The sequence below is a fragment of the Neolamprologus multifasciatus genome, chromosome 6, assembly GCF_963576455.1.
Source record: "Neolamprologus multifasciatus chromosome 6, fNeoMul1.2, whole genome shotgun sequence".
NCBI classification, from domain to species: Eukaryota; Metazoa; Chordata; class Actinopteri; order Cichliformes; family Cichlidae; genus Neolamprologus; species Neolamprologus multifasciatus.
Window position 1 is genome coordinate 16,435,160 of NC_140444.1, and position 117,716 is coordinate 16,552,875.

The window sequence follows — 117,716 nt, forward strand, 5'->3', positions numbered from 1 at the left end:
TCCTCTCAAAAGTGCATTCTGAGAAAAGATGCTTTTCTTGGTGCCTGCAAAGTTTACATTTCACAGCTACAACGAGTGACAACTTTGAAGATCAGTGAAAATGTATCCAATTCTTCACGTTCATAAGGTGCTTACTTGCTTGCATTCTTAGGTAAAACCTGGATAAATAACTTTAATATGCTATAATTCAATGCTATAACTCTATGCTAAAACTATTTTTGCTTTAACATTTGACAGAACAACTTTTTTTCCAGTCATGCTATTTCCTCTGCACTCTTATGTAACTTCCAAAAATTCTATATATGTCGGGAAAATGGCCTGTGAGTGGGTTCTCTATAACGTGAACCATTATTAGCTTAGCTCCACAGAATATCTGAATCATTCTCACAACTTCTACTCCATGCTTTACTCCTTACTTTTATTGTGAGTCGGCCACTGCATCAGAGTCTCTTATAAGAGACAGAAATACAGAAACAAACTGTGATTTGGTGTATTGTTTACTTTTGGTTACTTATTTCTTAATAGTTGAGTAATTCTACATTAAAACTCAACTCAATAGTCTGCTCTGTAGACTGCACAGAAGAATTTGCAGTGTCCCCATGAGGACTTATGCCAAAGTAAGATTAAAGGAAACTTACCAGCACTGTAATGTAATTAGCTCAGATTGCATAATATTTAACAAATGATGAGAAAAATCATATATTTCTGACTGTAGGATAACAAAGTTTGAGCCTTTATAGTATATGGGCTGATCTAGCCGGTTCTCATTCCCAGGGAATCAAACACTGCTGTTTTGTCAAAGCTTCTGGTGTCTCAAAGATAAAATCAAGGTACCCTTAGGTGTCGTTTCTGTGACGCACAGAGATATGACAATATTGAGAGGGTCTCTCACTCCCAGATTATAATATGCGGTCCACTTTTAAATGCAGTGGCTAAGCGTCATATTAACAATTTAAAACAAGATTTATTTTAAACCTAACCAAGTAACAAGCTGATCATTTTTTCCTCTCTTAAAATAGATTTTTATCTCTAGGTGTCCAATATAGAAATAACCAGCATGTGAAGGCACCACTGACCAAATCTGTGAGATGTCAGAGGCAACTGACAGAACAGCAGTTTTTGACAGCCTGGAATAAAAATGTGTTGAGTGTTTGTTGTTGTAAGTCATAGTGCTATTCTGATCCAGCAAAAAACCCTGAACTACCAGTTTATCTGGCTACATTTTCTTAACAAAAAAGAAAATGAAAGATGAGATGAGCAGTTTTTTTTTATTATGCTGCTTCATTTGGCCCAAATCAACAACTACCATTATTATTATTGTCACATGAGAACCTCCCTGGCTGGCTACCTAAAATATAACCAGCTAGTTCCCCATGCAGCCTAAACATAAATCATACTACTGCCACCTATAACAAAAAAAAAATCCCTGCTGATTCAACTTCAGAAAGATGGCAACTCCTCTGTATCTCTATTTTTAAATGCCTGTGGCTGTATTTCCTTACACACACATCTAAGCTATATTCTCTAATGATAAAATGGTGATACAGTATCTGTGTGCATGCTTCTGTTTGTATGGTGTTTGCTAAAGTTTCACCACTCCGCGTTTTGTTCTGGTAACTGGACTCAGCAGCTTTTGGCATGAGCTGCAGTCAGCTGAGCCAGATCTTAATCTTGCTAAAATTACAAGGAAATGCCAGTGGACCTATTACCTCCTCACTGTCTTTGACTCTCTCTTCTGCTTGTTGACATATTTTCAGTGTTTCAGTGTGAGCTTTGTGACTCATACTTTGCTTCCCTCTCTGTCTCCCATGTGTGTAGTCTTAGAATAACAGTGATGAAAAACAAGGGGAGAGGTGGTCAGAAAGAGGCAAAAAGAAGAATAGATATGATTTACATTAAATCAGCCAAATAAATCAGATTATGGGGAAAGGAATGCACCGTATAGTCTTCTTCTTTCTCCTCTTTACTTCTCGAGGATGCTGGCAGTTGCTCAGCCAGTGGTCTGTGGCTATTTGTTTACATGCAATTTGTTAGAGAGTTGGCCCCTTTCCTTCTTTTCAGAGAAGCCATTTACAATTCTATTCATGTCTACCTGCCTCAGCAGCACATACTTAGGGACAAGAGGGTTGGTTTTAACTACATACCTTCACAAAGTGTTATAGTAATACTTTTTAGTAAGGGGAAGATCGAGCTCAAAATCATCACATTAGTTTCTGTAACTGGGTTTAATGGACTGAAAGCAGGTGCAATATTAAAGCAATTAGAGGAGGTGGAAAAGGGGATATAGTGGTGTATGGATCCAAATTATATTTCTAATGCACAAACACATTGTGGGTATTAAAAAAAAAAAAGCACAAACCTAACACCTAACAAATGTGTATGTTGCAGAGTTCAGCTGAAACAGCTCTGTGGGGATTCTCAACCAGCTGCTGGGATTCGCAGTGCAGCCAGATGAATGATGGAGGGAGAGGGTGGGGGTGGAGAAGATAGAGAGAGGGAGTAAGAGGCTGCGGAGAACAAGGGAGGAAAAGGAGAGCACGATAAGCTTGTGAAAAGTAGACGAGGCAGCAGTACTGTTGGCGGGGGGTGGCGGTTGTTGGTGGGCAGCTTATTTGCGCTGAGTGCTTTGAATGCCAATAACTCTGCTGCTAAGTGCAGAAACACAAGCTTTGGACATGGTAAGACCAGAAGAAAACATTTTTTGATATTCAGATTTTATTTCAAAGAAACATACTCCATCATTCTTTTAACCTTTTGTCCCTTTAAGTGGACATCGGGTCTTGTTTGATCGCAGAATGATAGAATGAGGACTAAGTGAAGCCGATGATATTTCACTGAGCTTTTCTTTTTATTGAGTTTTCATGTTTCATGCTAAAAACAGTTTCAGCCCAGTTTCTCTATGTTATCACTGCTTCTTTCCAGTCACAGATGAGCCCCACCCTCTGGTTTGTGAGCCTGGACATGTTGTTTTCTAAAACCTGCTCACCTATTTTCTGTTTGATGTTATCAAAGGACCATCTGTTTGGTGGTAGTGGGCCCCGTTGTCCTGTTTTCATGCATCATCCTAAAATAAATTTACTGTACTGTCAGATTTACAGTACTGCTGTACTGTCAAGGGGATGTCCCCTTATCCCCTTTCCCCCAATTATAATAATTTAAATAAGCCTGTGCAAGATTACAAACTCATCTGTTACAAACTTTAATATCATTTAAGGTCATTCTGCAGAACTACAGGTACCTTTTTAATTCTGTCCTACAGACACAACAGTCTGCTATCATGATACAGGAGGAGGAGTTTATTATATAAAACCTGAGGTCTGACAACATGAAAGCACTAAGTGCAGTTTTGTGAGAGTCACTATAATGGAAATGCTGGCAGAGAAGGTGTTGAGAGAAAGGGGTCAGGCCGAGTGTGAGTGAGCTAATGGTAGACTGAAAAGGATGAAATCTGCTGCAACATTTTCTTGCTATCCGAAGGGCTGATACAAACAGTGAGGCTATGAATACATGTGAATAAAAATGTAGAATATAAGCGTGACAAGTCAAACCAAACCATGAAAAGAAGAGCGCAGAGACATACATGTGGGCCATATCTGGGACTGCGAAGCTGTGGTGGGCTGGAGCCTATCCCAGCTTTCATGAGTCGGGAGGCAGGTTACACCTAAGCCAGGTCACCAGTATATCTTAAGGCTAACAAAAAGAGGCAGCCACCTATTCAGTTTCACAGTCACACCTGTGGCCATTTTAGTCACCAGTTAATCCAACATGGAAGTCTTTGAATCGTGGGAGGAAAGCAGAAGACCTGGAGGCTTCCCAGCATGCACGGGAAACAAAATTTTCCCCTTCTTTTTACTAAATCACAAGACTACATCAAGAAGAGTTGAAACAATGAATCGACTACTTGACTTAATCTTCTTGGAAATGATTTCTTTCACCTTTTGCATAATAAAGTGTAATAAATTCATAAGGTTTGGAAAATCGGTTGAAAAAAGAGTTGGCGATGTCACAAAAGCTTCACTGTGAAACACTGAAAATATTTTCAAGGAATCCTGCAGTTAAAATACTATGAAAATAACCCAGACGTGTAACTCTATTTGTAGCCATGTGATTGTTACAGGAGTGAAATCAGGTCACTGGGTCAGTGTTGCCTCTGTGGAAAACTTGATATATTGATTTCTGTTTACATGGCAACAATTCATCCATTTGTTGTGGCACAGTGGACCCTGACAGGCTGATGGATGACCTGAGTGTCTTCCAGAATGTACAAAACCGTAAATTAAAAACTGTTCAGGAAGTGGTGAGGAGTTGGTCATTTTTACTGTCTTGCTGGATAGATGTGCAGATATGCAACTACACATATACACACAGACACACTTTGACAGTGTATGTGGCAACCATGCAAATGACTGCACATTGCAGTGGAAGCACTAATTTACATTTACCTGGAAACAGACATTAAACTCTTTCTTGTCCTGGTTCAGTAGGTCACAGGGCCCTGTCAGTGTTATACAACTAAAAATGTAATTTCGCAGGTAAAAGTGCCTTCAGTAAAAAATGCAAAACTATTAACTAAACTTACAGGGGAAGCAAACTTTTGCTTTCTGCTATTCCTGCTTCTTCTTTGCAGATTTTATTTGACTTTTAAAGTTATGTTTACGCTGGCAGTTAGGTAGCCTTAAGAGAAAAACTTTGGTTTGGTTTGATAAAATTTGTATGTCATACAGAAAACATGGATGGATTAATGCATCTATCTTTCAATTATGTGCAAACTAACATAGAATAATATTATAAATCATCTAACAAGCCCCACAATTAAGGCTTCATACCTCGAACTCTAATTTCTGATCCCTGCATGAAGGCAGCAAAACGGTACTGCTGGATGTTTAAAATGTATCAAATATAACACGGTGCAACCTGTGGTGAAGTAAAGTCACTGCCCCCCCCCCCCCCCCCCCCCCATCAGTGAGTGATAACTAACACAGATACTCTATCAGTATGCTGAGTAGGCCCAGCAAACAGGTGACTGACAACACATCAAATCCTTATGATCAATACGTGACCTGACCATCCATCTATCAAATTGCCACACCACTGGGACAGCGGGCGACAGATGAATCAATGAGGAAGGGAGAAGGTGGAGATACAGACAAGTCTGATTACAGGAAAGCGAGCAAGAGTGAGACAAAGTGAAGGATCTGACTGACTGCCCATGGTGGAATCGCAGGTCAGAAATGAATAAGAAGAAGCAGAAAAAGAAGGATGTTTGGTGTTTATAGGAGGTTTTTGCTTCCGCTTTTTAAAGGTTACTCTGGGAAGGGAGGGTGCGAACTGAGCGGAACAATGCAGCTAGACAATGGCTGCTAATTAGCCTGACAGACGGGGGAAAAAAACACTGAACCATGAAAGGAGTCATTGGTGAAGGTCATGAAATACAAATACACTGTGGAAAGAGAAGAACAAAGAGAAGTGGATATACAAACACAAACAGCCTTTGAGCTTTAGTCCTTACCCTAAATGGACACTAGTGCTGTAACAATGTCAGATTTTTAGTTTACTGTGGCCAATTAACCAAAACAATATACATTTGCAATCAGCACCCATGAATCATCACCCATGAATATCAATTTATTAACTATCACACTTTTCATCAAACATGTGGTGCTTTACAGTTGCTGCAAACAAACCGAACACATCAGACAGTATGAACGTGCACTGCTTGAACAGAGTGCGGTGTATGCACTCTGCATCTGCCTAAAGATGAACACAGACATCATTCAGTCTGCTCAACATAGGAAGTGTTTTTCTTATACTTCCACAAAAGCATCACAGTATTGGTGTTAAAAGACACCTGGATACTGACACAGTAAAGTGGCAGTGATCACAAGGAAAATCCTTTTTATATTTCTTGCTCATGTGGAGAACATATTTGAGTCATCGCTGAGGTTATTGCATTTTTTTCTGCACTGCCATGTTGTGATGCTACAGAGGACAAAAAAACACCGGCTGAAACTGATTGTGCAAAGCTTCTCTTGCGGTTATACTGCAAACCTGAGGTTTAATAATGTGCAAAACCAGGATGTGGTACCAGCAGGAACAAATGAATTTGGTGTGAGAAAAGTGTCTGGCCACTTCAATCATTTACAAGGATGTTTACGGTAAAGATCATCAAGCTAACACTATCAAAACAGATGCGCTCAACTACTCCTTCATAATAACAAGACACCTTTTTAATTCTTGTCACATTGAAGTTAAGCTAAAACGTGCCCTAACCCCAACTTTTAACTAATTGTGAATACTATATGATAGCACGTAATTCCTAAAAAGCAAAGGGACTGTTACAACCTGTCATAACATGAAGTGGAGAATGACACAAGAGTAAATAACTAAAAATCTGAGGTTAAAATGATTCAAAACTGTTTGGAACGGCGTTCCGACACCTTTGGATATTGAGCAGTTAAATCTAATAGACAGATTAATGCGTATTACTCTCGAATGAGTATATTTATTGTGTGTTGCAGCTTGGCATTTCTTCCAGTGATGGCATGGAGATACTTGCATAGTAAGAAGAAAATAATGTATAGATGATGAATAGAATCTTATTTTGTATTTTGATCTCTTACTTGGATTTTATAGTTGTCACTACAAGAGTAATATTTTGTTGAGGGATATTTTTTTATTTTTTTCCAGAGTACAAGTTCCCAGTTAACCAATTTCTTGGAATTTTTTGTCTCCTTGCTTATTGATCGTGCTTATTGGTTCAATTTTGTTCCTCCGCTAAAAATTGCTAATTTCTACGGAGCCCCTTTGATGACATGGTCCAAAAAATAAATCAATTGTGGCCACAAAATACTACTTCGTGCCTTCGAAATAGTATAACGTGCCCACGAAATACTATTTCGAATTTGTGGGCACAAATTTGGTATAACGTGGCAACGAATTAAACGAATTACGCATTTGTGGCAACGAAATAGATAACGTGCGCACATCATATTGATACAATTCCTGGACAGCTGCGTAGAGACATAAGCATAAGAGTAGGCTAAACCTATACACCATGGACAGAGACAGTATGATTGAGTTTTATTTTAGGCTGGGAATGAGCTACAAATGCATTTTGAAAAGCCTGGCAATGCAAGGAACCATTATTACAGAGAGACATTTAAACAGGATATTGAGAGCCCAGTTGCTTTACAGACGTAAGTACGACCTGGGATAGATTTTATTGTCAACCAACTGCAAGGGCCTGGGAAGGATCACGGTTATCGGTCAAGTGTTTCGTGCCCACAAATTAGCATTTTGTGCGCACGTTATACCTATTTCATGCCCTCAAAATAGTATTTCGTGTGCACGTTATACCCATTTCGTGCCCACGAAGTAGTATTTTGTGGCCACAATTTATTTATTTTTTGGACCATGTCATTAGAGGGGCTCTGTAAATTTCAGTTTGTGTGTTGGAGGAGGAAAATAGTGGTGCAGTCTCGAGTGTGGATATGGACATTACCTTTATTTTTATTGTACAAAAGGATCAGAGTGCAATGGTAAAGTGAAAACAACTGTATTATGCTGCTAACACAGCTTCAGCTCTTTGCAAGCAACTCCACAGACAGTATGCTAACTCTAAGCTAGACAAGAACCCAGAGTGACATTAAAGTTGAGTGTTTTGCTCATCTCAGTCCAGCAGCCAGACTCTGAACTTCAACAGGTAACAAACTGATGAGCAGTCAGGCTGCACCTCTGTACCTGTACATTTTTTTTTTTTTTTTTTTTACAGTTGAATTACTTTAGTCTCTTTGTGTGGGGTTTTATTTTTGGCTTGAGCTGCTGGCTTAAGAGAAAGATTGCATGTGTTTTCTCATTATGTAATGTGTTTTGTGTAATATGTGCAATACATTTCTTTTTTGAGTAATGACCCCAACTCTGATCACAACAATGAGGGGAGGTACCTCCAACAGGCACAAACATTTGGTCACACAGCATGCAATTAGTTTGTACAAATGTAATGTCTTTGATATGCTGCTTAGCCATGGTCGGGACTCTCTAAGTAGAGTCAATGAAAACCCAATGAGAATCGATAATGGAATCAGAATTGTTTAATCCTTATCTATTCCCAGCCCTAATTTGTTACCGCCTGATTACATTATGCAATTCAGTTTTATTTACAAATGTCTTCCTGAATTTAAAACATTTTCAGTGCAAATTGTTTAAAGATTTTTGGTTCTTATCATTATTTTTCCAGTGTCTCAGCCTTCAAGTGTGATGCAATGCTATGGCTTGTGGGAGTGGGAGTGTACAATTATAGTTGTGTAGGAAAGAGGGAAAAAACAGAGAGTGGGAGAAGGAGGTACTGATCCAGAACTGAGTTCTTGTGACAGCTTTTCTATTCAGTCCACACATCACAGGGCAATCTGCGACCTGATTAAACAAACAGAATAAAGGAGAAATGAGAAAGACAGAAAGAAACTGGCGATGGAGGAAAAAATGTGCATGCTGATCAAAGTCCACTGGGTAGCACAAAGCAGAAGCTGTGGATGAAAGTCACAAAAATGGGGGTGAGAGGGAGGGAATCTTTGGATCTAAAGAGTTAGTAGAGTCAATCCCCGATTGAACCAAGTTATGCCCACATGAGCTGCACAGTGACATGTAAAGCAAAAGGGGTTCGTGGAGAGGGCTGAAATGTTTTGCACACTGGGCTTGAGCATCATAAGAAATTTTGGCTCAGATATGGGGGCACAGTGAGGGAGGATGGGCAGAACAAAGCTTTGACAAGACCTCTGACACGGGAAGGGAGAAAACATGGAGGACAGTAAACTGTTTCATTCAACACTTTTTAGGCAGACAGGTGGCCAAGGATGTATGGCCACCTGTATGCAATGATTTGAATTAATGCCAAAGCAAGCAAAACAACAACAACATGGTATTAGAAAAGTAGAAATAACTGACCTCATGGAGGAAACATCACCGCAAAATGAGGAAATATGATGAAGAGAGGCCAAACAGTATCACTTAACTAAAATAACTACAAACAAAACTGTCAGTCATTAACAGAATTTTATCAGTTACAAGATATGGTGAGCTGCCTGGAAGAAAAAGGTGTTTTCATGTACTACTTCATACATACTACTAATCAGAAGAAATCTCAAATCAAATCAAAATCTCAAATTTCAAAATGACCCTGTGGAGTTTAAATGAAGTTATATTTACTCACCAGGGCATATTGTGTCTATTCCTGTGGCTTGACAACTTACATATTTGTGTAAGTGTAATGTGTAATACCTCTATATGGCAGAATTTGGATTCATAAAGGCATCAAGGAAGCAATCAATTGATGTTAGCTGGCACTGAAATTATCCGATATGCTGGGAGGACAGCTTAGACTGACTTTGTGGTCAGCTTGAAGTAATGCTAAACCTAATTTGTTAGTATCATTCAAATATAATAAAAAACTGTTTGAGCGAACTAGTATTTCGATTGTGTTTGCCAACTCTTGTGCATGTGCATTGCATACACAAGTATTCATATATGCTATAGCACTTAATGCAGTGTTTAATTTAGTGTTTATCTTGGCAAACCTTTTAGTGGATATAGGAGAAATAATGTAGATATAGGATATATTTATAAATATAGCTGATGTTAATCCTTGTTCCAACTCTGTATAATACTGTAGATATTATTTTACATAGACGTGCATGAAAAAGTAGGTCAGCAGATCCATGCTTACGTCGCAACATCATGCATGATTTACATGCACAAGCTTGTTTTTGGGTTTTGCTGAACACAGTTTCTTCTTTCTTCTTGACTCACTGGTCTTTTTTCAGATGCTCGTGACAACATAACATTGGCCTCTTCTGTCTCTTCAAGCTTCTGCACATTTTTTTGCTTCCTCGCAGCTCCATCTTCAACGTCACATATACAAACCACTTCAGCCTTGCCTCCCCAACTTTGTCTACAAATCATTCACCTTTCCATCTGCTTCCATCTCCTTCTATTGACATTCATTCTTCTCTCCAGTGCATACCTCCACCTCTCCAGACTCTCTTCCGCTTGCTCCCTACTCTCACTACAGGTCACAGTGTTTAGTCTGCAAACATCATATTCAACGTAGACTCCTGCCCGAGTCTCTGTCAAGCATCCGTGTGTGTGAAATGTTCTATTATTCAAATGTCCTTATTTAGCAATTTGATGTGGGCTGTTTTTCCTTACCAACTTAAAAGAAAAATAAATGTCATCAAAATTTACAGGCCTTGTGACCTTATAATAATGGAGCCAAGTTATTTCAGTTATTTTTCTTTCCTTTTCACTGTTTAGACATGACTTTCAAAAGGAGTGTACAGGAAAGAAATGTTTCCTTTCCTGTAAAATGCCTGGAAGCTAGGCAAGGTTAATGCACTCGATAATAGAGCCCGGGCGCCAAAAAGGACAGTGTACTTACAATGTAAGATGTGGGAAATGTGTTTGTTTTGTACTTAAAATTACTTAGGGTATCATTTTTGTGTCATTCCCTGTAAAATACCTACAGTTTAGCCTCCACTTAAAATGACCTCTGATGTAATTATCATTTCTTTCCTGTAAAACACATAAAGTTGCACAAATAAAAATGACTCATGTACTAGCTAAAGTTATTCACACGTTATTTAAAATTCCTTGGAAACTACTTAACAGAATAATTATTTCTTTGTTTCCTGTAAAAAACTGACTTGTTACCCACTTATTCTAGTGTACCTACCCTTAAGTATAATTACATTATAATTTCAAATGAAGTAATATTAATTACAGGGGAACTACACTTGTAGTCATGGGCCAAGTTATAAAGTGTTGGACACACACACACACACAAAATGTTGACATTGCACTACAAAGACGTGTTTAAGGTGAAAAATTAAATCTTTCTGACAGCCTGTGCAACTTGTTTTGAATACCTGACTCATGTCTGTCAACATGCTTGCATCATGGCATTTCTTAGCATCAGTGTACACACAGAAATCAGTGGATGTATGAAGCGAAATGTATATGTGCATCTTCCAAATGTGTGTGTGTCTAACAGCTCATGCTCTCCTCCCAGATGCTGCTGGCAGGAGGTGACCTCTTTCCACTAACAGACGGTCTGGTCCTGTCATAACACAAACATCGGCGTATGAGAGGAACTCAGAGCCTGCTCAAAGTCAGAACAAGGTCACATCGACTTCCACAATAACTAGCTGAAGAGGAACAGCACAAATACATGCCATCAAACCACACTGCTCTGCTTCCTCTTTGGCTCTAGCTTTGCTCGCTGCCTTGGTTGCAGTCGTCTTCCAAAGTGCCTCAAGTTTAAGGTGCAACGTGATTTGATATTCTCTTTGCAGCGATATGAATGTTGCTCTAAAAACATTTGAAACATCTTTGGAGGAGTTTGTAACTTGTTTAAGATCTGCTCTGATATTCATAACATAGTGAAAACAGCCCAGAGAGACGCATATAAACAAAGTACTGATATGTTGGTACTGCCTGAGATAATCAAACCCCAATCAAACACATCATTTATCACAATGTGGAGTTGAGAATTACTTGTATATGCCCCAGATGATAGGGATGCTGTGAAATGTGGCTTCGGAGGTGATCAGGGGAAAGAAGAAAGATGGAGAAGTCAACAGAAATCATGAGGCTATTAATGAAAAGAAGCGAGGTTGAAAAGGATTAAGCACATCTATATTTACAGCATATATACTGTTATATATGTGCTATATTCAACTGGGGATTTGGCTAGAAAAGAGCAAGTGCAACTTGTTTATAAGATTTATAGCCACTGCGAGTCAGTGAGACCATGGGAAAAAGGCAATATGTGGATGAGAGAAAGAGGAGGGAGAAACAAAGATGGAGAGAAACAGAGACGGGGTGTTTCTGTTCATTAGCAGTCCTCCCTTACAGCAGAATAGTTACAGGATAATCATGTCGAGTTGGTGGCAGTGTGTCCTTGACTGTCATTGGTGGGTCTCTGCTGGGCCTCTATTCCAGATTGTGTGTGTATGTGTGGGTTTGTAAATATACGAGAGTCTTTCAAAACTTTAATTAACCAAATAAGACCCACACACTGTTGCCAAAAGCTGGGTGGCAGCAGTGCTCATGTTCTTACTAATCCACATCTTATAATTCCCTGATTTCTAGTCAGCCTATTGTGCGCCCACTGAAATTCTACTGGGAATATGATGTCTAATGGTGAGAGCAATGAGTGCCATGGTTTGAACAGGTTGAGTTTTGCAACAACATCCATCTCGGCCTGTTTTCATTAGGATGCTCTGCTGCATTTCCTCATTGATGGAATCTATTGATTACACCCTGCAGTACTTCTTTTAAACTCTACAATATTTGTGTTAACTTGCTGCTTTACTCAAGGACATCTTCCAAACTTCTGAAGCTGTGTGATCGATGAGTTTTTAAAAAAATGGGCATGTTTTCCATACAAGATTTGTTTTTTTCCCATTTGATCACGTGAGTTTTTCCAAATTCACAAAATGTGGGCACGCTATTTCAGGAGTCAGTCAAAAGCAGACTAAAACATAGCTTTCAGCATCTAGATCTCATGACATGTTGAAGTGTTATTTAATACATGCTGTGGAAGTCTTAAAATTTGAATACCTTGAATAATTGTTCTAAAACAGCCGCAGTGCAGACCTCCACATTGTTCATCTCAATTATATCCTTGGTTCAAGAGGAAAGCCAGTGGCTGATTTGGAAGTGAGAACTGATGCGTGTCACTTGTACTAATGAGTTCTGTCACTCACAGCCCCAGGCCAAAGGGCTCATTAATACTGTATGTTAGATAAAGGTGTTTTCTGACTCTGCTCTTCTCGTAGCTCTCTAAGTCCACTCGGGTCACACCTGATTTCTTTTCTTTCTGCTCTTTTTTTTATTTCACTTCTGACTGCTGCTCTTATCTCTTTCCAGACTTTCATTCCTTCACATCAATCAATCAATCAATTCAAACTTAACCCAATACATCCCATTTTTTCCCCAGTACAGGCAACTTATAATCATTTCCTTACGCAGACCAACCAAGACAAGCTCACATAGTCAGCATTCACAGGTGTACTCCTTTCCATAACTTCCTTTGGATGCACACAAAGTCAATACACTGTAGTCAAATCAATGAAACAAATGAATGTAATCAATACCAATAGATTTTAGCTTTAGGCCGTGTGAGCTGAATATCGGTGTGTAAACCAATTTAAGAATCCTTTTGCGCCTCTGGGTGCAACAACCAATTTTTTGCATCTTTCTGTTGTTCCAGTAGCTAGGACCAATAACAGATGTGTGTGTAGGTCAGTTGTTGTATTAGAACTTAGATATTTTAGAAAAAAAGGGTTTGTACTAAGTTATATCACTGTCAAGTGACAGCAGAGGGTTTGGGCACTTTTGCTGATGCAATTTCTCTTCTGCCCTCCACATATTCTGTTACAAGCATAGTACCAAACTAATTGGTCAATAGAACTCAGATTATTTTTAGTAGACTATAAAGTGAAGCCAGAAAACCTCTGGTCTCAGAAATCTTGTCTGAAGCTGACAGACTGACAAATTGCTTCACCAAATTCTTCTATTCACACCTGGACACAAAACTGCTGCAGACAAATGAAAAACCAGAGGTCAAAACAAGCTTGCTTTCTCAGCTCTGTATGCAAAGCTGTAGTCGGTGGTTGAAAAGGTAAAGGTAAATAGGGTTTCTAAAAATATGTGGCGATCTGCCTATGTTGCCAAAAAAGCATCATTAAGAAAATATGTAAAGTGGAACATAACATGTAAAGTGGAGATTCCAATCGATCATCGTTACATTATGAAGAGCTTTCTGATTTCTGTGAAATGTTTGGAAGCTAGCTCTATAAACACCTCAAATGACTTTAAGTTTGACCAACTTAGAAAAGTATACCCCACTCACACCCCCCAAAAATATTGTATAAATGTCCTTTGGTAAGAAGATTTTTTTAGCAGTATAAATTTTGAAAACTACCTGAATTAAATTAAAAAGTTAACACAAGAAAAGGAATGCGATAGATTTAAGATAGCTGAATTATCTTTGTTTTATCTTTTTAAAATTTCTCTGTTTAAATCGTTCCTCTTGATGACATGAAGGCCCTTCACATTTGTATATGGCATATGATGACATCTGTGTTTAGCAAAAATTCAAAAATGATATTAATCATGGCAGCTGAGAAAAGGCGCAGACCTCTGATCACAAGGAAAATGCAAATCTAGAAGACAGCTCGTCACAATGTGCTATCAAATCACATCACGCGAAATGCTTCGCAATGTGACACCACATAATGTAAGGTCCCCACGGCTGTCAGAACACTCATCGGTCAATGGTGTGGCTTTTATGTGGTCAGAAAATGTTCATTTCAGACTATCATCACACACTGAAAAGCACTCAGACAGAGAGAGCCAAAACATAGAACATGTTCAGATACACTGAAAACTAAAATGGTTCATCCAACACAAATAAACACATCATCATTTTTTGGCACATCAGCAATAAAGACTGAGCATAATTTTAGTACAGTTTTTATATTCTTATCTAATATATTGCAACAAGAACAAGAGTCCTGTTATAAACACTGATGAGAAAATATTAGACAAGGTCACACCCACTGTAACTTTTAGCTACAGTTATCAAATTTCCAACTCCTCTTTAGGACAAAAGAATTAAGTTATTCTGTACATTTTAGTTTCTTATGTTACACACCGTTGGCTACTCATATTGAGCTATGTGTACTTAATCCTGCTGGGAGATGTAACCACCTAACACTGTGTCTGAATCTGAATGGCTTGTACAGACAGTCTGGGGGGACAAATGACAAATAAGGGGACTTATTTATTTATATTTTATGGGTTTTTAAGCCAAAATGGCTTTTTACATATTTATGCAAAAATTTGAAAATGCATTTCACTTAATGATCATTTGTCAGTGCCTTACTCAACATGTATGATAACTCTTTAACATATTTATGATGCTTTTGGTCCAAGTACTGTTAAGGTTATGTGGAAGTTTAGCCACCCAACCTCTTGCTCCTCTCGGTGAGGGAATCTTGCTTAAAAGAAACTACAGTTATATTTATGCAATTCAGTTTTCAATACAGTTCAGTTTTATTTATATAGCAGCAAATCACAACAGCAGACACCTCTGACAGTGGGAAGGAAAAATTCCCTTTTAACAGGAAGAAACCTCCAGCAGAACCAGGCTAAGGGGGGGCAGAGCCATCTGCCTCAACTGATTAGGGGTGATGGGAGGAAGGGTAAATAATAACTAATGATTATACAGAGTAGTGTACAAACACACAGCGAGTGAAAAGGTGAGTAAAGAAAAGGGATCTATATATATATATATATATATATATATATATATATATATATATATATATATATATATATATATATATGTACAGTGGGGCAAAAAAGTATTTAGTCAGCCACTGATTGTGCAAGTTCCCCCACTTAAAATGATGACAGAGGTCAGTAATTTGCACCAGAGGTACACTTCAACTGTGAGAGACCGAATGTGAAAAAACAATCCATGAATTCACATGGTAGGATTTGTAAAGAATTTATTCGTAAATCACGGTGGAAAATAAGTATTTGGTCAATAACAAAAATACAACTCAATACTTTGTAACATAACCTTTGTTGGCAATAACAGAGGTCAAACGTTTACTATAGGTCTTTACCAGGTTTGCACACACAGTAGCTGGTATTTTGGCCCATTCCCCCATGCAGATCTTCTCAAGAGCAGTGATGTTTTGGGGCTGTCGCCGAGCAACACGGACTTTCAACTCCCGCCACAGATTTTCTATGGGGTTGAGGTCTGGAGACTGGCTAGGCCACTCCAGGACTTTCAGATGCTTCTTACGGAGCCACTCCTTTGTTGCCCAGGCGGTGTGTTTTGGATCATTGTCATGTTGGAAGACCCAGCCTCGTTTCATCTTCAAAGTTCTCACTGATGGAAGGAGGTTTTGGCTCAAAATCTCACGATACTTGGCCCCATTCATTCTGTCCTTAACACGGATCAGTCGTCCTGTCCCCTTGGCAGAAAAACAGCCCCATAGCATGATGTTTCCACCCCCATGCTTCACAGTAGGTATGGTGTTCTTGGGATGCAACTCAGTATTCTTCTTCCTCCAAACACGACGAGTTGAGTTTATACCAAAAAGTTCTACTTTGGTTTCATCTGACCACATGACATTCTCCCAATCCTCTGCTGTATCATCCATGTGCTCTCTGGCAAACTTCAGACGGGCCTGGACATGCACTGGCTTCAGCAGCGGAACACGTCTGGCACTGCGGGATTTGATTCCCTGCCGTTGTAGTGTGTTACTGATGGTGACCTTTGTTACTTTGGTCCCAGCTCTCTGCAGGTCATTCACCAGGTGCCCCCGTGTGGTTCTGGGATCTTTGCTCACCGTTCTCATGATCATTTTGACCCCACGGGATGAGATCTTGCGTGGAGCCCCAGATCGAGGGAGATTATCAGTGGTCTTGTATGTCTTCCATTTTCTGATGATTGCTCCCACAGTTGATTTTTTCACACCAAGCTGCTTGCCTATTGTAGATTCACTCTTCCCAGTCTGGTGCAGGTCTACAATTCTTTTCCTGGTGTCCTTCGAAAGCTCTTTGGTCTTGGCCATGGCGGAGTTTGGAGTCTGACTGGTTGAGGCTGTGGACAGGTGTCTTTTATACAGATGATGAGGTCAAACAGGTGCCATTCATACAGGTAACGAGTGGGGGACAGAAAAGCTTCTTACAGAAGACGTTACAGGTCTGTGAGAGCCAGGGATTTTCCTTGTTTGAGGTGACCAAATACTTATTTTCCACCCTGATTTACGAATAAATTCTTTACAAATCCTACCATGTGAATTCATGGATTTTTTTTTCACATTCTGTCTCTCACAGTTGAAGTGTACCTCTGGTGCAAATTACTGACCTCTGTCATCATTTTAAGTGGGGGAACTTGCACAATCGGTGGCTGACTAAATACTTTTTTGCCCCACTGTATATATATATATAATTACCTCAACAACACTTAGAACCAAGATAACATAACATAAAAAAACAGACAACAAGCATTTCTAGACTAAAAAAACCCTGAAACATGTGTGTGAAAAGCAAGCTCTCTTACCAAACTCACATAATTTGTGTGCATAAGAAGTTAACCATGAGCTCCTCCCTGACAGGCTTTGAGGTGTTAAAACAACATTATACTTTTACTTTAGCTTTATGGAAAGCTATAATTTCAATGGCCGCAAAGATTTCTTGTAAAGCAAAACTCTTTACAAGTCATACATTTGTAAAAACAACTATTAGTGTTTTTCAAGAGCAATCTCAATCAGCAAAGTTCTCATTTGTCTAGTGCTCCTTTAAACAGTGCATTAGCGTAGTACCCAAATTCAGCACTTACAATGCTTATGCGCTATTCTCTTGCACAGGTTGCAGCTGTATGAAAACACACTGTGATAAGCTCGTGAATGACAAGCTTTTTGCTTCACTGATCTGCTGATTTCGAAGGAGGATATAAAAAAAGGCACATCAACAAAACCATGAACACAATGTGAAGAAGGTGGTGCTGACCTTTAATCAAACTTCTGCTCACAAACAAACACCCAAAACAGCTCAGAGGAAGGTGACGCTTTGTTAGAAGGAAGTGTGCATATTGCAGACAGTGATAGAGACGTTGCTTCTGTATAGGTGCACGGGCAATGTTCAAAAACAAATATCTTCTTTCACTTTCTCTCTGTTTCTTTCTGATTCCCATTTTAGACCCCCCCTTTTTTGTATTTCAACTTTAACAGTTGATACTTTTGCTCTCCCAATGATTCTCTCTAATATTGCATCCCTGCCTGACTTCCCTTTCTTCCCTCCCTTTTCTCAGTTTTTTAATCAGACCATGAAATGACTGCACATACTGGCAAGGTTATCCACTTCTCAGTGTTCATCTGAAGTGCTAATGAGGAGGGAGGGAGAAGGGAAGGAAAGGCAGAAGATGATGGATGAGGGAAGAGATGGAGAAATCAAATGATGTAGCACGGGGAGAGGCAATGGGAAAACCGAGGGGAAATGAGTGGTTCAGAGAAAAAAAAGAAGCGAGGCAATTAATAACAGAGAATGAGAGAAAGAGACAAGCGAAGAGCAAATTATGAAAAAACAGCAGGACGTGCAGCAGGGTGATGGATAATTCATGCATGAAGCAAAGAGCAGGCGATAAAAATTAAGGGTAAAAAATAAATTAGAGAGAAGCTGACAGGACGCAACAAATTTCATGCTTATATCTGACCTGCAAACCACACTTCTGGAGCCTAGACAGTCTCACACACACTCAAAGATAATTTTCTCAGATTTCCTCACAGGCAGGATGCACGATCACCAACAGCACACTGATCAAACAAAATACGCAGGAGATATCGATCACACGCAGAGAGAGAGCAGATGAGCTTTGACAGGAAAGCGGATTAGAGGCATAGGGCACAGATGATTCCCCCAACCTGCTAAGAACCCTGAGCAGAAAAAAATTAACATCACTCCATGTGACGACACAGGAGGGGTAAATAATTGATTATTTTTCTGCAGTCTTTTAGCAAAAATGGGCCAGAACAGAGTTTTCTCACATTTTCAAGATGAGTTTCGGAGGTTTCCTGCTGGTTAAAAGAGCTGTTGTTTGTATCTGCTAACAACATGGTTTTGTACTGTACTTGAGGCTTACATGCCTGAATGCAACTGTAAGAGGATGATGGCAGGGTAGGTTTGCAACCAGTCTGAAAAACCATCAACTTAGCCTCTTCGGCTGGCATTATTTTTGGACTTATACCCAGCAGTTATTTAGTGCATCATTTTTTAAGAGCATGAATATGTTTGAAAAAGATAACAAGAAGTTGTAACCAGTGCTTTCAGGATTCTTTTAAGATAAGAAAATTTGCTCTCGAAGTCAAAGTACTGCATGCAATCAAAACCAAAACGTTTCCTGTACCAATAATCTGGTGTGTTATATTCACAGGCAGAATATTTCTGTAGAAATTAGGTTTCAGTTAAATACAAATGAAATTTCAATTTCACAAAACAAGTCAACTTCTAGATTTTTTTTTTTTTTGCAGATAGCAGGTGATTACATTTCTTTTGCCTGACTAAGTAAATTAATGAACTAATTGTTGCAGCTGTAAATAGATTATAATTTAACTAGTTGAAGCACTTCTTCAGAGATACTGCTGAAAGGTATTCCTTTCTAAAGTAGTGACCGTGACCACTGTAACATGCCAGGAATAGGTTTATAGCTTACTGCAAAACACTAACACTATTATTATTTGGACATTTATATTTATAATCATGCTTTCACTCCCTTTTGTTCGTGCATACTGCAGTGAGACAACATGTTTAAATAAGTGATTTGATTTCTGTCTTTTGCTCCGTTCCATAAAATGTGTTATTTATAGGCTTCACCCAGCTTTTGCTCTATTGATCCTGATCTCTGTCTCGTTCGCTCACAAGCTGAGCATATAGGCTTAGTCAAAACACACACACACACACACACAAATTTGATTGCAGGGCAAAGACTCAGCATGGCCAAAGCAGGTGCTGAAATGGAATTTGGCAACATGGCATAGACAGATTAAAGTGGAACACTAAGCACCTGGTTGGACGCTTACTTACTGTGTGCATGTATGTGTATATGTGTGTGTGTGTGTGTGTGTGTGTGTGTGTGTGTGTGTGTCGGTGCGCACATTTGTGTACGTCCAAGTATGTGAAGCCAAGGAGCCAGAGGAGCTGGACAGAACAGGATAATAAATCCTTTCCTACAACGTCTCTGGCAATAATGACACAATCCTCACCTTTCCTCCATCTTTCTCCTCTCCTGAGACACACACACACACGCACACACACACACACACACACACACACACACACACACACACACAGGCTGGTGAGCTCTGGCATTCTGGTCTTTCTCCATGTTATGGGAACAAAACTTTACTCGTGAACATTTTTGCCCATAAGGCCATGAGATATCTAAACTTTTGTGGATCATAAATAAAATTTCACAAACATTCAATATATTTTTGTCAAACAAAAGAGAAAAACTGTCCTTCTTTAAATTGATAACAAGGTAAGATGATAGGTATCAGTGACAACATTAGATGGCTCTGTTTACACCGAGAAACAAAAAAGCTTTCAATAGGAAAATTAGATAAAGTCAGCGCAAACCAGTACTGATAGACAGAGTAGAGACATCACCTGCTGATTAAACAGATATGTACTACAACTGAAAGGTAATACTGTAGCATCAACTTGCTATGGCTTTCACTGAGTCTAAAGGCCCTGGCTGCTACTTCATGCAGCAATTCAAAATTTAAAGGGATTTACATAAAAAAAAACACATTAAAAAACCACATAAAAATAACGTAAAAAGATGAGATTCTTTGTGTAAAACGTAATATTTCAGTAGTAACAGCAAAGACTCATCTTGAGATGCCTGTAAGCGAGCTTCAGTGCTGCTCAGCGGGATCGATTCTACCTTACATCAGATCAATTATGTATACAGGCCTGTCAAGTTGTTCTCCTTTCAGCAACTGTAAACAGACCCTCAAACAGCACCGAAATGTGGTAAAGGGTAAAGAGAAGCCATATAGAAGTATACAAAAGACTAAAATAAATAAGAGTTAACAGTAAATTGGAGAAAAGTGGTTTCCAGTACAGTGCACCTACTACTGTGCAAAGCCTGTTCCTCTGACAGATGTATAATAATATCTGTGACAGTTTTAATTGATGCAGTGATGACTGTGTGGGTGTGTGGCATGACTTTCATGGCCGTGATAGTGTATATTTCTGTGCTACATCAATGCAAATAAAAAATAAATAGTTTTAAAAGTTGGTCCACCTCAAAGTGTACATGTGAATAATATAATGTAAGAATAAACGTTAAGAAAAAATTACGATTATAAAAATTCTTGTTTGCCTTTACGATGCAAAGCTACAACAACAAATACTTGCGTACCTGAGAATGATAATTTGGTATGATGGTGGTCAAACCATACCTGCAAACAGCAAATCACACCTACCTACCGTGGATCAAATAAAACGTCTTCCTGGAGTCACAAACTGTATGGCAGGAAATCCTTTATAAGAGAAGCTTTACAGAGAAGTGTGCAATGAGACAGCTTTTACAGCAAAAAAGGAAGTTCTTTTCTGCTGCCCATCAAAGAAACCGAGCGCAGCCACAGTATTGCATTTCACAGTGTGAATATTTCAAGAGCACTTCTCTATTGAAATACTTTACTGATAGCAATGACAGGACTTCCCTAAACCTGTGGAATCAAGTTACATGACGTACAAAAAAAGAGTCAGCTTTGACAAAAATCGTCAATGGAAATGAAGAAACAACATACAACACATTGGAACTGAAAGCACCCGTGTTGTTAGAGCTTCAGAGACTGGTAGTGCAAACAGGAATTTGTGAAAAATGAGTAAAGTGCAACAGGTTTCCCTTCAGTTTCCAGTCAGTAAACAAATACACCAGATATGGCATTGTATCCAGGCCTCTGCTTCAGACTTAGTCAAACAAAAGAAATGAAAGTGAACAATAATGAAAGTGACAAGGAGCAAATTAAAAATCTAAACATAATTAGAGTGCAATTAGACTGCACCTCTCACAGGAGGAAGTAAAATAAATAAAATAAAAATGTAATTGCATATCAGTTTTATTCATCCAATCTCTTCTGCTTATCAGGGTTGGGGGGGGGGGGGGTGTCACTCTGACACATGGCTAACACAGAGCGATAGACAACCATTCACACTGACATTCTCACCTATGGGGCAATTTAGAATCACCAGATAATCTAACCCCACTAACTGCATGTCTGCATGCAAAATCCACACAGAAAAACTGCAGGCAGGTGAAGTCTAACTGAGGACCTTGTTGCTGTGAGGCAACAGTGCGAACCATCATGACACCGTGCTGCCCTCTAAACCCATTTATCTTGTTTAATTTTGTTCAAATAGTTAACTTAGAAAGACGAATCAAACGGGTGAAAGGATTTAAGTTAATCTTAGAGCCCAGTGATGCTGACAGAAAGTTTGTCTTCCACGTGTCTACCACAAGCACGTGCAACTGAAGGCTGCCACCATGTGGACAGAACTGTGCAGTACAAGCAACAGCAACATCAAATCCACTGCAGAATAGTTGCAAATCTGAATGTTTTCTTCTTATTTTAAATGTAAAATTATATTTATGTTATATTTACAGAGGTAGCAATGAAATAAAGTATAGGCATTTGGGACTAGTTTCAAAATGCTGATTGATGACATACTGCATCTCTGTTTGATTCTCCAGCTGCGCCATAGCACACAAAAAGGCATTTCAAGGGGTCATTAATATGGTCCAAAAAATCACTGGACATTCTCAGCACTCGCTGCACTGAGAGGGCACACAGGATCATATGGGATTGCACACACCCAGGACATCAGGTGTTTAAGCTGCTGCCATCTGATAGGAGGATTCAGATTGCTGAAGTCATGGACAAGCAGACTCTAGGACAGCTTTTACAACAGGGCAATAGCCCTAATCAGTGCTAACAGCTGACCTGATTGGCTACCTCCCTGAACTGGCAATAATGTGCAGTAAACATTCATTCTTTAATTTATTAAGTCACACCTTTTTTGCACTTTTTATCGTATTTATCTTCTAACTTGTCTTCTATATGAATTGCAACTGTACAACAGTTAAGCCACTGTTCACTTCATAATTTAGTTAATTTGTAATTTAGACATCATGAATTAATCCAGATTATAACCTTAACTTAAACATGGCCATGCGGTTGTCAGAGTGCTGACAAAAATGAAATGCCTGAGAGTGACAGCCTAACTTTGAGTGAGTAAGTAAAAGGTGTGACATTGATGCATACATTATGCAGTTTAAAAACACATCTGACAGCAACTTTTAGACGTCTCACATACCTCTCTGATGAACTGTGCACTACTTTTTGCTTTAGGCATTACAGTATAGCATGCAAAAAAGTGCATGACTCATCTCAGTTGGTATTTGGCTCTGCATAGCAATCATTTCCGATACAAGATGCAAAACCCATGGCGTGTGCTGCTGAATACACAATATACTGCTAGTTGTGTACCTGAATGTAATATCTGGGTTGGTCGTTTTTTTCTTTGAAACCCCGTTTCAAAGAAAAGTGTTAATGTTTTACTCTTATCTGTGAAGGTTCTCAGTCATCCAGGTCATCGTAGTCAAAGGAGCTTGCAAAGAAAAGCGTCTGGACTTCTTTAAGTTACTTGAAGACGTTTCACCTCTCATCCGAGAAGCTTCTTCAGTTCTAAGGTCAAATGGTGGAGAGTCCCAGATATAAACCTAGTGGGAGTGTCCCCCCACAGAGGGACAAAAGGACCCCCTGATGATCCTCTAATTGCCTGAGCCAAGGTGTGGAACTGGGTGTGGGTCCCAATCAGCCAGAGTTTTGGGTGAGTTCATTGTGAAACCTGGCCCCACCTTATCATGCGAATTCCTGAGGTCAGATGGCCCAGGGTGTGAGTGGGCGTTAAGGCGTCTGGGAAGGGATCTCAAAACTGGATTATAGATGGCAGACAGTTGGTGTCGTAAACCACCGCCTCTGTTCAAAGATGGTCGCTCACAGTGGACATAGATGGCTTCTTTCACTCCTCTTTCAAACCATCTGTCCTCTCTGTCCAAAATGTGAACATTGGCATCCTCGAAAGAGTGTCCTTTATCCTTAAGATGCAGATGGACAGCTGAGTCTTGTCCTGTGGAGGTGGCTCTTCTGTGTTGTGCCAAGTGCTTGTGAAGTGGCTGTTTGGTCTCTCCAATGTAGAGGTCTGGGCATTCCTGCTGCACTGTACGGCATACACCACATTGTTAAGTCTGTGTTTTGGCGTTTTGTCTTTCGGGTGAACCAGTTTTTGTCTGAGTGTGTTGCTGGGTCTGAAGTACACCGGGATGTCATGCTTGGAGAAAACCCTCCTGAGTTTCTCTGATACACCGGCTACATAGGGGATGACAATATTGTTGTGTCTGTCCTTCTTATCCTCCCTCGCTGGTGTCTGATCTTCTTTTCTGTGCCTCTTTGCTGACTTTAAGAATGCCCATTTAGGATAGCCGCACGTTTTGAGTGCTTCCTTTACATGTGTGTGTTCCTTCTTTTTCCCTTCAGGCTTAGAGGGAACATGTTCTGCCCGGTGGTGTAGGATCCTAATTACTCCAAGTTTGTGTTCCAGAGGGTGATGGGAGTCAAACAGGAGGTACTGGTCCGTGTGTGTGGGCTTCCGGTAAACTTCGATGTTGAGGTTGCCATTCTCTTCAATGTGCACAGCGCAGTCCAGGAAAGGCAAACAGTCGTCCTTTGTGTCTTCCCTGGTGAACTTGATGTTTTTATCCACAGCGTTGATGTGCGCAGTGAAGGATTCCACTTCTTGTGTCTTGATTTTGACCCAGGTGTCGTCTACATATCTGTACCAGTGGCTGGGTACTCTTCCTTTGAAAGAGCCAAGAGCCTTCCTTTCCACTTCCTCCATGTAAAGGTTGGCTACAATAGGTGACACGGGGGAGCCCATGGCACAGCCATGTTTTTGTCTGTAATAGCCTTCGTTGTATTTGAAATATGTGGTGGTGAGGCAGAGGTCTAACAGTGTGCAAATCTGATCGGGTGTGAAGTTGGTCCTGTCCTCCAAGGAGTTGTCTTCTTGTAGTCGTTTTCTGACAGTCTCCACTGCCTCCGTGGTGGGTATGCACGTGAAGAGAGAGACTACATCAAAAGACACCATGGTTTCATCTGGATCCAGGGTAAGTTTCTGGACCTTGTCAGTGAAGTCGGTGGAGTTCTTGATGTGGTGTGGGGTGTTCCCCACGAGAGGAGCAAGGATGGTAGCAAGGTGTTTTGCAATGTTATAAGTGGCTGAGTTTATGCTACTGACTATGGGTCTGAGTGGGACAGCTTCCTTGTGGATTTTTGGAAGTCCGTAAATGCAGGGTATGGCATCCCCTGGGTAAAGGCGGTGATAAGTAAGGCGGTCAATGATTTTGTCCTTTTCCAAGTCTTGAAGGCAAGCTATAACTTTCTTTTTGTAGCTGCTTGTGGGGTCTCGCTTTAAGGCTTCGTAGGTATTGTTGTCACTGAGGAGAGTAGTGATCTTTGTATGGTAATCTGTAGTGTTTAGGACCACGGTGCATCTTCCCTTATCCGCTGGTAAAACAGTGATGTTGTGGTCTTTGCTCAGGGAAGCGACGGCCTTCTTTTCCTGTATTGTGAGGTTGGACGGAGGGACTTTGGCACTGGAGAGGGTGGCTGAGACTTTCATCCTGATTTGCTCTGCTTCTGTCTGTGATAATTTATTAATCCGTATGGCAGATTCTGTGGCTGTGATGAGGTCCACTATGGGCAACTGTTGTGGAGAAATGGCAAAATTGAGACCTTTGGCTAATACTCTCTTTTCAGGTTCAGTGAGATTCCTGTCTGAAAAGTTCTTAACCCATTTCTCCTCCTTTTACTCTTATGAAAAGTTAAACTTTTATTTATTTATACACTTCAAAAAATGGCAGCAGGTAGTATTAACCTTAAATGTGAAAGAAAGCTGTTACTGTACTCGTTAAGAAAATTAGACTTATTATAGAGGAAAACCTCAGACTTGAAAGAATTGGCTCTGTTTTTTGGGTTACACTACCTGAACCAAAATAGTTTGCCTGGACTGAAAATGTTCCAGTGTTAGGGGATTGTCAGAAGCCACACACACACACACACACACACGTTCGGCTGCTGTTTGGTACAGTACAGGTATTGTTTGTAATGCTTTTTCCCAGGTGTTGTCACTTTGAATAATTCTTTGACATAATTCAGCATGAAACGAAATTTTAAATGCAGGAGGCACACCGCTGAGCAATATATTGAAATGTACTAAAGTCACAAAGAGCTGGAAATTCAGGTGATAATTTGCTGTAGTTGTGTTTAAAATTAAATTTCTTTATATTTACACTCTAAAATTACTGGCGTTAGCCAAGACATGGCACAGTAACTGACACTTGTGTCTAATGTCTTATTTTGTCAACTCATGTTAAAAAATGTATTCCACATTAATTCAGTGTTACTGTGCCCAGTATGTTCTCTCAAAGAGTCCATAGTGGTGGATAAGCTAAACTGGTCTTAAAGAGACTTAACGTGGGAATAAAACGGCCAAAAACTGAATAAAACTGTCAGTATTGTGAAATAACTACAGCTAGGATGCTCCGTCAAATCCTCTATGCAATGTCGTACTGAGATGTCAACTTCAGTTAGCATGCTAATTAGCTAGTTAAAGTTATTTATAAAAGTAAAGTGGTGGTTTGAACTGTCTTGAAAAACTGCTGTAGCAAAAGCTATTTTGGCCTGTTAAGTGGTTTGAGTGAGAACTTTGTGTGTTCTCTAAAAACAAAAATGTGCAACCGCTTAATTACCTTAAATACTTATTTTAGCAATGCTCACATGCGTCCTAAAAAAAGACACACTTCCGGGAACAGTTGCGCACAAACACAGGTTAATAGGTTAATGTAGTCCAGCAGGTGTCATATTTATGGTCATTCTTACCTTTCATAACAGAAGTCTTCGAAGTTGAGCTTCCCATGAGATAAAGGGAGCAGGAATTTCCTAACGTCTTAACCTGAAGAAACATATGGGAAAGACGGCTTGTTAAAAAACACTTTACAAATGTTATCTGAGTGAACAGTCAAATTAGAGGTTAACCAGTTTTACCCATGATGCCAAAATCTGTATGTGCTCAAGAGAATAAAAAGAACTATACAAAAATATTGTATTACTTTTTATATTAAGATGTGACACATTTGAGTCGGGGAACTCATGTCCAACAAACAGGAGATATATAGGGAAGCATGGTAAAGCAGTGGTCAGCACTGTCATTTTAGAAAGTAGCTTCCTTGTTCCTGCGTGTCCTCCCTGTGACTGTGTGGTTTCTCTGCAGGTACACTGTGATCCTCCCAAAGTCAAAAGACATGCATGCAGGTTATCCTAAATTGGCTTTGTTCTGTATCTAAATGTATACAGAACACAGCACTGAGTGTATGAATATATGCTTAAACATGGCTTGTAGTCAAATGGTCACTAAGTGTAAAAGTCCAGCTAAAGAATGCAGAGCTCACTCAGTGCTGGATGGAGACTGAATGAGCAATGAAGTGTTTATACGGAGGAAGAAATATGCTCAACAAACTCTGAGTCTAACCCTAAACTTGGAGCGGATTATGCATGCCTATGTGGACCATTTGTATATCTTAAAAAGCATGATGGGAAAAAATATTTTTTAATGATAATTCACTCAAAAAATATTATCATTCAGTTTTGTTTTGTTTTTTAATTAATGGGAGAAGCTGGAATCTACCGGGGATAGGGACAGGAAGAAAATACAGCTAAAGAAAAAGATAAATATCTGAATCTAGACACACCAACCCTTTGCATATTTCCCTCCTGCCTCACAGCTCCATCTTCATCATCCGTTGTCCAGTATATGCACTATCCTTGTTCCTCTGCACATGTTCAAACCATCTCGGCCTCTAACTTTGTCTTCAAACTGCTCAACCTGAGCTGTTTCTCTGATGAACTCATTCCTAATACTGTCCATCCTGCTCTCTCCCAAACTTTGAGCATCTTCAGCTCAGCCACCAGCTCTGAACCATACATCGTAACAGGGCTCACTGCTCACTCTTATAAACCTTCCTTCAGAATTGAACCTGGTTAACTATATTCAATGACTGTATTTCAATCTGTGAAGATATTTTAGAATAAAATGCACTGGTCTGTGACCCAATGTTTTGTGTTTAATTTATATTCATTAATTATTGTTATTCATGGTTTTGAGTTCTCTTGATGGTTTTCTGTTCATGTTATATTTGTTGTTCTTGCTTCTAGTTTTGTTTTTTTTAGTGTCACTTGCTTTAGTCTGTCTCTCAGTGTCAAGTCCAGATCTTTGTGAATTGTCTGTTTCCTGTTTTATTTTGATGGTCCCAATCCTGCATGCGGTGTATCTAGTATTGGTTCCCCTTGGTCCCGTCTGACTACTCCCAGCTGTGCTCTCCTTCTGTGGCTCATTCCCTGATTACTCCGGTTTGTATTTAAGCCCTGTTTTCCTTGCGCTGTGTTTTGTCGTTAACCATCACACACACACACACACACACTGCTGTGTGTTCTCTTGCTGTGGTCCTGGTTGGGGTTTCTAGCTCATGTTCCTTATTTTTTAGTTTCTTGAGGTTTTGGGTTTGTTTTGTGAAGTTCTTGAAAAGTGTCTCCAGCAACTAAAGCTGCATTTTGAGGTTATTCCTCCGTCTGAGTGTCCTGCATTTGGGTCCTACATCCTGCTTACCACAGAGCACGTACCATGACACTGTGTTCAAACATCCATCCATCCATTCGCTTCCGCTTATCCTTTTCAGGGTCGTGGGGGGAGCTGGAGTCTATCCCTGCTGTCGTAGGGGTACACCCTGGACGGGTCACCAGTCTGTCGCAGGGCTAACACACAGAGACAGACAACCATTCACGCTCACATTCACACCTATGAGCAATTTAGATTAATCAATTAACCTATCCCAACTAAGTGCATGTCTTTGGACAGTGGGAGGAAGCCGGAGTACCCGGAGGGAACCCATGCAAACTCCACACAGAAAGAGTTTGCATGGGTGGAATTGAACTCAGGACCTTCTTGCTGTGCGGCAACAGCGCTAATCACTGTACTGCCCCTGTGTTCGAACACTCATTTTAAATTTAAACTCTTAAAGTTGTTTCAGGCTCATCTTCACACAAATATTTCCAGTATTTTCCAACAATATCCCAATCTCGAAAAGCGCTATATAAATGCAATCCATTATTATTATTATTAACTGTGACAAGCATTTTTCCATCACTGTGACCAGTCACAAAACAACAAATGATAGCCCACTTATTAGTGTTTAGTGTTTAAGCTTCATTTGGATTAACTGCATTTAAATACTGTCTGATACAGTAAATTGTTCAGCGCAGAGGAAATTTCTTACCACTGCCTTACTGTCCAGAGAAGATAAACATAGCCTATATATTAAAAATTGTTTTGCGATGTCCAGTGATCACCATCTCCTGTATTACTGATTGATTCGAAAAGTGCTCATCGCAAAAAATAAATCTCTAACTGGGATTTCATGTTCGTAAAGTCTGGGAAAGTTGTGTGCTCTGATATGTGGTTTGACACTGGCTGTGTGAGCGAGGAAATGAAACCCAGACAGCTGTAGGCGCATGACATCAGACTTAAAGTTTGTTGAAATCATGTTAGGCCCATCTTGCCTTAGCTCTCTTTCTTGAACCAAAAACAGTTTCCCCTCATCTCAGGGTCAACAAACCTGCTTTCTGGAAAAGGAAGTTGCACATAATTTATGGGGGAAAAAGTGCAGAAGGCAAGTGGTTGCAAAAAGTACAAAAAAATGCAAAAATGTTGTATAGGAAAGAAAAGCACAGATGTGATTAGAATAATTAGCTCTGTTACAATGTTATGCAAAGTTGATTAAAAAACTGAGTTTTTGGTTAAAATGTGTGCTTTTTTTGCAGTCATGAGATAAAATAGAATCCTCCTCATCCGTTATCCAGTGGTTATTTACAGCCGCGGTCAGATAACAGATTGCATATATAAATGCAAAGAATTTCACCTATGATATCAAGTGCTATTCAAAACAACCTCAGTAATTTCTGGATGCATTTGCATGTGTGTGTTTGCGCCAGTGTGTTTCTGTGTGTTAAATGCAAGTCCTTGCCTCCCACTGCCAAATGTTTCACCATTTGGTCTCCCAGATAGAGAGGTGGCTGATAAATACTGTTATCTGTAAATGACTCATCCTCACTTTCAATATGGCACCAGGGCTCTTCATAGGGAAGCAAACTACTGTAAAGGTTCTCTGTATCAACATTAATATGAACTATAGAGTAACGGGCAAAAGCAATATTCCATTGGTTTCGTTAGTCATGCATAAAATATTGTCTTGTTAATTTTCAAATGTGTAGCTTACTGCTGTGTGCAGTGCATGATTACATGATTGTTTTGTCAATCAAAAAAAGAATATGAACCCACAAAATGATACGTGATGTTAAAATATTAAAACTGCACGTTTACTGTGATAAACAAATCTATATGACGAAGGTTTACTGCTTTTATCATCACAAGAATGAGACAAACACCTGCTAAAACTCCTTGACCCAACAACATATCAGTAATAATATAACTGTGATATTCTATTTTTGGTACATTAGGGGTACCAGGGGTAATAATAACAGGGGTCATGCGAAAGAACAAATGAAGCAGTGGTCTACCTCTAAGAAGGGCTTTAGAGTCAGTTTGCTTGCAGACGAGAATAAAAATAAAGTTTAGTCATTTTAAACCTAAACAAATGCCTGGAACAAACATTACGTTGAAATAAACAAATGCAAAAAATGATATGAATGGCAAGAGCAAGGTCTGCTGGGATCAAACTCAATTTTCACTTCCCTAAGGTCATTTTCATTACCATTTAGGTCCTTTATTATTTTATTCCATTTGGTCTCAGCGTTAAAATTCAGAGAAGGAGAAAGACAAGAGGTCAGAAAACTGGACGATTATGTAAGCGCATGTTTTCTGGGGACAGTGCAACAGGGAGAGAGTCACCAAGAGTGCACAATAGTAGGTCAGATTGTGGCAAAGCAGCTGCTGGGATTTATTCATATAGACTGGTGACATTAGAAAATAACACATGCAGTGAAACTGAGAACTTCCTGGCACTGTGAACCCCCTTTAAAAGAATATGTGTGATTCATGTCTTCACTTCTGTGGCATATCTGTTTTTGATAACATGATCATTGTAAAAAGATGCAGTTTTGTGTTGTGTCAAATTCTCTTTCTTTACAAAAGTTTTGAGGTCAAATCTTGATATATATATATATATATATATACATATATATAAAAAAACCCAGAGCAATTTTATGAAATAGTGACTGAAAACATATCACAGTTGTGAAATATTATGGACTGCAGGGTGCAGTGCATTTGTACAGAATGTACCCACATGTGTGTACCCACATTGAGTTATAAATTGCATCACTTCATCCTTCGACTCCATTATCCAGGTCAGTGAAAGGCTTCCCGCAGGAGCTAATCACTGTCTCCACAATGTTCCAACACTCAGGAACCAAAGACAGTGATCGCAAACACACAAGAATAAATTAATTTAGTTATTAAAAATATTGTAGTATCCATATTATAAACATCTTTATTAAAAATTAAGCGTCATCGCTCTTATATGGACACAATTTGTAAAAAAGAAGATGAAATTTTCCCAAACGTTACACATAATACGACTGCTTAAGTACTCAAAAAGCTCTAACTACAAACCTCATTCACCCAGCATGCTTTCTCTATCTAACATTCACACTCTGGCTTCATTGTCTTGCCCAAGGTTACTCAGGCAGGTAGGCTGGAGCACACTGGATAAAACCACTGACTGCTCTACCTCCTGAGCCACAGCCACCCCTCGTTATCCTCTTTCACTTTGCTTTTTATTCCTGTTTTTATGTACATTGTTCTCTCTTCTCTTTGCCACACCACCTCACAAACACTATCAGATTTTGTGGTGTTGATGTCATACACGGCCTCCCTATTCTTTTTCACTGCTGCAGTTTCTTGTTTTTAAATGCCAAACACATATCAATATACGTGCAATACTTTAATAGGTTTGGTCACTGTTTTTTTGTTCACTGGAAATAATAAGATGTTAACAGACTTGCAAAACTGATCTATATTATATCTATAGTGCATCTATACAGTATATCTATATCTATAGTATATCTCTATTACTATAAGCAGATTAATATACGACAAACTAATCATTAGATGAAGCAGTGTTCTTTATTGCCTTATAGTTGCCTGCTGGGATAATTCAGAGTAATCATACAGCACATAGCTCAGCTGGTTTGCGTCAGCTCGTGTCCTTTCATTATTGCTTTTTTTCCCAGTTAAATTAAAGAGACTTAAAAAGGGAATCAGTTTGTACCCTCATTGTCCAACCTAAATTTATGTGCTTGTAAGAATCTGAAATGAACGTTCTGTACTTGTCTCTCGGTCGTTTAGTTATATAAGTCCAAAATTTTGAGACAGAAAATATGATATACAGCTCAGACTATTATGGTGGTTGTCTCCCACAAAAAATGAAAAGAATAAATGCAAAATATACACTTCCTGTAATTTCCACATCACTTGTTTTTGCCTGTTCCTCTTACCCACACTCAGTAGCCAGCTGAACCAGGCGTTCAGGGCACATAAAACATGTCAGAGTCCTCGTCACAGACTTCAAACACCTCTTTGAGCTGCTTCACAAATATCAGCAGGCTGACTTCTTTGTCCATTTTTGTCTTTGTTCTTTCCTGTCGTTTCATTTGATCCACAGCAGACGCACAACATCGTTTGAAAAACTGCGGCAGAGCATGTCCACGTGTGACGCAAACCTTGTGGATGTCGATGCCTGCTGCACGCAGAGGACGAGTGATGCTGGTGGTAGACAGTTTGGTGGAATTTCTCTCCCTCGTGAATCAGTTCTGCTAAAGGAACGGGGTGAGGGGAAGAGCACAACTTTTTATTCATGACATGAAAAGTTTAAATTCATTATACAAGTCATCTGCCAGTGGCTCCATAGTGTATCTAACAAGCAATAGGTCCCTGGTTTGATTCTGGAAGGAGACACATCCCTATGGTTCTGCATCAGGAGTGACAGGATTACCCATTGTAAATAAGGGTGTAGCTTATTCTTCTTCTTGTCTATAAATTTACTGTCAAGTTGCAACATATATGGCTACACTCACTTTTAAATTGCTATGCAAGACAAACTGGAGTGCAAGTTTGCACTTATACTACAAGGAAGAGACAGTTTTTTCACCTTCCAGTAAACAAAGAAGTTTGTGTTTTATTTAGACAAAAAAATGATTGAACACCAATAAAAGTTTAAAGTGCTGTTCAGGACTCTTCGTTTTGAATGAATACATTTACTGCTCCTGCATATCTATTTGTATGAAATGTTAGCAGGCCTAATCTTCCTTTGACGAGTGAGTAATGAAGTAGGGCTCTTCCGTGACTAACATAGTCAAGTTTGGAGATGTTGATTCAGTTTCTAAACATCATGTTTCCTGCAGTTCTTGGATTAATCCCCCCCTCCATCACTTTTCTACCATCATCTGCAGATGTGGCTGTTCAAAGCTCTCCCCACACTTTTAAACTTTTTTTAGGCTAGGTTTTTTTTTGGGCTACTTTGATTCATCCTGTTCAAATAGGTACAGTAAAAGCATATAGCAAAGTGGCAGGAATAGAGTTTTATGACAGACGGCAGCACAGACAGGGATAACAGGGAAAACTGGGAACAGCTGTGTTAGTGGGCAGATAAGATCAGGAGATCAGTAGTTGCTGCAGGGCAGATAGAGAAGGCAGTCAGGTGACTAAACAGGGAAAAAAGTCCAGGGCCATCTGGTGGACAGATGGAAAACTCTGTTCCCAAAGTCCCTTCTGTCATACTTCTGTCACTGGCAGCAGTTTTAGGGCTTTCAGCATCAGACTAGCAACACACCTGTTTCTGTAATATCAGAAATAGAAACTCTGACACAGGAACACCTTCACCGAAACCACAGCCTTCATTTAGTACAGGTAGTAGCGGCTGTGTTTTGTTCCCTTGACATCCTCGTCACATTCGATTTCTGAGGATTTAGTTTATGTACCTAGAGATATTTTCTTCTTACGTTTGTGGTTTACTGCACTGCTGGCCAGCTGTTTCTTCCCATCACAACACACATGTGATCTGTGAAGTCTAAAAAAGGAAGTGTGTTTACTTCCCCCATTGCTTCTCAAGAGGATGTCATATGCATTAAGAAAACACAGAGCGGCCAAGTGAGAGAGAAAAAGAAGGAGCGAGAGAGATACACAGCCTATGCGTGTAGGTGTTTTCTTCACTTCAGTCGGTCTTGCTGATGCGTTAAGGATGCACTCAGTTAGTGGTGGACGATCATCCTGGGCATGTGCTCTGTTACTGGTCTCTCTCCAACTTTGGGGTAAGTTTCACGCAGTAGATGTTTCTTAGTATAGTGTTTTTGTCAAATTTTCATTTGTTAAGATTAACAATCACTATGATATGTGCCTGGTAGAAGATCTGTTACATGTCTGCTAGGAGTAAAAAGTAATCGATGTTTGATTTCCATTAAATTTTTAATTTTTAACACACACAAAAATGTCTTTTCCTGCCTATAATTGTACCTAATATTTAGGCACCCTATCTATCTAGAGTTTCACAACTGATTTTGGTTTAGCTGTAATCACAAGTTTGGTACAAAGTGAATTCGACACATTTTGTAATGACCGCTGTGTTTTCCCATGTGTGTTAAGAAACCTGTTGCTCCATTTGAAGACACATTTTTGAGATTTCGCTGATTCCTGCTAAATGTTATAACCTTACTGTTATTTTATAGGACGACTTTCTGCTTCCACGACCTCGGTCACTCTTCCAGCTCCCACCCTGGAGATCTATTCGAAGTCAAAGGACTCCGTGGTCCTGGTCTGCCGAGCCCCCGAGGGTAACACTGGGGTTTTGTTCATGCTTTACGAGAGGAGAGAAAAGGTAGTTTAATATGTTCTTTTTTCAAATGGACGCATATTTTTGGAGCAGGCTGAGTTCCTCCTGAGCTGCAGCGATTTTATTGCTTTCTTTTGGTTTTATTCTATTGAGGTGGATTCTCTGGACCTGCCCTCTCATGTTGGAGAAGTTCACTTTACTGTTAGGATACAAGAATGGGTCCCAGGCCAGAGTAAACTTTTCTGCTGTCTGTACAGGAGCCAGGAGGGTCACTACAGCGCATTCAGTCCATATTTGCAACTGGAGGACCAAAATGGTTTGTGTGTTTGATGGAAACTCTTATTTACAGCTCTGATTTTGACCTTCTTTTGCTTTAACAAAGACTTGGTTCTGATTTAAAAAGAAAAACACATCCTTCGCACACTTCATATTATATGAATTTATTTTTAATTTAAAAAAGGGAGAATTAAGATGACACGGGTCAATGAGTCGGATGTGGTCGAGGCTGTCTTTTTTCATTGTATTCAAAACGGAACAAATACGTTTTCTGTGTTAATCGGCTGGGTTAATCGGTAGTGATTCCACATGTGGTTTAAAACAATAAACACTCCCATCCGCTTCCACTCCAGCACAGCAAACACACTGCTGAATGCAGGTGCTCTCTGCGGTCTCTTATTGTCCTCCTCTCTGTGGGTGTGTATAGTGGTAGTTACATCCTGCTCTTCATAAAGAAACCACACACCCCCACACACGGAAACCCATGAAACACAATATCTACCGGCTTAAACTGTTGACAGTTACAAAAGGAAGTCTGACAAACCAGACGCTGGCCTATCTTCTTGTTCTTTTTTTTTTGTTGCAACTTTTACTTTTATTGAGAGTCTAGAATTAATCTAGTAACAAAACATGGAGAGATAATGGCTTCCCCCTACTGTCTCCATTCCTTTTCTGTCATGTAGACACCTCCCTCCCACCTCCAGTCTTGTCTGTAGAGCCTTCCTCAGGTGAGGTCAAACGCGGGGACCTGCTGTCCTTCAGCTGCACAGTCCCGGCCCATCCACAGTCGCAGTCAAACAAACCGACAAGCTTCCTTTTGCTGAGGACCGCTAAACAAACAGGGACGGCATCTGTTATCCAGCAGCCCCGGGCTAGCCAGGTATCAAACTTCCAGCTGCAGCCGGGAGTCTTCACTGTGGGGCCAGTCAGGGGAGGAGAGGAGGGAGAGTACACCTGCCTCTATCAAATGACCAAAGAAAGCGGACTGGTTAATTCCACTGTGAGCAACGTAGTTCCAATCACCATTACAGGTGAAGATGTATGACTTTTTGCAGCCTTTCTTCTGTGATGTTTTTTTACATGTTAATGTGGTACTTGTCAATATTTTAGACCAAAAAATTGTATTTCAGGTAATGGATTCATTACTTTAGGTAGAACATTAACACAAGAGGAATAAGACTTGTAAATATTTTTGCATCTATTCAATTTTTGTCATTTGTTTTCTGCCTAATTAGTAATCCAGTTAGCTAATTATCTGAATACTATTTGCTCTTATTTCACGTGGTCCCAGACATCCTGCCGGCGCCCAATCTTCACCTTGAACAGCAGACAGATGTGTGGCATTTACTGTGCATAGGGTCTGCTGCATACCCCGGCGCTGTGTTCTCTCTCTACTTGGTGGATGGTGAATTTCCTGTTGCAACATTTCAGGCAAAAGTTTTCGAGCATCAAGCCACCTTCCCACTGCCTGTCCAGGACTCTCCAGTGGCTCTATACCAGTGCCAGTACAGTGTCCTACTGGGAGTGACATGGAGCAAGTCTGAGCACAGCAACCCTTTAACTGTAACCAAAGGTACAGACTTACATTTCTAATGGTATGTGAGTGAACTGACCTTTAGAGAAACTGCAGCTGATTCTCCCTTTTTTATATTTAAGGGAATTCCCCACCGCCAACATCAAGAGGTAGGCTATTAGCATGCCTTTTTTGTTGTTGTTGTTCTCATACCTAAAAGTTCTGCAAGACTTCAACTGGTCTCCCTACCGGATCCTCACATAATAACACATTAGTCCACCTTAGAGTCACTTTTCAGTATGCAGAGCAGTCCATAAGAGTCCATAAACATGATGGTGTTACCATAAAGGCCACATGACTGTGGTAACCAGGAAAATGTCTGCAAAGCTTGTTGCAGATGCGACAGGTTCTTTTGTGAAAGAATGTAATTTAATCTGAATCTGTTAAACTTAATTTATTACATTTATAATTTATTTATTTTTTTTAGAATTGATCAAAATACAAAATGCATCTTTTTCAATAAACTAAAAACTACATTTTTAGAGCTCTCCATTGGATTGGAAAATGATACTAGCACTTTAAATCAAATCTCTTGTAATACTTTACATACTTCACAACTGGGTTTTTAAAATATTTAATATTAATACTAGTTTGATGTTTGCAGATTCATTAAATCTGGACTGGCCTCTTGTTGTGGGCTCTTTGTCAGCCGCGGTGTTGATCCTCTGTTCTTTGGCAGTCGTGATCATAGTGGTGCACAGGAAAGGTATTTCACACAAAAGCTTCTGCTTTGTTATAAATACTCTGATGCTTTAAGCTATGTTTCCATGCTGATTTAATTGCCTTCGCTTGTGAAAGGCATTAATTTCTCTTTTCCTATTCATTTCACCCACTTTTAAAGTGAAAGCAAGAGCAGAAGAAAGACAGAAAAGGTACTGGTTTTCTTAACTGGTCTAAAAAAGAGCATTAAAATACTTTTTCATGAAGTTACAATGAGAAATACAAAAGAAAAAAGCTACTTTTTTGAAGACGGCAACATACAATGCCTTGAATATTGTTGTAATACATTTTTGTGTGCTGCACTATTTTAGGGAGGATACACAGTTCTGGTCTCAGGTTCACGCGAAGGATCATATAGTTGGTGAGAATTTCCCTTCAGAACCAAATTTCCCCTTCAGGATTTCAAGCTTATTCTGTTTTTATTCATGTCTCATTCATCCAAATTCTCACAGGCTCAAAGCATTGCAGGAGTAATCAGCTTAATGAGACGAACACTAATGGCTGATTTATAATGTGACTAATGTGAGCTTGTTTATTATTCTTTTTCCTCAGACATTACACTCACACGTACAACCTTCCCTTCTGAGGTAAGTATTGACATCACCTAAACCTCCAGCTGCTAATGTAAATTCTCAGGAGAGTCATCAAATGGAATAAATATTTGCCCTTGTTCTTTCCTTTCTGTCAGAGGATTGTGAGCTAAACGATAAGGTTGTCTGGCTTTGGGTTAAACCGCAGGTCAAACCAACAGTTAGCCTCTGTCATGTCAAAAAGAAAGTTTTTACATGACTCTGCACTCCTGTGAAAAACCAACTGAACTCACTCAGTAACTCGTAGAACCAGGAAGAAATAACTTGAAGTAACTCGTTTCTATATTACTTCATCAGTCTCTCACATTCCTCTGGGGGAATTTTGTTTCACTCTTTTTAACAATGCTGTTTCAGTATGGTTAGGTTTTTGTGCAGTTATTTGCACAGCTCTTTTAAGGGCCTGGCACAATGTTTCACTTTGACTGGGCTACTTCATAACCTCGAGTCTTTTCTTTTTCCACTACTTGTTGTTGGGATCATTGCCTTGTTACATGAACCATTTTCAGTCATATTTTGGCTGCCAGACAGATGGCCTCGCATTTAACTCTACAATACTTCAGTATACAGAAAGATTCATAGTTGACTCAATAATAATAATGGATTGCATTTATATAGCGTTTTTTTTTGAGAACCTCAAAGCGCTTTACAATTCCACTATTCATTCACTCTCACATTCATACACTGGTGAAGGCAAGCTACAGTTGTAGCCACAGCTGCCCTGGGGCAGACTGACAGAAGCGAGGCTGCCATATTGCGCCATCGGCCCCTCTGGCCATCACCAGTAGGCAGTAGGTGAAGTGTCTTGCCCAAGGACACAACGACCAAGACTGTCCAAGCTGGGGCTCGAACCGGCAACCTTCTGATTACAAGATGAACTGCCAACTCTTGAGCCACGATCGCCCAAGAGTTGGACCTGGACTCCAAGGTGTCCTGGTCCCATGGCTGCAAATACAAATATATGCAAATATACCCTCCATCATTGTGGTTAACAGTCGGTATTAGGTGTGTGTTCTGATATTCTTGGTTTGGTTTTCGCCAAAAATGGTGCTGTCCGTGGTCAGACATCTCCACTTTGGTCTCATTTGTTTTTTCAGATGCAACATAACAAATCTAAGCTGTGCAGCCATGCCATGAAACCTTCCAAACAAGTCATATGTGCTAATTGCGACCTGTAGAAAACGTGGGCTTTGAGCTTTCGGTGGTCTGACCTTGGGGTGACTTTGCTGAGAACATTGTGTTGACATACTATAATGCTCCACACAAAGTCAAAACTTCTGCTTTTATAGAGACAAGTTTTCACACCTATGAAGTTTATTATAAATATGAATTATGTGATGCTTTAAATTAGATTTATTAACAAAAATAAAATACACTATACCATGTACTGCACAGTAAACCAATTCTTTAATCATGGTAGACTTTGCAATAGCAAAACTTCATGCTAACCTTCACAGGGACGCAGAAATAGGTCAGTTTAGACTCAGCTCTCTCTAATGCAGTTCTGCCTCTTTCTTTTGGAATTTCTGGTATTTCCAGGACTTTTTTGTTTCTGCTCTAGATTTACTCTGACAAACTATGGTAAACTTCATGAATCTGGTTGCTTTAAACACACACACACACACACACACACACACACACACACACACACACACACACACACTATAGCTAATCAACAACACCCCCTCTCAAGCATGCTGTCACCTCAAACCCACACCTACAGTATTCCTCATTAGCGCTGTTACACTGTGTTTGAGCATGTGTTTCATTAGCTGCAATCACTTTCATTAATTAGCATAATGAAGGGCTCTCATCAGGCTAAAGTCTCTCTCCAGGCTCTCGCTGATATGCAGCGAAGCTGTCTAAGAGGACAGAATGCGGCTGTCACCAGATGATGCAAAAAGTAACCAACCATTACCAAAAAGGAGATGTGTCTCCATCTCATCTGCTTCTTAAGCAGCAGTAGTTTAATCAGGATTCAGAAATGTTGGGGGTTTTTTTTGTATTATATGTTGATTATGACTCATATTATTACACTCTGTTGCTGCACAACGAGACAGAGATGATCATTTCATGTTGGTCAGAATCCTCTGATGTGAAACTGTTTCATTAGCTAAGGAGCTATGAGTCTGGAGGAGGGGAGGCCTGAAAGACAGAAATGAAACACAGAACTGCAAAAACACAAGCAGCTTATCTGAAATATGGCTACGTTCCAAACTGTGAAAAAGGGAACTTTAATGTCATGGGATAGAACAAGGGACAAATGAGGAACAAGAAAGGAACGTAACTCCACCAAGGCTGAACATTTCCTTCCACACCATGAGTTTAGTCCTGGGATTTAGGAGTATAACTGACTGAAAATTATGAAATCTCTAATATAACAGCGTGATATGTGCTTGTGAAATATATGGCACAAAATTCACAATCTGGAAGTCTGATATAGACCGATTCTTAAGTCAGTCACTTTGGTAAAATATTCATGTAAATCTGTCCTTATTTTTCTTAAATTTTAAGATCAAATTTAGGAGAAAAGATCAATGATTCTGTTAGTGCATCGTAAGAAAACAACACAAATTGCACAGGATTCAAGAAAGTGCCAGACCACATATGGTTTTTAGGAGGACTATATCTGGAGGAATGACTAATATAATATATTCCATTGTGAAACCACCTCAGGTGTTTGTTGTGCTGTTTTAGCCATCCGGACATGCTAAGTTGCTGGTAGCTCTGAGCAAACATGAAAATATATTTAGCAGTGAAAGCAGTAGATAGGATATGAACTATGCCACAGGAAATTACATCAAGCTTAGATCTTTAATAGGTTGTCTGTTGGTGTTTGTTTGTGCGCAGGACTGGGTCAGCAGGGACACCGAAGCGACATCCAGAGCCCCTCTCTGGAACCCTCTTTCAACATTCACAACACAGATCCATTAGAAATGTTTGCCGCCACCCCTCCCCCTCTTTCTCCGTGAGCACGCGTGTGAGTGTGCCTGCGTGTGTGTGTTTATTATCATAGTTTATCAATGTAGCATCAGTTGAAGGTTACGCAGCAGGACAGGAAAGGCTATTTCCTCAGTTCCTATTTCAAATGCAGCAGTAATTGTACAATTAGACAGGATGTGATGCTTGTTTAATGTTTCTAATAACTGAGCCAGTCTAAAGAGAGATTTTATTATTGCTGTTATGAGGCTTGTTTTCTTCTGGAAGCATTTTCAATTTTTTTTTTTTAATGTTTGGTTGTAAATAATTGTATTAAAATAAGAGCAAAACTGAAAAGATTTAAATGTGTCTTTTATTATCATAATGATAATAATGATAAAAGAAACTACCTACAAAAACTGACAAATATCGTCTCATGACTGTTTCACAAGCTGCGATGTTTTTACGTTGAAAGTTTAGCCTTGATCTTGGAAAAAAGCCGCTGACAGAAAACTCTCACGTCAAGGTCTGTTTGGAAAGTGCTCTGGAGATTAGAATTATTATACAGGATCTTCACCATCAGATGGAATTTGGTCTAAAACTCAAGCTCGTCATATGAGATTGTTTTGACAGATGCCATGTCTCATGTGTATCTGTGTCATCTCATAATAATCTCCCGTGTCCGACTGCACAGGCTTCACGTTTATTATAATTTACAGCATTTCATAGTGCATTTGACAGGCTTACAGTATATGCCAGCACAATATTTACTTTCTCAAAAAAGGTTTTTATTTGTGTAGAGCTTACCAAATCCTCAAAACTTTTCTAAGTAAAAAATTCAAGCAGGTTACCTAATCTTGCAACCTTGGTTTGTTATATCTGCATTTATAACCGGGTACAGGTCAGAACACGGACTAATGGTGTGTTGCATGTATTTATGATACATTGCATAATGATTGTGAAGGAAAAGGCAATCAAAAAGACATAAAACTTAACTGACCTGCTGTAGTTTTGTTAGATGTTCTGTAGAGGGCACTGTTTCTGTAATTTTTCAATGTTTAAATCATCTTGCAGGACAACAGAACAACTGCAATTTGTCAAGCCGATCTCCTTTATGGTGACATAACAGGTCCCGTGTTCAGGGGACCAGTTATGTGACAGGTTATGAGCCTGACATGCATGAAGCCAAGCGCTCATGTAACTCGAGAACTACAGCAAGTCTTACTTTTATGGCATGTGACGATAGGATGAGGGCTATAATCATTATGAGCCCTCATATATATGTTTGAGAGTGAACGTGCTGAGAGTAAGTAAAAGCAAGAAAGTAAAAGGCCTCAGGAGGGATCTACACCTCCCACCTGTTTATGCAGGTTTTATGGTGGACAATAATTTGGCACAGACAAACTGTCACCGTATCTCAGAAAGCGGCGAGAAGCTAACTCGGTCTTAGACCTTAGTTTTATTACATTTTTATCACAGCGTGCACAGAGCCGAGGATGTATCATTTCACTTCCCCTTCCTGCACCCTGGGAAACACACATGAGACGTGAGGATGGACTCAAAGGCTGAAAACGCTGTCTGTTTGTCCGGCTCATATTAATATCTGAGTCATACTTTGCTCCCGTGTGGTCACAAGCAAGAGCGTGCATGTACAGCTTAGATATTCAGATCCAGACAACAGCATTGAGCAAATGTGTTCAAATGAGAGGCAGAATAACGATGCCTCAGTGATGCCAGTTCAACATGGTCGTGAACTTAAGTGGCACCTTAAATTGCCCACATGCCTCACCTTGTTACCATATGTAACACTGTGAATTATGAGTCAGGCTGATATGAAATGACATCCTGAATCTTGATACTGATGATATTTGTCCTTTCGGAGATGCTGGACCAAATATGAGGTAGCTTTAGGCTCATATTTTCATTTAATGTGATGCAATGCACTTGATATGTATTTGAGGTGTAAAGTAAAGGTAAGCGGTGCATGATTACCTTCAACAGATTATTCCAAAACAATATGCTGTTGCTTCTGACATTTTCTGACTAATTCATATTAGCTCAAGGCCAGTTGATTGCCAGTTCACCCGTATCTTTCAGTGACTCATGGGAACACTCAAAAACACAACTTATTTAATGTTTTAGAGTATGCTACAAGTCCAAAGGCAAATGTGAGTTGCTAAGCCTAACTATGCTCGACGACCTTTAAAAGTATTTTTAACTGACAGCACAGTGAACTTTATTAATTGATATTAATCAGTAACCCGTGAGTAATGAGCCTACTTGCTCATTCATTAGAAGACTATCTTATTTCAAGACTGAGATGTGTTTGCAGTGAACACACATTAAATAGGTCCACTCCTCCTCTCGGTAAACAGACGGAATAGAATCAAGTGGGTTTATGTAATATCAAGGTGTAAAATAAATGTTTATTCTCTGTGACTCAGCTATGTCATTTATCCCCACCTCTCCCAAACATCAAAACAATGGAACACACCCACCCAAAGGCCCGCATGTAATGAAATCAAAAGAATAATTTCTGAAACCTCTGCGTTATCTATTCATGGTACACACACGTATGACACATAGAGACTGCGCCTGATGACTCCAGTATCTGTCATCAAACGCCCGCTATTGAATTGAATATTGAATTGGGAATTGTATTAAACGGACTAATTGGTACACATGTGAGGTCCACACCCGGGTCATCGAGTTACACAAACCTGGCCAAAAATGTGTGGTGGGCCCACGCCAACACAGAATAGTCATAATTTCTCAAAAAAGTAACAGTTACGCCTTTGTTGAACTCTTTAAAGTGTTTATTAAGTATGCTTTAAAGTGGTCAGTGATTGGATAATGAAGTAGCCTGAGCTTTTCCAAAGTGTAGTGGTTTACACATTGCCTAACAGGAAAAGTAGCTCTTCTCTCCCTCAATCTGCTCATGTTCACGCCTCAAGTGTTGAAACAATTATTCATGTCCAAGTAGACCTCAGAGAGCTTTTCTCTTAAAAAGCAGCATTTTGGGATGGATCCACTTAGAAAGGGAATAAACAAAGCAGAAATACTCCCCGGGTATTTGTTCCTACAGTTGTGAAGGGCAGAAGGACTTCCACTGATGAGAGCAGGCTGGCCTCTTCATTTCACTCCAACCAGAGTCATTACTTAGCAGCTCTTACTCCAACCAAAGTCTCAGGTGATGTCCACAGTGACTGTGAGCTGCTGCTAAAGTGTTCAGCACCTTTAAAGTAAACTGGAAATTTGCATCCTGATTTTAAAAAAAAAAGGCAATTTCCACAAAAGCTTTCATTTTTTCTAGTTTGGAAATCTGATTTTTGCTCGTTTCATTCATTTTGGTTATACTCTACCAGCCACGGCTAACTGAGTTTGGGAGAAACTATTCAGCTCGGGAGTGCAGGGGAGAAAGAAGCAGATGAAATACAAACAACTGTACCCATGATATAATTTTCTTATGATAAAGAAATATATCTATGGTTTTTTTTAAAAATAATATATGATTTCAAGATCTCAAGTTTAAGAGAATTTGCTTATTGAGTGGGCCCAAACTGTGCATGGACCCATGCCCACTGGATAATCCCACCCAGGTAAGTTCATGTTTTGCATGACTACAGCCACAGGGGCTGTTAAGAAAAGACGAGGCAAAGGTGGAATCTATTATTGTTATTGTCAGTACAATTACAAATTTTACTTTGATCTTAAGCGTAGTTTGGTTGAAAACCCATTTGGTGATCCTTGTGTGCATGTTTGGTTAAATCCACGGCTTCTATTAAATGCCTTGCTGTGGCATGAGCGTATGGGTCATTTGGCTGGATGAGCTAATAAAGAACTAAATACATAGATTTGCTTTAAAACAGCTGGAATATTGTTGTTGCTAGTCTAGACTAAGTTCACTCCATGTAGTATTGGCTGGGTTTATTTCAAACAGTTCTATAAAGTAATCGCATTTTGTGTGAAAACTTCACATAGTTTAAAACTATGAATGGCAAAATGTAAAAACTTTTGTTTAAAGGGCATAAAGCAGCAAATTCTTACAAGGTAAATAGCTCGTAATGCCCTTCATGTCTTCTTATACTTTTGTCCTCTTGACAAAGAGTTATTACAAGAGCAGTGACTAATCCTCTAAACATGGACTGTATCACACAATGCTGCCGCAATGACTTTGTGCCAAGAGGACTTTGGAAGCCAGAGATAATGAAATATCATGGAAATGACTTGATAATGAGCTTGTGATACACGGGTATGCAGCACAACTTTGAAAAAGTCAGATTACATATCAGAATGACTGATAAAATGTAAAATGAAACTTGCTTGGCCGGTTTTGACGCTTTCATGAACCATAGAGAGAAACATCTTTGATGGTTTACTTTTTATTCTGAGGTAGCAAAGCAAACTGTGTTTTACAAATCTAATTATAGTGTTGATCTTTGATCTTGTCTGAGGTTTTCTCATCAGTACAATACCATAGCCTTTGGTGATACGCCAGAACAGCTTGGCAACATGGCAAAACAAGGAAAGTTGCCAAAGTGATGCAAGGTTTTATTTGTGGAGTGCCTTCCGTACACCAAGGCAGAATGAGCATACTGCAAAAGAAGAATTAATTAACACACATGATGTGTTAATTCAAATATATGTTTATAAAGCCTAAATCCTGTAAGGACAAGAAATGGTAAAGAGGCCAAAATTAAAAATAAATAAGATTTATAATGATAATAAAAACTAGAATAAAGTATAAAGTATAAAATAACATATAGAAGAGTGAAAGAAAGATTTATAATAAAGAAAGTTTGATCACTAAATTTAAAAACAAGAAAAGCACTTTAAAGAACGAAAACAACACATAGATTAAAATAATAAGTAATATTAATGGGTATATAGCAACATCCGGATTGAAAAATATTACTGAAAAGCACGTGAGAACTTTTTTAATGTTATGATTTAATAATGTACAGATGATTGAGACATTCCTAAGAACATCAGGTAGTTTCTTCCAGCGTTGTGCAGCACAAAGAGAAATTGAACTTATTAATAATTTTGAGCACTTTAGTTCCTGTGGCTCCACCATAATAATGTGCCCGCAATGTCACTGGGCTGCGTCCAGTCAGAATGAGGTGATAAATTATTTAAAGGAGACTGGAAGGTCACTAAAGCATGATCTCAGCTCATCTACACTCATATACACCCACAGGAAGGTCCACCAGGGCAGTCGTGCTGCTTAATTCAAGAAAAGATCTTCCAAACCCAGAAGTTCTGTGGCATTTATGAGGCATGTCGGGTTAAGAAGATGAACGCAGTAGAATAGATGAGCAGTACAGAGGGTAACGTTCACAGATTTTTAAAATTGTATTTCACAGATTTAAGGATAATGAGGGTAATGTGGGAAAGAAAATCGCCTTTTAAATGAATGGAAAAGTCCAAGCATTCCTATAATACAGGTAAATTCTTAAAACTGCAGCTAACCGTGACACTTTACCAGTTAATCCCTTTAATTTGAACAAGTTTTGTATGAAATACAGACTAATTTACATGCACATGTAGAACAATGAAAACCTGTATTTGAGCATGTATTTGAGTATTTTTCTTTCCACTGTTCTCTCATCAGTGAATGAGTTTCATGTCATAATTCAGCTCACAAACTCACAACTTTCTACTTTTTTGCCCTTGAATTCAGCTTCCACTACTTATTCATGAATAGTAACAAGAAAAATAATATGCAAGAGTGAGATATTTGGTGCAATAAAATAGATTGCTGGAGGAATGTCGTAGATATTTTTACCTGTGGCCTAAGGGTAATTTTGGCCTTAAAATTTCTGATGTCTGGACTTACATCTGTGTAGTACGTGCTCTGTTTGATGTATTTCTGAGTGTTTAAAGGCTCATTAAGGGCTCAGCATACCTTAATAACTCAGTGTTGAGGTTTGTTAGTGCCAAATATTTGCTTTTGTAAACTGAATGACTTTTATCCTATGTAAAGAGTGAACAAAGCACCAAGGTTGTCGCTGTATACCTGTATTGACAATAACTGTGAGATTTGACAGCTGGGATTCAGACCCAGGCTACATGTCCCTTCACTTGTATCTTCAGTGCCATGAGATGATAAAGGACAATGACAATAATATCATTAAAGTCAAACCGGGACACAATAATCACAAAATGACATTCTGATATTACAACAGCCCCATTCAAAACACAACATAGTGTTGAAATTAGCACTCTGTTGGTTTGCAAGCACAGTGGGGCCTGGGGTCCAGGTAGACTTATTGTTTCAGTCCACCTCTGACGCAGATCACTGGTCTATGCACACTAAATGTTTTAGTTAGCAATTTACTAGGAACCCCCTGGGTATGTAATCAAATACTATAAACCTGTTGCAAATTATCACTGAGAGGTGCTAATTTATATCACTTGCATATTTTCAATCAAGGATTCAATTAAAAAAGATAAAAAGGAAATTAAAATCAATCCCATAAAAACAGAAAACTTGAGCACATTAAAACCAAGGAGGTACAACTTGACCTGAAATCTAAATTCAGAATAGCAGTTTGCACTCTTCGGTTACATAATATTTTATCAGTACTTTGAACTCGTCAAGGGTCGAGAGAATGATTAAGCTCCAGTGTTCTGAAGGGTATTGGATGACCATGGTAGAACTGGAAAATTCTGTTCTCAGCAAAAAAATTCCAGTAAATCCTGAGTTCCCAGTAGAGTGGCCATGTAGATTAGCTCAAGATTGGTCATTGCAAATATATTGCTGAAGTAATCATTTTATAATGCAATCAAATATCACTGGTCTCTAACTGCAATCTTCAAAATGGCCAAAGAGTTCAATAAAAAAAACCCAACAACATTCTGACAGAGACAATAAAAAGTCAGGAGACTGAGCTAGGCAAAGATTTAGGCAAAGGTTTATTACATGGCTGTTGTATCAGATTGCATAATGTGTTTACATGTGTGATAAACTAAATTATTTCCTCTATGTAGATATTGTTAAGCACATAAGACTCTTGATGACACATTGTTTTTTCAAAACATAAGAAATCCACAGATGAAGGAGTTCCTGATTGTTTGAAAATCTCCTAAATTCTTCTTTTCTCCCACATATTATTTTTATTTTTATTGTCTTTTTACATTCATTAGTCTTAAGGGTTTTCAGCACCTGAAGCAGGCCAAGAGCTTATCTACTTATAGGTGCCCCACGCTCTCCATTCACATCTCTTCTTTGCTGAAGGACTCTTCCGGGGTTTTTTTAGTCCACCACAAATCATGTTCCTTGCTCCCAATACTCCCGACCCCTTTTCTAGCCTCAATCCCTGACCTCTTTCTCACTCCACGTTCCCTCCTTCTTCCTCTTCATCGTTGTTCCTTATTCCCGTCTGCAGGTCTCTGTAAAGAGACCTTTCTCAGTCTCAGTCCTTGTTGTGTCCATTGATCAGACCTGATTCCCAGCGCAGCACTAGAGGAGACTTCTGTCTAGGGGTACGAGGACTCTGGGGGAGCTGAATGAAAAGGAGAACAAAAAGTGAACAGGAGTAAGTGGTGATTGCATGGTAAAAGAAGAGGCAGGCAGTAAGTTGGGAGAGAAGGAGCAGAAAAAGAAAGAGAATTCAAAAGTATGTTGGAGTGGGAGACCAAAAAGCCAACATGGGGGGAGCAAAAAGAAAAGAAAGGGATGAATTTGCTTCCTCTTGAGGACATATCTTTGGATGAGCATCATTAGCTCTGTAAGTCAAAGGGAGGTTAATGCGACTGTGATCCAAGGCCATGTTCTGTATGACTAAGTCAACAAGTGAGGCCAATTTGCCCTGCAATGCTTCATGTATCCCTGAACTTTAATCAGGAACTAGGTCTGTGCACAGATAATCAACCAGCAGAGAGAGAAAGAGAGGGAGGGGCTATGAGGAAGTGAGAGGAAAGAGGGCAAAACGCTGCTAATGTCAAACTGAACCATGCAGCTAAACCCCAGCACATCAATGCCAAACTGAATTAAACAGCTCAAGCCACAAAGCAGCACTCCGCTTTAATCAGAGATACTAGAGTATCAAAGAGATGCAAGACCCACAAGGAAGGTAACACAAATCAGTGGGATTGTCAATTGACTTTCCTCTTTGCCTGCTCAAGTGTGCGCACATGCACACACTCTACAGACACGTTCCTTCCCTCTCTCTCTTGCTCTCTCTCAGTCTCAGGGCTGTTTGCCTTCATCCCTTATCTATAAAGATAAGAGCCTCACTGTGTGTTCAGCATGTTATCAGATATTTGCGTCCCATATTTGGTGCAAAAGAGATGCTGACATCCTCCCACAAGACTTTCTCCATTTGACACATTACAGTCCAGAGCAGTTTTAAACCGACAGATGCGTGACAAATTAAAGGAAAATGGGGAAAAGGGGAAGCTGTTAAGCTGTGGGAGGAATTTTGCTGGATTTATTTGACTCCATTTAGCCTCTCTGATGGAAATGATCACAGCTAATCAATAAAAATTTGTTTAAAGATATCTTAATTTATTTCCTGATTGGACATGTTGTAGCTGAGACCATTAGGACATTTTATGACTTTAATTCTTGTGCAATAAATTCCAAAATCCACTGACACTGGTCTCGTGGCACTCTGTTGACCAGCATCGTACAAGAACGCTCTATGTTGGATATTCCTTTAAATCACCTGCCTGAAAGCTCATCTTAATGCGACATTGCAAGTCAAATGTAGAGCTAACAAAGCATCATTATTTTGGAACCTGATATCTTCTTGTCTGCATTCCAGGGAGACTCAGGTTGGCGATTTGCCTACATTTTCATGTCCTATGCCAAGTGTACTAGACGGGTGAGGTTGGCACGTTAAAATTTAGAGTCGAAAGTACTTAATAAAACTCACTGCGAAGTTTTATTAAGTACCACATGGTAAAATTTATACAAACTCAAATCAATAGTGTGACGGATGAGCTGTAACACTGACATACCTCTGGCCGGTTAATCTTCTCGTCTTCAGCCTGGACCGGGGGCCACACAAATGACTTGCTGACTGACAGGCGTGCTGGAAGAGAAGAGAAAAGCAGATGAAGAAAGAACAGCAGGGAGGGAGAAGTGCCCCTGTGATGTTGTTTGAGCACCGCAGTGTGAACACTGAATCAAATTAAGATTGAACATCGTGAGGCAGCAGAGAGAAATGAGAAGAGACAGAGGATTGCACAGGGAACAGACGGAAAGAAATCTGTACATGAACGTGGAGAAACAGAAGCTAAAAGCAGGCAGCGGTAATTAAGAAACAGAAGGGCAATAAAGCCTGATGTGTAAAGCAATATGCAGCTGCACTTTGCATGACCTTCAGTTACTGTCTGGCGTGCTTTGTGGGCACACCCTGGTCAGTTTATGTCACTCATTGTTAAACCAACAATGTTTTAACTCATTCATTCTGACGTAATCACAAATCAGCCTTCATGGCAACACAGACAAAAAGACACACTGAAACATACTGTAGAGCAAAGCCTCCCAGCCTCCCTTTTTTTTCTGATGTATCACAACCAAGCACTCTTTCAAAATGCATCAAATGTTTGTAATTTGAATTATTTAGCACTGTTTTTATAAATCTCTACTTGTGTTATTCATATTTTTATTCTTGGACTCTGCTGGAGTAGCTTTGTGTCATTCACAGTTCAAAATAATCCTTATTCTCTATCTTAATCTTTGCCCCAACAGAAGGTTTGAGCCTTCTGTTAGCAGGGCGATGCTCACTGCCAGGGCTGGTTTTGAAATGACCATATAACAGTATCCTGTTTTTAACATCATGCAGAGCTGGAGAAGGAAAAACAGAAGTTTGAAATCAAGCGTTCAGAGGAGCCTGAAATTTTGGCTCAGGTGGAAAAGCTTTAAGCTAACCTTAGCTTTCATCTTAGCTAAAGCTATAAGCTAACATTACTAACTCAAACTGTGTTTAATATGAATATCCACCAATCTAATAGTATAGATGTATGTTACAGACATATATATAGCTCAAAACTAAACTCTCTACTGAAACCCATATCTTTAAAAATAATATAAAAATATAAATATCTATAAACATATAAATATATGTTTCACCTTTATTGTAACTGTATTGATTTCAGCTATTTATCTGTAGTTAACTTGGCTATTTAGCAGTTGTTTTTCTCCCTTTATTTAAGCTCACTAACTTATTATTTAAACTATTTAGCCCATTTTCTTAGCTGACTATTTAAACCAAGCATATAAAGATCCCTGGATTGCTGACACAATAGCAAGTACCCCACCTGGAAATCACTACTGTATAATACAGGCAAAGAAAATTTCCCAGAGATACACTATAGGCAGCAATAGTCTACACACACGCACACACATGCACAAACTCTGTATCAAATTATATCCACTTTTTGAATGCTGATTTCGGACTTAATTCCCAGATTGGACTCTTTCAGCCAGCTCCTTTCTTCCCTGACACAATAGCGTTGAAATATGAGGCAGGTTTTTCCCTGCCTCAGCTTTTCACAATTAATATGACAGGTTAGGTGCTACATTTTTTGTTGAGTTACAGAATTTTATTTTCTGGCTGGCCAGCTTATGGGCTCCAGTGCAAAGTTATTGCTCATAATAGCTAACAGTAGATTCGAAAGCTGTTTTGAGGTTTTGCACTGACCATAAGGAAAATGAAATAATGTGCTCACTGAGCTGTTTCAGGGGGTTTTCATCATCTAGCCGCGGATATAAAAATGACACACACACCCACGCTCAACCAGTCATACACACACACCAGCCTATGTGAGCTGGCGGGCACAAACAGCATCAATTACACCCTTACACACATGCTCACCCAGAGACCAACACAGGCCTACACTAACCTGCTGAGGGTCCAGTTTCTCCTTTGGATGATGACCCAGGTGCGTCAGCAACGGTCAGTCCGTTTAATGACAGCACAGGACTCTTTAACTCCATGCTGACTGGCCTTCCTCCCTCTCTTTCTCCCCCTCCTTGTCCTTGTGTACCACCAACACCACCACTGCCCCCATACAGACTAATCCTCTGCTTGCGAAGCTCCTTCTCCCTCTTCTGGGCCTCCTGGATATCCTCCTTCACTTTCACTAAATTATTTGAAGAGCGCAGCTTGAAAAAGGGGTTCTCCTTGGGTACTAAATCCTCCACCTCCTCCTTTTCTTGTCTTTTTTCTGTTACTTTTTCATTCCCTCCTTTCTGTGACAATAAGATGTAAGGACTTCCAGAGTCGACAACAGTAATACCCTCTAATTTGTCTTGGTGTTTCTTCTGTGTTGTGTTCTTCAGGTTGTTCTCTAAGATTATGACTTGCCGACTTGTCCCCTGTGAGATACCCGGTCCTTGAAGACTGTTTTTGGTTACACTCCATCCTATGGGAGAGTTTGGGGTCTGTGTCGGGCTAAGAACATCCAAACTGTGTCTCTTCTCGACACGTGTGTCTTCTGTGGTGGACACCTGTGATGAGATGTCTTCCTGCTTCTTGGGAGTTGAACCATTGCTTACAGAAGAAACCGATGGGGCCCTGCGACTGGTTGAGGCTGTAAAAGTTGAGTCACTGGGTGTCTGAAAGGTCTCATAGATCTGTTTCTTCTCCCTTATTTGTCGGACTGTGCCTTTATCATAAAAACCTGGAATTTTCCCAAGCTTGACCAGATCCTGCTCCCTCTGGGTCTCCGTTTGAATTTCATACAGCATCTTTTTGCCAGCAAACTCTCTATCTTTGTCCTGACACCACTCAGTCTTCACAGCTACTGAATTGGAAAGAACAGTTTTTCTTAAGGGAACCTCTACATACTCTGGAGTGATGTGTAGATTTGGAAGCCCTCTGGATCTTCTCAGGCTATGTTCCCGCTCTATAGACCTTCGGATCTCCCTCTCAATGGGAGTCTCTCTGGATACAGTTGATGGAGAGCTCTCCAAAGTGTTGGACGGGGAGAAATCAGCTGATACTCCACTGTCACTCTGGCTATCGTCACATGAGTCATTCTCCATCCTGGTGTGGTTGCTGTGCTTCAGAGACACACCACAGCTATATTTTTCTATCTCCGGCTCTTGTATTTGGACTGTTTGTGAATATCTTAACAGTCCCCCGCTGTGTTGCTGCCCAGCTGGCTTGTTCCTTTTAAGTCCGCTCTCTTTCTGCCCTTCCTCCCCACCTGTTTGCTCATTTTCTCCCTCTGTTCTTTCCCCCGCCCTGCTGTGCCTTTCTCTCACAGCAACAACGCAAGCAAAGCCTGTAGCAGAAGCAGCCCCACCTGGATTGGACGGCTCCATGGCAACGGTCGACAAAGGTGGAGATCCCTGGCCAGGCACCTGTTGTCCTGCTTCCTGGTTTACACCTCTGAGGGCAGGTTCACGTTGGTTCTTTAACAACAGCCCCTCCTGGTGTTTATCTGAGGGTTTTGCATGGAAAGCTGAGTCTGACTCTTGATTAGTGGAAGCTAAATGTAAAGGTTGGAAAGACTTGCTGTTGATATTTAATGTGTTCAGTTCCATAATAGCAATGCCCACTTCCTCTTCTTCCTCACTTTCATCTGCAAAAGGAGGGGAACTCACAGTATGCGCGTCATCTGTAATGTTAATGCCAGAGGGAGAAGGGTGAGCAGGTCGTAACACATTATTTTCCACTATACCGGTACTTATTACATCTGTTACAGATGGTTTATATGTCTTCTGATCAGCTGGTTTAGTCATCTGAGATGCCTTTAACCATTCTTGACTATTCTGGCTATCCAAAGAAGTAATGTCTTCTGTTGGGTCTGAAATGACATCAACATCACTGATACACTCTGCCACCTCACCCTCAGGGCTGGAAAAGCCCTCTTTGTCACAGTTTACTCCTGCTGATAAGGCACCCAAGGAAGGTGTAGGCGGGAAAACTTCCTCGCATAACTCAACTTCAGGTTCCTCTTGAGTCTTTAGTCCTCCCGATAGGTTTTTAGGAACTTGCTCTGATCCCATCACTGCTTCCTCTGTCTCCCTTATTCTCGCAGCTTCTTCATTTTCCATTTTAGTCGCATCAGCTGTTTTGATTTTTGAGATAGTCTCTTTCTCCCACTGAGTATTGACCTGAGCATCAGGCTCCAGGATGTCTATATCCTCCTCCGGTTCTGCCTTGGGGGCCTTTAAGCCTTTCAGAGGGAAGTTGTCACCCCTCGCCCAAGACTCATTGACCGACTCGTCAAGTAAGTTGACAGGGCACTGCTCCTGCCAGGCCGTGGCTCTTGTTGCCATGGTGACAGGTCTGCTGATGTAGAAGTGTTTGGAGCAGTCAGGTTGTTTGGCCTCCAGCCAGTCAGTCTGAATGAAAGCAAAAGAGCACAGATGGAGGAGAGGGGAATGGCAGAGTGATTAACATTGTTTAGCATTGTTTATTTTATACACTAATATTTTAGAGCATTTCAAACAACTCGTTCATTTTACTGCTGCAATGAATCATTGTCTATTTTCACTGTGGGAAACGTTGAGGGCTATACTGACATGTTTTCATTTGTATTTTCATAACTCTTTCAATCTCTGTTGAAATACTACAGCGAACAGACAAGAAAGAACATTTTTAAATAATTGTTAAGAGGGAAAAAACATGTTAGGACACTTGGCATTTGCATAGCAGGATTTGTTGTTTTTAAAAGATAATGTCAGCTTCTGTTTCCCTTTCAGCTCTCAGAGATTTTAAAAAATAATGGTATAAAGGGTTTTTTAAAAAATAAATATATGTTCATTATTATGCAAGTGGGAAACAAATGAAAGGAAAAATGGAATATACTTGAAGTGATGACATCTAAAAACAGGCCATATGAGTATGAAAATGAGGATGAATCAGAGGACGCTGCAGTCCTCAGAACTCATTGCACTCATCTGTATGGGCTCAAATTGTGGTCATAAATATTTTGTACTTGTAAATCAGTTTTGTACTTGTAAATCAGGATTTGTATGTGTAAAAATTATTTGTGTGTGTGTAAAAAAGATTTGTGTGTGTAAAACGAATTTGTGTGTGTGTAAAAAAGATTTGTGTGTGTAAAAAGAATTTGTGTGTGTGTAAAAAAGATTTGTGTGTGGACTTAGCCAAAAAACTACGTGAGAAACTCTGCACTCAAGTTTCAAGTTACAAGTACGAATTTTGACCCGATTTTTCTTCCTTTCATCTGATTGGTCAATGTCATGTCAATCACAAATTTAACTATCCAATCAGAGAACAGATGGGTTTGGCTGTCGGAGGGGCACTTTTTTGAACTGCGAGTCCTTGAAGGCAGTGTTGCCAACTTAGCTACTTTGTCGCTATATTTAGCGAGTTTTCAGACCCCCTAGCAACTTTTTACTAAAAAAAGTCGCTAAAAAAAGACGTGAAAGCGCATATCGCTTTTACTCTCAACAAGCAGCAGGTGCTGTAACGCAGTCAGTTCTTCTTTTACTCTTATGCTGTTTTGTGGATCAGGTTTAAAACTACTTATAAACACACACACACACACAAAGTAACTCCACCAGAGTGCCTATTTCGGGTCACTTTTGCCGGTCCAAGCCCGGGTAAAGGAGCAGGGTTGGAATTGTGACATTACAAAAAACAATAATTGCTAAAAGAAATTTAATTTGTAGTTTTAAATAAATTCTAAATGCATTTAGGACGTTTTTTGCTCACTTTATGTCTCGTCCACGATGTTATTTCTCTCTCCAGCAGCGTAGGTTACAATAACATTAGCATGACCAATTATGCAAATTAGGTGATGACGTCATTTAGCGACTTCTAGCGACTTTTAGGACAACCAATAGCGATTTTCCTTACTGAGGAGTTGGCAACACTGCTTGAAGGGTACAGTTTGAAGCTGGAGGATCTCTATATAAATATCCGATAGAAGCTAGGTCCCCTAACTTTCAACAGATGTTGAAATGATAAAGTTGTGGTATATCAGTGGTTAGAAATACCATTATTAGTTTAGGATTAGTTTAACACAACGTCAGGGCTGACCCAGGACCACTGCTGTGAGTCACAGTGCGCAGCATAACGGTCCTTTCACATCAGACGCAGCATGTGCTGCTAATGCTAACTGCTAACTAAAAGCCAAGGATCCAGAAGTTGTTGCGCTGGCTGCTAGGGTTGCCAACCGTCCCTTAAAAAACGGAATCGTCCTGTATTTAGAAACAAAAGTACACGTCCCGTATTGAGCTGAAAAGGGACGCACTTTGTCCCGTAATACAGTGAGAATCAAAAGTAGTCTATAAGTTTTAATGTAATTAACGCTTTGTTTAAAAACATAATTCCCAGCCCCTCTCCTGCTTTGTGACCAATGAGCTGACAGCACACTTATGACAATTTGAGTATGACAATTCAGATTACCGCTCATCTCATTGGTTGAGGAAAGGTCGCTTGCGGAGAAAATACCGGAAGACAACAGATGACCACAACAAAAAGCATGGCCAACAGGGAAACAAACGCCGACACTGCGGTGCAAGTCTCAGACGACAGTACACCTGAAGCTGGGCAAACACTGTGCGATTTTCAAACTGCACGATTGGCTCGCATGGGTTATAAGTTCGTAGGTCACGATGCAGGGTCTCACACTATACCGCCCGATGCTCTGATGCGACCTGAGTCACACTGTGCCTCCATAAAATGAAGGTTATAACAGAAAATCTGTCGCTCGCTCTCCCTCTCTGTCTTTCACTCACACAGACACACACCGCCATCAACTTTGCTAAATTACTAATGACAAACATGATCAGGCAGCTGTGATTGAGCAGCAATGTAAATCCAACTATTTTCACGGTTGTTGTGGTCGTGATAATTTGGTGATGCCACATCGAAAAGGCTCGGATGAGCTTTCCAAAGTTCTACAAGTTGTGCCTCCATCGCTTGTGTCCAGATCACACGCTGCACAGCCGTGCTGCTCCGTCTTTTTCACCGACGTTTACGTGTTTGCGCGTGAGCAGTGTGAGCGGCTGCGGTGACACCCTCACGAGCGATTAATGATCGGGAGCTGGTCGTGAGGTGTTAATCGCTTCTCGTTACCCCACGTATACTACACGATGCACGATGAAGGCCAAAATCCGGCCGATCACCAAATCGGTCGCACGACTCAAAAATCAGCTCAAAATGGGCCACAAATTGCACAGTGTAAGCCCAGCATTAGACCAGCAATGTTTGTTCCTCTCAGAGAAAGAAAAAAAGGCTGCAAAAGTACAGGGAAGAATGGGAAAAGGAAAACACCTGGCTGGAAAAGTGCACCAACACCTATAAAGCGCATTGCACTGTGTGCCGGCGCACTTTTTCCATAGGCATGCTTCTAATGGTGGGCACATGAAGAACATGAGGGGCGTGAAAGCTCGGGGAACCCTTAACCAATTTTTGTCCACCAGACCACGGCAGAAGCAGATATGGTATGTAAACACTGGTTTGTTTGTTTTTAAACCTTAACCATTTTAACCATTTTAACCTTAACCTCTGGTTAAGGTTAAAATGGGCATGTGCAGTGAATATCAGCGCTATGTGGCCAGAAGTGTGATAATATAATTTATTTTGTGTAATAAACAACTGCAAGGATATATGATTACAACAAATAGATGAGTAATACATAAAAGTAATACAAAGATGAATAATGATGATGAGTTATGATGCGTAATCATGGGAACAAGTGGGTTTACAAACGGGAGCAAAAGCTGAAATAATGCCTCTACTGAAGCCAATTGCAATAAATGCACTAAATGTGCACTGTTACAAGAATATTTTTCTTTCTATTGTTTTCTATTAATTTATATAATTTTAAGTTAAGCAGGACAGAGTTCTTTTAAAGAAAGATTTACTTTTATTCTCAAAAGTTAAGCATGACAGGTTTCTGTTTAAGAAAGAGACCTGTTTTATTGTGTTAATGTTGTCATTTTGAGCTAAAAATAAATGGCTAAATGATTTTTGTTTCCCATGTGTTGATATCACAAAGAATACGCATCTACTTAAATCAAATTCAAGTCAAATGGTTAAAAAAATTATTTCACACACAAAAAAAAAAGGGCTAAAAAATTCACCACACTGGGAAGGGTGAAGACAACTGGGTCGCCCGGCCCTGGCCACGAGGTGTCCCTTATTTATTTCTCAGGGAGTTGGCAACCCTACTGGCTGCAGCTCTGCAGCAGCTCTACCTGTACTAAATGCACCTGCTCCTTGTCATTTCTATCTCTGACTTTTTGTCCTCTACAAGAGTCTCTGGTTTTTTTGCTGGTTCTTCAAATGTTCAATAAAAACATGTATGCTAATTCATAACAAAGGAAAGCTTTGTAAGTATCCCCACTAGTGAAGACTGTCATTTCCACAACACTGCCCCCCGGAGGTTCGCAGCGCTGTTGAAAAGGTTCAGGAGGTCCCTGTATTAAGCAGGTAAACCTGTGACACAAAAATCACAAAACTCAGACCACCACAGACTGTTTTCCTTCGTGGTGATGAAGGAAAACGCTGGGCTGGCATGTAAAAGGACATTTATTCCCTTCAAGGACCTGCAGTTCAAAAAAGCACCCCTCCGACAGCCAAACCCATCTGTTCTCTGATTGGATAGTTACATTTGTGATTGACATGACATTGACCAATCAGTTCAAAGGAAGAAAAATCGGGTCAAAATTCGTACTTGTAACTTGAAACTTGAGTGCAGACTTTCTCACAGATTTTTTGGCTATGTCCACACACAAATCTTTTTTACACACACACAAATTCTTTTTACACATACAAATCCTGATTTACAAGTACAAAATATTTATGATCACAATTTGAGCCCATACATCTGCTCTCAGATTTATAGTTTTGCACAACGAATAATAAATGAAGACCATCTTTATATCATTTATGTCCACTGGAAGTTTTTATTGTATGAATCCAGACATCTGAGCAAAGATCACTAAAGCTGTTCTGGGGCGCATGGCGGACCAGTATCTCTTTTAATTTGTTACTGTCTTCTGTATATGCTTAAATAACTGTGTTGGATTAGAGCACTGCAAATCCAGTTAAAGTGTACTGCATTCCTTTGCTCTCTCTTTAACGGCAGCTTTAGTGCGCTTATGTTATTATATGACACGCAGGGGGTTTATAAAGCTGTGCCTGACTTTGGCTGTAAGGTGGCAACTACTCTGCTCCATGTGCAGAGCCTAACTAAAGTTTTCTGCTGAGCACACCTTTTCTTTAATCAGCTTACAGGCTGGGAAATGGCTCAGTAACACACACACACACACACACACACACACACACACACACACACACACACACACACACACACACACACACACACACACACACACACACATGCAGACAATAGGATTGTCTGCAGGATATACTGACTAAAGTGGAGTCCAACTCATCCAATATCTCTTTTTCTTTAATACACACTCCTGTATTTCAAGCTTGCCCTGAATCAGTATTATTGCTTTTTCTTTTTCTTTCTTTCTTTCTTTCTTTCTTTCTTTCTTTCTTTCTTTCTTTCTTTCTGTCTTTATTTCTTTCCCTCTCTCTCTCTCTCTCTCACACACACACACACACACACACACACACACACACACACACACACACACACACACACACTTCTAAGCCATTCTGACAAGGCTGGACTCCAACTGTGACTGATCATTAGGGGAATGTAGACCACAGCACTGGGGATCAATGGTCTTTGATGAACTGGGACAGACGGACAAATGAGGTACACCCCCTTCGTGTACAGATTATAAAGAGTGACAGCATGACACGGTGGGAAGAATGGGGATTGCTGTGGCATACTGGCTGAACATGAGGATGCAACAGCAGAACAATGTAGCCTAGTGCGGGTAAATTAGGATGAGATCAGGGAGAGGAAACAGTGAGATATGAGAGATAAGACAGAAACTGGTTTGGGAAGCCAATCTCCAGCTGCGTTTGATGTATCTGGGCTAACATTATTATCAGCTTCCAGCTAAGACACACATACTAACTCAAGGTTTATTTCTTGTTTCCGAAATGTAAAAAGATTTCAAGCCAGAACATTATTTGTTTTGTTTCCTATACCAGTTTAATAAGCAGCTTATTAGCGTGTTCACTGAATGCCCTATTCAGTGCCCATTATGAAATGTACCCTGGCTGACGTTAGACCGGGTGTTTTGTAATGAGGGGGCAGTGAGATTTGGGTAACTGGCATTCCCACGGCGTTATTACTGTGCCTAAATGAGCAATAACCTCAGTCATTAACTCAGTTTATGCATGCTGCTTTTTAACTGATCAGACACAGAAACACAGGCTCAGCTGTCACCTGCACACATGACTCTACCACCTTTGTTATGGAATAACTGACAGAGACTCGTGAAATTCATAAAGTCAGAATAATAAATCGCTTACTAACGGAGAGTTCCCAACACTAAGCTTCATTGTGAAATTGAGCATGAAAAGGAACATTTTGCCACAGCGAGAAAGCAATTTGTTATAATGGTTTAAACTTTGTTGCAAAACACAGCTTAAATAGTTTTATGCACCGCCAACGTCCACTGATTTTGTTAAAACTCCAGCTGAATACCAGAAAGCTTGAACAACTAATACGATCAGCCTCCAACGCTACGGTAGTAAAACAAGCTGCTCATTCATTCTGGGGCACGTTGATGTAATCTAACTACTCTAAGCATAAACTCTGACAATTGATTATTGGATTCTTTTTTTATTTTCAGAGGAATCTGGCAGAATTTAACCAAAGGTAAGGTTGCAGATTAAACTTAATTACATAACAGACTTATGTTTTGTTCATTATATCCACAAAGGCTCTTGCATTATCAAAAGAACAGAATAATCATTATCATCATTGGAAAAAAACATCTGTGTCAGCTCAAACAAATAAACCTCCTTTTCGTGGTCAGCAGTGTCCTAAAACTGTTTAAGATCTAACGACTTTAGACAAAAAAATTGAAATGAATTTGAATAAATGCAGCCAAATTCATCCCTAGTGTTGTTGCTGTCTAATAGTTGCTGACTATGTTCTTTTAACATTTTCCAGGCATAAGTGTCATATTTGAGAAATTGATCCCAATAGGCTCAGCTGCTCCAAACGTCTGTACTACGCTTGTTTGTTTTTTCCCAGTGGTAATTACTTACCCTAGAAAATATTTCATGTATGTATTTAGAGCAGTTTCCTACTCAACAAGAACGAACTGAATATACAGCTACACATACCTGTTGCACATACCTGTCTTGAAGATGCCCTCCAAATGATAGATTCCTGTGTAATACACACTTGTCTTGCTTCAATTCACTGATGTGTAATCAGCAGAACAGGACTCTGTCTGCTCTCGGCTCTCACAATGCCTCAGAGCCCGGCTCTCCTCGTTTGTGCACACCAACACCATCAGTCCAACAATTGTGCACGCCCACATTTGCATTTCATTCACCCACAATCACTAATACGTGGACAAATATGCATGAGAGTCTGCTCAAACACATGCTCCAGGCTTACTCTGCTGTCATGGATTTGAAAATATGTAGTAATAATCCTATTGGACTGGATTGGAGTTGGATCGCATTTAAGACAATACTGTTAAGCTATTAGCTAGCAAGAGTAGGCTTGGTTAGCCTTATGAATAAATAGACATACATTTCATTCAGTTTATATAATGCCAAATCACAACAAGAGTGGCCTCAAGGTAAAGATCCTACTAAAACTAATCTTTATCATTCCATGATGCTCATCGCTGCGTTTGTCACCTACTGAAGTTCAGGGTGTGGCTGCTAGGCTGGGGTCAGCATTCACTGAGCTTTATTATTGCTCTGGATTCTTGGCTGGCTTAGCGTTAGCATGCTATCTGTGCAGATGCTTGCAAAGAGCTGAAGTTGTGTTAGGAGGATAATGCACATGTTTGTATTCTGGTTTTCACTTTATCATCGCACTCTGATCTGTGCAATAAAAATAAAAGTACTGCCCATATCCATGCTACGGACTGCTCTGGGACATGAACTGAAATCAGCTAATTGTAGCACAAGTGCACCGATAAGCAGGACCGATAGGCAAGCAGACTAACACTGGGAACCGTTTCTTTATCGGTTTGCTTAAATGCAAACAAATGTCATGCAATCATTCTCTCAGTTTCCCTATTTTAGATGCTGATGGAGAAATTAATGCTACAGTTAGCACTGGGCATTATTCTGTTTGGGAATTTTAGGTGATAAAGCAATGCTATAGATGCTAAAAACCTATGTAGGTGTACTTCTCTCCTGAAACAAAACGGGGTCAGAATTGGTAAGGCAATCAATAAAGAACCAGATCAATATGCAGTATTGATTCTAATCAGTGGCAGAAACAATAACATTGGTACTGTATCAGTAAAAGTGCATCAATTCCTGTCCCTAGTCATAGGTCAGTTTAGCACAGGTTTCCACACTAGGTGGTGATGTTTTAAAAGATTTTTTTCCAGACCAAATAAGGTCATATTGTACTGTACGTACAAAAACTCTGAGGTTACTGGATTCAGCAATAGGGAATTTAATTGTGCATCAGTTTAACCTTTCATGAAAGAACATGAAGTGACAAGCTTGTTTTAGCACTTTGCAATCTTGACAACACACTAGTATACCCTCTAGATGCTCTAAATCACTTTACCTTTAGAAATCTAAAAGGAGCAAGATATATTCTTACAAAAGCTTTAATTGAGAGTTAATAGGCAATAAATGCAAAAACCAAGGTGTCCATAATAAAACAAATATTTAATCTACTCGAAACATCTCCCTCCAATGAAAAATATAACTGTTGTTTAAAGTATAACTTTTGATTAAGTTAAAAACATCCAGTCTGTAAGAAGCACTTACTAACACTGTAAGAGTAATTCCCTGAGTAACTGAGTATAATGTGCCAGTGTCCTTTATGCCTTTTGAGCCACTGTCTCCTCAGCCTGAGGAGCTGCTGCTGCTGTTGGTTGGTTCTCAGGCTGCTCTGGACAAAGCTCCTTGGTAGGATCCATCACAACAGGCTCAGGCAATTGATAACACTTCAGCTGAGCTCTGAACTCTTCCAGCTCTTTCTGCTCCACCTCTCTCCTTCTGCTCAGCAGGTACAAGTCCGTAGAAATCCTCCTGCTTGACTTCACAAGCCACCTCATTACCACACAGTCTGGGCAGGACGTGTGGAGGAAATACATGCTGAGGCTGAAACGACTCTGCACATCAAATGTAAAAGTGCTGCCTTCAGCTGAGATGTTGTACTGCAGGTATTGGCATTGATCACCAAAGCGGTTGATCTGGGTATAAGACAATGTTGAAGCTTTGCTGGAGTTGGAGAAGTACATCGTGATGCTGTCTCGACGTCTCAGAGCCTCCATAGATGGTGAGTGATTGAGACTGCCTGCGACTAGAGCCCAGCTGCCCTCAAAATGATGAGGAACCAGCTGATCCAGAGGGTGAACCAATCTTTCACAGACTGGAGGAGCTGCCTGGCTCCCACACATCAAGTGAATGTGAGAGTGAATGGGTGGATGACTGGACGTGTAAAGCGCTTTGGGGTCCCTAGGCGGGACTAGTAAAAGCGCTATACAAATACAGGCCATTTACCATTCTTCTTGGTGGTTGTTGTCTTACATTCATTATTAACTAGATTATTGTGATGAACAGTGTTTTAATTATTGCACCATGCTAATGAATGAACAAATGCACCAGATGGAGAAGATGTTTATTAACAGGATGTACTGTAGGAAGTACTGACGTTGGTGATCACTTCATTAATTTGACAGTAGTGCAAGAGGCACAAATTGTTACCGACAAAGTTAAATATTATATCCTCTGCTCATGTCTGTGACTTGCATGTGATCAAATCAATTTTTCTTTCTATTTTTTAGAAATATTACATATTGCCACACAAAAAGTTTGGTTAAAAATCAGATGGTTTCAGTGTAGCTGAACAGATTGGGCAGACGATCGATAGCCATAAGGCTATTGCAGAGACCTGGTTTTAAATCTGCCTGAGGCTATTTACTGCATGCCTTCCCCTGCTCTTTCTCCCAGCTTTCCTGTCTTATTTCCGTTGTCTTTTCTAAATCAAAGTTAAAAAGCTCCTTCAAAGATTATTCAAACACATGAAGTAGATTTAACTTTTTTTTTCAGCAGAGGTCATTAGAGACTCTAATATGCTGATGTAATACGTCACGTTTTTGTCACTGGTTCAGTCTTAACCATGCAGTATGTGAGGGATTCTCAGATCTTCATGATGTTAAAATGTTTTTGACGTTAAAACTTAAGAAGAAGAAGAAATTACCAAAAGTCAGATAAATATACAAATACAATGTTAATTCAATAGCCCCAAAATGTACAAGTATATTTTTTAAGTACAAGCATAAAATACCATTTGACAAAAGTTAGGTAAAGTAGAAATACCTCAACACTATACTTATAGAGCCTAAGTAAATACATCTGACATGAAAATAACTATGATTATTAAACTAGTTTGTAATAGTTTGACATGCTTACTTCAACTTGTAGCCTGTTAGCTTAGCTTAGCTTAAGAGGCAGGGACCAGTTAGCTTAACTCTGTCCAAAGGTTACAAATCCACATAACAGCTCTTCTCGAGCTTATTATATTTCTACTTGGTTGAATCTGCAATGCAACTTTAAAAACAGCAACAGTTTGAATGAAGTTGGAATGATCTGATTACTTATTAGCAGGGATTAATATATAGAGTCTTTGTTAGTTGGGTAGAAACAAAACCCCAGCCACATAATCCCAATTTAAACACTTATTTTTTAAAACATATCATTTTTTTGTACAGATTTAATTAACAAACTAAGTTATTTATTACTCTGGTTTGCACAGTTCCTTATTAAGCTACTAAACAGAGCTATGCTAGCTAGTGGGTTTCTTCTGTTTTTTCATGCTGAGCTATACTACTGCTTCATATTTACATAGTTTAGTTTAGTTTAGTTTTTTTTTTTTTTTTTGAAAGGCGATGGAGATTATACTGTGCCGTGGAGGTTAGTACGGTGGCCCTGAGAGGCCAAATGGACTGCAAGAAAACACCAGCAATAAGAAAAACGCTGCAAAAGCACACAAAACACAACGGAAATAGGAAAAACGACAACGGAAATAGGAAAAAAGAAAACAGAAATGTTTTAGGGAATCAGTTACAGGAACCAAAATATGCTAAGAATTGCGCTGGGAGACACTTAAAAGAAGTGGAGGATCCATCAGTTTTGTGGGGAAAGAAAAGATGAGAGGTAAGTGTGCTAGCCTAACCATTAGCCTAAAAATCCGTCATCAGTATTATATGAATCATGATCAAACACACCTACCATGTTTTGGGTTCCTGCAACTGGTCCGTCGGGTTATTGTCTCCCCAGAAACACTTCCTTTGTGCTTTTGGAAATCAGTTTTTTCCTATTTCCTTTTTTTTTCTTTCTTTTTTTCCCCTATTTCCGTTGTGTTTTGTGTGCTTTTGCAGCGTTTTTCTTATTGATGGTGTTTTCTTAAGTTGCAGTCCATTTGGCCTCTCAGGGTCACCATACTATGAAGCTCTCAATACCGCCAATCTAAATAACAACTGTTGAACAAAGCCTATATTTAAATTAGTAAAAAAAAAAAAAATAGAGCAAGCAATTACTGAGGTTATACTATGGTGAGCATCCATCATCTGTCCATATGTCTTCATCCAAGATGCGTTCACTGTTACGTCACATATGTTGTTTTACCAGCAATAACCTGTGAACTTATTGAAAAGAAGAAATTGTGAAATGTTGATTGTAGTGATGCAAGTAGATTGTTTCAAAGAGATTGATGTCTGTCTGTCAATGTGTATGATTAAATGAAGTCCAACAAGATGGAAGTTGAAGGTCCTTAGAGTGTTTTGTATAATATGTGTGAATCTCTGTGAGCAGCTTAAAAGACTCTGGAAAATGATGGGCATTCAAAAAAAACAAAAAAACAACAACAAACAACTGATAAAAGTTTAAACTTTCTGAAGAGACAAGCAAGGTAAACCTCTTCTTGTCAAGAGAGTCAAGTATCACTAGTTATAGCTGCTTATCCTTTAGAGGGTCAGAGGATAAAAAACAAATAAATACTCTTGAAATATTGTTATAGTCCACCTTGCATGCAAGAAGGCACCAGTGAAGGCTGCAAGTCCTGACATGTTTTTATATATGACCTTAAAACTGACTTTTTAAACTAATTTCTTCTTTTATTTGGGATACGTCAGCATTATTAGAAGAAAGTACAAAAGGGTAGTCAAACAAACTAAATAAACAGTCCAAAGAGTGATTTAGGAGTGGGGTTTCTGTTATAGTAGCAGAATTATGAGGAGCAAAAGAACATTTTTTATCTTGCAAATGCAAAAATACTACATTTGACAAAATAGCATTAAGTCAAGTTTTTCCCTCCCCAGGATAGAGCAAATCAACAGTCTTGACAGGCTGTGTAGGGGAAGGACTAGGTCAAACTGAAGTACCAGTCTAAATCAGAGACAGAAGTGCTACTTTCTGCTGTGAAACTGTAAGACAGATAATAGCACTTGTCATCTCACAGACATCAAACAGAGTGGTGGAAAACAGAGGAAACATGTCTGTGTGTGCAGAAATGATACTTTTAGGTGACAATTTCTCATTGAACTGTTTTATTGTTGCCCTTAATTTTTAGCTTTACTAATAATGCCACTGTTTTTTTTTTTTCAGTTTGATCAATATTTGCACTGCCATGTCCCGTCACACTGCCTTGTTTATCCTGGATTTAAGTAAGTACAGCTACAGATTGACAAAGTAAATAATTTTCATGTGTTCTTGGAATCTTGGGTGGAGGCGCAGCAACTGTGGGTTTTCTCAGAAGGGTTGGAGTTACAAATGGATAAATGAACATAGACTTCCAGAAAATAAAGTAACGTAATAAAGTAACACCTTGCCAGTCTCCTCTTACTAATCTTATATCCTTGATGATGTATAATTATTATAAACTATGGACACCAATCTTTGAACCTCTGGAAACTTTTTGTACCTTCATATAACATAATATTCCTTCAAAAAGGACAGTGGGTACCCATTAATTTACTTTATATTTTATATTATTAACATTATTTTTTCGTGCTACTGGAAATGGACTGGCATTAATTAAGCACTTTTTGTAGTCTTACTAAAAGCTTCATCTAATTCATATCCGTGCCTAAAGCTAATTTAGAATCACATATTCACCTCACATGGATGTTTTTGCATTGTGGGAAGAAATTGGAGCACCCGAGCAAGCCCATCAAGCAAGAGGAGAACAAAAGTCCTTAAAAGGTTCTGCAGCACGGTACCGCCATGCTGTTGATATACACTATATATGCAAAAATACTGGGCCACCTGCACATTACAGCTAAATGCAGCTAAACTACTTCCTCTTTACCAAGATGGCCTCCTATAAGATTTTGGAGTTTGGAATTTTTTTTGCCAGTTCATCTAGAAGAGCAGAAAATCCAGACAGTGTTGTTGGTTAGGGGTTTGATTTAAGAGTTATTTGTGCACCACACACATTCTTCCACACCAAACACATCCAACCATACTTTTATGGACAGAAACCAAGAGGCACAGACCAACCCCACTGTTAATATGGCCAAACGCTTTTGTACAGAGTACAAGACAGTTAAATAAAACTTTAACTTTTAGAAAAAAGGAAACTCTAAAACTGGGTAAGAGATTAAAATTGACATTTTACCTAATTTATTATTGTATTTTTATAAAATGTATCTGTTATGCATTGTTTTTGTATCTTTTTGGCTCTCAGAAAGTAGACTTTATAATTATTTTAAAATCCAACAATTAGCCCTACATCATTTATAAAGGCCTATTAAAAGGGGAAAATAGGAGAAAAAACATAATGTCTGTGTTTTATTCAGATTTAATTTGTCTGATTATCAGTACAAAACTGTTACTGCAGGTTATATTTTGTGTTTAATTAAATTAAATCTACAAATGATTTTGTCTTCCAATCGAAATTTAAAAACATTAAGAAATAAAAACATCACCATAGAAATTAAATGATTGAAAATGCTGATTTTTACTGTAAAACTTGAACCTGTTTGCAGTTTAAAGAGTTTCACTTTAATGCCATACAGAAACACCGATAAAGAGACATTTAAAAACATATTCATACAGTGCATCATCAATTTTATCTTGACAATCTCAAATTTGAGAACAAAAATAGGATAACTAATTAAAGATATCAAAAACTGCTTTGGCGATTTATGCAGATTTTCAACAATTATTTATCCACAAATTGATGTCGTCTCAAGCTTGTTGTTCACGTTCAGTCTGAGCGCTCTGGTCTTGACAAAGCTCCTTGGTAGGGTCCATCACAGCAGGTGGAAGCAGATTCAGGCACCTCGCCTGAACTCTGTATTCCTCCAGCTCTTCTGGCTCGGCCGCCCTTCTCTTGCTGAACAGAAGCAAGCGCTCTATTTTCTTTGACTCATTGTCAAATCGCATCACCAGGCAGTCTGAACAGGATGTGAAGAGGAAGGTCAGGGTGAGGTTCACCTGCTCTCTTTCATCAAAGTTCAACGTGCTGCCGTCCAGTGAGACGCTATGAGTCTTATGATGACACTCTCCACCGTAATAAACGCTGGGTGTATAGAAAACGTTCGAGGTGACATTAGTATTTGAGAAGTGAATGCTGCTGCTGTCTCTGAGTTTGAAGAACTTCAGGTGTGCTGGGTCGCTGAAACTGCCTGCAAGTAGAGCCCATCTGCCCTCCAGATGACGAGGATCCAGGTCATTTAAAGGCCTGACAAATTCTTCGCAGGTGAGAAGAGTCGAATAGCTCACAGGCATCAACCACAGGAGAATGACGGCACACGCAGCAAGCATGGTTATCTTTGTAGACACCTTTAGTGGTCACAGACTTGAGTTTCAATCTTGTATGCGACCAACAGTGCTGCTAAAAAAAGCCTGTCTTAGTTTATAATTAACCGCAAGTGACATAATACTGGAAATGTAAGAGAGCAGAGTCCTCTTTTATTTTATGAAATTTCCTTTAAAAAAAAAAAAAACATCAGCCCACTCATGGACTCATACATTAAAGATAAAGACGAGGATAACACAAAAGCCCCTCTGTTGTTTTGTCATTGCTGTGTCTTGATTAAAAAAATCTGTTGGTTGTCCTGAAATAACAAATATTGCCAAAGGCTTGTCACAGTATAAAATTATATACATGTATATATGTATATAGCCAAAAGGGTATAAAATGTGTGGTTTGAAAAATAACAGTTATTCAAAGTTTCATTTATATACTTGTGTAAATAAAAAAGTATTTATTGGTAATATGCTTTAAAATACAGTTTCGACAGCTGTATTTCGTTACTCTTCCCTAAGTAAACTTGAACTGTGAGAGGATGTGGATTTGGAAAGTGTTGGCAGACATTCAGGGATTAAAGAAATCCGAGTTTTCTCCACAATGTGTTTTCCATAGTTGCGTCTCTGTGCCATTTAAATAAATAGAGCCAGACACATCATAATGAGACCAACAAAAGCCAAATAAAAGACACTTAAAAATCATTTAGCAAATGCAAATATTAGGCCAGATTTCACAGAGTTGTTTTTTAAATTTTATTTAAGTGGTTCATTATTTTTACAGAATGAGCAAATCAAGTTCAAACATGTGCTTTTAAATGGACAATTCCCACTGCACATCATTTCAGTTGTTTGATGGTTGGTTACGTTTTCTTTTGAGGAAGTAATTGAAAAATATTGAGACATTAACATTTATAATATTATTCAAGAGCACAGAGTGATGCAATCCATTTTCTTACACTTTGTCTTTCTAATCTTAGGATGTTTTACGCTGTTTTCAATGGCAACCAATGAAATCATAAAACCCTCTACCTAAAGTAATCCAGTCAGTCATGTGTTTGCAGTCTGAAGGGTGATTTAAGGATTCGTGTCCAAGCAACAAGAAATATACAGAAAATCTGCACAATTTAGTTTTTGCACATTATGTCCACATTTGTATTCATTCAGCTCTTTGTCACAATATGTCAAAAGCCAGAGTGTCTTAGGCATTTTGACCTTCTGGATTGCCGGATATCTTTGCAGGGCAAAGTTCCTTGGAAGGATCCATCACGAATGGTGCAGTAATGTTCAGACATGCCGCCTGGGCCTTAAACTCCTCCATCTCCGTTTGTCCCACCTCCCTCCTCCTGCTGAACAGGTAGAAACGCTGGACTTGCTTTGACTTGTCAAAACGCATCACTGCACAGTCTGAACAAGATGTATTGAGGGCCGTCACAGTGATGTTTAGCTGTTCAAAGGTGAAGCTGCTGCCTTGTAGTGTGATATTAGAATGCATGTATTGACAGCTGCCGTGAGAACTGAAAACGCGCGTGAAGGATATTTTGGAGGTGTCATTGTTACCGGCAAAAATAATCCTGGCACTGTCTCTGCTCTTGAGGCTTTCCAGGTGCGCCGGATCACTCACGCTTCCTGCAACCAAGGCCCAGCTGCCCTCCAAATGGTGAAAATCCAGTTGTTCCAAAGGATGGAGCAAGTTTTCACAGGCAGAAGGAGCTGCATAGCTCGCAGACTTCCAGCAGATGAAGAGGATGCTATAAACAGCAAACATGTCTTATGTGTGATATGTGGCCCTCTTTATGTTGGCAGTGTTCAGATATTAACTGTCACAAGTTAGCATCAGACTGAAAATGAGCCTGGGAACGCAGCTCAGGGGGTTTTCATCCAGTGTTTTTTTTTTTTTTTTTTGCAAGCTCTGAAGAGCAGAGTCCTTTTCTTTTGTGTGTCTGTTTATTTTGTGATTGTGAAATGAGAGTTCTGGGACTGTCTAATATTAACAGTGCTCGCCTCTCTCTTGCATTACATGTGATGCAGCATTTGGTTCACTGTTGGGTCAACTGTGACTCGGCTGTTCTAGGGTTTGTACATTGTGGGGAACTTCAGGGCGTTTTTAATGCATTTATTTTATAAAATGCAAAGATTTAGATACAATACTTGTACTATTTTCATGAGACACGCTTCTCTTTTTAAACCCTCTCTTTGGGTTGATTGTCAGTATAGTTACATACACTTTTACTCAGAGCACAACTCTGGTTTCTGTTATAAATTATGCAATTTCTGTGATTAAAGATCAAAGTGAAGGCAAAAAGGCAAGAAAAAGAGAAAAGGAAAAAAAAGAAAAAGTCCCAAAACAGCTCACCTTCTCTTTTTATCGTGTAAGAATTTGCAAGCTTGCAGAAACAAGATGAAATATTGGAGGAAAATTAATCCATTCATATAAATAGACTTATAAAACAAAGATTTGAACATACATAAATTAAATTCAGTGTTAAGAACATACAAATAATCAGATGCCTGGGGTGAGAGAAAGACCAAACCACATTTCAAACAGCTGCCAACACAACCATGACTTAAAATTAAAAAATTTAACATAATAATTAATTTTATCAGGTTGGGATAATGATGGTTTTGGCATCGTTTGTTGTGTAATTTTGTTATTATGTGTATTTGAAGTTAAAAGCCCCTGAATTTTTAAAAAAAAAATTATGAATGTGCCGTAACATTACAGACTGTGAACACAATCTGTACGAGTGTAACGGCGTCACCGTGTTAGACGACAGTTGATTCATGTAAATACAGAGAAGAAACAAATCAGGCTCTGAAGAGTTTTACTGATTACAAAGCAGCAACTTTAAAAAAAAATCTGTCAAATATTCTGTGATGAGCTTTTACAGATACCATGTTGGCACTTATTTTCGGTGATGTTTTCAGTCATTGTTTTCTCCTATTGCAGAATATTAGCAGCACGGTTCCTGTTGTCACGAAGCTTAAATTAAAAGCTTAAGACGTTGCAAGAAAAAGTTTTCTTTGAAGACAGAGGCTTAAAAATGAATATACTTCTAGTTACAGACTGGTTGAAGAAAACGGATATTAATGAGATGGTTTCCATCAGTGACAGTTTCATTTTACCAAGCTATTATAACATTGTCTTTCAGTACTTCTTTTCCTCTGCTTTTCTAGCATCTTTAGCTGTTTTCTCTTCAGGACAAAGCTCTTTGGTGGGATCCATCACAACAGGCGGAGGCATGTTCACACACTCCACCTGAGCTCTGAACTCCTCGATCTCCCTTTGCTCCAACTGTCTCCTCCTGCTGTATAGGTAAAAATGTCGCCGGGTCCCCGATTTTACATCGAAGCTCAGTAGTATGCAGTCGTCACAGGATGTCTGGATGAAGGTTGTGTTGACTCTGCCGTTGTCAAAGGTGAAGGTGCTGCCCTCCAGCGAGATGTTGAAGGACTTATAAGAGCATGTGTTATTTAAACTCATGCTACGTCTAAAGGCGATGTTGGTTTCACTGGCGCTGGAAAACTTAGCAGTAGCACTGTCTCTAAGTCTTAAATGCTCAATCAGGGGTAGTTCACTCAGGCTGCCAGCAATCATAGCCCATCTGCCCTCCAAATGATGGTGGTCCAGCTCATTCAAAGGCCGGAGCAAATATTCACATGCTAGAGGCGCAGCATGGCTCACAGACATCAAGTAGATGACAGCAACGGCACACACAGCTAACATGGCTCTTTCTGACACAGTACCGTCTCTCTGCAGGATTGTGTTGATTTGTTAAGTCTCAGTTTGTATCTAAAAGGTTGGTTAATAAATATATATTGGCTTTATAGTTGCTTAACAAACATTACTTTCACAATACTCAAAATACCAGGGAGCAGAGTCCCTTTTTCATCTGTGGTTTCTTTGATTACACAATAAATCAACGGTACACTAGCACAGGACATTTGTCCACTGCTTTGTAAATAAGTACACCACGTTGATGTTACACAATTCATCCATCAATCAGTTATCTGTTAAAAGAAGCATAACAAGTACAATCTGGAATAACACCCCCCCCCCCCCCCCCCCCCCCCCGTATCAGGGGGCGTTGGGGCTTAAGAGGTTAAGTGCCTCATTGATGTTACAGAAGTCAGGGGAGGATGACTAGACCATTTTGAAATAATAGGAAGGAAACAGTAACTCAACAAACCACTTCTTGCTAAAAAGGTATGCATAAGCATCTGAAGCAGGTAGCAGAAGAGCATCTTTCAACGTGCAACACATTGATAATGGGCTACAGCAACAGAAGACCACACCAGGTCCGATCCCTGAGACTTAAGTGTGGGAAACGGAGACTACAATTCACACGGGCTCACCAACACTGCAGCAACAGTGTGAGGCTTTGTTGTCACCATGGACCAAAATCTCTGAGGAATGTTTCCAGCACCTTGCTGATCCTTTATGTGACTGTTTTTATTGTTAACTCGCAATATACAAGTAAAACTGAGTTGAACTGAACTGAATCTATGCCACGAAAAGCAGTTGTGAAGGCAAAGGGTCCAGTCCTTTTTACTAGCAAAGTACTTCTATGTTTGTTTGTTTGGAAAACTACATTTTATTTGATAATATTACAGGCACTTATGATGAAATGAGTCTTATGTCTTCAAAGCATCCAATTTTTCCCTTTCAAGAATGTCTTAAAGGCCCTCTGATGAAATTTTAATTTTCAGCCTTTTTTTATATGCCAGAAAACACACCATGACCGATAAAGGTTTTTACCTTCTGTGTTAAGCACATTGAGTTTGTATGTAATGAAATGTGCTGTATGAATAAAATGAAACAAAAAAGTTAGCAGACCCGACCATGGACTGTCTCAATGACAAAATATACCATCTTGCAGTGGTACATTTTCCATCGTTTCACACAGCTACATTATTCAACTGTCCATCTCAAACTGAAAGATAATGAAGACACAAAAATGCCTCTATGTAACTGTCTTCATACAGTTCACATCACAGAAGTTGGCAAGCTTTTTTAAATTAATTTTTTATGGGCTTTTTCACCTTTATTAGATAACACAGCGAATAGTGACGGGAAAGCGGGGAAAAGAGCACATGCAGCAAGGGCCCTGGTTTGGAATTGACACTCTTGTGACAAATGGATGCTCGCTCAGCTTGCAAACGAAAACCAAACAGGGTCAAACTTTATAATAATGACACACTACTAAACATTTATAAAAAATAAGTAAGTGCTCAATTCATCATTTATAGAGCAATACTCCTCCTTAGTATGCAGTTTATATAAATACAGATATAAATGTTTATTCTTGTTTAATAATCTCACATATAATGTGTTCATTTTATCGTTTATAAAGGCTAAGCATTTATATATATAATGATTAAGGTATGATCATTTGATTAATAATACTTTATTAATTAATAATCAAACTCACTGTTTGATGGGAACTCCTGAGGTAAAAGTTAAGAAATGCTAGTTTTTGTGATTTTAACAGTTTTCATGTTTTTAATTAATTACTTTATTTGGGTTGTGAATTTAGAATTTAAATTTGCACCTTAAAATATCTTCTCAAACATGCCTGAGATATAACAACCTATGAAAAAGAGAATAATATAGTGGTGAAGGTGAAAGCTAAAACGTGTATTCTCAGATAATCTTCAAATGAGTTGAAAAACAAACACTGTATCATAGAAATAACAATCATTTATTTCAAGTTACAAAATCAAATATCAGACTTTTGATCTTTCTACATTAAGGAGTGTGAAATGCACTTCACACACACAAATTATTTTTATTGCGGTATGTTCATCCACTAAATCAGAGTGAGAATTTTCACTTTCTCTTATTCCTTCTGTCCCTCTGTTTTTTCTTCTGCTGGATCGCTGGCAGTCTCTTCGGGACAAAGCGCCTTGGTGGGATCCATCACAGCAGGTGGAGGCATGTTAAGACACTCCACCTGAGCCCTGAACTCCTCCATCTCCTTCTGCTCCAGCTGTCTCCTCCGACTGAACAGGTAAAAATGCTGCCTTTCCCCCGACTCCATTCTCATGTGCATCAGCATGCAGTCATGGCAAGACGTATGGGCAAAGTTTGCACTGAAGTTGTCGTTCTCTGTCCCGTCAAAGGTGTAACTGCTGCCATTCAGAGTGATGTTGTAGGTGTGATACTGGCACTCGTTGTGTAAGCTGATGCTGCGGGTGTAGGAAATATGAGTTTCACTGGTGTTGCTGTAGAAGTTCACAGAGGCACTGTCTCTTTGTTTAAATCGCTCCAGGAATGGTGGGTGGCTCAAACTGCCTGCAACTAAAGCCCATTTCCCCTTCAAATGATGAAGATTGAGTCGGTCTAATGGACGGACCAACTCCTCGCAGGTCAGAGGAGCTGAATGACTCACAGCCACCAAACAAAGAAGAGAAAGCGCAGCAAAAATCATGTTGAGCTATTAGTAGGCAGTCAGTGGAATATTGTCAGTCACACTGCAGTTTCAAACCTCTGGAGACGGTGAAGTGTGCCGGGTCGTTTTATAGTTGTTTCAGAAACATGTAGTTTCACAACACAGGAGAAAAAAGCACGGTAATTTTTCGCCTGTGGTTTCCGTGATTGTAAAACTAAACAATATTTCGAAGTCCTGCCTGTGACTATTGATTGTTCACAGATAAGTTTTACCCGCTGACTGGTTTCTCTATTCCAGTACCTGTGGTGTAACACTGTGAAGTCAAATTGTTTTTATTTACTGTTCCCAGATTCCGGCTGTCCAAACATATTGTAAGGCATGAAATGCCAGGAGTTGAATAAACAGCACATATTAACAACAGGTGGTGTGCTAATGAAAGCTGCAAAACCTTATTCTTTTTTATTGCACTTTGGTAAACTTACCTTGGTTGGGAAAGTATAAAAATCTGCTTGGTGTTGCATATTTTCTACAATTAATTGTATGCTGAAATATGGAGTTTGGAGTATATAAAAGATTCCAAATGAATAAAATTCAAAATCTGTCAAAGGTTGTCAAGTCAAATTCTTCTTCTTCTATTCATCTTCATCTATTCTGATTATAATAAATTTAGATGTTGTTTTATTTACTGAATTAAAGCAACTTTACATAGTATTCTGTTATAGTACAATGAACTATGAAGTATAAGAAAGATGGGTGGAGGTAATGGTGGAGATATTTACTTACCCTCTGTTGCACTTTGTGTGCAACTATTTGATTTGGTCAGAAACCCCACAGTTATGCAACACTACCAGAGCCAGAGGGCAGAGTCCTCCCTCTACATGCAGATTCTCTGACATTTTTCTGAAACCATTTCGAATTCTGATGTAATTACATAACTGGGATTTGCTTTTACTTCATCATAAAAAAAAGAAGAAAAATCCCTAATTTCAAAGAATGAGCACACTTCCTTCATTAATTTGTGCTTAAAAGCAACATTGTAATATTCTTATGATATCTTTATTTTGTTAAAGAAGATGTAAGCAGGTACAAACAACCCAGTGGCTACAACATGGCATGCATATTTTTGTGTCTGACTGCATCACATCTGTTTTTTATTCAGTTCATGATTTGTAGGAGTTTATTTAATAAAACCTTTTTAGTTTGTATACATCAAAAAAAAAATGTGGGATATTCTTGTGTATTTTGGTATCTGTAACCCAAAAATATAAGTGGCTGAACTATCCATTTTAATGAGCAAACTAAGAAAATAATTTAATAATGTTATATAAAGGCCTGTTATTTCTAATTAAAATGTTTAAAATTATATAAAAATTTCCCACAACTTAACAAATTAAATCAATTATTTAATCAAAAATGACAGTCAGACCCAACAATATGAGCCAATATCAGTGACCACTGTAACACAACGAATGCTCTTTATTAATTGTGACATATCTATGATAGCAAGAGCTTCTTCTTTTTTTTAATAGTACTTAATTTAAGTATACTGATAATTGGTTTAGTTTCAGTTTTTAAGTTGTTCTTCTTGGGATCAAAAAATATGTCACACAGAACCACTGAATTAATAGCATATAAATATACTAAAGGTATAATATCATAAAAAAAACCCTCCTAATTCAGTCAGAATGATAATTATCTGTTTTTAGTACATCCAAAGATGTACTAAAATACAACTAAGTACATGCACATGTACTTTAAAGCTTTTGATTATTTTTGTGTATTAGAGCCATTAGAACTAAACTACATATTTATGAAGCAAGAGTAGGATGATAAAAATGGGAGGGAAAAACATTCCAAGATTAAAGTTTATACTGTCAATTTATAATGAAAACCATTTAGTATGTGGGTGTTTGCATATTTTTATCTGTAGTATATTATGTCCAAGATATAAATAATGCAAGTCAGAATCAGCAACAAATATTGCAATCAGTGAAAAAGCAAAAAGCATACATTTCAAAAAGTAGCATCATATAAATGAATTCACTTCATATACAGCCATCTGTTATGGTTTCCAACACATGACCTCGATTTGGTAAACTTAGAGAGATTTCTGCTTAGTAAGAAAGCTCCTTGGTAGGATCTGTCACATTAGGTGGTGGCAACCCACTTGAGCACTGAATTCCTCCATCTCCTTCTGCTCCAGCTCTCCTCTGGTTGAAAAAGTTAACTGACTTGTAAGTGGAGATCATGATGCCAGCAGCGCAGTTTGGACAGGATGTATGAAAGAATGTTAGAGCAATGGTGAAGCTATTCTGTTTCATGAGGAAGAGCGCCAGTGTGTAATGTACTCTCCGTACTGTGTTTCTCACTGATACTGTGTCTGGTAAAGATGTTCAGGTTTCATAGTTCAGTTTCACATATTTAGCTCTGGAATTCAAAAGATCCTGGATATGTTGATTTGGGAACTGTGAGACCAAAGAACATGGACTGTGCGTTATTTACACTGGCTATTTGGTCTTGGTCAGTCAAATATTGTTTATGAAATTAAATTAAATTACATACAAAAACAGAAGTGTAGTGTTTTTGTGAAATTTTGTAAATGCAGTATTCAGTGTGATATTTGTAATATTTGGGGAACAAATATGAGTTGTACTCTTCTTGTGATTAATACATATGGATATATTTGCATGCATGCTAATGAAAAAGCTCACTTGCACAAAATGTGCATACATTCTGCAAACATGCAATGTGAGCAGTTAGACTTAAATAAACTTATTAAGTAGATCAAATGCACTTCCACAGAGAATTTCACTTTATATTATATAGCTTGTGTTTAGTTGTTGAGACATCAGGTCTACTTTGTTGTGTCTCACACGTTTGTCTGACAGTAATGTCTTGTGTGGGCAGAGATTCTAACGTAGCCACATTAGCTCTACCAAGCTGTAAAATAAACTGTATTAAAACTCATAAAATGGTAAGACATTAAACCTTCATGTTGAACCTATAGGTCACAAATAGGTGGTCTTTATTCACCCTTTCTTCCGCTTCAGTTTCACTTGACTTGATTTTGTGTTAGTTTCTGCATTAAATGTCTTAATAATTTTTATCCAGATTGACAGATTTGGTTACAGCAATAGTTGTACAATACTTTGTATTGAGGCAGATGTAAAAAAAAAAAAAAAAACTAAAACAAAAAACTAAAAGAAAGGCGGTGGAAGCAAATCTGGCTGTTGTTTTATAATGAATTAAAGTCTGAGTAGGGGAAAAAAGTCTTCTCTACCAGGGTTCATTAAAATTAAACTACAACCTGAATCTAGGTGCGGAAAAAAATTCAATTTAATTAAAAAATGACTATTCACAGCCATCTTCATTGGAAACTGGGCTTCTAATCTCTGCTTTCTTATAAAGCAGCAGGTTGACCACTATCCAGCTCCTGGCACAGGACCCATATGTAATTGCCCTTTGAAATCCAGTCGTCAGGCAGGACAGACGTCCCGGGAGTTCTCAGCTCAGCAGGAGTTATTTTCATGTAGAAGACATGCTGCACTCCCTTACTCCAGGCGAGTCCAGAGCCTCTGACTTTGGTTTGATCCACATAAGGACCCTGCTGTTATCCATGGGACAATCCCAGGAGCTGGTAGAGACACATGCAGTGATACATGCTGAAGGGAACAAAAAGCACAGACACCAAAAAACAACAGACACTCCGGGCCTTCCGATTTTCTGTTCTGATTCAGGTTTTATCTCTCAATCGTCATCTTGATTTGTCTTAATGCTATCATCTATGCCTGTGAGTGACTCACTCTTCTCTGTAAAAGTTTCTGTTTTTACTTTCTCCCACACAGTCTTACCCCCCTTTCCTCACTCCCTCGTCGCCTGCTTCTGGATTTAGCAGAAGGATTTAATCTGACTGCGCGGACTCTGGTTGATCTGCCTGCTATATAACCTCTCCAGAAACATCATGCCCATCATCATCTGCTCTCATCACCAGAGTGCCCCTTTCTTCCTCCCACTCTTTAACATTGTCATTGAAACCCGAGCAGGATCTGCCTTAAGAAGACCCAAATCCATTTCCATCCTCATGCTAAGAACAGTGGGTGGGATTGGCCTGTTAGCAACTGACTGATTATTCTGCCCTCGAGCAAGGTTTTCCCTACTATTGGTTAGGATGAGTTCATTCTGCTGTTTAACAAAATGTATCAACCACTTCAAAAACAGCAAAAAATAAACAAAACAAAAAGAGAAGAATTATAAAATGTTCTAAACCTTTATGCTACGTCGCAAAGCAAAGAAGCAATGGCTGATTGAAGAGTTGAACACAACTCTTGGTGAATTGTGCAGTCTGGACAGAAAGTTCTAGACACTGGATGATATAAATATAAATGAAAGGGTTCAATTTATTTAGCAGACTGCATTTATTGAAAACATGTAGTCTGCTACTGAAAGCTGCAGCACTCATTTTCGATTGGTATTTAAGGTAGCTTCTGAAGGGCTAAAAATATTTTCAGTTTGGCATATTTTTGCAATTAGCTGGATGTTATGTTAGAACAGTTCACAGCATGTAAAAGCTCCAAACTAAATAAGAGAGGTTTACTGAATAAGAACGTCAATATAGACTTACATATATTTCTTTAAAATGATATAAACTGCTATAAAATAGTGCTGAAGCCAGTTACCCTCTTCTGTACTGTGTACAACTATTTAGTTGGATCAGAACCCTCCAGTTATGCAACACTGGCAATAACAGAGGCCAGAGTCCACTCCAAGGGTTCTGTGATTTTGAAATAGCAGAAATTTCTGTGAACTGTAGCAAAATCAGATTCAGTTACTGAATAGGGATACACTTTTATTCTATCATCAACAAAATAATGAAAAAAAAAAAAGTCAAACAGTGAACTAATTTTTGTCATGAATTGATGCTGATTGAAAGCTATATTTTCACATTCTTATTCTACCTATCTATCTACCTTAAAGATAAGCACACATTTTAAAAGGTGTGACCTATTGCTTACCAAATATGCAACATGACGAACATGAAATATCATGAAACCATGTGTGGATAGTCATTTTTTGTTAAACTGGATGTCATTAATCTTAAGTTTCACAATTTCCCACTGCAAAACAAAACTAAACAGACTTCATCTTTCTTTGCACACTGTGAATACTAAAGCAGACTGCGAATACTTCCATGTGAACCCATAATTGCTTTAGTTTGATTTATTATGATGCTACAGTTTCCCACTTTGCTCTTCCCGAGGACAAGGGAGAAAAAAAAGGTATTATCATAATACGCAACACAGGAATTTAATTAACAGCATATGAAAATGTACTAGCGTGCTATATTTGATGCACTAGCAATTTCAGTAGGTTAATAATATAACATTAGTACACCCAAAGATATGGAGCAATACCGTTAGCTAAAGCTACTAATTTGATGCTCTTGGTTAAACAAAATACTTTGGTTAACCTCTCAGTATACTGTGTATTTTAATACATTTTTCAGAGAGCTTCTATTTACTTCTGTGTAAAAGGGCTTATCAAGGTGATTTAAAAAGGATGAAGTGTTATAGTGGGGTAATGTGCAGAGAAAAGACTGAGAACTTCTGAGATTAAAGTTATAAATTTACAATAAAAATCATTTTACAGTCTTGGTCTAGCATGGTAATTTACAAGCAAAAACATAGACATTTTTTGATGTGCAGTATGTCATTTGCAAGATATGAATAAATGCACTATATAATGGATCACATAAAACTCATAACAGCATCCAACAACAACAGGTTCAACAAGCTGTTGTTGGTCCTTAAACATAAAAAAACAGATTAAAAAAAATGGAGAATTAGAACTCATTTTTATAGCTTCCAACACATGATCATCAGTTGTTATACTTCTTGTCACACTATACGCTGACATTCAGCACATTGAAGTTAACTGTCTTCTTCGCCTCCTTCTTCTTCTTTCCCCTTGCTCCCTTTATGGGACTTCTATTGTTCTCTGGTCAGTTTGTTGGTTGGCTGTCTCTACAGGACAAAACTCCGTTTTAGGATCAAGCACAACAGGTGGAGGCATGCTGAGACACAGCACTTGATCACTGAACTCCTCCATCTCCTTCTGCTCCAGCTGTCTCCTCCGGCTAAGCAGGTAGAAATGCTCTGTGTTGTAAGTGGGGGACTTGATGTGCATGGTAAGCACCATACAGTCTTCACAGGATGTATAAAACAAAGTTCCAGTGAGGTTGACGTTTTTCATCTTCGGGGTTAAGACGTGGCCTTCCAAAGTAAAGTCATGGTGATGATATTGGCATCTGTCAGCAACTCGTTCGGCTCGGATGTACGACGAGTTTTGGATATCAACAGCTACACTGTAGTTGTTGAGAACGCTTCTTAGAGCGTTCTCGATTGCACGATCTTTCAGACTGAGTGCGACTAAAGACCACCTTCCCGTCCCATTTTGAAAATCAAACTGTTCCAAAGGCTTGACCAACTTTTCACAGGCCATAGGAGCTGAACGGCTCACAGACACCAAACAGAGAACTGTGAGAAGTATCGCAAACATGATGTCCGTCGCACCGTGGGGTCTCACTGAAAATGTGTCTGGTAAAGATGTTTTCCTTCTAGTTCAATTCTTTCACATTCTCACTTTTGTAGTGCTGGAAATTCCAGGATGGGTGAAAGGTTTGTGTGTTGTTTACACCATGTTTGGTAAATTCAACATTCAGTCTAATGCAATATTTGAGTAACAAATGGTCAATGACCTCAAGTTGTATGCACTCTTCATTTTATCAGTTGTGATAAATCTATGTTTTAAATTGAGAAGAAATGGAAAAATATTAAAACCTCACTTTTGCTTTATTTAGCAGAGACGTTTGAAAGCTTTTGGGTTGGTTTAAGTACCTTTGCCAGCGTAGCTGCTTTAAGCGTAAAATTCATCATCTGCTCTCCCCATAGAGAGAAAGTCTTAAATATAAAAATCTAGTAATAATGTTAACACGATACAGGCTGTTCCAATATATTGTGTGCAAGTTTTTTAATTGTTAAGGTTTCAGGTTATTAAATCATAAATGAGAAGTTCTTTCTCAGATGCTCCCCTACATATTACCAAATCTAACACTGAGCTCTTGAGATGAGAATACGACTTGTGGTTTGCACCAAGTAACTGAACAACTTTGCTTTTTAAGGCATTCTTAACCAGAGTTGGGTATAGCCAAGCAATAACACCGGTTGGGCAATATCTCACACTGAGGGAAAAGTCTGTTAATGTAAGGAAAGAGTGATGGCGATGGAGGAATATCTGACTGTTTTGCAATGCTATGCACAACAGCAGTGACTAGGCACTGTTACCTCCCGGCAGGAATTTGCTGGGTTTGAACGCAGCAGTTGGCTGGCTCATGTCTGTCTGGAGGTCATATGTTCTCCTTGTGCCTGAATGGGCTCTCTCCAGGCACTCTGTCTTCTTTCTGAAGTCCAGACATGTGCATATTAGTTCAACCGATAATTCTAAATTGGCTGTAGGTGGAAATTTATTGTCTGTCTCTCTTTTTAGCTCTGCAACAGACTAGTCACCTGTCCTAGGTGTGACATGGATGAGTGGGCCGGACCAGTGAAACCTTGCCTTCTGCCAGTGTGAAGACTTTAAACTGCACATTTAATCACTGAAATATCTCTGTATAAAACGACCATACATGATAAAGAAATGCTACAATAATAAATGAAAGAAATCTTAAATTGAAAGAAATAAGCGTGTAGGTGAGTAGACTTAACCTTGGTGTTGAAAGAAAGGGTTGGCTATAATAACAAATTTGTAAATATGTAATTTATAGCTTGGACAAATGTATCCATGCACAGCAAATCTGCACAGTGATGTTTCAACCTAGTTTAGAGAGGTACAGGATCCCCATGCAATAATTATTTGAAATGTCTTTGTTGTCAGATGGAGCAGAGATTCTGGGAGCTCTCAGCTCAGCAGGACTTTCTCCAAAGACTCCAGCTTTAGTCTGGTCCATAAGAGGACCCTGCTGTTATCCATGGGACTATCCCAAGACCTGGGAGAAGCGCATGCAGTGAGACATGTTGAAGGGAACACCAGCTACTGCCAAAAGATGACTAGTTCCCTTATTTCTTTCATAATAAAAAGCTTCATGTGCATACATTTGGAAGACTGGTCCAGTGTGCACTCATGATTCACCTTTCAATGCTTTAACATATCTTTTTCTAAGCAGTATGTCCAAAATAAAAATCAATAAATACAATCTAAAAGTAAACTGTATGTAGTAATACATGCAAAGTTAAGTTTTGTGTCTTGGGATTTCTCAATCTGAATCTTAAATGCTGTTTCCTAGTGGTGTCTATATAACTAGATAAAAAAAACCATGAACAGAGAAAAAATGTAATACAGTCGTTTTTGTATTTCTTTTGCATGAAGCATGGATGATGTTTTGGAACAAATCCAGTATTTGAAGAACAAAAACTCTGAATGCAGACCAAGTTATGTTAAGAAGAGTATTGCAAATGACAGTTTAATCATTAAATCATTTCAAAAAAAAAAAAAAAATTATACACGCTTTCTGTATACAGTATGTACATTTGTAACAGAGTCATCTCAGGAATTCCAGGCCTTCCATGTTAAGAATTTATTTTTGAAAACCTATATGTATCATACTTTTAGGTAATATTTTTTAACTATTAATGGAGCACACTGTTTATAAATGACACAATTTAACCAAATAGTCAGTTGGTTAAACCTGTTTAGGCTACTGTAGTGGGATTAAAAACATTTATTAAAAGGCCTAAAGCAATAATAGTCCAGCTTCAAGTCAGTAAAACAGAATATCTCCAGAAATTTATGAACCTTTCCATAACATTGCAATTTTCCAGTTACAACTCAGATTTTTAAAACTACAAAATGACTTCAGCAAATAATGTAAAATACATGAAATCATTTTTTTCTCTGAAGAGAATTATATCAAACTCAAAACAGTGTGGCCCAAAAAACTGTTTGGTTTTTCTTTTTAAAACTGTAGTTCCACTTTAAAACTAGTTCAGTCCATATGATTCCTCTCCTCATGTTGGAGCGAGCACACTTCCTGTTGCAGCATCAAAGCTTGAGACTGGGGATGAGGAAATTTCAAGAGGGAATACTAGGAATGTTGGCAGTGGACAGTGGAGGAAAGGGAAGCAGCTTCCAGGCATTCTTATTAAAAAAAATGGATGGATGCACAAAACAAAGAGATGAGGGAAGTAATTGTCATGAACTGAGCAGCCAATGCACAGGCTGAAGGATACTGGCAGAGTGAAGAGGTTGAGCGCAAATGCATGTACACAGAGGGCATTTACATGACAGAGCAGCAGTCGCATTTTTTGGGCTTGGTTGACTCAGCTGCCTCTCCCTGGCTAGCTGCGTTTGGGCTCTGTGCCTCTGCATTGGCTGGGCTGTCAGCGCCTGCTGGCTCTACCATGGTGCTGGGGGCTTTGGCGTTCAACAGAAGGGGTTCCTGTTCCCCAGACCCTGCCTCTGTTCTTTGGTTTTCTTGGGCATCAGCCAGAGGCACCTCCTGGAACTGATCAGTAAGACAGGTAGCCTCTTGTGCTTTTGATGCTGCCTCAGTTTCCTCTGGTACTGCTGCTGATTCTTCAGCTTGAACCTGTAGATTGGGACTAAGATTAGAAGGTCGTGCCTCAGTATAGACAGGCAACAAAGCCACCACAGTGCTCTCTGGAGGACTGATTAGGGACTGCGACTGCACACAGGCTGGATCTTTCAATTCGTTGTCCTGGCCCTCAGTTTTTACATCTCTATCTTCATCTTCACCTGGATTTGCCTTTATGCTATCACCTATGTCTCCCAATGGCTCACTCTCTGGCTCTGTAAAAGTTTCTGTTTGTACATCCTCCTCTGCAGCCTCCCCTCCCTCTTTGCTGGCTTCTGCTTCTGGATTTGGCAGAAGGATCTGGTCTGACTGCACGGACTCCTGTTGATCTGCCTGCGACACAACCTCTCCAGAAACATCATCCCCATCATCTGTGATGAAGATGCATTCTGCTCTCATCACCAGAGTCCCTTCTTCTTCCTCCTCTTCTTTAACATTGGTGTTTGGAACCTGGACCGGATCTTCCTCAGAAAAATCCAAATTCTTTCCCATCTCCACACTAACATCACTGGTTGGCCCATTAGTGAGTGACTGATTCTTTTCATCTGAAGCACTAACTTCAGTGTTTTCCACACCATTGGTTACAATGACTCCATTTTCATCCAGTGGTGCCTCTTGGTATACCTCCGTATCATCTTCAGTTGTTTCTGAAGAAACCAACAAATACATATCAATAAAGGTCAACAAAATTCGTTACAAAATGTTCTTCATTCATCAATATTGAACTGAACCTTTTACATTGATTATAAACTTTCATAATGGCTGGTGTAGAAGCAGCCTTTCAATACAGTTAGAGGTTGCTTTTTACATCATTAGCTCAGTGCAGCCAATTCATGTACAACATTTAACCAAACGGTTTTCTATCCATGAATGATCCATTAGATGGAAAAATTATTGACCTGCTCCATACTAATAAAGAGAGGTATCCATTTGAATGAAGCAGAACATATTGACCATTTCAACATCAGCTAAAAATACATTAAAAAAGAATAATAATAATAATATAGATATATTTTTTAGCTGATGTTGAAATAGTTCATGTGTATATATCTAATAGTAAAAAAATAAATATATGCTAAACCTTTTAGGCTCGGCCATGAGGTAAAGAAGTACTAGCTTTATAAAGAGTTGGACACACGAGAATGGAAAAAGGACTGGACTTACACTAGATACAGTATGCCAACTAATGTCTTTGAAGCCATTTAAATTCTGCAGTCTGGACAAGAAAGTTTTAGGCACTGGATGATTTCAATATAAATGGATGGGTTGATTACATTTCACCAACTCTTTTGTCTACTTTAACAGCTTGAGTAGCATCCCAATGGACATGTCCATGAACCTGCTGAACTATAAAAATGCAAGTTATGCACTTAGGTTTCTATTAGCATATATTTAAATTCAAACCCTTATCCAACATGTGTAATTATTCATAACAGAACATATGATCTTCCAGTGCAGCATAGGTACGCGTGTGCCACTCTGTCCTTTATAATGCAAATTTCTATCAGTGTATACAACTCATATAGACAAGCACATCTGCAGGGAATTACGTGGTCTTTGAGGTGAGATAAACAGGGTCAGCACGAGCTGGTGATTAGATAAGAATTAACAAGAGGAAGGACAGAGAAAGGGTAAGATTTTATCAGGCTCAGGATGATGACGGAGATTTTAATAAAAGCCTGGATGTTTCTGGATGATATTCTGTTGAGGTGAATGTCCTATGCCCACCTGATCCAGTTGAATTGTTTTCTCCATTCTGTGCAACATCACTGACCACTTCTAAGGACAAAATAATTAGTTATTAATAGACATGTAATGTGTAACTTGAGCATGCTGAACATGATGGAGCAATAATTAACCAGAATTCACAGTATAAGGTGTAGTGCATCAGTTATTACACCTGTGCTTTGGATAAGCTGTCATGTCCTGACTAAATAACGTTATTCTTTTCTATAGGATGGCATCCATTCACAATCCACTGCAAGTAAAGAAAGAGAAGCTGGAAGAAGTCCCAGAATTAAAGAAATGAAATCTAACCAGTATGGACTGATGCAATTAAGTAAAAGCAGAATTAGTAGTGCAGCTGTTGACTGACAGTTGGTAGGTGCCAGAAAAGTGTGCACGCACACATTAAAAGGCTTTGGACAGAATACCATGTGAGTGTTAAGTGAAGCAGGCAGATGGATGACAGCAATACCTCACTCTACATTTATACATACAAATTCTCTATGAATTTAAAATTTAACTATTTTTCAGGGTTAATTTACTGAATTTATCACTTTCTTTGATTAAAAAGACAATGAAAAGCAAAGCACCAAATTTTTACATTTCTTAATTCCCAAAGAGATGTTTATCTACTTACCATCTCCAGCATGGAACATTTTTACCTGTTGGGTAAAAAGGAACAGGGGACAAATTAAATGTATTGTACTCAAATGTTGACATTGTGAAGTGCTGACTTTATAAAGTTTGCTAAGTTCTACCCAACACTATAATCAGTTAAGAAAAGTGCAGTTTAAACTGATCTAAACTGATTAAACTTCCCCCATCAAATGGGTGAGATCTGATGAGATTGAGAGAGATGATCTGCTGTGGCAACCACTAAAGGGAGCAGCCAAAAAAAGATGATGCACATTTTAAGTGTAGCAGCTGCCTGCTGGCGTCACCTCTGCTAATTCGAGTCACTGACTCTCTCAACCGTTATTGTGATGTTGTTGCCCTTTGGGGCATTTCTAATGCAATTACCTAATTGCAGACCATCCACGAAGCTCATTCTCCACTTTTAGTGACTGAAATTTTGGCATTTTAGCCTAAAACGTCCCTCTACAGCCCCATATCCAAATATAGTCACTTCTTATCCAGAAAATCTAAACGTGGCAGTAACTATAATGCTGAAGTTTATGCTGTTTAAAACCAGTGGGTGAAGTCACAGCAGCTGTTTTATACAAGTAGATTATCTGTGGGAATTACGTTTTTCATGTCACCATTTTGTGTGTCGTGTTATTTTAGTTTTTTTATTTTGTAGCTTTAGTGTTTTTTAAAGGTCACCATATATTATTTTCTGTGGTGTGTGAATGTGCTTGTAGAATGATTGCAGTGTTAATGGCATTTATTCACATACTGACTAACTTATCTACTTGTTGCTGTGGCTTGAGCTTTCAACCCTGCTGTGTTAGTCAGCACCACTTAATCAGTGTAAAGCTAGCACAGCACCGCTGTCTGTTTAGATGTTTTTGGCCAACGTAATCATGCTGATGTAACATGGATGGAGAGACTAGCTGATTATTTGCACTGAGATAATGATTTTATGTTTGCTGGATGAGTCATTAATAAGCTACGTCCCAGTCCTCCTCCTTTAGATTTAGCGTTCGACACAATTTATTTTGCAAGCTCCCCATAAACAAGCTGCTGCTGCAGCTGATGAGCAAATTTTATGTGGTTTTGCTGTAACGGGTGAAAGTTGACCCCAAAGTGCTTAACCACATCAAACATGCAAGAAGTGAAGAAAAATGTGAATTTGGTTTATCAGATGTACTGTACCTTTCACTCACTCCCAGTCTGGCCCACTAAAATCAAAGCCTTATTGGCTGAGCTTGTTTAAAACATTTAATTTTCACAGAAGATAAGGTCAAGCATCCAAAGGTTCCTCTATCACAGCCAGCATGGCTAATAGGCTGTAAAACCTATTAAAAGTGGAATCTTCTGTTTACGTCTCCTACGGATTTTAGTTGAGCTCCAAAAGCCAAGGTTAAGATATGCAAGTATGACAAACTTTACTAAAAGACCCTGGAGCAGGCGGTAGACGAGGACAGACAACTTTTGTTCGACTATAAAGGCCTTTGGATGTGAAGTACACATACACGGCCTTGGCTTGAGCTAAAACAATAATTCGAAAGAGGATCTAGTGCCGTATTGTTTACATAACGGGGTTGCTTGCATTTATAAAGTTCCTGCTTTTGAACAAGAGGTGCTACATCAAAGGTACATTAAGAGTGGAATGCATTATGCATGGCAAAAAGCCACAGACAGAGGTTGTGGGAAATTTTCTGCTTAATGGAAGATGATGGAGCAAGCTTGTTCAACACATATTCCAACCCCTTTTGTGTCCACATATACTGGGTGGGTGAGTGAGTGGGTGAGTGTGTGTGTATGTGAGCACACAACTACCGTACCGTTTCACCATCCTTTGTCCTGTTCTCCAGCTTTTCTTGCTCTTCTGACAACTGCTTATTCTCTGACTGCGACCTGAGACGGACACAAACGTACAAAGAAAGAACAAACACAATCAAACCTATGATAACAACATCCTCATACTGGGTAAGGTCTAAAAGAACTTGGGTAAATATTACATTATCCTAACTGAATAATAGTAGGCATCACTACTACAAGCACTTTTCCCCAAAATTTTAGTTTACATTTCCTCAAAGGCCATGTACAACATGTGCTGGAAAACCTATAGGAAAGTGATACAAAGCTGTGGACCTTTGGAATAATTAGAGTGGGATCTTTGTAATTTTCAGAGCTTTGACAACTTTGTGCACTACAGTTCAGAAAAATCTCTTCGTGCGTGGCTCCTTCTCTGCGTGAGTTCAGTACTGGCAGGATTAAAATTCAGTTTTGCCAAAGGATACATTATGTACAACAAAAGCAAAGAAAAAAAGAGAAGAAAACTATTAGAAGACTGAAACAGAAGAGGGTATTCTGCAATATACATGAAGTTTCAACTATGCAAAAACAACTGAATTGTGACACTTCTCTCATTCTCTGCTTTGCTAGCTGTCTCAGACAAACACAAAATGTCTTCTTTGTCTTCTAGCACTAACACACAGATGCACACACACAAAATCCCACAAACTGTGGATATACTTTTCAATGTGCTCTTCCATATGCTGGGCCTGGGCACTCCATGGAGGGGAGTGAAGGCTCTCAGCGTCCAGAGAGGTCGGGGACAAGGGAGCTCCTTCCATTAACCACTGCTCTCTCAGCGACTTCCTCTACAGGAACAAAGACGGGGTGAAGGAGATGAAGGGGGGGAAAAACAGTGAACCAACTTTCATTAGTATTGTAGTTCATTAATGTAATTATATTATTAATGTGTTTAGAGGGTAATAATATGGAGAAATAGACTGCAAATATTTTATATATATCCTGATTATATCTCAGATCATTTTCAGTCATATGTTTTAAGTAGCACTGCAAATCAATAGGTAAACTAGCTTATTAGCAGCACTAGAGTCCTGCCAACACTCATGTTTTCTCCTGTATTTTAAGACTCCCAGCATTATCATTGTGTGTCTAGTGATATTCACTTTGCCAAACCATCCATGAAACACAGTCTACACAACAGACATAATAAAAGAGGGACGTGGCTCCAAGACTTATCGTTGCACAGAGGTTTTGGGAAAACAGCCCTCTGCCCCCTCGGTCTTTGATCTCAGTAAACACTTTCCTGATGACTTTACTGGACTCAAACACTGTTTCAGGTCACATTAAATGGAACATTATTCATTTTATAAATTATAGTAATTTTAAGACTCAGACAGGAGGATTATAAAGGGTACTGCTGATTAGTTAACAATATGTCACTCACAAGTGGTTAGCCAGTAAACATGCAGCTTCGTATCCATCGTGTCTAATTTCAAAATCCCACAATAAAAATGGTCAGGTTTCGTAACAGGACAAACCAGCAGCTGAAATCAATGTGACTACATCCTTTAAAAAAAACCTTTCTACGCACACAATCAACACACTGTATATAATTTCAACTCTTCTGCCACCTTAAGCTGCCAATACAAGACCTGGCACAAGAGGTGTGTGCACAACTAATAACTGTGTAGGAAGATCTTTTAGATGCTTCACAACTTTTACTTCGAAGGTACGGTAATAAAATGGTGAAAACAAATAAATATGACTTGGGACATATGTTTGAATCAGTAAAGTTGAAAAGCTTTCTAATATTGTACTACTGGATTTTTAGCATGATTTTTAAAGAAAACATGGTAAAACAGTTAAATTATTGACAGGTTTGAAGAGCTCTGTGATATTTTTTTGCATTTGTTGAGTATTTCATTTGGCGGATTGGCCAGAAACCTTTTTTTTTTTTTTGCTATTTGTTAGCACAGGGGAACAGAGCTGTATGAATTTATATTTATCTTCTGTCTTTTATTTTTTTTATTATTCTGATTTATTATGTTTTGTATACATATAGATATGAAAAAAATACTCTTACTAATGTGATTATATTATATTACAGCAGTCCACATCTAAGTTTAACAGCACAGTCAGAAAGTTTAACAAATGTCAGTTAGCACACCGCTACTAGCCTATTTAGCACGAGGCTAACCTGGACTAGTAGAAATTAACCATAGATTAATAGACTACAAGAACATTAATAAAACAGCTTTAGAAAATGAAATACCTACAGATGGCGGTTCTGCAAGGTTATTTAGATTAATTATATCTGGAACGTAGTGAAAGCAATAGAGTTAAGCTAGCTTACTGTTAGGTTACTCTTACTGTGCTGTTAGGTTATGGAACCGAGTTAGCATATTGCTAGTAGTGGTTGCTACCAGCAACAGACGTTTAACTGAAACTCAAGGCCTCTGAACTAACTGCAGGTGGCAGTATAATAAAACAGGAAAACAGTGCAGTAATATTTCATTAACACTTGAGCTAATATATTTAATGCAGTTTGGGGACATTTAAAATGTAATCTTGTTTTACTACAAAAACTAACATTTGATAATGTTATGATAATAAACAGATTTTGTTGACATGTACTGTATATTCTGAAATTGGCAAAAGTTAATATTACCATATTATAAAGGAAATCCCAGTTGGCCAAGAAAATTGCAATTTGTGAATCTCTGCTTAACATGTCTCCAGGCACCTGCTTGAGCAGTTAATCGAAGCATTACATCAAATAACCTTAATTTAAAAGCACATATCTGATAAAAAACTGCTCAAACCTAACCTCGAAATAAAGCATGGCATATAGAAGGCATAGATTTCTATTCAGTGTCATGTCTCTCTATTAAATGTCTGGTCAAATCAATTCCAGCTGACACCGGGTGAGCTCTATCACAGTGCTCAACGTGATATAAATCTTGTAAAAGTGATATCTCTCACTCTGTAATACGAGGCGATGTCTGCAAGCTTCTCAGAAACCGCTCTGTTCCAGATTATTGGCCCATGTGTTCATAATCTGGCCACCGTTGGCCAGTAGTTTCCTACTCAAAAGTAAACGTCACAATACCATCTCTGTGTTTTCTCCTGCTGCGCAGGACAAGCCTAGCTCTGTTTCCCTCCCTGTGCCTTTGGCTAGCTAGGCAGGCCCCTCTAAACTTCTCTGCAGGTCAGGAACTGCATATAAGCTGCTGCTCCCACTTATCAAATCCTTGCATCTAACCAGAGGTTAGAGTCAATGTCAAAGCTAATGAATGTGCTAAAAGCTGTAACGATAATAACTCCTGCGAGACGGCAATACAATCATGTAAGATTAATCGCTGAAGCCTCTTGCAAATAGACTTTTGATCTCAAAAACGCACATTTGGAGCACTCTGCACAAATTCACAGGCACACACAATATTCTGCTACAGGATTTATACTGGCACACACATGCATACCTGCATGCACACAAACACTTTCTGCACAAATTTCACAAAATTTGAGGAATGTGCCCCAGGGCAGCATAACACAGTGGAGTAGGAAGTTGGAACACCAGTGTGGAAATGATGTGAAAACAATAGAGCAGCTCTGTAACTATGTGAGTGTGTAAACACACACATAAAAACTGATTTCAACAAAGGAAGGCTTGCCGCTAACCCTGTGAGAGAGTGGCAGGGCGAGGAAATGTGCAAGTCAGTACTTACAGCTCATCCGTGCGTCTATGTGTGAGATACTGAATGTGAAAAGGAAATAAATTTGGAGGCAATCTGCTTGTTAACAAGCTGGAATGAGCTGGAATGAGCCTACGGAGGATTTTAGCTGAGTGAAATTAAGGCTGTGCCTCTCTGTGTGAGTAAGTGTGTAAATGAATGAGACAGGTTAGCTCATCCTAAATATGTGTGTGTCAGACCTTGAACTGCCGTAGTCTGAGCTTCTCATCCTCCTTTTCTCTTCTGGATCTGTCCTGCTCTTCCTGCAACCGACGCTTCTCCTGCAAAAAAGAAGAGGAGGAATGTGAAATATGGCAAGGAAAGAGAATAAATATGGACATACTTAGAGAGTTTAGTAGAAATGAAGAGAGGCAGCAGGAAGATGATTTGGAAGAGTAAATAACACATCAGAAATAAAGAAAGGTGAGAAGCAGCCATGAAGAAGAAGTTAATGGAGAGGAGAAGTGAAATGAGGACACCTATCTAACCACCCATCATGTCATAGGACACTGTCACTGTGAACATTAGGTGTACTCTATTTTACATAACGCTCAAAGCAGCTGTTGCCTGGCTAACTGGTGTTGTTTTCGTGGGACCGGGGACAGACTGGCTCAGCAGGCAGCACACTCATTAAAATATTTAAGAGTTAAGGACAGCTCTAAGAGCACGGTCTCTTCACCCTCTTTTTTTCTGTGTACGCAGATAAATGTGTGTGTGTGTGTGTGTGTGTGTGTGTGTGTGTGTGTGTGTGTGTGGACTCACAGCGATGGCCTCAATGCGCTGTTTGTATTTCTCAGCCTCATCCATCTCGGCACCTGGGACAAAAACAAGACGGGATAGGATCAAAGGTTAAAGATCAGAGGTTAAACAAATATGAGGCGAGTCAGCTGGATGCATTTATGCTCAAAATGTACCATATTCACTGAATTGAGAGAATGAGCTTCAGCACTTATTTTGGATGAATGCTCTGAATTCCTATTATGCGTTTCCTTTTGTTGAGATGTCCATGTCATGCGGTTTTTGACGAGGTTTTTGTGTTCTTGCAAAAAATGTCTCTGGCCTGAAGCAGTATTTCATAAACTTTTTTCAAACTTTTCTCAATAATGTTCCTCCTTTGAATTGTCTTCTCTAAGGGAAGTAAGCCCGAGCAGCTCAAAGCATTTTCTAGTAGGAAAAAGAAGACGCCTGCATAATATGTGTCATTGAACATAAAAAGACTTAAAATGCTACTCATTAGCTGTTTAAATCCATCACTAAGTTAGTGATAAACAGTATTTCGATGACTTTATTTTTGCTGTGTTGTAACATTGTTTTTCTTCCTCTGTCTGGTTTAGAAACTGGCTAATGACAGTTACAAAGTGCATCGGAAACAGAAATACTGAACATAAAAATGTGGTTTTTCAAACATTTTTATATCAACTTACAACATTTTTGTTTAAAAAACATGCATAACTGATGGGTTTTAAATGAACATAAAAAAATCAGAAGAACCATCGGCTCTATTTAGACTAACACTAGGGGTTCTAGTACCCCCAGTTGAGAAACACTGGTTTGAAGAGTGTATAAAGATGAGAATCAAACAACATTTCTGCATTGGTCCCCAACTCTTGGAGTGCAGTTGAGTCTCTACATCAGAGGACACAGCAGTAGCTAATGAGCGGTAATAAAAGTCAAAGGCAGGAATTTAGCCTTTGCTATTTGTGAAGTATGCAGCTGGACTAGCATAAGTATGTATCCTCATTATCGGACCCAATATGACTCACGATCATCCCCCCAAAATTTCTTTCCAGTACCCCCATTAAGCTTTTTGTTTTTGTCATGACGCAGCCTCAGGCATCTGCAAGAAGATAAGCACAGACAATATTTGTTTTCCCTTGCAGCTGACACTCTGTGGGATAATATTTGAGTTACCCCAAACTAGGAGCAGAGCCACACATAGCAACCAGCTCACGGCAACTCAGTCATTACTGACTTCCTGCCATCACAACCCATAACTCTCCATATTTTGCTCTCCACAGAGTGAAACTCTTAAAATAAAATTTAAAAATAAAGTTAACTTCCTAGGAGAAAAACGACACGTATTTCTGACCCGCATGTAATTCAGCACTGACTAGGTTCCATAAAAATATAGAAAACATAATTAATTTTTATTGGAAATTGAAGTTTTTGGGGTTTTTTACCCCACACAATAACAGCAACATTTTGCTTGTCACCGTCAATCCTGTGTGGTATGCTAGGAGTGCTGTCCTACACCAGTAAACATTTAGCCACCAGGGTAACCGAGATGTCACATTGGGACAGATCTGACTAATGCAAGGAGCCATTTCTATACCAAATGCCACGCTGTCACAACTACTGCTGCTAATCGCCATCACAGCACTTTGAAGCGCAAAATATGTGCTTACCAATGCACAACATGCACTCGCAAAACACTTTCCAGATGCATTACCTGCAAAACCTCATAAAGATGGTAATAAGCACACCAACAGGAAGGTTACATTTCAGAGATGATGCCAGATTTGAGACTAAAATACAACTTTATCCTGGTACATCAAATTCAATAAAATTAAAGAAGCTGCCAGAATAAGCCTTGACACATCAACTCTTGGACACATTGCTTGTTTTCCCCCAAAATGCCCTCCCCATCCTTATACACGCACATTGCAAATCAGGTCTCTCTTTTTTCTTCCCAGAAGGCAACCTAGCACTTTAGCTTATGTTGCTCCTAAAATATGGTAGATCTTTCAGGGCTTATCATAGCAAGAAACTTTCTCTTACCAACACCTGAAGGATTCCTTTTGGCACCCTCCAGGAGTGGGGAAGGTAGTGGTGCATGCACATATGAAAATGTGCATGCACTTTGTATGGAGAGGGGAAACAGAGAAAGATGAAAAAAAGGAGGAAAGAGAAAAATTTTGATGAGGACACAACCTCCAGCATGGCTCTCATTATTCTGCCGTTCTCTAAAATGTGCACAGAGTAAAAGCATCAGCAGAAAGACATGGGGAAGTATATACATATGCTATATATACAGAGGCAACATAGAATGCAGCCTTCAAGAGCAAAAGAGCAAAAGAGGTAGAAAGAGACAAAATCTTATTGTGCCAGGGTTTTGAATGACTGAAGGTGCAGTGACAGCTTACAGTATAACCCTCCGTGGGGAGTGGCGGCTTGTGTCTCATCAGGGCTCCAGGAGAGCGCCTAGAATAGCAGCCAGAGATAAACAAGCAAACACAAACAAGAGCTTTGATGAGGAGGTATTGAGGAGCTCCCCGTAGACACACAGACTTCGATAATTAGACATGATACAAGAGGGTAGAGAAGGGAAGGCTGACAAAGTCAAAAAGTTAAGAGACTAGGAAAGTCAAGCTGGCTGAAGCTACAGAAACAGAGAAGATGTAAGGGGACGGAGGTGACATGTGCAAATGTAGCAACTGCTTAAGGATTGTGATTTCTTATTGTCACTGCTAAATGTGACTGACCTGTAACACAAAGAGGCAGAGAGAAAACAAAGGATTTAGAAGAACAGATCCTGATTGTCATCAAACTCAGGTCAGTGGGTTTGCAGCTAAACCAAAGAATCAATTTGTAATCTGGAATTTTAAAAGCCTGGAAGTGGCGCAAAGAAAAACATCCAAGATCTGGAGAACTAATTTCCATGCCCTCTGGTGAGGAGCATTTCAAAACCAATCAGTCAAGCTAAGTCAATTTTGTTAATACAGCTCCAAATCAAATCCACTGACACTGTCTAACTCTAGAACCTTAAAGCAAATGCGCTACAAGCATATTTTAAAAGGATAAAAAACAGCACGATGTGCACGATGGGAAGATGTGTAGGTGATATTAGAATAGACAGAAATGGTAAAACAAAAACAAAAATCAGATTTGTGGGGACAGCAGTCTAAGCAGAAACAACCTGACTTCCTCCTCCCTTGCCATCTCTTCCAGGAGGACACCAAAGGTTTTTCCAAGCAGGCTGAGAGACATAATCTCTCCAACAAGTCCTGGGTCTGCCCCTGGGCCTCCTCCTGGTAGGAAATCCTGAAGCATCTCACGCAGGAGGTGGCCAGGAATCATCCTAGTCAGATGCTTGAACCTCCACATGGGGGATATTGGCTTGAACCCCTCTTGAATGACCAAGCTCTTCACCATGTCTCTAAGGGACACCTTTCCACCTTTGGGAGGAAACTCATTTCTTCCACTTGTATCTATTATCTCAATCTTTCAGTCTCACCCAGAGCGCATGGCCATAGGTGAATGTAGGGACATAGATCGACCAGTAAATCAACAGCTTCACTTCACCACAGCTACAACGTCCACATCACCGCTAACACCAAACCAATTTTCAGTCTCCAGTTCCACTCTCTATTCACTTATGACCAAGACCCAAGATACTGATACTCCTCCACTTGGTAGAGCTACTTATTACCAACCCCTAACTGGGTAATCCATCCTTTTCTGACTGAGAACCATGGCTTCAGACTTGGAGGTGCTAATCTTTATCCCGTTCTCATTGACACTCGAATCCAGACCATCCAAGTACAAACTGAAAAGTCAAGTCAACAAAACCCACACCCCCCCAAATTAGGAGTCATATGAATATGAAATCTTCCTTTTAAACTATGAATCTTTTTACCTCAACTGTGAATATTAACACAACTCCCACAATCATATTCTGGCATTAAGAAAGCCCAGCAGCGCATAAATGTGTGGGACTTAAGGGCCTTTGTTAATTTGGCCTAAATCCAATACATCCCAGAAGCAGACAGCGGCAATTAAGTCATGTGGTCATAATCATAGTTTTGCCACTACAGCATTTAATTACAGATAATGCTTCACCTGTAACACCTGCTACATGCCAGCTTAGATCAGTTCCATTAAAGCAGATTTGGTTTTGAATGCTGTAATTTGCGTCGAACACAAAGCTTGCCAATTGAAGCTATCTGCTCTCAGTGGTATGACCCTCTACCACACACACACACACACACACACACACACACACACACACACACACACACACACACACACTCACACACAGTAGTCTGTGTGTGTCTAGCAATGCTGAGATATCATTAACAATAACCATTTTGCCAGTGAGCCAAAGCAGTGTGAATATGAGCCAACATAAACAATACAAGGACAGGTTGAAGAGCAGAATTCAGCCATCAATAACTTTGTCCTTCAAAGTTCTAGATGTCGTAGTGCTTTCCCCTCTGTGACATATAAAAATGGCTGGTATAGAAAAGATCTCTCTTGAGAAATTTAAGGGTCAACTATCCACTATCAGAAATAAATGTCAGCTTCAAGGGATGCAACCATACATTTGCTTAGCGCCAGTTTCACCTATTCACGCTGACTTGCATCAGCCTGTTGGCCCTTCTTGGACACTTCAATGAACTGTTAATTGATGTGTTCATTGAAAGGCTGAGCAAGTCGAGTTGCGTCACCGTCATTCAGCATTACCCCAGCAGGGTTTCTTTACAAACATTCCTCCTGCCCTGTTGCAAAAGAATGTGGCGCATATTTTCCGTGCATGCATGTGTATGTAAAAATGTATATTTGCCTAGTGGGGAGTCATGAAGTCTGTATACCAAGTGCTTGTGTAGTGACATTAGCTCTGTGGGAACAGATGGAGGAACAGTAGGGTGTCTGCAATGCAAACTACAAGTATTATAGAATTACAGCTCGCAGTTTGTGCTGTTCTCTGATCCACACCGACGGGGAGTGCACGATTAACTGCATATGAGACTAAAAAATGGGAAAGTTGGGTAGTGTTATTTCTAAAAGGCAAGGCACTTAATCAAAAGACCAGAACAACTTCCCTACAAACTTTGATGTTCAGCTAAATCACAGGTGAATGTAAAGAAAAGTCTGAGAAAATACCACAAAAACCGAAGCATTAGCATTTTATTTTTCGACCGCTTTAAAAAGAAAGTCTCTAAAGAGTCTGTGTGGGATGCAATCAGCACAGTCAGTGTTACCTGATAGGCAGTCATCACATGCATCAATGCCTCATGTTGGTCTCTGTTAGGTGGAATACAACCTATAGTGGTAGGAAAGATGCAATGTCTATATAAGCTTGCTACATGGGTGTCATAGAAATCTAAAGGATGTTTCTGAGCTGAGAACCTTATTTAAAAATAATAAATGACTCAAACATGAGAGCAGCAACTGCAGTGAAGCATGGAAACTGAACTTTTGGTATGAGACTAACAAGATTGTGACATGGTGCACTTTGAGTCCAGACATTGCTACATTGGGATAAATGACTGACAAAGCTCCTGTGATGAACAACTGGGTTAAACTGGAGCACTATAACACCCTAAATATATTGTGGGGAAATTGCATCACTTTGGTCAAAAACTGAGATTATAGGGGAGGACGGTGAGGAGAGGGAGTCACTGAAAGGCCACCCATTTACATGTTGATTGTGGGTGAGGATGAAATCACGCTGCTGACAGAAATGCAGAGAAGCAGGGTGGCCAGCACCGCAAGTTTCTGCTCCATTTTTTTTTTAAAGCTCCTTTCACAGTTCATGCTATAATGACGCTAAGAATACCCCCTCATTAAACTGCTTTTCCTGGTTCAACCCGAAGCAAACAAAGAGGGTTGACGACTAACACAGCGGTGTAGGTGTGCAGGATGGCGTCCTGCTATGCTGGCTCCCTGTTTCACACAGATGTTGATTCAGCTCTGTGACTGGCTCTGTTACAGGCTTAAAGGCAACAATAACCACATAAAAAATGCATAATGGCAATGTATGACTATGTGAAAGGGGCTTTGAAGAGATGTGGGGATGGAGGTGGGAGATCAAAAAAATAAAAATAATATAAAAGAAGGTCCCGACTGAGAGGAGTGGGGAGCAGATAAGTGTGCGGTATCGTGTGTCCTCAATTACTATAAGCTTACCTAAGTACTAACAGTGTTAGCTTTTTTTCTTTCATAAAAGCAAACCTCATACGCTGAAATCAAGTATAAAGTTTATTGCATTAGCTTGAGGCTCATTTACAATATTGCTTCTAAATGTCCCATTTGTGTTTCTGTTCAGTATTGCTGTAGTTCTTTTCAGCCTTGGGGAATAGAGTATTCAACTGTAGCATTTAAACTGCAGAAAGGAATAGTCAAAGATGACAGGAGCAAAAAAAAGGTTCAAAAGCACACTGGGACTAAAAGTTCAATCTGGAAAGTTTCACATTTTCTAATCTGTGAAACAAAGAGAGACAGACAAAGTATTTCAAGGCCACCGCAAGTTCAAAATATCCTTCCACCAAAGTGCTTGGGAACAGGAAGAGTGAAAACATCACCCTTCGGCAGGAGAGCGTGCAATCTCACCGACCCTGATCTCTGAACCGATGCATCCTCTGCTTTCGTCACCGGCTCTTGCTCAGGAAGAGGCAGATTTAAAGAGCCTGCAAACTTACTGTAAAACAAATTAGCAGACTGAACTTCATTTGGAGACGAGTCAGTCAAAGAAGCAATTATTCTTTAGCTTGAGGGATGGACAGAGCAAACTGTAGTAAAGTGCTTTTTCATCAGCTATTGATTTTTGGTTGCTTTACAGACACAGCAGCAGAAATTACTTATTGGAGATGGACATCCTGCATATCTAGATGGAAATAAATCTGACACGCAGTGGGAAGGTGTGTTTATGTGGGTAATGTGTGTGTGTGTGTGTGTGTGTGCTGTACATGAGTGGGTGGTATGAGTGGAATTTGTGTAGCTTGGATCGTTCTGTCTCAAAAGCACACGGCCAACATCCTCTGATTGACAGTCCAGGCCAGGGAAATGAAAACACCACATTCCACTGCTCTGTGTGTGTGTCTGTGCACGCGCGCGTGTGTGTGTCTGTGCACAAATCACACACAAAAAAAAGTTTAATGTGCAATTTGTGTGTGCATTCTAAATCACAGCGCTAACAGTGTAGTAGACATTGGAGCATGTTGAGGATTATCAGAATCAACAGCAGACATCACAGAGCCACTCCAAGTCATTTATCCACTTCATAACTCCAACTACAACCTAGCATCTACGTAACAAAGAGGATAAAACAATTTGTGAATATAAAAGCGCAGAGAAAATCATCCACCTACGAATCTCAGATTTATCAGAGGGTTACCTTTGCAGATGCGAACAGTAAGCTTGCACAAGTCATCACAAGGGAACACATTTGCTTGAAAGCATCAAAGGACTCACTGCAGGAGGATATCAAAAGACATGTTCCAGTGGCTAAGACTAAAGTGAGTTTAATGCACTGACGATCTGACTAAACAGTGTTGAGAGAGGAGACAGTGATGGAACAAAAGCACCTCCAAGGAGCAAATCTCTTTGCTCTCATTTGGTCTCTTAAGTTTTACAGCAGTTAAAAAGATTCAGTGGGATCAATAGGATCCTGTCAGGTAATACACTCACAAGTGCATGTGTGCGCACAGACACACACACACACACACACACACACACACACACACACACACACACAATAGAGTCTCTGTTGAGCAGGTAGTGGGCTGGTCTTCGTTCTGCCCGCAGTATCCTGCTCCAACATAGCACACACCCACAGAATTCCATCCGGGGTTGTACCTCAAAGCAAGTTCAAAGATATGTTTTTGTGATCTTGCTCCACTAAACCTAATTTCTGCAGTAAGGGCAAATACAGAAAGCTGCTTATAAAATATTTGAGTCGACCAAAGATTTGTCAATATAGCTATGACCACATTCAAATTAAAATCAGTGATGTTGTCAGCTTATGAACTTATGACCAGTCACAAGTCAGGAAAGATCTACTATATATGAAACTATATATATGTATGAAATATGTATATAACTATATATATGAAATATGACAAGGTTAAACACGCTACATGCTAAAAACAGCAGCGTTGTTCCAGCCCTAGCAGCACTGTGTGAATGTGTGTGTTTTAGGAAAAGTGTTCAGCGTTCAGATCGTAATATTAAACTGTCTGGAAGCAAGTAAAGAACAAATAAACAATTCTAACCAGCAAGAAAACCTACGCTTATACAAAAGGTCAACAACTACAAAGTGTTGGACATGAAATGATGGAAACAGATAAGCCACATCTGTGAGAAGAAGAACAACAGCAAGGGTTTAAAAATACTTGCAGTCAGTGGTTAAAAAGAAATTTATAGATTGCATGAAAAAAGGGCTGACTCTGCTGGAATCTATATTTCTCATGATGCTCGCCAGGAAAGACAAAGATTTTAAACAGTCTCTGAAATCTATACACCTCACTATCTCTTACGCAGGGCTGCAGGATATTCTGAGGAAGAATGAATGATGATGCAATTTTCAGAGAGGTAACTGGTCAATTGGAAGTGATTTTCATACGTGCCGGTCTCTTATCTTGAACGTAACCTGTTCCCGGGCAGATTAGGTGGGCAGAAAGTGAATCATATTCATAATCCTCGGCTGATTCATGAACTCCGGTTGTGATTCTCTTTCCCAACTGGAGTTTGGTTCACTTGGTCTGAAGCAGGGAGAACAAGTTACACACTGTAACCTATTAGACCTGGAATGTCAGTGCTACATGGATCCATGTACAGAAATGAAGCAAAGCGAATGATAGAGGGCTCTTTCTTTATGGAAGGTTTAGTTTCTTTTGTGTCACAAATAGCTCGGAAAGGTACAGGAAATACTTATTGGGAACAATTATAGTCAAGACTGCAGCTTGACTGAATAGTGTTATCCTGTATCTGACAAAATTATCTACCAGGTCTGCCTTGCTGTGCCTACTGACATATTCTGTGCTGTTAAACTACAGTTTGTGCAGCCATTATGTCTTCAGGCAAACACACAGATGGCTGAAAGAATACTAAATACCGTATATGGCTACCTACTGCTCGATGCTGCCCTCTGAGTGGTTCTCAAGACGGGCAAGCTTCTGATCACTGGCTATGTCAAACTCACCATCTGCCACACACATTTAAAATATTAAGTCTAGATGGATTTGGGGTGAGAAAAATCAGTTCCACAGCCATTAGGCTGAGCAACTGATCAAAAGCGACAGCATGGCGAGGCCTTTGTTAAGACCTTGTCATCCACTCATCAAATCAGCAGAGCGGCTGCAGAGATTAACACGGTCATCCAGAACATACATATGTATGATGAAGCTGAAGAATAATGCGCGACGCATCTTGGATGAGTCATCGTGGCTTACTGAGTATGATTAACATGCAGGATTATCTGTTTTATCCAAATGTGAAGAAGTCAGATTGCTGTAAGAGTCTAACTGTACGCACTTTATAGAATGGCTCAGTTTTAGAAGTGTCAGTGTGCGGAAACACCTCTGTGATCTGAAGGTTTGTGTGAAGTCAGCTCAGGCAGTCTTAATGTAAGAGCTAACAGGGGATTATTATTTTGTACTGAAGATTTCATAATGTTCACGAAGATTATATTTAAATTTGGACTAGATTAAGGTAAAATTTCAGTATTTTTTATTTGGTCTGTAAAATCAGTGAATCTCTTCACGCCTTAAATTATGGTATGTTGGGTTGGACTTCTCTAAGGAAAGTTAACATTATACAATGTATCGACTTTGTGATTGGGCTATTAAAAAGATAAAATAATTGCATTTCATTTATCATCCATGATGCACTGAACACTTCCCATAAGCCACCACTGAAAACCATTAACTTTTGAGAACTGCGACTGTATAAATGAAAATTGAACTGAACCTAAAACTAAGCACAAAATGTTAAATTGACCTTTTGAACATTGAACAAATTATTTTTAATATACATTTTTTGCTACTATTTGTGCCATTTTTGTGCAAATGACAGAAAATCTGTTAAGAGTTTTCATCTCAATGAATAAATAAAGGCTTGATTAAGTTTGAGTGATGCGAATTTTGTCATCAGAGGATCAGTGCCCTCAGATTTGTACTCCAGTACTCGAGATGTACTCTTAAGGGACTTGAAAAAGTGAACAACAGTAACTGCTCATCCGTGGTGCCTGTAGCTGTTTGTGTGCATCCACAAGTGAGCCTAATCCCAGCCTCAAGCTTCAATTAAAACAAAACCAGTAGTTAAACTTTTAGTTTTACAGCTAGTTTTGTTTGGTTTACTGTAGTCAATGACAGTGCAACTTAGTCACTGCTTTGAAAAACACAGCTATGAGAGCATGATGAGTGGCCATCTAAAACCACCCAAGGTGTGCCTTTATCCACATCTTCTTAGCTGTGGACAGCTTGCAATTAAGCCCACGCACTTCCAAACACTATAGCCACTGTCCCACTGCAGGGCCAGCAGAAACTGCAAAGGAATGCAACACACTGTTCAGCATATGGATCTAATGAAATATCCTTATTAATATCACTAAAGGTTTCAGCCATGTTTCCCTGGCCTTGGTGAAACCTATCGAATTGACACGGAAGATGTTTGCAAAATGACCATCATGAAAGCACTGGCTAATAGCTGGGTTACCACCCAGCTTTTTGTTTGCATGTAGACTAAGTCATGACCCTGCATGACAGTTCTAAAGTGTCACCCTTAAACTGTAAGATGCGTAATCACTGTGCTTTCGGTGTTTTGGTATGCACAAATTCCCTCTATCTGCAGCTACGAAACACTGGGCACAGGTAGTCAAGGTACGTATTAGTTTTCCCGATAAGTAGGAAACCACTGGTTTTTAACCCTGAGGTGGAATGCACCGAGTGGGTGGTGTTACACTCAGATGAGTGAAGATTATATGTTAGATGAGGCTTCACAGGAAAGCGAGAGAGGGTAACTCGATGTCATTACAGTCATTATAACCTTTTACAGTATATTTCACTTTGGTACATGGTGCCAGTGTCATTGCAAGACGTATACTGTTTACATAATAGCTCTAGAAGTGTAAACTTGAAATGAATCTGTCATTTTAAAATGATTAAAACCTCCTAACTTGGAGGAGCAGGGCGAGCTTCAGAAATGAAAAAAGTAAGGGGAGATTAAAGAAAGCATAAAAGACAGATGAGACGGAGACATAAAAGGAAGTAGAGAGGTTAAAACAAGCGAGAGAACAAGAATTAGAGGAAGTGAAGTTAAGAGGGGGATCAGAGTTTCACACACCTGTTCTGACAAGCCCTGACAAGACACTTGAGGCAGTAACACCACTTTTAACAGTCTACCCGCACATATTAAGTTCACACTAGGACTCTTTATAACGCCCCTGTCTTCATTCTGTGCAGACACATTCACAACAAAGTGAGAATAAAACTAGGAATGCGATAGTAATTTCACCTGCAACAGTGCACTAACAGTTAAAGCTGTAAAATTTTCATTTTTCCTAGAAATACAAAAGTGACATTCACATTGTAAGTAAATTATTGAATATCCTGAAATAACCTTTGATGATATCCTCTTATAAATGCTCTATTCCATAATAAATATTGTACTAAAGTACAAGAGTTTTGAGTTTTAAACTTGACACAAGCTTATATACTGAAACTGTTCACCAAGCATAAATTTAGTTTGGAAAACATACTGGGTACTTTTGACTATTCATTCATTAGAACCTGATAAAACCATATTGAAAATACAATTACTCTTGTTTTGTTTAGACTTTATTTAGGAGCTGATGTGAAAAGGAGGCTTCAACTAGGCTTGGACAGACTGGGCTTGTTCTTTTCAAAGAGCACTTTAGAAGCCTTGCGCACTGGCAAAATGTCATCAAAATGAAGGAGAAGACTCTTTTCTCCCCAGCCCAAAGTGGCTCTGCCTCCTCAGCTCAATGATGCACGCGGGCAGTGAGGATGTTCATTTATATTGCTGCCTTCAGGTTATCTGTTTGTGCTACTTTGTGGTTTAATCATTCACCACTCTGTGCATTAGGAAACTGTCGACTGTGTTAACGGAAAGCAGGTCGTGACAGGTGGCATTCATGCAGCAGAATCTAATAAACAAAGGCTGCGAACAAATTCTAAATTAAATACTAATCAATTTTAAAATGTATTTCTTGGCTAGCGTACTGACGATGCAGACTGGGCCAGGACTTCATTTATTTTCAAGTCAGCACGGAAAAGTCTGGGAGTAGAAGTGAGCGAGTACAGTGAAACACATCTAATGATCGTTATCAATGATTTGACCTCTTTTTGGTTACTAAGACTTATGATTGTGTTATTTTAGGATGTTCTACTCAAGTATTTTCAGACTTTCTATTCCCACACAATTCTTGTCCTAAGTACTCTCTTTGCACTTTAGGCAAGATTGTGTTAGACATGTATTGGCTTGCTTCTGTGATCTGTCTGCTTGTGTGCCGGATTAGTGTGTGTGTGTGTGTGTGTGTGTGTGTGTGTGTGTCAGGCAGGTTTGGAGAGGAATGCAGGACTGTTGTAATCCAGTCTCGGTTCATTTTCGCTATTGTCACCGAGTCAAAAGCCCGTAGGCCTGTTTGCCACAGGGCCCCATAGCTCAGTCATGACTACAGACATATTCTCACATATTGTACTGCAGCCTAAATCGTTTTTAAAACAACAACGGGACAACACATCATTAGAAAAGCAATCTGTAGATACAGTGAAAAGAACTCTTAAAAGATCTTTAAATTTCAAGTTTTGAAATAACCTAAGGATACAGTTGACTAAGGTAACAAAATGACCTTGCAGTTTCAAAGTGGTGTTTGTTTAAATTTGTTCTGGAGGATATCCAGTCACCTTGCAAATGTCTAGTCAGGCAACTTAATGTTTAACTTCCTTCCTTCCTTGTAATCATTGTGGACAAGCAAACACAATTTCAACCAATCATTAAATATGTTAAAGACAATACACTGATCCTTCAACCCATAGCTGTCAACACTCTCAGCTTACCATTATGTAAACACAATGTTAGAAATGTGACATGATTTTGCTGCATTTCATTTGGGTATTATCAGTGCCAGACTTAGCTAGGCTGATTTAGTTATTATGGTATAGTTTATCCCAGGGATGTCAAACTCGTTTTACACAAAGGGCCACATACAGCTTACTTTGATCTTAGGAGGGTCAGATGAGTCAAACTTGTAAAGATGTTTAACTACACATTAAAATGCTGTGTCATGGTAGTGAATGAAAGACATCTGTCATTTGTGCTTAAATTGTAACAAACAAATGCGTAAAATTACAGGTGAAGTTCTGGTAACATAGCTAGTTTTTGTTAATTCACAGAAAAAAATCCCTTCTTTTTCTGTTTTGTTAAAATGGGGGCCTGTTGTAGAAAACAAAACATGTACTATAGTTAATTTTCTATAGTAGATAGTTGGGAAAAAAATGAAAAAGTCTACAATTTAAGCTTCACATTTTTCAAAGTGTCCTTGCCGGGCCGATTCTGGCCCCGGGGCATTATGTTTGACAAACCTGGTTTACCCTACCAAAGAGTCATATTTAATATATATGACATATATATTTAAACTCATATTTTTTAAACATAGTCATAGACAGTTAGGGAAATCTGTCACTTAAACAACCCTCTTTTTCAAAATTAACTTTTTCTACTGCTCACTGAGTGACTCTGCTCTGCTGACCTTTGGCGTTCCTCAGGGATGTGTTGTAGGACCTAATGTTTTCTTTAACATTCTCCTTTTAACAACATATTTTTCATCATTATGAAAAAGAAAACAGAGAAAAATGCACACCTCACATATTCTCAGACTTCTTAACTTCAGCCAACTTCAACATGTTTAGTTTAGTTTGGATTGCAAACACAAGCGCACAGACACACACTCATACTTATGTAATTGTTATAAACAGCTGCATTCGTGTGTAATGGTTGTCCATAGAGACGGCTGCTCTGGCATTGTGGAATAGTTTATTAGGCTAAATAATTAACTGCCTTATTTATCTTAAGCTTATCTAATAAAAACATTCAACAGTTTGTGCACCTGTGTCTCCGTCTTCATCTCGGGCTGAGTGGAGTAAGCTATCACAGATAAAACAGGGTTTGCCGCTCCTCTTCATGTTGCCCTCAAGCTTTTTTTTGTGCTGATATGCTTTTTTTCCCTCACATTTGTAGTCTGACCACTTCTTCTTTTTTTTCACCCCTGCCTGGTTCCTTTGCTATTGCATAGAAGTCTTTTCCTTCAGTAGTGTTTGTTCAGTCCTGATTCCAGAGGTAAGAACATCAAATAAAGCAGTTCTCCTTTTCTACCCTTCTCTGAGTTTCTTCAATTAATGGCGCTTGTAGATGAAGATGAACAGATGTTCTGAAAAGAATCTATATACACATTTCTTCCTTTGTTCACACTTAGATGTGGCACAGTTTTATACATCTGTCCCCTGGCCTTTGCTCCAAATCACTCCTTGGGTAGAGTACAGTGTTGTTCATCTTGATTTTCTTTTCCACTTAAAGGGGATCTATTACAATTTCTCCAACTTTCTGTCATTCACACACACACTACTATTATGTTGGATGCTCATATTTAAAGATGGCCAAAACTGCAAATAATAAACTCGTTGTCTGTGTAAGTCATCCCATACTTGAAATGCTTGTGCTTAGATACTCTTACATGTGTGATGTCGAACTGGGAAAATTCATAATATAATCATCTTGGCTTAAGGAGAGGTTCAAGAGCTAAAACTGCTCATTTTAGACAAAAGATGATGCTGCACCAGGACACCAAAATAAAATAAAAGGGGTTGTTTTGTAGATCACATAATGCTTATTCTGTGAAATACAATGAAGCTTAAGAATTAAGAGGTAGATAAGAAACCACATTAAGAAACCATGACCTTATTCACTCATATCCTCCAAATGTAGAACGAGTTATCAGAATATTACCTCCTTGGTTCCTATTTGTCACATAAATCCAAAATCCCACTCTTAATATGAGGTACATAAACTCCACAGGTCATGCTATCTCAAGTCCTCGTACACCTCAGACTTTCAGTACAACCGGTGGTGGTTGGATGCATTAGTTATGGGCATGAGAAGGAGTATACAACACTAGTGGGTGGTTTGGTGGAGTGGTCTGGGAGAAATAATCTGCTCATGAATGTGAATAAGACCAGAGAGATGACCTCAGAAGGAAGAGGACAGCTACACAACCCATGTCTATCCTGGCACAGGATGTTGATATGGTGGAAGAGTACAAGTACCTGGGCGTCCACATCAACAACGAGCTGGAAGACCAGTGCTGTATACAAGTTAAGGCTGCATACAAGAAGGAGATGAGCAGGCTCTGTTTCTTAAGGAAATTCAGATCCTTTAATACAAGCAGCAAAATGTTGGAGATTTTTTCCAAAAGTCCTTTAGTGAGTGCAGTATACTTTGCTGTGATCTGCTGGGGATGCAGAATCAGACCTGCTGACACCAACAGACATAATCAACTGATTAGGAAGGACGCCTCTGTGACTGGCTGCAAACTGCATACTTTTCGAGTGGAGAGGAGGTCAACGAATAAATAGTTTTCCATCACTGACTCATTTTATCCCCGTTGTTTGTTAATTTAGTGGCAGCAAGTTGTGAAATGATTTTGGTCCCTTAGCTTGTCAGTTTGTGGACTGAGCCTACCTGGTTGGAAAATGTTTTACATACGGCCAAAACTTAACTACACCAGTGTATTCTGTACAAGAATATTTGGTTCTTTGCAGTACTGAAATCTATTAAAATGATGTAAATGAATATTATTTCCAACCATATATGCTTGAAAAGTCTTTTGTAGCAGAAGTATAGGCTTGGCAAGGTTCTCAGCACTCAACATAGCAGGGTTTCAATAGCAGCTGACTCAATAACACTTTACCACACTAAACAGGCTATTTGTCAATGTATGAAGGTAATAACTCTCTTTATCTACAGAGCCAAACTTTGGAGTTGGCCATTAAAGTCTGGCATGTAACACCTGCAACTCCATCACAAGCTCTGTGTCTAGTTAAACTTATTAACAGAAATCCAGTAAGAGTGAAGAGTCCAGTAAGAACAAAACCTTTCAGAGCAGGTATGATACACACGTTTCTTCAAATATCCAGAAAGGCTACAGCTCACAGTCTCTCATGGTTGCCATTAGACACAGAAAAGGGGTTTAAATGCAACTTCAAAACAACATATTGAACATTAAGGACAACAGATGGAAATTAGCCTTTGGCTATAATCTGGCATGTTTACATTCATGTAATTTTTTTTTTACATTTATGTTCATTAACATGCACTGTCCTAAATAAATAAATAAAATAAAATTAATTGGTATAAAAACTTGTGACTGCAAACAATTATACAAAGTAAACTTGAATAATAAGGGAACAAGTAATATGGATGGGTTTCCAGATACAGACATCATCACGTGTTCTGGACCTTTCTTTACTGGCAGTGGCAGACGTAAAAGCATAGGACCTTTCTTGACCAAGCAGTAGTTGTACTAATTATATTTTACTGAATAGCGGACAAGGACACATACCTCTAGGAAGCAAAAGAAAACAACACATGTCAACCCCCTCTGATGATGAAAATACCGTGTTTATGCTGTGATTGCAATAAGCATTTCTGCCAGGACTAAACCACAGCCACCAAGCCCCTACAGACAAACTATGCTTGGTACATCAGTTAAATTTTCAGTGTGGGATGTAGATCTGTCACTGGCAATTTGTGCAATTCAGCTACAGGTGAGGTTCTTCCAAATTAGTTGTGAAGTGCCAGTGAGAAGATGTGGTTTACCATATAATTGACTAGACAAGAGCATCACACATTGGCTGCAGCTATGGAAGGATGCCTAACATTAGACAGATTTCTGGAATCACAAAAATGTGAGAACACTTCAGCTTCTCCCACCACAAAGACACAAACTCACCAAAAATGTGGACACAGTCCTTACAGTTTTTTTTTTTTTTAATTGGGCTGTTTTGTTAAACCACTTTAGTGCACATAATCTAAAACATATCCAGTTCTTGTTTTGCAACCATGTTATTCCAGTGTTTTAAACATCCAATACTTCAGATAAAGATTACCACATTGTTCAGAGTAATTGTTGCGTACAGTGTGCATTAGTGGGATTCTTTTGTTACATCTGTGCATTGCTTGATGGCCAACCTGACTTTGTAACCTAGTAACCACAACTGTGGGCTTTTTTTTGTTTTGTTTTTTCTGATGTCTTGTGGTTGTATTACTTGTGTTATCATCTTTGTTTCATTTGCAGATGAATAGAAACACCAAATCATTCTAGTTTCTTGAACAGAGCTGCAGCTAGCAGTTACTCTCATTGTTCTCCATTATTGATCAGTTGTTTGGTTCGTATCACCCTCCCACATTTCTAAAAGCACAAGGTTTGTCATGGAGCACTTGTGTTGTTAATTTATTATCATATAAAGAGTAACACAAAGAAAAATCACAACTGAGACACTGATTCAGACCACCTTTTTGGATTTTTGCTCGAAAATGTACTTAAATTATTAACAGTTTTGCACAAGCAGCAGCTTAATTTGCTGTTAATTAATCGTTACCATTGTATGTTCATCAGAAAGGCCAGATTATCCTGTGGCGGTTCGTTAACATTCCTTTTCTATGTATAAATTTGAATTTTACAAGTTGACTTTCCTCCAACGTTTAATATATGATAAAAGCCACAAAGGCACAGGTGACATCTTAATGAAGACTGCAATCTTACACCACAATTTAAAAAGAAATGCATTAGAGGGATGTTTTAAATGCTGGCAAGCTAAGAAGCTAAAGTATTCAGACAGCTTTCAGGCAGCTCTGATATTTCTTGTTATCTCCTCAGACTCCTTCGCTGCCATAACACATTACTTAACTCCCTAATCCTTGACCGCTTGATTAATACTTTTCTTGTGCAGACAAAAGAAGGGATCTTTACTCTTTACCCAGAAAACTGAAGATAGTAAATGTTTTTCCATCCACCCCCTCCCTGTTCGTACTGTCAGCGAGGATTTTCTGAGGCTTTAAGTCATTATTATTGCAAATGAAAGGAATACCACACACAGGCGTTGATTTGAAGAGAAAAACAGTCGTCTGTGCCTAAACAAGACAAGCTAAGGAGACCTGACAAAAAGATGAATCTTATACCACTGTTGATAGCTCAGTATTAGGGTATGGCTGCCATGTGAGGCATCTTCGAAGTGACATGGTGACATATCGCTGAAACATCCTCCAAGGTCATGTAAGCAAACTAGGAAACAATATTCTATGATTAACTCTTCTTAAAGGGAGAATCCATCCTTTTACACAAATCAATATCTTCACTACTAAAATCTGAAAAGTTAAACTAGGTTATATCTTGAAGGTTATGCTGGCTTGGGCAAAAAGATTTCTAACAAGAAAGCCTGTGTTACAAACAGGGCATGTCAAGTTTTAAAAACATAGCAGTGCAAAAAGCTGGAAGGCTCTAACCAGAGACGCTTTTAAGTTCTGTTTTAAAGCTTGGCCCATATTAGGAACTAAGTAAGAATCTATCCATGTATGATGTCTTTGATGCAATACCTAATTGGTGGAAGAACTGCAGTATGAGTCATAAAGTCATAGTGGGACACAACAGCTTTGCCTAAAATTCGAATTCCAGTTGCTAAAATTTAAATACTGGCAAATGAAACCTAAACCAAATAACACTAGAATGCTGAGACCTTTCTGTTGCAATAGGAAAGACTAAAAAAAAGCTTTACATGTGACCATTATCATAGTAATCTGTTGTTTGCACAGGAACCAGCTCTGCCCATGCTCTGCAATCTGAGTCTAATTCTCTGTTTAGCCAAAATAATAACCTGAAGCAAGATGTGCATTTTGCACACTGAGATAGAAGCATGAGGCACACAGTGTGTGTGAGGTAGTACGCCCAAGCAGTACCACACAGTGAGCAGAGGGAATCATTAATCAGGCAAAGCTTCACAGAACATACTTTTAATGGAAAAAGTTGCACTTGTGTAAAAAGCTCAGCTAAAATTTGACAATGTGCTAACAATCATGGAGGAGTTGGTTTCTGGTGTCAATGCTTCAGTGAGGGGCAAAGAAATGTGTAAATCCAATCTCACTTAAACCAGGGATGGACAGACTTTCACGGAGAAATGCTGGAGGCGATTCGACAGTGAGGAATTTCCCTCCTGCTGGAAATTCATCCATCATCCAGTTTGCCAAGCAAAGAAGTGGTGGGTTTCATCACTCCCAGCTACACTTTTGTCTCCTCCCCTTTATCTTTCTGTTTTTTAATCTCCCTCTGCCTTGTCAGAGTCTAACTCTCCACTGCTCTTTTCAACAGCATTTGAAAAGATAAAACTCTTGCTGATTGGTGGTGCTGACGACCACACAGTCTCTCCTGCCCTTTTATCTGCCTTTAACAGCCCGCTCTCTCTTCCTTTTTGCACATTTGTGTAGATTTCTGCAGATTCATATAAAATCTAAATTCTCTGCAAGCGACGTGCATGCCGATCTGGCTGCTATGGTATATTGTTTGTGCATCAAAGATAAAACTTTTCAGCTGAACAACAACAAACAGGCCATCACTTTTTGCTACACAGGAGTTGGCTTTATTACTATGGCACAAAGCAAGAGAGACTGCTGTGACAGCCAAAATGCAACAAAGACATCCACACCATTAAAAGTATGAAATTAAAAAATACCCTTCATGCATGTTTCATTTGTGTCCACATAATGTGGAAAATTTGGAGGTTATCTTAGACAGATGTGCAGCCTGGCTTCTCACAGAAGACATTAGCGAGTTTAATGGTTATTTAAGATAAAAAGAAAACTGTCACTGTACAAGAGCAGAAAAACACAAGTTGGAATCAAACAGATGAAAATGTGACAGCAGCTGAATGCAGCACAACTTGCTCATGGTTAGGGTTGCCAACCGTCCCTTAAAAAACGGAATCGTCCTGTATTTAGAAACAAAAGTACACGTCCCGTATTGAGCTGAAAAGGGACGCACTTTGTCCCGTAATACAGTGAGAATCAAAAGTAGTCTATAAGTTTTAATGTAATTAACGCTTTGTTTAAAAACATAATTCCCAGCCCCTCTCCTGCTTTGTGACCAATGAGCTGACAGCACACTTATGACAATTTGAGTATGACAATTCAGATTACCGCTCATCTCATTGGTTGAGGAAAGGTCGCTTGCGGAGAAAATACCGGAAGACAACAGATGACCACAACAAAAAGCATGGCCAACAGGGAAACAAACGCCGACACTGCGGTGCAAGTCTCAGACGACAGTACACCTGAAGCTGGGCAAACACTGTGCGATTTTCAAACTGCACGATTGGCTCGCATGGGTTATAAGTTCGTAGGTCACGATGCAGGGTCTCACACTATACCGCCCGATGCTCTGATGCGACCTGAGTGCTCACACTGTGCCTCCATAAAATGAAGGTTATAACAGAAAATCTGTCGCTTGCTCTCCCTCTCTGTCTTTCACTCACACAGACACACACCACCATCAACTTTGCTAAATTGCTAATGAAAAACACTAATCATGCAGCTGTGATTGAGCAGCAATGTAAATCCAACTATTTTCACGGTTGTTGTGGTCGTGATAATTTGGTGATGCCACATCGAAAAGGCTCGGATGAGCTTTCCAAAGTTCTACAAGTTGTGCCTCCATCGCTTGTGTCCAGATCACACGCTGCACAGCCGTGCTGCTCCGTCTTTTTCACCGACGTTTACGTGTTTGCGCGTGAGCAGTGTGAGCGGCTGCGGTGACACCCTCACGAGCGATTAATGATCGGGAGCTGGTCGTGAGGTGTTAATCGCTTCTCGTTACCCCACGTATACTACACGATGCACGATGAAGGCCAAAATCCGGCCGATCACCAAATCGGTCGCACGACTCAAAAATCAGCTCAAAATGGGCCACAAATTGCACAGTGTAAGCCCAGCATTAGACCAGCAATGTTTGTTCCTCTCAGAGAAAGAAAAAAAGGCTGCAAAAGTACAGGGAAGAATGGGAAAAGGAAAACACCTGGCTGGAAAAGTGCACCAACACCTATAAAGCGCATTGCACTGTGTGCCGGCGCACTTTTTCCATAGGCATGCTTCTAATGGTGGGCACATGAAGAACATGAGGGGCGTGAAAGCTCGGGGAACCCTTAACCAATTTTTGTCCACCAGACCACGGCAGAAGCAGATATGGTATGTAAACACTGGTTTGTTTGTTTTTAAACCTTAACCATTTTAACCATTTTAACCTTAACCTCTGGTTAAGGTTAAAATGGGCATGTGCAGTGAATATCAGCGCTATGTGGCCAGAAGTGTGATAATATAATTTATTTTGTGTAATAAACAACTGCAAGGATATATGATTACAACAAATAGATGAGTAATACATAAAAGTAATACAAAGATGAATAATGATGATGAGTTATGATGCGTAATCATGGGAACAAGTGGGTTTACAAACGGGAGCAAAAGCTGAAATAATGCCTCTACTGAAGCCAATTGCAATAAATGCACTAAATGTGCACTGTTACAAGAATATTTTTCTTTCTATTGTTTTCTATTAATTTATATAATTTTAAGTTAAGCAGGACAGAGTTCTTTTAAAGAAAGATTTACTTTTATTCTCAAAAGTTAAGCATGACAGGTTTCTGTTTAAGAAAGAGACCTGTTTTATTGTGTTAATGTTGTCATTTTGAGCTAAAAATAAATGGCTAAATGATTTTTGTTTCCCATGTGTTGATATCACAAAGAATACGCATCTACTTAAATCAAATTCAAGTCAAATGGTTAAAAAAATTATTTCACACACAAAAAAAAAGGGCTAAAAAATTCACCACACTGGGAAGGGTGAAGACAACTGGGTCGCCCGGCCCTGGCCACGAGGTGTCCCTTATTTATTTCTCAGGGAGTTGGCAACCCTACTCATGGTTGATATTTCAGTCTACTTCTTTCTCCAAATGGCCTCAAGGCCCTCAGTTCTTCAACCTGACAGAAGACGAGCCATGTCAGGAGCTCCTGCTGGGCGCTCGGCTTGTAAATCAGTATACTCAGCTGCATGCTAAGCAGCCTTTGTTTGATAGGCTGCAAGTTAAATACTGGCTGTTTAAAAGCGAAACTCAGAACACAGATCCTGCATGGCTGTTGGTGAAAATGATGAAACAGCAATGTGTTCTGCTGTAAGTTGGTGAGTCACGAGAGCGAGAAAAACAAATGTGTGGTTGATCTGATATGCACACCTTAAAATCTGCCTGCTGTGTATCCGTGAGCGGGGTGTCTGCGAGCACCGCTGGTGACATGCAGCTGCAACAATAACTACAAACATGCAAAAGGATGGAGCCTCTATCTCAAACCACATTTCTTGAAGCTACTCGAAATGAACTACAGACTTGTGCCCCATGGGCGTAATTACCGTATCTCACAAAACTGATAGAAAGATACTGGAGAACAGAGACGCAAATAGTCTGATACTTAACTGTGAAAAGTTGTGGTTTTTTTGGTGGGGGGTGTTAAATCATAAAGAAGTCCTAATATGCAGGACCAAAATTTTCTCTGTGAGTTGTAATAATGTTTTTGATCAGGATTAAAGAAACTACAGAGTGTCCGAAAAAAATAACATGCGACCCTTTTAAAATTATTTCTTAATGGCTTTAGTCAAAAGGTAACTCATTAATGTGCAATGCTTAACAGAGGTCAGACAAGTCAACAGCAGCATGGGCTGTCCCAACACTCTGGCTGGGTTCACTTCCACCTCTTGGCTCAAACTCAAAAGGTGTCAACCGACCACGTACACCGAATACTTGTTGCAAATCATGCAAAGAATATTCACGGGGAAAATGAAAATATTACGCTGTTACTCACCAGCTCAGGCTTGCCCGCTTGATGATATTATAAGTCCAACACAGTGGGAAAGCTGAATTACACAAAATAGAAAAGTTAAAAAAAAAATGCGGGGAGAAAAAAAAGCGACCCTTCTTCCGGCTCAATCAATTTTATGAACAGAGTAAGAAGAGTTACAAAAAAATGCGACACAAACTCCCCGGGTAGTGTAACTGTACACCTGAGTAGCTTCAGCGCGGAGCTGGCCCCAAAATGTGACAGTCGTCACATGAAGGCTGGACGACGCGTCGTCAAATGTGTGAAACGTTTTACTTTGAAAGAAAATAAAGTCCTCGTCAAACAGAAAGCGCTTGAAGAAGTGAAAGAGTCCTGCCTTTCGGCGCTCTCCTGCTCTTCCAAACCCGCTTTTCTGGAGTGTATGCGTGTGTGAGGAGGACCAGAGTCGGTCTGTCCGGCGGTTACCTGACTCCAGTCATTACCGTGAGGCCAGCCCTCCTCACAACAGCAGCTGCCGCCTCATGTTTCCTGGTATTGTCGCTCTGAGTGGCTGCAAAACCGACAAACAGCTTTCCTCAAAAGCAACAGGTTGAGATGCTTTCCTCTTTTATTTGCCGTGGACTGAGCTGTGACCGGCGGCTCTGGCTCTGATCCGTTATATTAACATAAGAGTAACGGCGAAAACTCCAATTACTGTAGTATTTACTTTTCTTTGTGTTTCCTTGTAGCTGTGTCTCAATGCTTGTTTCTCGTAGGTGTGCAAGGCCAAGTTGTTTAAAAGGTATGACTATCACGAAAGTCTAACCAGGGTATGAACAAAAATATAATTATCATTATTAGCATCCCTTTCAGTTTCAGTTTCATTGGTGGCAAAATGAATATGCATGATTTTTTTTCTCTCTTTCTTATGTGTGCAGAGGTAGATGCTATCTGATTTGAACCCGCTATTAGATCTGCAATACATTTACCCAGTGGCAGCCCCATCTAACACAGCTAGCCCAGCTTCCTGTCTGTTTTCAAAGGAAAAGAAGCTTATTAAAAATAACCGAACTCAGAGCAATTATAACACTTCAGAGGACCGCGCAGTAAAAGTGCATCTAATTGCACGTAATTAGGTAGCCATATTGTGATCCAGCTTTATGATTATTTGTGATGCTGTTCAGCTCCTTTGTGTTATGCTGACAGATGTTTATATTATTTTGACCAGTCTTTATATTAATCACACCTCTAGCTGTGAGCTAAGTGGGTGGTATATATTGGATTGCCCAATATGTAGCTGTAAAATGAATAGACTGTAACTGCTCAGGGCTGCATTAAGCTATGCGTGTATTTATTATTTATATAGGATGGGAGCCAGGGATTAGTTTATAAAGTGTGACCCGTGGGTCATCTGCCTAAATGCTCCTGAGTGTCTGATGTAAACAGGTGCCTGAAATCAACTAATTCAGCTGCATTCTGGTTGCCTGATGGAAACAGGAGAGGCTGTTTGGAATATTAATAAGCAAATGAGACAAGGGTAATGCAGGAGTGGGTTGCACATTTATTTGGAATAGCTAATGTGTCATGTCCCTAACCTTTATTTTTCTGCTTGCAATATTTTAAAAAGCAGGGGGGAAAGACACAAAGAAGAATTTCTTGTTGCCTTTGGTAGTAATTTTGCTTGTTTTGTGAACATATTAA

At 39.3% G+C, this 117,716-nt stretch overlaps 4 protein-coding genes across 11 annotated transcripts; 1 reads left to right on the top strand and 3 right to left on the bottom strand.

Annotated features, from left to right (window-relative positions):
* The first annotated feature begins 32,871 nt into the window (after positions 1-32,871).
* LOC146516729 (uncharacterized) lies at positions 32,872-46,047 on the top strand. Its single transcript, XM_085162879.1, has 11 exons — positions 32,872-34,082; positions 34,497-34,645; positions 34,754-34,916; positions 35,560-35,907; positions 36,168-36,449; positions 36,533-36,559; positions 37,054-37,155; positions 37,291-37,321; positions 37,481-37,530; positions 37,722-37,756; positions 40,607-46,047. The coding sequence occupies exons 1-11, from the start codon at positions 33,962-33,964 to the stop codon at positions 40,688-40,690; spliced, it is 1,392 nt and encodes a 463-aa protein (XP_085019005.1). The 5' UTR covers positions 32,872-33,961; the 3' UTR covers positions 40,691-46,047.
* Positions 46,048-46,115: 68 nt separating this feature from the next.
* On the bottom strand, positions 46,116-61,590 carry misp3 (MISP family member 3). Of its 2 annotated transcripts, none has more exons than XM_085162851.1 (4): positions 60,854-61,590; positions 51,533-53,984; positions 49,643-49,716; positions 46,116-48,183 (listed from the first exon to the last, which is right to left on the bottom strand). In XM_085162851.1, exons 2-4 carry the CDS (start codon positions 53,916-53,918, stop codon positions 48,094-48,096), a joined length of 2,550 nt encoding a protein of 849 aa, XP_085018977.1. In that variant the 5' UTR covers positions 53,919-53,984; positions 60,854-61,590; the 3' UTR covers positions 46,116-48,093. The 2 variants fall into 2 exon arrangements, with proteins under 2 accessions (XP_085018977.1, XP_085018978.1); XM_085162852.1 differs by having other exon boundaries at positions 60,841-61,590.
* A 113-nt stretch (positions 61,591-61,703) lies between these two features.
* On the bottom strand, positions 61,704-63,215 carry LOC146516731 (uncharacterized). The gene has a single exon (XM_085162900.1). The coding sequence runs from the start codon at positions 63,198-63,200 to the stop codon at positions 62,520-62,522; it is 681 nt and encodes a 226-aa protein (XP_085019026.1). The 5' UTR covers positions 63,201-63,215; the 3' UTR covers positions 61,704-62,519.
* Positions 63,216-83,330: 20,115 nt separating this feature from the next.
* On the bottom strand, positions 83,331-116,655 carry palm3 (paralemmin 3). 7 transcript variants are annotated; one of them, XM_085162883.1, is made up of 8 exons: positions 116,061-116,655; positions 93,132-93,184; positions 92,570-92,650; positions 89,359-89,486; positions 88,665-88,737; positions 86,855-86,879; positions 86,221-86,268; positions 83,331-85,139 (listed from the first exon to the last, which is right to left on the bottom strand). In XM_085162883.1, exons 2-8 carry the CDS (start codon positions 93,174-93,176, stop codon positions 84,175-84,177), a joined length of 1,365 nt encoding a protein of 454 aa, XP_085019009.1. In that variant the 5' UTR covers positions 93,177-93,184; positions 116,061-116,655; the 3' UTR covers positions 83,331-84,174. The 7 variants fall into 7 exon arrangements, with proteins under 7 accessions (XP_085019009.1, XP_085019006.1, XP_085019008.1 ...); XM_085162880.1 differs by having other exon boundaries at positions 86,221-86,271; positions 116,061-116,643; XM_085162882.1 differs by having other exon boundaries at positions 86,221-86,271; positions 116,502-116,525.
* Positions 116,656-117,716: the final 1,061 nt, after the last annotated feature.

Coding starts and splice junctions, on each gene's coding strand:
- LOC146516729 (XM_085162879.1), top strand. CDS start 33,962: ATGCGTGTAGGTGTTTTCTTCACTTCAGTCGGTCTTGCTGATGCGTTA. Junction 34,917..35,559: donor GCAACTGGAGGACCAAAATG/GTTTGTGTGTTT, acceptor TCTGTCATGTAG/ACACCTCCCTCCCACCTCCA. Junction 37,757..40,606: donor GTACAACCTTCCCTTCTGAG/GTAAGTATTGAC, acceptor GTTTGTGCGCAG/GACTGGGTCAGCAGGGACAC.
- misp3 (XM_085162851.1), bottom strand. CDS start 53,918: ATGGCAACAAGAGCCACGGCCTGGCAGGAGCAGTGCCCTGTCAACTTA. Junction 49,717..51,532: donor AGAAACTGGACCCTCAGCAG/GTTAGTGTAGGC, acceptor CTTCTCTTCCAG/CACGCCTGTCAGTCAGCAAG. Junction 48,184..49,642: donor AGAAGATTAACCGGCCAGAG/GTATGTCAGTGT, acceptor CTTTTCATTCAG/CTCCCCCAGAGTCCTCGTAC.
- LOC146516731 (XM_085162900.1), bottom strand. CDS start 63,200: ATGGCCTGTATTTGTATAGCGCTTTTACTAGTCCCGCCTAGGGACCCC.
- palm3 (XM_085162880.1), bottom strand. CDS start 93,176: ATGGATGAGGCTGAGAAATACAAACAGCGCATTGAGGCCATCGCT. Junction 89,487..92,569: donor TCAGACTACGGCAGTTCAAG/GTCTGACACACA, acceptor TTGTTCCTGTAG/AGGAAGTCGCTGAGAGAGCA. Junction 85,140..86,220: donor AAACAATTCAACTGGATCAG/GTGGGCATAGGA, acceptor TGGTTTCTTCAG/AAACAACTGAAGATGATACG.